The sequence below is a fragment of the Clytia hemisphaerica genome, unplaced genomic scaffold (genome assembly GCF_902728285.1).
Source record: "Clytia hemisphaerica strain Z4C2 unplaced genomic scaffold, Clytia hemisphaerica genome assembly, whole genome shotgun sequence".
Lineage (NCBI taxonomy): Eukaryota > Metazoa > Cnidaria > Hydrozoa > Leptothecata > Clytiidae > Clytia > Clytia hemisphaerica.
The window spans coordinates 421,484-546,815 of record NW_027103598.1 but is presented as its reverse complement, the minus strand read 5'-3'; the positions used below and the strand labels follow the sequence as shown (position 1 = coordinate 546,815).

The 125,332-nt window shown below is 35.7% G+C and overlaps 8 protein-coding genes across 13 annotated transcripts; 5 read left to right on the top strand and 3 right to left on the bottom strand.

The window, feature by feature from the left end:
* Positions 1–16,674: 16,674 nt before the first annotated feature.
* LOC136801858 (uncharacterized) lies at positions 16,675–26,486 on the bottom strand. Its single transcript, XM_067058521.1, has 6 exons — positions 25,997–26,486; positions 23,136–23,584; positions 22,429–22,527; positions 21,355–21,480; positions 18,705–18,764; positions 16,675–18,137 (listed from the first exon to the last, which is right to left on the bottom strand). Exons 1-6 carry the CDS (start codon positions 26,011–26,013, stop codon positions 16,675–16,677), a joined length of 2,214 nt encoding a protein of 737 aa, XP_066914622.1. The 5' UTR covers positions 26,014–26,486.
* A 1,964-nt stretch (positions 26,487–28,450) lies between these two features.
* Positions 28,451–36,783, top strand: LOC136801892 (complement component receptor 1-like protein). The gene is made up of 9 exons (XM_067058568.1): positions 28,451–28,807; positions 28,986–29,180; positions 29,718–29,810; positions 29,924–30,127; positions 30,369–30,548; positions 31,425–31,553; positions 34,443–34,598; positions 35,432–35,713; positions 35,980–36,783. The coding sequence occupies exons 1-9, from the start codon at positions 28,744–28,746 to the stop codon at positions 36,165–36,167; spliced, it is 1,491 nt and encodes a 496-aa protein (XP_066914669.1). The 5' UTR covers positions 28,451–28,743; the 3' UTR covers positions 36,168–36,783.
* LOC136801893 (uncharacterized) lies at positions 31,575–33,922 on the bottom strand. Its single transcript, XM_067058569.1, has 2 exons — positions 33,527–33,922; positions 31,575–32,791 (listed from the first exon to the last, which is right to left on the bottom strand). Exons 1-2 carry the CDS (start codon positions 33,744–33,746, stop codon positions 32,085–32,087), a joined length of 927 nt encoding a protein of 308 aa, XP_066914670.1. The 5' UTR covers positions 33,747–33,922; the 3' UTR covers positions 31,575–32,084.
* Positions 36,784–58,073: 21,290 nt separating the features above from the next.
* Positions 58,074–61,517, top strand: LOC136801891 (uncharacterized). The gene is made up of 3 exons (XM_067058567.1): positions 58,074–58,409; positions 60,048–60,779; positions 60,929–61,517. The coding sequence occupies exons 1-3, from the start codon at positions 58,118–58,120 to the stop codon at positions 61,432–61,434; spliced, it is 1,530 nt and encodes a 509-aa protein (XP_066914668.1). The 5' UTR covers positions 58,074–58,117; the 3' UTR covers positions 61,435–61,517.
* A 612-nt stretch (positions 61,518–62,129) lies between these two features.
* LOC136801890 (D-aminoacyl-tRNA deacylase 2-like) lies at positions 62,130–68,175 on the top strand. The gene is made up of 7 exons (XM_067058566.1): positions 62,130–62,326; positions 62,556–62,625; positions 62,965–63,062; positions 63,595–63,632; positions 64,132–64,198; positions 64,964–65,018; positions 68,050–68,175. Exons 1-7 carry the CDS (start codon positions 62,225–62,227, stop codon positions 68,118–68,120), a joined length of 501 nt encoding a protein of 166 aa, XP_066914667.1. The 5' UTR covers positions 62,130–62,224; the 3' UTR covers positions 68,121–68,175.
* A 291-nt stretch (positions 68,176–68,466) lies between these two features.
* LOC136801889 (interaptin-like) lies at positions 68,467–91,886 on the top strand. Of its 4 annotated transcripts, none has more exons than XM_067058562.1 (19): positions 68,467–68,802; positions 69,237–69,349; positions 69,922–70,099; positions 70,984–71,541; positions 71,837–71,943; positions 72,556–72,615; positions 81,289–81,471; positions 82,013–82,075; positions 82,437–82,517; positions 85,809–85,887; positions 86,509–86,597; positions 86,962–87,039; positions 87,795–87,848; positions 88,424–88,445; positions 89,337–89,404; positions 89,810–89,932; positions 90,315–90,368; positions 90,723–90,785; positions 91,449–91,886. In XM_067058562.1, exons 1-19 carry the CDS (start codon positions 68,541–68,543, stop codon positions 91,581–91,583), a joined length of 2,370 nt encoding a protein of 789 aa, XP_066914663.1. In that variant the 5' UTR covers positions 68,467–68,540; the 3' UTR covers positions 91,584–91,886. The 4 variants fall into 4 exon arrangements, with proteins under 4 accessions (XP_066914663.1, XP_066914665.1, XP_066914664.1 ...); XM_067058563.1 differs by having other exon boundaries at positions 68,473–68,802; positions 91,452–91,668; XM_067058564.1 differs by lacking the exon at positions 70,984–71,541.
* Positions 75,068–77,524, bottom strand: LOC136801885 (uncharacterized). The gene is made up of 2 exons (XM_067058556.1): positions 77,167–77,524; positions 75,068–76,860 (listed from the first exon to the last, which is right to left on the bottom strand). The coding sequence occupies exons 1-2, from the start codon at positions 77,426–77,428 to the stop codon at positions 76,055–76,057; spliced, it is 1,068 nt and encodes a 355-aa protein (XP_066914657.1). The 5' UTR covers positions 77,429–77,524; the 3' UTR covers positions 75,068–76,054.
* Positions 91,887–92,877: 991 nt separating the features above from the next.
* LOC136801888 (kinesin-like protein KIF19) lies at positions 92,878–124,901 on the top strand. 3 transcript variants are annotated; one of them, XM_067058558.1, is made up of 21 exons: positions 92,878–93,238; positions 95,595–95,735; positions 100,060–100,144; positions 108,521–108,601; positions 109,424–109,537; positions 112,632–112,719; positions 113,073–113,209; positions 113,963–114,178; positions 115,744–115,851; positions 116,228–116,306; positions 116,919–116,977; positions 117,434–117,689; positions 118,095–118,173; positions 118,797–118,874; positions 119,245–119,667; positions 120,402–120,535; positions 121,166–121,263; positions 122,011–122,038; positions 122,502–122,700; positions 123,025–123,578; positions 124,231–124,901. In XM_067058558.1, exons 2-21 carry the CDS (start codon positions 95,677–95,679, stop codon positions 124,425–124,427), a joined length of 3,072 nt encoding a protein of 1,023 aa, XP_066914659.1. In that variant the 5' UTR covers positions 92,878–93,238; positions 95,595–95,676; the 3' UTR covers positions 124,428–124,901. The 3 variants fall into 3 exon arrangements, with proteins under 3 accessions (XP_066914659.1, XP_066914661.1, XP_066914660.1); XM_067058560.1 differs by lacking the exons at positions 92,878–93,238; positions 95,595–95,735 and adding an exon at positions 96,962–97,276; XM_067058559.1 differs by lacking the exons at positions 92,878–93,238; positions 95,595–95,735; positions 100,060–100,144 and adding an exon at positions 106,860–107,261.
* The last annotated feature ends 431 nt before the right edge of the window (positions 124,902–125,332 follow it).

The following is a 125,332-nucleotide window of genomic DNA, read 5'->3' as shown; positions in this document are numbered from 1 at the left end:
AACAGTCCGGTGTTTTGTCTGGTGCCAAAAAGTATCCCTCAGCCACACCGGAAACCTTTTGTCTGGTGTCTGGTGTCTGGACGCCAGACACATGTCATGTGTTTAATACAAAATATGCACCGGACGCATCAGACTCAAGTCCGGTGTTGAGATTGTCTAGTGTTAAAAAGTATCCTCATCTGACACCAGACTTTGCGTGTCCGGTGGTGTTAGTTGGCAGGGTTGTCGTGGTGAGTTCTACTTTGACAATTTTCAGCCTTTCAAACGTGTCCTGACACAAATTTGACTTTTCCCTGTACTGCAAGAGCAGAGCTTCAAAAGTCTAAACTAAAGTACATAGTGATGTCAAACAATCGAATGTTTGAAGCCCAAAATACTGACTAGGCTCCAAATGCTCTAAATCATTCGACATATCAGTAAGGTCAGATGGAATAAACATATTTACCCATCAATGCTACTCCCAGCCCTATTTTGACTCTCTAACTCCAATCCTACCCTAACTGATCCTGACCAATATAAACGATTTTCACCTGTACAAATTGAATAACAAAAAATCTACTTTCACCCGTACGAGGGAGTCAGCACCCTGCTAGCTAAGCCTAGTACTATATAACTAGCTAGCTACACGACCTTCCCAAACCTGAATAAAAAATTCAGCCTGTACCAAACACCTCATGTAAGCAAGACAGAAACTCAGAATAGCATGTTCAAAGTTCACAATAACGGCTTTCTTTTTATTACGGAAATCAAACAAGTGAGAACAAGCGAAAAGTCAGCGCTCCCTAGTTGTGACGTAGTTTACAAAATTGTTAAGATAAAATGACAATACTTTTTAACAACTATTTTCTACATCATTCTTTGAAGGCTCTTTGTAGGAGAGAATGTGTCTTTCTATAAGGAATTTTATATAACACTTCATGGCAGATTAAAAAGACGATCAGAAAACGAAAGCTTCTTTGTTTTTCATTTTCCCATTTCCGTAAAATAGCGATTCCCCATGGTTGCGAAATGGTGGCTATGGGCAATTCCTTTGTTGTTTTGCTATTTTCTTTTGTTCTATTTGGCGTAAGGGTCTATCAATCTAAAGGCTGATCTACATTATGAGAATTTTGTGAAAAGTAATAATATAGATCGGGCCATATTTAAGAAACGCGTTTAAAGCCCGGTCAATTACGATCAGTTTCAAAAATTCAGTACTGAGTGTGTGACATTTTTGAAGACCCTTACATTATATCTTATAGAAACAGGGTACCTTATGCTTAGTAGCTATAATTTGGATATAGTTAAAAGCCAGATATTTTCGTTAAATAATGCTTTAAATTTTACTTTACTGACTTATTATATCTCAAGTTATAGCCAGAATTAAAATGTGACAAAAAGTGACTTAATTTTAAAGTGACATACTTTACTACTACTAAGAGTTTTCAATATTAATGGAAACCTGCTGAGGTCTGAAACCTGTAATTCGACACAGGTAAAGAGTAATACCTTATCCTTATCTTAAGTGACTTTTAAATAACATACTAAAAGGTAAAATGTGACAAAAAGTGGCTTACTTACTCGAAAAGGGCACAAAAATATCCTAGGGGTAAAATATATATTTTTCTACATAACAATGACCAGCAATGGCAATGAACATTAACTTAGTGTGTTTTAAGCACAATATAAAGGGTTTCAAGTGACAAAAAGTGACTTACTTTATTTACTTTGGTCCAAAAGATATCTTTCTGGTTGAATTTTACATTTTTCGTTTTCATATTACAAATACTTTAGTTATAGTAAGTCAGATTTTGTCACATATAAGTTAATATAATAATTTTACTACGATATTTTCACTTTATTTGTTTTAATCATATTTCATGATTCAATTTTTCCATCAAAGTTAGTATAATTATAAAGTAAAGTAAGTCGTATACAGGTCACTTTTAACACACTTGAGTCACATTTTTAGTCCTCTACAGTATTTAGTCCATAACAATTTTGAAGAGTTCTGATTTAAAGAAAATAAGCCTTGTGTAACTTTGGAGCTGAGATTTCCCCAATTTTATCACCCAAAAAGTAAGTCATTTTTTAGCACTTTCAACAACGAAAATTGGTCACTTTTAACCATTCGGTGTTTCAGAAGGTATTCAAACATGGATTTTTGTGTAAATAATTTTTGAAAGTTGATTGTGATGAATTGTGACACACTTTAAAGATAAGAAGTTAAATTATTTAGTAAGTCATTTAGTGTCACAAATAATGACTTAATAAATATATTTTTTTGAAAACCTAATAAAATTCCCTATAACCTGTTAAAATTTCAAAGCTTTTATTAGATTTTAAATATTTTTGCCATTTTTTTGTGTTCTAAAAAATGTCACACAATTTTTGAAACTGATCTTACGTCATTAAAAATTACGTCAACACATAGCATGTGTTGCAAATGAGGCTATTTATGGTTTTTCAAAGTTTGAAAAAGAATGAAGAGGTTTTTTATTTTAGTTTTTGGGTCATCGCATTGGAATCACGGAAACGTGATCTTTCACGTGATCTTATTTTCATATTGCGTAAATAGTCTGCTCTGAAGTAAAGGGCCATTCCAGAATTTGTCTGTAACAGGGGGGCGGACGACACAGGATTTCCGAGGGCAAAGGTTTTCACCAAAATTCGAAATTTCCAAGGTGAGAGAAGAAAAAGTATGAATTTCCAGCCAATTGAACTAAAAAAGACAAAATAGAGTGGAATTTCCGATGCATTTTGCCAAAGTATATAGATTTTCATCGGAATTTCCTACCACCACTGGAAAAGAAAGATTATTTCCGAGGCTAGAAAAAATTAAAAAATGCACGTCGCCCGACGGGGGTATATATACAAAGATTTTCTGGAATGACCCAAATAGGTGAAACGTACAGAATTCTCCTAGTTTAGGTAACGTTCTCTTAAATAAGTGACTGAAAATCTCCTAAATAAGGTAATCCTCTAACTTGGGTATTCTCTTATTTAGGGTAAAATCCTCGACTGACTAACTGTCAATTGATACTGAAAGAACCCTCTCCCTCCGCCTCCTCTGTCCTCCTTCTACTCTAGCTACCTAGCTTAAGTTTAAGTTAACCTTTATCCATAAAAAACTCTTGCATATTGCACGACCCACAGCATGGCCCGAACATGTTTGGGCCTGTTCGGACCATGCTCGGGCCACAAAAAAGTATTATTGAATCGGCCCGAACATTTTGTTCGGGCCATGTATTTACAATTGATACGGATTTGCTCGGTTTTATTTACCTTTCCTGGTTTATCATCATCCATTGTTAAATATTTTCCAGTTCCAAATAGCAGTTTGATTCACAAAGTTGTATAACAGTACAAAAAATGATCCAGAAAAATTCTGCTTCGAATAGGAGAAGACCACGAGAAAAGGGAACGGGATAAAGAATAAAAAGAAGACCATATTATGTAAGATTCAAATCATTCTTTTTAATAATTTTCCTAACTTAATTGGAAAATAGATGATTAACTTTTATATTTGAACAATATATATTTGAATAAAGATGAAGTTTTTTAAATTTGTTTGCTAAAATAAGGAATTTAAGATATAAATATTGGGTCCTGAAATTACATGCGCGAACATTTTTAAAAAGTATTAATCAAGAGGCCCGAACATGTTCGGGCCATGCCGTGGGTTGTCATATTGCTCATTCCGACATTTTCAATTTTCCATGGTTTCATCCATGATTTTGAGTCCGGTTAGTGTAAAACGCAGGTCACAGGTCACAGGTTGCAGGTCACAGGTCAACAAAGTGCAGACCGGAAAAAAAAAGATCATAACATATACATAACATAACATCAATACATAGCGCATTAAATTATAAAAAAGTAATACATGCTATTTAGATATTATAAAATGACTAGCCGTCCCGGCGTCGTCCGAGACGACTCTTTAACATGATTATTACGCTCGCTTCGCTCGCTTTCACTTTAGAAATTACACATATTTTGTTTACTTATGCGAAATATGTTTTAGTAATGTAAAAGGAAAATTTCTACGAACAGTTAGTTATGTTTTCCAAGGAAACATAGTTAAGACATATTTCTTGTATTTTCAAGGAAAATCACCGAGTACGATTTATTGTATTTTCCAAGGAAAATACATCTTATATACAGTTTTTTGTATTTCCCAAGGAAAATACCCTGTTACGATTTCTTGTATTTCCCAAGGAAAATCATCTTATGTACAGTTTCTTGTATTTTTCAAGGAAATTACCTAAAAAATATGTTGAATTTTCCAAGGAAAACTAATTGAAGTAATTTCTTGTACTTTGCAAGGAAAAGGAAAACATCTTTTGTCAAATCACTTAATATAATTTCTTGTATTTTCGGAGGAGAATTACATCAGACATTTTTTTTTATGTTCAAAGAAAATTAAAACTATTTTGATACTACTTTCATCAAGTTGGTTTTTGAAAAGAAAACTTTAAAATGATAGAGTAAATTGAATGCAAATTAAATGAAAACTGCCTGGGAAGAAATGAAGATCTTGCATTGCTAGAAATTACCACAATGAAAAATATCTTGTAAATATATTCTTTCGTTTAAGTCCTTTAGCCATCGTGGCTAGCCATCGTGGGTAGACATTCGAGGGTGACTTTGAAAGACTTTGAATAGCTTTGAAAATTTGAAACTTAAATATTTCAAAATGAAAAAGAAAAAGAAGAGTCTTCAATTTCAAAGTGCTCCTGAAAATATTCAAAAAAGAAGATAAGAAAAAGAGAGAAAAGATTAAATGTTTTTCACGGCTTTCATTTTAAAGCTGAAATTTTACTAATGTAAAAACCAACACAGAAAAGGCGCGAAAAAGAATTGCCGTCTGCTTAAAAATCGCTAGCGAAAAAGCTTCATGCGAGAATTGGAGAGTTCCGATTTTAGCGTATTATAATATAGACAATTGAATAGAATAACAACCTATTTTGACATAGTGACACTTACTTACAAAAATAATGACAAAATCATAAAATATGATGCCTAACAAGACAAAAGCACGAAAAATATTTATTATACAAAATGTGATGTGGATGGTGTGAATGGATATAAAATGGCACCAAACAGAAGCTTGCAAGGACCCTAAGAGAGTGGTTTTAGAAGGATGGAACTAATTAATCATTCAGTTATTATTTTAATGTCTTAATGAAAATTTTTGACAAAAATACTAACAGAATCATAAAATATGATGCAAGAACAGACAAAAAAACGAAAAATATTTATAATACAGAATGTGATGTAGATAGTGTGAATGGATATAAAACGGCACCAATCAGAAGCTTGTGAGGTCCCTAAGAGAGTGGTTTTAAAAGGATGAAACTAAATAATTATTCAAGTGTCATTTTAATGACTTAATGACAATTTTTGACAAAAATATTGACAGAATTACAAAATATCATGTCTTACAAAAGAAAAACACCAAAAATATTCAGCATGCCGAATGTGATGATAACAATATGGCTGGATATAAAATTACACCAATCAGAAGCTCGTGAGTTCTCTGAGAAGGTAGTTTTAGAGCGATTTGTTTTATTATATGTAACCATCATATAACATTACAAACATTACAATATGTAATATACCTGTTATACATATAATATGGTTTCAAATATTTTCTGGTCTGCGTTATACACGGCGCAAACTGCGAAAGATCGATAAAAGCACATGGTTAAATTTTGATGTTTGAAATGGCTTTATATGGATGAAAATGCTTGAGAATTATGTTTTTGATAATTCTTTGTGTTTTCCAAACATTTTCCTCTGCAATGACATTGATTAGAGTTAACCTGTCATCACTGACCTGTGACCTGTGACCTGTGACCTGCGTTTTACACTAACCGTTTTGAGTCCCCCCTTAAAACACAAATCACCCCTTATCAATTTATCCCCCCTTAAAGCTTAAAGATGGTTTTGAGGTGCCCCTTAAGTCTTACTCCCCCCTTAAATTTGCAAGACTCTTATGTATACATGCCCTTAATTTTTGTGGTGTAGAGACAAGCGAGAAATTAGTCCTTAAGCTCTTCTACTGATATTTCTTTCTTTCTTTTGTGAAAAAGTTTTTTATCATTATATACTTTTCTAAACCAGCAAATTTAAAATATTAGCAGAGAATGATAAACTGCAATAAACAAAATACCTGGTATAAAAATCCCTACAATACACTTTTCTAGAATCGTTTTCTCCTCAAACTGATAGCATTTGAACGAAACTATTCCATATAGAAGCTAGACAGGAGACCTGTCGTGTGTTTTTTTATAATTTGATGTACACAAGACGGGTTCGAGCTGTGAGTCCAATATTGGACTCACATTTTTTACAGTAGGAAATTCGAATTTAGCGCTGTCCTCACTTACTAAAATAAAAACCAAATTTCGAAAGTTGCGCTTTCTCTAAGAAAGTGTGACCAGTAAAAGAATAACAAAATTTGATTGGCTATGTTTTCAACCGTTATTAGGATCTGAGAAATTCAAACTCTCAGCCCGTACCATGCTATACATTTCGCCATCAGTTTATAAAAGAAGAAATCATAGCATGGATTCCCAGGCTATATAGTAAGCAGAACAGAAAAATATTCCAAATTGAATATCTTTAAAAAATGTAAATATTCGAATCACGGGCCATTCCATTACTGAAATGTGATTGGAGCCTTAGATGTAGTGTAGGATGAGGTAGGTGATAACTACTATCCGTATATCTAACACTCCTTCTACTCCTTTTCCTTTCCTATCTTTCTTCTGTATCTTTGCTTCTACTGACTATTTGAGACTTAGTTTCTCATTTCTGACTAAGTTTTGATACCTGTCAATCATTTTTCGACCAATCAAATCATCGCACCGGGTCGGATTCGAACCACCACTAAAGAAAGACCTTCGGATTCGGAAGTCAACACGCTATCCGTTGAGCCACACTCGCACAGCAGAAGACAAAATTTGGAAATACTTATAGAATGACAAAAAAGACGGGGGTAATGTTATTATAATATGGGTAAAAGTACCCCTTTTTTAACCTGACTGAAATTCGAGCCGTTACTAGCAACCCTGCGGGGCCCAAGGCGCCGAGTATGCACCCGGCACAGTGACAAGCCGTTACTAGCAACCCTGACCCTACGTAACTGTTAATGATCCAATACCCCCTAAAAACGGAATTACGGATAGAAAAAAAAATTGTCTTAGATCTACGGATAGTATATATCACTTTCCGTAGGATGATGGCACACCAAGGAAATAAAAATATTTTTACGCGCGTAGCGCGTCTCCTTTGGTATAATGTGCGCGCGGTCGACTAAGTTCCTGTATATCGCTCAACCACTTTCAAAATTCAAGGTTCGTGTATGACTACATGACATCAATTTTCGTATCAATTTTTAAATCCTCAGATCACTCCGATCGCAAGTGAAGGATCCTCAGTGCTTTATATTTTAAATAATGAGATTGCTCCAAAACGAAAATCTTCCAACCCCCGGACCTTATTAGGACCCCCATCGTTTATTAATTTGTAAAAATATTTTCAAGGAAGGCTCCTTATTTTGCTCTATAAAGCTTGATTTTAGCTTATTTTTGGGTTTTCAGAATTAAAATTTCCAACCCCTCCGACAATTAGCCCTCCCCCTACTAAGAACCTAATAAGAGTAAGATACAGTTTGTTTGTTGGTTCTTGATTTTAACCATAGACATTACTGTGGTTTTTAATTGTGAAGACAAAATTTCAAGGTTACAAAGAGTTTCATATTCAAGTTAAAATCTTCATACAGTACTCAACAACAACATACAGACCTGTCTGAGAAAAATCGAATCAAAAACAGTCGAAAAGATGACTTTCGGAGTAGGAGTGTCAAAGACAAAGGGAAAGGGGGAAAACGCAACAAAAATATTTTCAGATGAACTTTTAATTTGGAGTTCTTCCATAAAATACACTAAAATCAAATCTGATGAACTAAGAAATTTATAAAACTACTTGACATGATCCAAATATTTTCAGCTTTTGGTCAGTTTTTCATCACTGCATACAAAAAATTTAAGATTCTTGAATGTCTGCCAATATGCGAGATTTCTGATAACATAATAAGGGAAATGTAACTGAATGTAATGTCTTGTATTTAAAAGCCATATGACGAGCGATATTTATAAAAGTTTTCTCCCAATTCTCTCGTTTGCGACAAAGGTACGTCCTTGACTTTTAAGCATCTCAACAATCATTACTGCTTGACTTGAATTATTCACAGTGTTTTACTGTTTCAAAAATGTTGTCTTTTTTAACCATTATTACAACCAACGCATACGTTTCAATCATGGAGCTCCTTTCCTCTGCTTTTCTTTTCCATGTCTATCGAAACAAAAACATAGAAAAAGACTCAGTGCTTTCAATCTGATTAATCCAATGATGGAGGGTTTCTTCTCTATCGAAATAATACTGTACATCATCTTCATTTTCAATTATCAATCTAGAAACTTTCAAATACATCTCTGAAAAATCTGCAACACCCGAAAAATGCTTCTCTATTTTGTCAAAAGATGCAAACACTAAAATCGAATATTTTCGTTCGAATCTATAACGTTCGAATTAGATTTTCGAATAAAAACATTCGAAACTACAAGGCGGAAGTAAAAGGGCGCTATCAGTAAAGCATAAAAAGCTGATAATACGCAGGGAACGAAGTTGTAAAAAGGCCTGCTCTGCTCTCTCAGCGAGAGGTTCGAAAAATTGACTCTTCGTTCGTGGGACTCTCTTTTGAAAAAAAGCGACCTGAATGGGACTGAAATGTGTTTTTGCGGCATTTACCTGGGACTCGTGAAGGTGAAAAAAGGTACCCCCGCTCCCTGGGCCGGTGCAATATACTCGATTTTCGGGATTTTTTTAAATTTTTAGAATTTTGGTATTTTGGAATTTCTTTTTACATTCCATTTGGCCAATGTGTTTTTCAGATATTTTGGACTTTATAGATCCTGAGGCTGTTGTAAAATTTTCGGCTGGGGATAAAAAAACAGGTAAATAAAAGTTTTTTCAACTAGGAAAAATGTCGTCGCCTTAATTCTTATAATTTTCGTCACTTTCCCCCGACATATTTACCCAGAAAAGGCACTCTAGTTTTGTCTAACAGATTTCCCGGAAAAAGAATATCCAATTAAAAAGCTTTTGTTTTCACCTTCCACTAGTGCTTCTCAAGACTCTACACTCTAAATATTTGTGAGGTTAACTAGCAAATCGGCATCATCACGAAAACAGCCGAAAAATGTAACAGGCTAGTGAGTTTCAACCGATAAAATAACGTATTTTCACTAGCCTTAAATTTGTCGCCGATCGTCGTGATTATCCTGAATTACCTCAGTATTATTTGCAACGCAAACAGAGTGGTGGAACGTACTTTTAAGCGTTCTTGAGCGCACGCGTAACCCCTTTTTCTAAACATTGGAAATAAAAATATTTTAGAATGTAACATTCGAATCGAAATAGAAAATTCCATAGCTGAAATGTGATTGGAGCCACGACCCTGCCTATGCCCCGGACAGTCCGGGGCAAATGTCTGGGGTCTGAAAAAAATAACTTTTCCCCCGGATCCGTCCGGGGCTCCAATTTTTGCGCCATAAATTTACCCCGGACTTATATCGCCGAGCACACTTTAAACCCCCGGACATTTTAGAATTTGATTGCTGAACAAACCACGCTTGAGATTTAAGGTTCAAATACAGGCCTCACACACGAAGCGCCAAAATCAGGACATTACAAGATCTTTTGGAAGACGGCGTTTGTCCACGGAAGAATATTTCAATGAATTAGAAAAAAGCCCGCGCGGTCAGCGATTCTATAAAAAGCGACCGCGCGGGCTGTCTGGGGCGTCCGGGGTAGTCTCTCAAAAACAAATAATACGGACCCCGGGCACGCATAAAAAAAACCCCGGACTGTCCGGGGCATAGGCAGGGTCGTAGTGAAGGTTTTTTTTTTTTTTTTTTTTTAAAGTTAAGCAGGTTCAATCATCTTGACATTATAATCATTTTGTTAGGAGTTTTGTTTTGAGAGTTCTTTCAATAGTCTGTGTAGCTGGAACCTCGATATTTCAGGATTAGAAAAAGCTATACCTGTTATTTTTTTTCTTTAAAAGAATCAACAAGCCATCGGCATCGATAAATTACACACATTTCCTCAGAAACTTTCAAAATTATCTGCCATTATGACTTTCTTGAAACCGTTTCGAAATTAACCAATCAGGTTAGGTATCGGAATTCCTATGGGAGTTCTATTCCGAAATTTGTAAAATAGCTAAAAAGTCGGCAAAAAAAGTTTTCCTGGGCAGGAGGGGGTTTGAGGAGGAAGAAACAGAACTGTTTTCATTTGTTTTTTATTTAACCATATTTAAATTTGCACTCAAAAATACTTAAATAAATAGACCTTTTCGCCTTTCCATCCCGCCATATTGAATTGTATGCAAAAATTATGGTGGCCGAATTGCTGTGGTGAAATTCCCTTAGAAAGTATGCAAAACATATGCAAAAAGAAAGTATGAATTAAAAACTTACATGCATAATTGGCATTTTATTAAAGTGTAATCTTGTAGAAGAAAAATTAAATTTGCTTCTCTTTAAAACTAAAAACAATTACAGGTGTTTGCCCCTCAGAATGTATGTGAAATTTACTTTTGCTCTAATCTTTTTTTTCTGTACTTTTTTAAACTTTTTTTGGTGTTTTTGCAAGGTCTTCTATTATAAAATTTCTTCCCAGTAACTTAAATCTCAAAGTTTTAGGTTTTTGGTATTTTTTTCTCAAATTGAACTTTTATACTTTATTTAGGGGGGACCGCAGAATGTCAGTCTGGAAAATCGCATTATCTGGAGAACAAAAAGTCATCCATTGATGAAATTTTGTGTGAATGCATTTATTTGAATCCTTTTAATATGTAAAATTTATGTTGACTTATTTTCAAGGGAACCCCACTTTGCTCCACAAAGTGCCAGTGATAGGGACCTCAAAATGCCACCTTTTGCAGATGATTTTTCAAAAAATCCGAACTATGTAGACCAGTTTGATTAAAAGCCACCCTTTCCTATTGCTTTGAACTACCTAGAAAAGCCATATTGTAAATAATTAGTTAGACTGTGTGTAAATTTGGACTAGTTTTATTTAAAAGTAAAAATTAGGTTTTATCAAAAAGTAATAAAGTAAGACATTTATGTAAGTTACGTATGCTTTTTCTGCATCCACCAAGGCTAAAGTTAAGTTATCAAGACATGAAGACTTCTTTTCTGACATTGATGATGATGATAGTGAGAGCTACTCAACTACTGATGATGAAGCTGATGCTAGGTCTACTGCTGATGAAGAGCTGGAGGAAGAAGACGAAATTGCCACAATGAAATCAACTTGGAAAAGACTAAGCCCTCAAAATAGAGAGGCTAGTCTCATTGGAAAGTGGTTTGGTGTCTGCTACAAAGGCAAAAAATCTGAAACACTCTACATCTCAAAGTTTGTCTCTCGCTTTCTTTACGATAAGGATAGCGATGTAACTAATGTTGTGATGAGATCACTCAAACCGAAATTTGGATCTGGCACTGTTTTGGAAGACACACCTTCCCATCTACCACCTGACGAGTCAACCTTTGAATTGACTGATGTAATATGTGGGCCTCTATAAGTCAATCCTTTAAGAGGAGCATCTAAATTTAATGTTCCTGCATATGAAAAAGTAAAACAGATCTTTGATATTGTGAAAAAGAAAGACAGAGGACAAATGTAAACTTCCAATCATGCAATATTTGATAAAATCAAAAATTGTTCCTTTTTAGTATATTTTTCCATTAAAAATGGTTCCTACAATTTTCTAGATAATTTTATTGTAAATTGTGTTTCATAGTAGTTTATTTTAAATTTGCATTGAAATCCTTGTTCCTAAATATTCGATATGTTAAAGAATGAAATGAAACTCCATTTTCAATTAAGGGGGACCGCAAAATGCCAGTCTTGTGATGTAAGAAGAGTTTCTGCCATCATAGATTTGTCTATGGTATTGGGAACAGCTAATTTATACTTAAAATGTATCTACTATGTTGGGGCTTATTGAAAATTGCTACTTTGCACACTTATATTCAGATCACAGGATTCAAGGCCAAAAACCAAAAAAAAAGTGAAAATTTTTATGTGAATTTTTTTTACTGAACCGGTCCTAATTTTTTTTCACCCCTTTCTAAACACATTTTTTCAATTGAAATTGAGGCTTTATACTTTCATTCACATGGAAACCACAAAAAAGTTTGGTTAAAATGATTCTCAAAGCCTGTAGCTGCCATTTTCCAAACACTGACATTCTGAGGGGCAGTGGCATTCTGAGGGGCAAACACCTGTATATTAACTCATCTCTTAGAACAAGCACTTCAAAAGACCATAACATTAGACAGAAACTCAAAATGAAAAATCACCCGCGAAGGTAAAAAACAATCCTTATTCGTTTGACAGCAAATTATTCTCCTGGGAATAGAGCCGCCAAATGATAAAATCAAAACATTGAGAAAGTGTGACGTCATAATTACTGCTTTCAGTTTGCATGTTTTGAAAGTTTGATGTGTGTACTCCGTCTTCGTGGAATTTTTTTATGGCATGAAAACAGAATATGCAATGTCTTTAAGAACAAATTCCTAAAAGGCTTTTGTTGTTCTGTAAATATTTCCTTTTGGATTAAGAAGTTCCATCTTTTATTGTTCTAATGATCATAATATTTATTTATAAGATGCTTTGTTGTCTTTTTAATCTTTGTGTAAACTTGCATATGTTTTGCATACATTCCAACTAAATCCAACTACGGCATTTTCGCTCCTGTATTTTCGCATACAATTCAAGATGGCGGACGGAAAGGCGAAAAGGTCTATAATATTAATAATATTCAATATATTTGTATCTCTCAGATAATAAACACTTAGGGGCCGTCGACAAACAACTTTCCTTTTTTTTAACGGCCTGAGGCCATTAAGGTTCAGACCCCCTCCCCCCCCTACGTCTTAGCAGCCAAAAAAATTCTTCAAAAGTAAATACTTTTACTGGTCTATGGCCGCCATGTTCTTTTGATTCGTAATCCTCAAAGTTCTTCTTTTCGCACGGAAAAAAACATGTGGTTTTGAGCCATGACCTTTGAAACTCCAAGCCCCGTGGCAAGTCAGGGCGGGATGGGTGGAGCAAGGAGTCATCTGAGGCGGATGGATGAATTGCCGACTTTCGTCACGTGACCAGTCATTTTTCTTGTCGAAGCATTAATTGGTGATCGGGAATAAGGTGAATGTAGTGTGGTTTTTTTTGGTCTTAGCCTTTCTTCACATGTTTCTACTTTTTGGACTGATGAAATTTGTAAGTGAGACTTTCCCTTTTTTAAAAACTTTTTTATTGGCATTGCAGTGACCCCCTCCCTTCCCTTACGGCCAGAAGCCGTTAAGAAAAAGGAAAATCGTTTGTCGAAGGCCCCTTACAGAACGACATAGTTTATCATTTGGAATACCCCGTGTTTGGACCATTCTTTTGTGGGCGCAAAATAGGGCGGAAACTAAGTAGCACCCTCAGTGCAAAATTGCCGCCTCATCTTTATTCACCCGTGCGAAAACGCGAGCTAATCATTTTTTTCTTGTGCGCTCAAGGGGAAAAGGAAAGTGATCGATATTCTTTGAAGGAAAAACGTCAGAAACAAACCCAAAGACCAAAAGATGTATTTTGTAGTTGAGAATCGATCCTGTGAAGATGAAAAAATGTCTGCTATGCATTTTTTTCGGAAAGGTGAAAAACTCTAATTTCAATCTTCCTTAAAGGTGTAAAGAGGTTGCGAGATTTGGGTTAGCGAGGCAAAAATCGCTAAGAAACTGGTAAAATCGTAATCCTAAAAAATGGAAGTTCCAGCCTCACTGATAGTTTATTGTTCAACTTGACAGTCTAAACTGAAACTCCTATATCAGGTCAGGATAAGAAACTAGGCTAGTCTTACCTCTTTTATCTTTTCCTTTCAATACAATGCTGACAAGTTGACACAAACACATGTGTACATGTACATTGACAAGTAATCCCTGAGAGAAGTTTTTATAGAAATCTGCAACAAAAACGAAAGTGGTATCTTCTACTGATTGCTTCCCAGCACTCCTTCGCAGCTGTTTATCAAATTTCCACCAATGAAGTTGCCACATTTCAAACGGCCCTTCTTTTTGGCATCCGTGGCGTCTCAGTGCCTTGCTCGACGGGCGGCTGTAAAATCCCACCCTTCAAATATTTGTTTCAATCCGTGATCTGTGGCTTAGGTTTTTTCTCATCTTCAATTTACTGAAGAAAGCGGGAATTTGATGCGAGAGTTAGATTGTCAACAAAGTGCCGTAAAAGTCATTGAATAAAAGAAGAACTTAAAATCTTATTAAATATTTTCATTTTGAAGAATAGGTGCAAAAAAGTGAAACATAGAAAAGTTTCATTTTTCATTGCTTTTTTAAATCGAAATGGGGGATTTGGAAAATTTTCTATGTTTAATAGTTTTTTGCACAAACCCCTGTAACTATGGGCGAGCACCCCGTAGTTAAGATGTTGTTGGCTTGAAATCGAAAATGAAACCACTCAAAACGAAAGTAAAATTGGCCGGTACTCGAAATCCTGTAATCTTGAGATACGAGTTTTAAGTCTATACTGCTTGAAGAGGCCCTAGGCCCTAGACCCCCTAGGGTTGGGGTTAACCCTGGTCAGACCTGCCAACTTAAGATGTTCATTTGGTGTGAGATAATTTATTCCGAAAATCAGAAAATTATCAAAAATGCGTGAGAAATCAAACTTTTGAAAAATTGCGTGAGACAGTGTTGGAATGCGTGAGTCTCACGTCCAATGCGTGAGAGTTGGCACCTCTGCCTGGTATGTCAATATATATAGGTCTGTAAAATACACACTATTACTATAAGGATATTGTGAATTCTAATTTATGCCGTTGCTTTGTGGTCTAGTGGCACTACCACTAAGCAGTTTCTGAACCGAAGGTACTTTTCATGTGTGGGTTCGAATCCCACCCCCCCCCCCAGAACTCAACTTTGCCAATTTCAAAATATCAAAGTTGAACTTTAAAATTGACTAAGTCCAAATTAGAAGCATCCTAAAGGTACAGAAATTCCAGAAAACCCTTATTAGTCCCTTTTTATGTTTCATTTTAATTTTATTTAGTATTTTCAACACGCTCTCCTCGAGGTCAGATCTCTGATCTTCATGATTATATAATTTGAAGAAGTAATTATAGACCATGGCCAGGTACCTCAAAACGTTTCACTTTTTTTCAAAATGTCGGTGAATAAACTTTTGATATCTTTCATGGTCAATTTGAGGGTGCTGATTCGGAATTTGAATGTTAGGCAATTACTTTTTTATTTTCTGGTTTACGGAATCGCCGACGTTTTTTTTGCAAAAATAAAATAAAAATTGAAATTCATAGAAATTTTATTTATTTTTGCACTTCCGATTCTGTTTAATCTGCCATGAAATGGATTTAATTTAATTTTAGATTTCTTTTTGGTTCATCAGTTGGTTTTCATCAGTTTTCCACTTATAAATTTCACATAAAACCAGAGATTTGGGAAAGGAAGATAGGAATTGAATTCATAGACACGTTTTTATGATATAAATTCCTTTCTTTTCCTTTCAATTCGGAACTCTCAGAAGGGGAGGTGCGTTCAACTATATGTACGTGAAACGACTATAAAAACACCCCTCTGTCACAGACCCGGTGGACCCCCCACCCCGGTGGAAAAATAGGCCAAAAAATTGTCCCCGGTAGAAAAATACCCTACATTTTCAACCCCACTGGGAAATTGCCCTATGATTCTATCCCCATTGAAAATTGAATGGAAAAAATTGGACTCCAAAACCATCCCCACTGGAATTTTTGAGCTGGAAACAATAGATTTTCTATCCCCATTGGGATTTCGATAGAAATTTTCATCCCTACTGTGGGAAAAGGTTCCACCGGGGCACTGAGACAGGGGTGTATAAAAAGATCATTAAAATACATTTTTATTTCACTTTTGATTATTTGAAACACAACGATGAAGTAGTATTCATGTGGGAATGCTCTATTTAACAAAGGAAGTCTTTTTAGATTTGAATAAAAGTTTTTTTTATTTGAATGAAACTCTGCACTCTGTCGCAAGGACTAAAAACTAAATTTACAAATATCTTAGCAGCAAGAATTTTTGGAAGTCAAATGTAAATTTTTCCAGGTAGAAAATATTCGAATATTACCAGGATTCTGTTGGTAGAGTCAGTTTTTCTCGGCACGGGCTCAAAAGATTTGGCAAAGAGGTTTTATAATTCCTTACTCTGATTGGCAGAAAAGGTTGTTATAGTAGTTATATTTGAATGATTTCAAAAGAAACAAAAGACTATGACAGTACATATTTCTATACATGAATACGCCGATACCTATCTTCCTTTCCCAAATCTCTGATAAAACCAATCATTACTTTTTTACACATTGAATGAGAAAGATTTTCAGAAAAAATTTAACTAACACTACTATGATATTTAAACAAGATTTTTCAAACTGAGTCTTTTTTTAAAATGTTAAGTAGGTGAAAACAAAAGGTTTTATCTTCAAATTCCAAAAACGATTTTTCACTATGGTCAGAGCCCTTTATCGAAGAAACTTTCGCGGAAAGAAACTTTCGTGTTTTGTCAAATTTTCGAAAGTTTCTTCGTTTGAAGGAGTAGCAAAGCGAGTAAAACAATACCTGATATAAAAGATTCAAGTTCTCTATGTAAGGCTGTGTATGCCTCTTCAGTTGCCGCTTCCAATAGCTCTAAAGACTTTGCGCGAAATTCGTCTCCTTTTTCGCCTAAAGTCTTTGCTTTCTTTTCTACTGATTGTTTGTAGTGGAATTCACAACCCTTTACTTTTTCAAGCACATCTTCACCATACATTTTCGACAACCCGTTAAAATTCGCTGTCGCCATGTCTGTCACCCATCCAGAGGGCTCGAAACGGTTAGTACAACTGTTTGCCTCTTTGTAGGCTTTATTGAACACTCTCCAAAATGTCTCAACTGTTTCGCCGTCCTCATGCTTACACTGCATCGAAGCAAGCGGCACTTGTCTTTTCAGCAGTGGGTGATATGTACTTGCGGTTAGGGTTATAAAATTCAGAGTTCTCTTGTGATTGCCATCAAAATGGCAATACTCATTCTCCAAAACGTTGTCTAATTCGCACATATCTTTTGCAATTTTCAAAGAATCCATTGAGCTTTTGAAAATGTATTGTTTATTTCGGTTGATATCGTATATCAAAAATTTGTCCTTTGTGTCGGTGAATTCTTTCAAATCAGATACACCCTTGAAATTTTCACCTAAAGGATAAACAACCTTCTTCTGCTTTGATTTCTCGTTAGAAATTTTTCTTGTATCTGCCACTTGTGCCGCGGTACGCATGATTTCATCCCAGGAATCTCTATTCCGGATAGCTGAAAGAATCAAATTTGTCTGGATTTCAGTAGGTCGAACAGATGGGTTGTTTTGAACTTCGCGTACGATTTCGCTGATAGGAGCCTGATGGATTTCTTTTGGTACACAAGTATGGAAGCCATAGTGGTACACATAAGCTTCATTAGGATTGTGTGTATAGGCTATATATTTCCTTGCTTCGCACCTTTCGTAAATCCCAGATGCTTGACAGAATTTACAATAATGATTTTTATCAAACGAAACAGTATTTGATTTTCCAAACTTTTTAACATAAGGACATGAAGGATTGGAGCAAGTAAATCCACCTCTGCATTCACGATATCGAACGGACTTATAGCCAGCCCAACTTGTTCTGGAATCAGGCTTCCAATTCCTACCGTCTCTCAATTTTTGCGGTAAAAGACCATCAGAGCTTTGGACATGGTAAACCTTTATGTCATCAATGTCGTAAGGAATGTTTGGTACCTCATTTACTGACTTTCCTTCCCAAATTATCCGCGGAATTTTTCTTTGAAACTTAGGCTGGACTGTTTCCGAAATAGCTTCTTGACTTTCTGTTTCTTCTTCTTCTTCTTCCTCTGGAAAATAGGTCGATGGAGAATACGGTTGTGGAAATGAAGGTAATTCAGAGTCAGATAGTTCTTCTTCTTTCGGAATTTCGACTTCGATCTTTATAGGATCTATGGAGAGATTAGAGGTAATGATTGATTACAAAGACAAATTTATCCCACGATGGACTTCGAGCTGTTTGAAAATTTACCAGTAAAAGTTGAACATTTGGTAAATTTAAATTATACCTATAATACAATAGCTCAAAATTTCAAGTCAAAAACAATAGGAGTTTTACAGGCCGATCTTAAAAGTATCAAAACCCAGAAATTTCCGGCCCTCTTTCAGGCAATTATTAGAATATTATTTTGACATCGTACTCAAAGTTTTTCTTACAAAATTTGCATTTTGGTGTCAAATTACTGCAGATTTAAGGCAAAAAAATACCATCCTTTTAACTTCTACGAGTGCTTTAAAAAATCGAGTTTTGGGATCGAAATTTAGCACAAAAAAATTTTTCGCGGCCGGCCGAGAGAGTGTCTTTTTTCGTCACCCGGTGGACCGGAAACAAAAAATTTTTTGGGTTCGCCTTAAAAGTCCATAAAAGTCTCTTAAGAGTCACTCTGAATCCTCATTTCCCGAAGTAATTCTAGGTTTACTAATGGTCAAAATATGAAAATGTAATATGAAAAACTTGCTTGGCTCAGGCAGCACAGTGGTCGTTCTTTTCTTTTCACCTTGAAACTTCTTGCCATAACCTAAATAAGAAAATTATTATGTACTAGCTGGCAAGCCAGCGTCGCATGCCGCTGGCGCGACATCGCTTCGCTCTTAAAAAAAAACAGTTTAAAAAAACCCAGTTCGACCCAGGATTTGCTGATTTTTCTTCTTGTTAAAATGGAAGTAAACTTGAGCCAGCTAAAAGTAATTTCTATAAAGAGATATAAGCCAATACACCCTTAAGGGACGAAAAATACGTTATAACAAAATACGCGAGAAAATAGAGATAGTAGTATCTAAAGTCTGTCCAGATATAATTGGCAGTGGAAACAAGAATGCCTGTAACTTTTGATAGTCAAATATAATCATGGAAATTGTTTTTGCTTGTTTTAGAGAATCAATAGTGCTATATTTGAATGTATTTTTGGTTGAAAAATTCGCGATCTTTAGCGGTTAAATTTGCGATTGCAAAAATTGAGCTTTTTTCCTACTTATGCTATAATTTTCATTTTTACACCAGTGGTAGTTCAACCTTAGATTAAGAAGTTTGTTAAATTTGAAGACAAACAGAAAAGTCCTTCGGAAGATATGGGACCCGAAATACCCCTTGGTAGCACTTTTCTGTGAAATATCAAATCTCCAACTTATTACTAAAAACGGGGGTTGTGTTATCTTTTTTGAACAGTGCAATTAAAAGTTGGAAAATGTTTCGGTGCATTGGTATTATTGGTATCATTGATTATTTCGAAACGAAGTGAAATCACAGTATAATTGTTTTTATTGAAAAGATAAGCATGAACTTATATTGCCTTTGTTATTTTAAAGTCATTAAAGAAGTTTGCTAATTCCCAAAACACTAAACACAGTTTGGCTATGAGGTCATTAAAAAGATCATAAAATGTGTTATGATCCAAAAACTGTTATATCAATGATATCACTACCCCCGTTTTTTAGCAATAAGTTGGAGATTTGATATTTCACAGAAAAGTGCTACCAAGGGGTATTTCGGGTCCCATATCTTCCGAAGGACTTTTCTGTTTGCCTTGAAATTTAACAAACTTCTTAATCTAAGGTTGAACTGCCATTGATGTAAAAATGAAAGTTATAGCATAAGTAGATAAAAAGCTCAATTTTTGCAATCGCAAATTTAACCGCTAAAAATCTTGAAATTTTTAAACCAAGAATACAATCAAATATAGCGCTTTTGATTCTCTAAAACAAGCAAAAAAAATTTCTATAATTATATTTGACTATCAAAAGTTACAGGCATTCTTGTTTCCACTGCCAATTATATCTGGACAGACTTTAGTTTCTTAGTTTGAGAATGGCATATATGTTTTTCTTGCACATATACTCCCATAAGGCCAATCAGGTTAAAGGCTCTTGGTATGAAAAAACATATTCCCAAGGGAATTAAGAAAGGTCTTTATTTCATACATATAACGTTCAAGTTAGGAAAGGAGATTCCTCGAGATCGCCAATCGATGATGACAAAAGAAAAGTGATTATAATTGAATTCCCATATCAACAAAGTACTACTTAAACCTTAAACTTAAACTTTCAGATCTGAACACGACCGAAAGCTTTAAGAAAATAATGTCAAGTCTTTTGTTTTGTTCAAGATGCGATTTTTATATCATAATTTTTAGAAAATCAAGAGCTTTCTAATGGTGTAATTCTTTTAGTTCTGAGCACAAGGTTTATTATTTGCTAAATAAGACTGTAGCAAGTAAAGGCAATGAATACACCCCTGTTTCACAGAACCGGTGGGACCCCCTACCCACTGGAAATACAGGCCCAAAAAGTCATCACCGGCGGAAAAATAGCATAGAAATTCGTCCCCACTAGAAAAAGGCCCATCCCCATTGAAAATCGTAAAAAAACTAAATTCTGATCGACTTAAATGTCTCATCCCCACCAATATTTCGAATAAAGAACAATAGAATTTCGTATCCCCAGTGGAAAAAAACCCGTTTTTGATAACCCCATTGGATTTTATGTCTCTTTATTTATCCCCACTAGCAAAAAAATTCCCACCAGGTCACTGAGACAGGGGTGTATGAATTCTCTCCATCCCATAATTCTTAGGTAGTTCTTTGACATGATAACAATTAGATTTTGCAAATGGTTCGGGCATGCGCGATGAAAATCATAGCATTTGTCGTCAGAGGTCAATATTTTCACAGAAAACTTGTCCTCTGATACTCAGGTTAAGGAAGTTTACACTTAACTTTCTTTTAACACTTTAAGTGCCAATGTCGATTATATCTGACAAGGACCATACAGGAGGGCGTAGCCCCCTGAGTTGACTGAAATAAAACGCCCATTAAGTTGTAACACAAAAGATTTTGAAATAATTTCTTTTACAGTATCAAAAAAAATGCCCAAAATTCACTTTTTTGACATTGAGTGAACGAAAATATAAAAAAACCTTGGTTCAGCTACACTAGATTATGTCCTCTAGCTATTAGAATTAGAAAAAGATTGACTTAAAGCCACATCACTACACACCACACTGCCCTGCCTAAAACACGTGGGCCTGAAGGGGCCCAAAAAAGCTCAAGGAATATTTAAATTTAAAGTATGAATAAAAACAATTCTATATAAAATGTATAGTATAGAATTTACCGGTTTTGATGGAATTGCCGATTCTATTTTTATTTTCAGGATTAGCTGGAACTTCTTTGGTGATTTCGATTTCATCATCAATCTTCAACGGTTTTACCTCTCGCACAATTATAACATCATCGTCTTCTATTAAGAAATCAGATACATAAATTAGCTTGAATTCATAAAATTCTCGCAAAACATATTTTAAACACTTCGAATTTTGCCTCGAAAAGCTTTCATCCTAAATGAAAAAAACATTCAAAAAAAATTTGTTGATCGAGGCAGGGATATGTAATAGCGAAGCTGGATAAAGCACATTGAAAAATACCTTGCTCTATCTCTGTACCCTAACATTAAAAGTTGATGTGAAGTTTAACTTCTTTAATTGCAAACCCGTAAATTTGGATTTCTTCTTATCCAATGATTTTTCTGCTGCAAATATCCTTCACGATTAAAGACTGTCGATTATCAAGAGACTCTGTAAAACATTCGTGAAAGACAATTTAAAAAGTTGAAAACCATTGTCATTATTACTAAAATTATAAGAACTGTCTTTATAAAGTTCTAGTTCTAGTTAGCACTTTTTCATTTGAAATACCACGCTGCACCGCGGGGTGCCTCACTTTCTCACTAATATTTTCCGATAGAGACCCACGTGGCGTTCAAGTTTCAAAGACCAATTACAAAAAGAATACGAGATCACGTGACCAAACAAAACTTCTCCGCAGAGTAGACTTTTTCTTTCGCTCTCGGAAAATCTACTTTCGTTTTAAAAATTGTCATTCACAAGGAAGAGCAATAATACGGTAGTCCGTTTTGCGATTGCATGTTTGACAGGTAAATTGCAAGTTACCCCCAATTGACGGTAGTTTCCCTAAACTTTTACTGTTTCCTCTGAATAATACATCCAGGAGTACTACCCTTGAGGACCGATGGAGGTGTGCCGATGAGATTCGAAAAATTGGCGAGCGAGCGAAAAAAAGTCACCCTGAATGGGTCTGAAATTCGAAAAGTTTTCAATTCTTTTCCAAGTACCCCCCCCCCCCCGGAATACATGATATACCAATAAATGCCAAAAAATATAATTCTTACCACTTTCATTTTGGTCGCGATTTTCGTAACCACTAAGCTTCGCTTTGCTCTCTTTTAACAATCTTTGGCTGTGCATCAGAGAAATATGCTCGGAAGATTCTAGAATATGAATTGATTTGACAGGTTTAGGTTGCTTGAAATTCGGAAAAACAAGCAGAATAGAGTTCCTTCCAATATTAAATGCAGTGCTGTAGCTACCGGGGGAGGGGGTGGGTCAGGGAGGCTTTGCCCCAAATAATTTTTTTGGAGATGTTTTACTGTGAGAATTGGAGTAATATTCCTTTGAATTTTTCATCTTTTTCATTTTTTGAGTAAGATTTCTGGCATTCTAGGACCGTGAATATTCAGAATTTCCTCGCTCTTCGTTCTGAACAACAGTTGGCTTTTGAGGTGTCACTAACTTTCACCCCCTCCCCCCAAGAAAATCAAAAGGCTTCCTACGACACTGAAATGTATAACATAAAAGTTGATTTAGCAAAATCTATTCGTATAGGGAAGAATCATTTTACTACCAGCTATACTGCACCGATACACTAATTTAATCAAGTTATAATATTTTTACGCCTCTACGTAGTTTTCTTCTAAAAACCTTAAAATTTATTGCTGGATCAATGGCTTGTCTTATTACATAATCTAAATTTTTGTTCTAAAAATTCGATTCAAAACAAAAGTGTCTAAAGTTGTTTAAAAGCTAAAACGAGTTTCACCTTTATTGTTTGTGTCCACGATGGCCAAATAATGATCGTTGCGTTTGAGAACATGTATTCTGTCATTGGAAGATCCAGAGATGGGGAATATCGTGTGTGCTCTTGTGAAACGTCTGTTCCTTTCTTCCCATATCATGCACGAGAGTGAGGTAGCATTACTGAGAGCCAATATCAGAATGTCACATAGATCGTTGTTGGAGGTTTTCTTGTAAATGTATTTCAATACATTTATATCATAATCAATTTTTGAAGCTTTCATCAAAAATTTCATGTATGTCTCTTTATTAGATTTGAGTTCTCTCTCGAGCATATCTTTGAGACTCATATATGAGATGTCATTTTGGGAGCTGGCATGTAGACAGAGCTCCCACGCGTATATTAAACAATGCCCATCACCAGGTACATCGACTATTTGATCATCGCAAGGAAATTGTGGTTCTGTGCCAGAACTGAAAGAAAAATTAAAATAAAGATGCGAAATGAAGTTAATACCGTTGATATACTCATGTACCGTATTTCTTCGGCGCTTACTTGATTTTCGTGATTTTAGGTGCGGCGCTTATTAGAGGGTGGCGCTTGATAGAGGGCGGCAATTATTGGAGGAAATACGGTATGTGAGCATTGCGGGTAAAAAACCGACAGTCCGTAAAGCCGTAAACCCTCGAAACGATCCGCAAAAAATTAAACAGTTTGTTCTTGTAATTCTGAGTTCTGAAATCGCCACAGCAACATTTTTATAGCTTTTACTTATTAAAAGCTTTTGACTTAAAATTTTTGACCAGTAATATGTATTGACTTATAACATTGTGAAAATTTTAAATTTGGCTACTTATTGTGTGGTTAGTATTTTATAATGAAAAAAGTTAGTAGGAAAAATAGGTTGGATAAGCGTACAATTCCGGGGGGGGGGGTACTTTAGTAGAGGGCATTTTGTAAAATCGCTCGAATGTTTTGTTAGAAGCACTTGTTATACATTTTTGGAAACTTCAACCTTAGAGAAATCGAAATTACGATGTTTCCAATTTTTTTTCGGACACTTTGGTGTGATTTTCGGACAAATATGACGGTCTCAGGCAAAAATCATAGGGTTAAAAATTAATGAAAATTTTAGCTTGAGAAAACGGAGGCCTGTTGTATATTTTTGGAAAGCTCTCAAAAAATTAGGATTAGAGATATATTGCAAGTATAGGTGATTTCAGTACCTAACTCGAGATATTGTACCCTGAGTATCAGAGGTTAAGTTTTCAAAGAAAATAGTAACCTCTGAAGACAAATAATAGAAATTTTATCGCACATGTGTCAATCTAATCACTGTAGAAAAAATCAAAGATGAAGAGCAAATATTACCATATTAATGTCTAGCAGACTGTATCAGTATACAGTTTACTATTTACGAATTCCCAAGAAACCTCCAAGTGTGGTTGAAATGAGTTTTTTTCGAAAGAAATCTTTTACATGATCCCCAAATGTATAACAGTAATTACTAAACTTTTAATTATGGAAATGTCACTTTAATCGAATCGAAATAATAGACAGACTTTATGTTATGATTCTCTATCACTGACTCTTTTTACAAAGCATTGATGACTTTTTGTAAGTTCTGTTTTCAACGACGGGAATAAAAATATCGACTATGACGCTCATCCAAGATCTTGGATGGTCGTCATGGTTACTTTTGTCTTCGCTGATTGCGCGATGAATAGAATCTCGATTCGTCGGCACAGCGTAAATATATGATTTTGAGCTGTACTTTTCACGGTAGAGATATTAAGCTTCAAAAAGCGCAAAAACTGCACAAAACAGCTGTTTCTGGCTGAAAAGCACGGTTTTCAAGGGTTAATATCTCGATCGTATAATATTAAAGATCGTAATTTCGATTTCTCTAAGGTTAAATGTTTCAAAAAATGTAAAACAAGTGCTTCTAATAAAACAATCGAGCGATTTAAAAAAATCGAACAAAATTCCCCCTACTACTTAGGCAAAAATGGATGATGGTTATGTGCGGATGGGTCGGTTTTATCACCTTTCAAAGTCTCTCTAAGGGTCGAAAAAATCAGTCTCTCTAAGGGTCGAATTTTTAGGAAATTTTTTAGATTTCCAGAAAAAAAATTGTAATAAAGTCTCACTCTAAGGATATGACTTTTTTCAAAAATCAAAAAAATATTGTAGAAAAAAAAGAGATTCAAAAAGTCTCTCTAAGGGTCACCTTTCCAGCAAAAATCTGTCTCTCTACGGGGTCGGTTTTCGGAGGTCCCGTCCGCACATACCCCTCATTCGACAACCCTAGTACCCTCCGGGGTACAATTTGAAAAATAACCATACGATTGGCTATTTTCTCTTATTTGGCACGCCCTCAAAGCGTGCAATTAATTGGAAAACAAGAAAGGAAAGTAGATAAATGAGTGTTTAAAGAGTCTAAGTAAAGGAACCTTTTTAAAGACAGCCAAATTCAAAATCTTCTTTGAAACCATGCTCAAATTGTCCTACTTAGCGGGCCTCAACAGAGAAAGTTGAGATCATAAAGTTAAGTTTAAAAAAAGATTTCTTTCATTAAGAAAGTCGAATAAAATACAATACAAATTTAGGAAAAAAGGTCAGTCAATTTATAGCCACGTACAACTTATCCGTAGTAGTACTACTTACCCGAATACTTTTTGCTTAAGAAGGGTAAGGAAGTTCAGGGGACCGAAGAAAAGTGGTACTACTTCTCGAGATTCAACTGTTTAAATGACATAAATACGACTTAACTGTCCCCTCTGGGTTAGTAGTAGCGTAGTACATAGCAGTAGTAGTAATATGAAACAGCGCCAACAGATATACAGAAGAATGAAATTTTGAAATGATCATAGTAAAAATCTTACCTCTCACGATTTTCCATGTTTGGCAATCCACGCAGAAATTGCAAAAAAATCAAAATAAATAAAACCAACGTGCAACAAGACGAGCTGATCGAATTCGAAAAAAAAAACGTTCGAAATTCGAATCTTTGTCTGGTTTCTCCGCGCCCCTTGATAACTGAAATAAACAAAACAAAGAGTTTCCACTTTTCATAGAAACCGGGCTCTATAAAGCCCTGTGCACATTTGCATTACATTAGGTTTTTTTATGAAATGCTGTAGTATAGTGTAAGATATTTTTTTCTTCAAAAAATCAGGTTTAAATATTCATGGTTATTTGCACTCTTCGAGCAATTTCTTCAAAAGTTCAATATTCTCCTTCGATCCAGAGAACGAATTTTTCAGTTATTCCGGTTATTCGAAGTAAATTCTTACCCCCCTCTGGAATAACCGGGAATCTACTATAGACTCTTAAAAAAGAAAAAGCTCAAAAATAATTGAATGGGTGGGCTTGTCATAGTCTATGTTTACATAAAGTCAATTATTCAATCAATAATATTTTCTTACCAATGAAATTCAGGAAATTTACATCTCTTGTAATAAAATATATACGTTACGATTGTATACACACTTTTGTAGGAAAACAGCCTCTCTTGAAAAGTCTTACAACTCTAAAGTACTTAAAGAACTCATAAGGTTTTTGTTCGGCGCGAGTCTATACACATAGAGTCTTGTCGCAATTTTTTGGATCCTCGAGATACCCACGTAATTTTTTTTGGACCCACGAGATACCCACGTAATTTTTTTTTGCACCCACGAGATACCCACGTAAAAATTTTTTGGACCCACGAGATACCCACGTAAATTTTCTTTGGACCCACGGGTTTTTTTTTTGGACCCACGGGTTTTTTTTTTTGGACCCACGGGTTTTTTTTTTGGACCCACGGGTTTTTTTTTGGACCCACGGGTTTTTTTTTTTGGACCCACGGGTTTTTTTTTTTTGGACCCACGGGTTTTTTTTTTGGACCCACGGGTTTTTTTTTTGGACCCACGGGGGCACGAACCCACGAGGGCACGGGACCCACGGGACCCACGAGGGCACGGGACCCACGTAAATAATCACACTCATTTTTTAGAAAACGTCATTTTATAAGAGCAGTGGGCGAGGTCATGTGTTCCATGGTGATGCAAATTATTTCTTCTTTATTTTCGAGGAAGGCAAGTTGGGGAAAGTTGAAAATGGTAGCAAGATTTAGCTCATGAAAGCCACCATTTATATTTACAAACTTTCAAAGCCCCAAAACTTGCTATTTAATTGAATTGAAGGGAAATATAGATTTCTTTGATCTTTGAAATCTATTTTTTTGTTCCCTACAGCAATTTTTTTCAAATTGGCAGGCTTACATTCTCCCAAATTAGCAGACGATAATGCTGCAAATCTTCCTGCAAGAGATGCTATAAATTATTAGGGTATTATTTCCATAATAGTTGTTTCGGAGAACATGACAACCTATTGACTCAGCTCCGCATATTAAATTACTTAATCCATTCAGGCTGGAAACTATCTGCTCCATATTATGGAAATAAAACCCTGATACTTTATAGTATGGTGCGTGCTAATTCTAAAGAATGTTAGTGTGTCAATTTGAACAAAACTTATTTATAGATAATATCTAATTTCCTGCTGGTTCTATTTGCATCCACCAAAGTATGGAGTTTTTATGCAATAGATCATCCCGTCCACCTAAAGGAGTATTGCCAGACAATCACAATTGAACAGAATCAATGATCGAACTCAAGAGTCAAGAGCAATCAAATGACTGAAATTCGATTGTTGAACACAATCGAATCGAATCTCAGGCGAATGTAAAATTTCTCAGTAATATTCGATTGGTTCGATTGTCGTTAGACTGTTTTGTTGTTGGCATTTGACTAGAATTTGACTGCGCTTGATCATCTTTTGACTGCATTTTAGATTCTCCATGCTCTAAAGAAGGCCAATGTTTGATGCCCTTTGATACCCTTTATTAAATTAAATAAAAATTGAAAACTTGAGCATTGAAATGGCTGATTGCTAACGTGCAAGAGCAAGCTTATCAACCAATCAAAATGTGTTATTCAATTCCTGAGATATAGAGCTTCGATTTGTCGGGCCTTGATCACGGGCTGGAGTGAAGATAATTCTGCACATCTGCACAAAAGATCCCTTAGCAATTAATTGCTTTTTCTGAGCAATTGATTCATTCAGGTCAATTACATAGGTTTTTGGGTTTCTAGCATCCCTTCAGCTAGTTCAAAATGCAGCTCACAGGTCGCAGGTTGCAGGTCGTAGACTTTGGTCACAGGTCGCACAAACCACAGACTTGAAGATTGTAACCCGTTTGTAACATATGATCACAACATGCTTCTGTAAATATTATATGTAATGGAAATGCTTCAGAATGATTTTTAATATTATTAAATTTTTTCAAACATTATCTTTGCGTTTTTTATATATAGTAATTAAAATTGACCTGTCAGCACTGACCTGTGACGTCACGTCTGTGTTTTAAACTAGCTGGCATTCCTTTGCTCACAAGTCAAGTAAACAATAAAGCGCTTTCACAGCATTAATCTTTGATACACATTTTGGCATAATACTAGTGTGGCTAACTGTCGGGACATTTCTTGCGTCCTTCCAAAGATCATGATCTGTATTATAGTGTATGTTTTTCTATTGATTTCTTTCTAGATATGCTAAAAAGTTTCCACTTGAAACAGCTATAGATAGAATGTGGCTCTCTACTTTCAAAGAAATTTTCATGCTTTCACTGTTTGCATTAGTCAAAGCACAAAGTATGTATTATGATAATTTATTTTTGGCTAGATCATGCAAGATCAATTTTGAAATAGTTGTGTTGTTTTTCAATCAAGGATGAGACAGTGTTTACTTTTGAAACTTTCAATTGAGATTCTTCAATAAGAAAGTTCATTCATATCCTTCATTGAGCGTTTAAAAAAATTTTCTTTATAGATCACTGCTCCCCACCTTCGTTGGAGAACGCTGAGCTAATCTCAACACCAGCACCAAAACAACAATATAATACAAATGATGTTGTATATTACAAATGTAAATCCGGGTATCATTTCAAAGGGAGTAGTGCCACAAAACACAAAACAAGATGTACAGAAAATGGTAACTTCAGTCCAGCCCCTTTGAAATGTTACGGTAAAATTATTTTTTCAAATTCTTTTTCTGATGAGTTCCTACATTTATCACATTTTAGTGTGAATTTCATTTTTCAAAGATTTTGATTTTTGGGGCCTGGGGAAGAGTTTTTCGCCAAAACGAGGTTAAAACTTTGGGGCAGCCTGGAGACTTCAAAAATTGTCGGATTTGGCTGAAATTTGGCACACTTGTTCCTTGGGTGAATATCTGGGGGTGTTTTTTCATTTTTCAAAAATTTAGATTTTTGGGGCCTGGGGACAAGTTTTTCGCCAAAACGATCTTTTGTGACTTTAATAATGAGTTTTAAAATTAGTTTGTTTTGCTACAATCGGGCCTTTGAATAATTTGAAGCGACTGAAGTTGAGCCTTAGTGCGTTGCGCACGTTCAGCCATATTAGAATATTAGAACCCCATGGTACTAAAAGGTTTTTTTATATTTCGGATATACCACTATGTCACCAAACAACATGATGTCTGATATTTTAGCACCACATTACAATTATACAGTTTTTTACAGATATTTTTAAATCTTTATAGATTTGTGTGACAACCGTTGTCAAAATGATGCTTTTTGTAATCAAGGAAGATGTAGTTGCGATCAAAATCATATTGGAGTCAGCTGTGAAATGAGTATGTGTCTTTCTTGTGAACTTTAGTATCTGGTGTTTTACTTTTTCCCTTATTTTATTATTTTTCATCTTTAGATTTATTGTAGAAAGCGATTTTTTATTTTTATCTTTCAGGAATTTGCAAATTACCATCCGTTCTACATGGCACAGTGAAACAGGTCAATCCCTTAAACGTGGACGGCAAACCTGGTTGGGTCCGTGAAGGCGCCAGCATATTGTTTCAATGTGACAAAGGGTTTTCTATCAAGAAAGGAACTTCTTTTTCACGTTGTCGCCGTGCATTAGGATGGGATTATGGTACCCTCCCTGTCTGTCAACGTAAGGAAACTTTCACTAGATGTTTTTTTATAAGATTAGCTCTATCAATTATTGGTTTAGTGAACAAATCAACACAGAAAGTGCCCGATACCAAAGAGTGCGTTTCCATTAAAATCTTACAAGACGAGTTGCAAATTTACAAATTTACATTACTCGGGAGTTTCATGCTCCTAGCAATCGTCAGATGTGAAAGTTAAAAAACAAAATTCATTCATTCATGGAATATTTCTTCTTTTTTCAGCTGACATATGTGAGCATAGCGACATATCGCATGGTACCGCTAAACCATACAGGGATGTGTATGCAGTTGGGCAAACGGTCACTTTTAGTTGTAACCAAGGCTACGAAATCTTGCATGGTGATCATCAATTGTCTTGTGGCATTGGAGGAGTGTGGAGCGGTACATGGCCGAGTTGTCTACGTAAGTTGGCATAGTGTCCTCCCCTCCCTTTTAAAAGGGGGGGGGGATTTTTTTCAGAAAATGGGAAAAGGGTGGGCAAAATCGTTTTCAAAATTCTAGAGGGGCAATCAAAAGGGTGGGGAGAAAAAATCTGAGGAAAAAAATTTTCTGTTACTCTGGTGTTAAAACATAAAATATATCTGTTCAACTTCAAGCTAAAAACATGTAATAGTGTTTTATATTCTGGTGGTGACAATTTACATTTTTCTTTGTATATAGGGACGAGATAACATGAATAGAAGCAGTATTATGTTATGAGAAAAAAATCAAAAAAAAATTCAAAAGGGGGCGGAATTATTTAAAAAACCTTAGTGAGGGGAACTAAAAGGGGGGGGGGGGCAGAGAGATTTTTTTCAATTTTCAAGGGAGGGGAACCAACCTACTAGGACACTATGGTTGGTTACTGTTTATGATGGCCATTACTTTTTTGATTTAGTTAGATGATAAATTATTGACTGTATTCAGACATTACAGTTGGAAATGAAACGGTTACGAAACATTATCCGGATACCAAAAGTTTGAAACGTCAAAAACGGGTAGAAACAGATACGCTTCACATTTCAAGACCAATAAGAACATTTCTTAATCGTAAGAAAAACCATACCTAAGCGTAGCCAAGCCGTAGTGTTTGAACATGGTCTATAAGTTTTGTTTCAGAAATCTATTGGGAATGTATAGGATTCACACTATTTGTTGAGAGATTCAGTTTCATGGTATTCATTTGGTGTGCAGAATCAATGAAGAATCAACCAGTTGCTAGAAATGTGATATATCCAAGAGGTTACTTGGTTTTCACTATGAATAGAAAAGATAAAACATACATTTTTTTGCTTTCAGCCAAGAAATGTCCATCCATTCATTTACACAATGGAATGATTGACCCTCCAAATGCTCGATTGACAACAGGAGAATACCCAGTGGGAAGCAAATTATCCCTCAATTGCATCAGTGGGTTCTATTACAGAGGTAAGAAATAATTATCATCAATTTCAATTATTTGGATTTGTGATACCACGTTCGTTTTCTTTCATTGCTTCATTATGTGTTCTTTCTCAAATTACATTACTTACAGGAAAGGTACAAATTTTCATGAGAGTTTTTGTGGGAAAATCCAACAATATGGATAGGGTTTAGAAAACCTGTAATTAATCTCCAAGCATCTTTATGATGATCTGCAGCTTATAAAAGAAGAAAAAGCTTTCTTGATAGCAATATGAGATAAAAAACAATCCACTGATCTCTTTTTAGACGGGAACCTCTAAACTGAGAACTGGAGTGAAATTCGAACTCTTACTAAATTCTTGATAATATGAAAAGAGAAAAAGTACCATCTAACGAAGATCATTAAGAGGAAATGCAAATTCCAAAGGGACACTTTTTTGACCTGAGCTTTAAAACTTCTAATGAGCCAACGAGGGAAAAGTGCCTCGGCTATTTTAGGGTTTTAGGTTTTAGGTAATTTCCGTTCATATAGTTTTTTCTCATATTTTAGTTTTACTAACACGCTTCAATATTCCTGCTGGAAATTACTTTCTTGATCATAATACTCTTGACAAAAAAAATCAAATTTAACTGCTTTATAACCCAGCTGAATAATCTGATTAAAGTGGCGGGGAAAAGCAATGTTTGAAAAATCAATTTTGCGTATGCTTTTAAAAACATACTGTCATAAAAATATTCCACTTCATTTGTCTTTTGGTCGTCAATTTTGATTATACGTTGGACAACTTTCCTCCCATTCTTGCAGTACTCTGGTAATTCATCCAACAAATTTTGGACGTGTTCTTGATACATTTTTTCTGTTTCGTCATCATCAAACTGGACATCGAACTCCACTTTCATGATTAACGCTTTGTCACAATCCTCTTTTTCAATTTGATCCGTTAAATCAATCCAATAATTATATTCGAATGTTTTCTCTTCCCTCCATATGATTCTTCTTGAAGGCAAAACAAATTTATCAGGTTCAAAGACTTGACAGTATGTTATAACTTTGGGTTTCTCTGAGATCTTGTGATCAAGGAATTGCATCCAATCTACCGCGTTATCATCGGGTACATTTCGGTCGAGTGATTTCAATTGTCCAAGTAAACCATTCTTAATCCTTATTTGAATAAGAGAAAAGACTGCCCACGATAAACACCACGTTCTCTCAATTGAGGATAAGTTCAGAAAGATCGAAATCATGATAGAAGCAATAAATTCTAAAAAAAGAAAGATATTTATTAATTATACAGCAAACTAATTATTAATGTTGTTCCAAAACATTTGCAGTTCGTATTTTTCTAAACATAGCTTTTAAGAAGAGAGGAAGACATTAAAACAAAGTGTTAAATGGGGGGGTTGCCTTTTCTGGGAGGTAAGGAGGAAATCATGGAAAAATTCAGGAAGGGGGGGGGGGGGGGTAGGGGGCAAATGGGGGGCAAATGAAAACTTTTAGCAGGGGAAATGTTTTATAAAGACATTTCAAAAGTGGAAAAAGAAAACTTCTGTCTTTTTTATATTGTTAAAAGCTTTTTGTTTAAATATATTCATTTTGCGATAGGATGACTTCATTGCAAAACATATTTACTTGACTTTTCATTATTAGAAATTGTTCATCTTAATAGTAAGCTTGCTTCTTCATCTTAAAAAGCCTGTTTTTTTGTCATTTGTATATCTTTAAATAACTAAATAATAATTGGCAAGCCTAGAAAATCTTTTGCTTTTGCTTGAGATGGGAAATCGCTGACTTTAGGGATAAGCAAGGGGGAGATCAAATAGGGGTGGGAAAGCAAAAAAATTGGCCGCTGGGGGGGGCAGTATAACTCAAAATATTTTGGAAAATGAAAGTGAAAAAAAAAATTCAATGCTCCAAAATAACAAAAACTTTTTTGAATACCACTTCGATAATGCAGAAATATTATGATCGAGGACTTTGTTAGTGTTTATATACTTACCGAAACATAAAAGCCACAAATGAAATGAGCTTTTTTCAAGCATCAGAAATATGTATCCGAGAATTCCATCGCAAAAATGAAACAACAAAAACACATAATGAACTGCCGAAGTGTGTTTTGGGTATCGAACAAATGAAGGTATGATAGCAAATCCAAAAATGATATAACATGCCACACCGAACGTACAAACATCACTTAAATATTCAACCATATAAATCATTTTGACGCAATAACCTCGAACGTAAAGAAAACTTTTCCACTAAAAGTTATTTTTTACATTGCTCTTGCTTTAATCGTTTTCTAACAAACCTCGCTTTTGCAAATTGATTTTGAAATCACGAGACTTAATGTTTCTTAATTATGACATTTTTTGTGTGAATGGAATGTAATTTAATTATAAAAAGACGGAAACGATTTTTTTCTAGTTTTTTTTTTCCAAGGGACCATTTAAAAAGTACGTACGCTCGAGAGGGGGAGGGGGTACTCCCAAAAGCGTAAGAAAGCGTACGAGGGGGAGGGGGGTCCTTGAGGAGAAGTACGTACGCTCGCAATTTTTCCTGTCTTTTTTGAGAGAAAAACGCAATATTTCACATTAAAAATTATTTTTGCGATTGTTATTTTTCATTTCTCCTTTGGTATTTTTTTTCATCTTATAGATTCTTTAAATTTCTTGAGACTTTCTTCTAAATACGATTGGATACCTATATATTCTACTGTTACAAGAGTTTCAAGTTTCGACTTTCGTTAGGGGGGGGGGGGTGTACTAAAAAGCGTACGTACGCTGAAGGGGGGTACACATAAAGCGTACGAAAGCGTACAAGGGGAGGGGGATTTAAAAATTTGCCATTTTCGAGCGTACGGGCACTATGAAAGAAGGGGCAATCCTTTGTGATATCATATTTACCATTCCGTGTAGGTATTTCATCAAAGATTGCATGTGTAGGCCCTCCGACAGTGGAATGGTCATCAGAACCTGGCGTGTGTATTTTACTGAGCGAGTTTAACGACGAATGCCAGACTGAAGGGAAAATTATGAAAGTGGATGGAAACGGTGATGCATCTTGTGTTTTTGGTGAGTGTTGTATTCACTTCTCAAGGTCAAGTATTTTATTCGTGCAAGAAAACATGATTGAATTTTCCACATTCTAAGATTTGTAACGTGAGCATAATGAAAGTTCTTAGTTTTTGCTTTAACGCTTGTTGGTCTTTTTTTTAATAGCATACCGCAGTGATTCTAAAAATAGACATCAAAATTACTGTTTGTCCGAGAAATGAAAATCCCATCATGCTTTGCATTAATTGCTTTTGCAAGTCAATTACATTTATTGATAATACCAAATTAGTCTAGCAAGCTAGACGACTAATTCAGACAAAGTGGAAATAAACAAAAAGTAAAAGTTTATGCGTAGCTAGCCGGGGATTCTATGAGGCCAGAACACCGGATTCTTCCAGTCGTTTATACAAACTACCTTATCGGCCCTTTTTACGCCGGCCCTTATTGGCGTTATTTCTGGGCTCGTGGCTTAATAAGGGCCGGTGTTAAAGGATGGGAATCAAAAGGGAGAGGATTCCCTTGATGTTCTTGTTTATGGTGAGTGATGCTTTATCAGCGTTTCTGGATTGGATCGCTCGGTTTTTGTTTCATTTATAATTTTGGTTTTTGTCAAGAGTTTAATCAGTGTTGCATCCTTTGTCTATTTGAAATCTAAAATATCAAGCCATGAAAGAACAAATCCTTAAACCTAAAGGCTAATATTGATTAGCATGGGAAAGAAAGCTGTTCCTCGTTAAGGTTTCGTTAAGGCAACAGTTTGCAACAATTTTCGGGATTGATTACTGTTAGGCTTAGTTTAACACTCTAAGTTCAAATTGATCATTCCAATGTTATTTCTCTATTCATTACAGTTAAACCAACAACCAAACTTTCTCAAACCTCAACCAACGCCAAATCTGGACAATCTCTTACCATCACTTGCCAAGTTGAAGGCTTCCCTAAACCTCGAGTCCAATGGCAAAAGAATGATGATGTATTCAGAGTTGACGGGTTACGAATCACTCGTACTGACAGCGCTATTACTTTCAAGAGGCTGGTAACGAGTGATTCAGGGAAATATGATTGTATAGCTTTCAATGCTGCAGGATCATCGACCTCAACTGCTAATTTGAAAGTTGCTGCAGACGAGAACAGTAAGCTTGCTTTCTCGACCAATCACATCCAAGTACCCTTTTACGTCGGCTATATTTCCACCTCAGACACAGAATAATACACCAATAAGGGCCAAATAAGTAGGTCATTTTGGGGTAGAGACTAATTTTCTTTACTGAGGATACCTCAGACTTCAAAACTCTACGAATTTCCTTAAACTGGATATTGAAATCTGTAAGCTCTCTAAGTTCTATACTTAGGTGCTTACGCAAAGTTTCTATGATTACTTTTGATTCTGTCTTTTTAGCCAACGAATCCATTTCAACAGGTGAAGAATCCTCAACAAGTACTGATGACAATAACTGTCAAGATCAACAGAATACTTGCAATCTCGCTAAACAAATGAAACTTTGTGAATTTCCTCACTATGAAAAACGTGTCTGTTGCAAGACCTGTCGCAAACTTGCAAACGAAGTCATCAAAAAGTCCCGATAGCTACATTATATAATTTCTAAGCCTTTTTCGATCTAGTGTGTAGAACTATGAAAATCGTTTATCTAATTTGAGATAATTTTGGAGTCAAAATTCTGGACTTACTGAATAGACCACAAAAGGATCATAGACTGAAACAAAGAGGGGAATATCATGATATTTTGAAGACAAGAGCACAATTCCAACAAGAACCAACACACCTGAACAGAACTTCTATCAGAATCTAGCCTGAACCATGTCTGAAAAGCCATACGATTGTACTTTGTTGAAAACCTACTTTAAAATATTTTTCTCCTTATGCTAGCACCAGTTAACTTGAGCTGAAGTTAAGATGATTTATTTTTCCTTGATTTTTATTAAATAATCAGCAATTTAGAAACCCAAAACTTGGTGTTCTTATAAATTTCTTTCTCATAAAAGTGTATGGGGGGGATTGGTGCAGGCTAGAAAGGATTTGATTTATGAAATCTCTGTATTGGTGGATACATAACTACCAAAAATGACTAACAGACAAAAGAATTTCGCCGCATATTGTACATAATTAGTTTTTACTGCGAATTTATATTTATATGCTTCATTTTTGATTTTCTTTCTATTTTTTATACATTACAAATAAAACTTTCTATCTAAAAACTTTTTTACCTTTATTGACTCAGTGTGGAATGAGAGCTCAGTGTAGATTCTCAACGATGGTGAAACCTCGCAATTTAAGCTACGATTGGAGAGATTTTGTAAAACTACTTACTCTAAAACTATTAATAATCCGATAGTCAGTAATTGAATTAGTCTAGCGCTTTTTTTGGTTAGATTTTTCTAGATGGCTATTAAGATACTTGTGAATGTGTTTTTTCAGTGGTCAGGTGGATATTTCCCCCTTTCACTTGTTATCAAACCCGATATCTTGGGAGCTCTCAAAATTCATTGATCTAGAGTACTATGCTCTGGTAGAGAGTACTTACCCCTCGGATCTGTTACTCAACTCAGTCAAAACGGTCAAAATCACCTTCGGCCATATTCGAAAATTACAATTTCACAACTTTTGCAAAGTCAGGCTTATAGACATTTTCATAAATTACGTCACGAACATCAATTGCCTTGTATTCAAAAAAATACCATGGTGATTATGTTTATTGAGATATTAAATTATTTTCTTATGAATAGGAAGTAGTTTTAATAAAATCCGCTGGGAGTTAATCTGGGTAATCACCATGCCAATAATTTCAAAACGAGGCAAGTGATGATTGTAACCATGGATTTATTATAGAGACTCTGGATAAACATCGAATGAAACGGTGGAGAGCGGAGTATTGTCTTTCTATTGTTTCAGAAAAACAATCGATGTACAGTCTTTGTCCGGAAAGGACAACTGTCATGGCGGCTCGAAGGACTCTGATTTCGAAAAATAATTAATACTCTTATTTCTAAAAAGTTCTCTAACTTTTTCTGATCGTAATTTTGCTGGCTAAAAGTTTGAAAATAAATGCTAGAATACCAAGCGAATACATTTATGAAATTTGGTGTGAGAAAAACATCATCAGACGAGTAAAATCAAACAAAATGCTTATAATGACACGAAAATTTGAATTGGGAATATCTTTCCAATATATCTCCGAGACGAGCTGAGATTGATATATATTAGACGTGAGTCTCATAGCTCCACTGTGGTCTGTAAATCTTTTGGTGGCACGTTGTGGCACGGTGGCTTTCTTGAGGTTGAAGTTTAAAAATATCTGGTGTCAATATTCAATTTTTTATACATAGCATGTTTTTGACAAAGTCCATTCGAAGCACCAAGGTTAAAGCCCTTGATCCTCTACTTGACGCATCAAGTCTTGATGAAAGTTCCCATGACGAACCAGCTCTCAATCCTTCTGGAAGACCTGATTCTAATAGAACTCGACGTGTCAAGCTATCCAAACCCTCTCAATCGTACAAAACTGGTACGTTAAACTGCAGAACTCTTTCAACCATATCTTCGCGTAAAGAACTTAACCATCTTGTGTCAAAACACGATATCAAAATACTCTGTGTCCAAGAACACCGTTACGTTCATAAACCGAGCGATCCTGAAATTGTTTCCCATGACCTTGGCAATTGCACACTCTTTACCTCCTCAGCCACAAGAAATGAGCAAGGAGCATCCATTCACGGTGTTGGCATTGTAGTCCACTCTTCCATTCTACCCTTACTAACTTTTGTAGACTCTATTGACGAGAATATTATGATTGCTGTCTTCAAAGGCAACCCAAAAACGTGTGTCTTGTCCTGCTACTCACCTCACAACTTGAGACCTGAACAAGAGGTCATTGACTTCTACGAAACTCTTGATCTGATAACGAGCCATACCTCATCACAACATGTTGCTAATCCAAGGAGATTTCAATGCTAGACTAGAAGGCAAATTTTCCTTCCATGATGATTTTAACAGAAACGGCAAATATTTACGCGAATTTGCAGAACAACATAATCTGGTCGTAGGCAACATCACTTTTCAAAAGCCTCGCAAAAAGCTCTGATCCTAGTGCCAAGATCTATGTCATTTCGTATGACTTGCCAATTAAGACGTTTTGACCGGTTAGGCTTTGGTGCTCGGAAACTCATTTGAATCATAGTCGATACAATGCGATGATCACTTCCAATTGGATTGGAAGACGAGTAAGCTTGGCAGTTGGGGATGCTGTTTCGCCAACGTTTCCTATACATGCAGTAGTCTATCTGTGCAAGATCTCCACGTGGTGAGCGCCAGGTCCAGTGCAAACATTGCTGCTAAGTTCAAAGCTCTTCCTGATATGTCAAAAAACTACTCAGAATTTTTGAAAGTATCTAACCAAGAAGGCCTTCTTCATCTTCCTAAGAAGAAAATTAGAGCTCCTGTCTCAGAAGATATCCTCGAGAAATGTCGGAAAGAATCGATTACTGCACCAGTCCAAAGCATCCAAGCCAAACAACAAAATATTAAAACAACTCACGATGATCTTGAAGAGAAAAGAATCAACGACACGCTCAAATTATTCGAAAGTAAGTCGTCTTTACTGACAGTAAATGCTTGGAATCTCGTAAAAGAGTTGTCTGGAAAGAATCCACCTCTCAAAATTTCATTTCCGGAGAAGATAGACCCAAAATCTGGAAAAATCATTTCCAAAAACTTTTAAACAACACTCCCGATGTGACAGAGAACGTCGAAATCGTGAGAGTTTTGAAGAATTGAAAGATATACGGAAAAGGTGACTTTGATATTAACGAGCTAACAAAAGCAATAAAAAAACAATGAAAAATGGAAAAGGCCCAGGATCAGACTGCCTTCCTGTTGAATTCTGGAAAATTGAGATCTCAATCAAATCCTTTACAGTTTTGCAATTCTGCTTACCATGGTGACAGGACCAACTGAATGGGACTTCTTAAACTGATTCCTGTAAAAAAGGTGATTTATCTAAACCCGACAATTATCGCGGTATCTCTCTTGCACAGACAGCATCAAAGATTTTTAATCGTCTTATTCTAAATCGTATAAGACCGGCCATTGACAAAGTTTTGAGACCTAACCAAAACGGGTTTCGAAAACGATCAACTTCGGTCCCATCTACTCGCCCTTCGTAGACTTATAGAAGAGCTAAAAAATCACAAACAAGAAGCTGTCCTTGTATTCATCGATTTCAAAAAGGCTTTTGACTCGATCATAAGAGACAAGATGTTCTCTATATTAGAGGCCTATGGTATACCACTTGAAACTGTCAACGCAATAAGGACTTCTTACAGAGATACATCATGTTACGTTTCCACCCCTGATGGCGACTCAGATCCTTTTAAAATCGTGACTGGAGTTTTGCAAGGTGATCCATTGGCACCCTTTTTATTCATCATTTGTCTAGACTACGCTATGAGATCTGCGATCCTTGATACAGACGGAATAGTTTTGAAACGTAGGAGAAGCAGAAGACATCCTCCACTACTTCTTAGTGATTTAGACTTCGCTGACGACATCGCATTGATCGAAGATTGAACTATCAAAAAGGCACAAGATCTCCTACACCGCGTTGAAACTGATTGCCAGCGGGTTGGTCTTTATCTGAATCCAAAGAAAACAAAGTATATGCTTGTGAACTCGAATGATTCTTCCCCTTTTTATTTAAAAACTTCAAACGATAGTATCATTGAAAAAGTCGATGATTTTACCTACCTGGGTGGTCTGGCAAATACTGCTAACGACATGAATGTACGGATTGGAAAAGCTTGGGGCGCAGTAAACGCCCTGACTAAAGTATGGAAGTCTCCAGTTAAATAGAAAACAAAAATAAAGGCTTTCAGACAAACAGCCGAATCAATATTGCTCTATGGATCTGTTCTTGGACCATGACAAAGACCCTTGCAAAATCCCTTGACGGAAAATACACAAAAATGCTGAGAACGACAACGACACGTATGTCTAACAAAGTCCTTTATGGAAACATTCCTCCAATCTCTGCAACAATACGAAAACGTCGACTTGCTCTCGCCGGTCACGTAACACGTCGAGAAGAGCCCGCCTCGCAGCTATTGATGTGGTCACCCGACTCGAAGAGAAAGACTGGAAGACCTTTCACTACCTTGAAAAGTGTCATACTTGAGGATACTGGTTTAACAAAGAAAGAAGCGATCAACATCATGAAAGACAGAGAAGCTTGGAAAAAATTTGTCGTAGCTTCACCCTCTCGCTGAGAGGGATGAAGTTATGTATGTATGTATGTATGTATGTATGTATGTTTTTGCATCTTTCTCAAAATCAAATAACGAGGTATAATTAGTAATTAACTAGATGAGTTTGAATCTCGGAGGAGAACTTAAAGTCTCATTTGGGAATTGGATAAGTGTATTTTGATGAGAAATGCAATCAAAATGCTACGAAAAATTGTTTAATAGTGGAAGGAGGGTGAACAATAATGTCATTACTGCGGACAAGGCTGGTACATCAGAAATTGGCAAGAATTCAGCTCATTGTTTTTCCAGTGTCTATAATAATTCCATGTTGTAACGTAATCTATGGAAAGAAGTCTATTGCAGTCGGTTATTCGCTATATTCGAAGCTCTGAGGCTGAGAGAAGAGTGACCTAGTTTGAATCGCAGATCTCTATAGCCCGGGGTCCACTTGAGGCTTTTTTATAGACTGGAAGGCGCGATTAAGTGGCCCGGTAGTATATGGTCATATGCTTTTGCCTAGGCGGACTGTAAAATAGTCCGCCAGATTTTAGTTGTTTTTGGAAGGTAAAAACAGTATGAAGTAATGTTTTTATTTGAGAATAAGGGATTACAAATCTGTTAATAGTGTTTGTTTCTGATTTTTGATTATATCTTTAAACTCCAAGTAGTTTTATTGTTATTTGGGTTTTCAACATTTTTTTTTCAAAATGGCGACCTCGCCAAATGCTCCTAGTCTACTTCACTGGACTCAGCGTCATAAAAAATTATCAAAAAGCAAAGTTCAGCCAGAAGTAGACTCTAGTCTAAGATCTCTATAGATATACTTCACTCTTTTCCCTATAAGAGGATCAGAACGAACTATAAGCACTATTCCCCGCCTTCCTTTGTCCAAGGGAAGAAAGACGCTTTGCTAGTCTAGCACAACCCGCAACACAATCATACGTGGGCGCAGCATGTACAGTAGCGAGTTTATATGTTCGTGCTTTAGAGGACGGTAAAGTGACTGAAGCGCGATTTGGTAAAAGTGGTGATTTGCTCTCGTCCTCATTTCTATTTCTATTTGGTTGAGAGTTGCAGCAAGTTACAGGAGGCTTTGAGGCCTATTTCGCAACTATAGCCGCTTTGAATAATAGCGCCCCGTCAGCACCTTGGACTGACCTACCCAATTTCCCTCACATGGCATGGGTTGACCCTGGCGAAGGTTCATTCACTTGCCAAGTGTACCGCTGTGAATCGGAGTCGAACCTCAGTCGCCTGTGCAGCAACCAAGGTCAATGACCACTATACCACAGCGCCTACCTCAGTTGGTCAGGATATGTAAAAAAATTAAAACCTTACCGTTTCCTTCGCAGAAAAATACGCACGTCGTCGTGATTTTGCCGATTTACTTAAGGGCTCTGACCATAGTCAGAAAATTGATTTTAGTATCTGAACATAAAAGTTATGTTTAACAAAGAATTGTCTTTATAAATTGCTTTTTAGTCAAACCCCTTAAGAGTAATTAAGAACTTAATACACGGGTTTCATGTCTCAGCTGAGCATGTGCATTACGCAGAACTTAAAATTGCAAAAATGACGTTATGAACTTTAAAAAGACGTTAATAATATGTTGCATCACCTTCTTTTATAAAAAGTGCTAAGTTTTAATGGGTAATTAACCTTTTTGTTTCGAACTTTTTTCAAACTGTCCGCAAAGAATTGAACTATTTTAAATTTTGCGGAAAATTTTTCTAAAAAGATGTGTCTGTTTTTTAAGCAAAATCCAGATAAAAAATTGATGAAAAACCACTATTTTGAAGATTTTGAGACAAAGAAGCATTTACAAAAATTTTCCGCAAAAATGTTTATTGTTCGGTAAAAGATACACCATTTAATTTACTGTGAAAATTTTTTCAAAATGTTTTTCTTCGCCGAAACTAAGCTCTTCAAAGTTGAAATACTCTTCCTCGCAAAAGTCTTCATTTTCTTCTTCATCAAATTTTTTCAATGCAATTTTTGAATTTTCAGATTCAGGAATAGTTTGTCTAACAGAAAATGTATGCAAAAATTCACTATGGTCAGAGCCCTTAACCTCGCTAATATCTCAGGATCTGCTCGGAAAATCTTTAGATTACGTAACCGAGTGACGTAATGCTTACTGGGAAGAGCTGCTCATTCGGGTTGAGCCTGATTATATCTCGAAACTGTCTTTGTACTATGCTAATAATGTAATGTAATCTATGCAACTCACCTGAATATTACGTAGTTGTAATATTCCGAGCTCAAACTATTTTAAGTTTAAACCCGACTGTTTTGACAATTTAAGAAAAAAAATCTTTGAAAATCCTGGACTGGAGACAAAGAAGAATCATAAAAGATATAGAATATAAATCAGGTTAATAGAATTGTTATTTGTTATTCTATGTGCATTCTATCTTGCTTTGATGTTCTTCTATTTTACTCTTCACTCAAACCTTTTCAATGTGATGTGATGTGAAGTGAGTGAAGACCCTGCCTATGCCCCGGACAGTCCGGGGCAAATGTCTGGGGTCTGAAAAAAATAACTTTTTCCCCGGACCTACGTCCGGGGCTCCAATTTTTGCGCCATAAATTTACCCCGGACTTATATCGCCGAGCACACTTTAAACCCCCGGACATTTTAGAATTTGATTGCTGAACAAACCACGCTTGAGATTAAGGTTCAAATACAGGCCTCACACACGAAGCGCCAAAATCAGGACATTACAAGATCTTTTGGAAGACGGCGTTTGTCCACGGAAGAATATTTCAATGAATTAGAAAAAAGCCCGCGCGGTCAGCGATTCTATAAAAAGCGACCGCGCGGGCTGTCTGGGGCGTCCGGGGTAGTCTCTCAAAAACAAATAATACGGACCCCGGGCACGCATAAAAAAAACCCCGGACTGTCCGGGGCATAGGCAGGGTCGTTTGGAGCCTTAGATGCTTTGCAAGCAGTTGCGTTGTGGGAAAATCTTTCTGGAGGGGCCAAAGTCAATTTTCCAAAGTCTCATCATGTGAATGTTTCTGAATAGTGCAAAAAAAAGAGTTTACCTTTTGAACAGCCAAGACCAAAGACAGGCTATAAGTTAGGAGTAGATATAAGCCCAGAAGTAGAAGGTGGTGCGGTGGGGTACGTGCCAGAAAAAACGAAAGAGTTCTGAATCTTGGATACAACTTAGCCACCATAATCAATAGAATTAGAATAAAGCCGCTCGGCTACTAGACTAGCAGAAATTTCGTGCGTTTGTTTTGATTTCATGTTCTCAGCACACGAAAATTCATTGTGGTGTTGTGGTGGGTATTCCGTTGTGGTGTGAGCATGTGCATCCGGTGACTGTTCATCCGTAAGCAGGTTCTCAGTCCTCTTCATCTTTTTACCATCAAACCTTTGCTTGTCACACTCATGGGGAGGTGCTGTTGGGATTTGAAGGTCAAGGTATACCTCGTAAACCACAAAGTAGGTATGTGGAGTAATTTTTTAATAGATGATAGGGTGGACAGAAGAGAAGGTAGCAACTCTAGAAGATTTTTCAAGTTTTAATTTTTTTTTTCAAAATCTATCCTATCTTGTAGAGCTTTGAAAAAGAAAGAAAATGAGGGGTCATAGGCCTCCAGAGGATTAGTGGTTGTAAAGACATTCAAATTATAGTGTCAAAAATTTGACTAAAAATGTCAAAAAAAGGTTAGGAAATCAATGTTTAGAAAAAGGGGTTACGCGCGCTCCAGAACGCTAAAGTACGTTCCTCCACTCTGTTTGCGTTGCAAATAATATTGAGGTAATCCAGGATAATCACAACGATCGGCGAAAAATTTAAGGCTAGTGAAATCAATATAAAAGGGGTTGCGCGCGTTTCAGAACTCTTCCGTCCCTCCACTCTGTTTGCATAGCAAAGACATGCGAGAGGCGAGAGTGACAAAAACAAGCCGTAAATGTCACAAATTTAAGTTGCGAAGCGACCCAGAACCTCCTCAATTTGCAAGTTGCAAACAAAAAATTGAATGACAAACAAACGCTGTATACTAAAGTAAGATGAAAACACTAAACACTCTCTTAAAAAGAGTTGTCGCAATAAACAGACTGTACCTTTATAATCATAAAGGTTGGTGAGTCCAGTCAAAACACAGATTTGATCTGTAGCGTCATGCTTCACCTTACACCTTTACTTTACAAAATGGAGAAAGTTTTAAAATAAACCAAGGAAAATGTCAAAATTTCTGAGAGATGAATTTTTTGCATACTATCATGTGTATGAGAGATGAATTTTTTGCATACTATCATGTGTAAAAATGCTGAAAAAAGGAAGAAAAGTTTAGTACAGACCTTTTGCTATTCGCAATGTCATGTCTGAATGAATAAAAAACTCAAGCAGACTTATGATAATATTTAAAATCCACTTTAACTAATTATACATTGGTGAGTTAATGTTTTAATGTTAGAGTTTTTAATTATTTAATATGAAATCGTAAATAGCAAATAAAAGGTCTATTTCCAAAATATAATTTTTTTTTAAATAGGGCTCGACAAATACAGGAAGGCCTTCTGAAGAATATGGGCCATTCCTGGTCAGCAAGTCAGTATATAATAAAATTAAATCTCTGAAAATCTAGGATCAGAAGGTCAAAATCTAAAAAATTTGTGACATTTTAAAGCACCAGACTTTTCCTCTTTATTGATGAATGATATTTGTGTCATTTCCATTTCTCACGTAATGCCAAAAAGGAAAATTCATGACAAAAGTATTACAGTAAACCTTATTTTAAACGCATGCAAAGAATAGGTCATAATTCACGACAAAAGTTTTCCAAGTTTTAAACGCACGTTGAAAGAAATCACCAAATTCATGACAAAAGTTTTCCCCATTTTAAACGTATGCGAAGGAAAAGTTCATAGTTCGATCACGACAAAAGTTTTCCCCATTTTAAATACATGCAAAGGAAAAGTTCATAGTTTGCGACAAAAGTTTTCCCCATTTTAAACGCATGCGAAGGAAAAGTTCATAGTTCGATCACGACAAAAGTTTTCCCCATTTTAAACGCATGCGAAAAGTTATTAGTTCACAACAAAACTTTTCCCCATTTTAAACGCATGCAAAAAGTTAATAGTTCACGACAAAAGTTTTCCTACGCATGCAAAGAAGGAAAAGTTCATAGTTCACCACAAAAGTTTTCCACATTTTAAACGCATGCGAAGGGAAAGTTCATAGTTTGCAATAAAATTTTGGTGTTTGTGCGGTGATTTCCAATTGTCTGCATCCATATTCAATGGGGTTAGCTAACTTTTTCAGAAGTTAACGTTCTTCGTTGGTCATGTCCTGTGAGCGTGATGTACGTTCGGGTTATCAGCGCTTCAAAAATTGGAAATTGGCCGCTATTGAATTTCCCTCACAAAGAGGTTTCACTTACCAGATGAGTGCCATTATTGTTGTAGAAGAAGCATAAAGTAAAATTCAATCATCAATCAGTCAATTTTGCTCCAGGTTCATATTTTTTTACCTCCAAACAAACCACCACAAAGAAAGTTCAAACTTTTTTTGATACTGACAGTCTGACAGTGTTTCTTTTTTAGGAGTATTTGTGGATAAGTCTAACCATCTTTTGCCTAAAAAAAAAGAAACACTGTCAGACTGTCAATATCAAAAAAAGTTCTGAATCCAAACCAACAGAATGGAAAACGAAACATCGAATCCAGAAAGGAATAATAAGAGACTTCATCATCAACCATTTCTTGTGACAATCACACAAAAGTCATGATCCAATTCAACTCTTTTCTTTAAGCATAAAAACCAAAGAAAAATTGCAAAAGAGCAACAGTTGTCAGGTTGTTGTACACTTCCCTAGGCTATAGGTACAAGTCTGGCAACAGCAGTGTTTAATCATCATGTAGAAAGTGTAACTCTCTTTGTTGTTGAACCTGCAGAAGAAATTTTATGATGAAGACCAACAGTATTAAATAACAACAATATTCTTGCCAGGATGATTCAAATAATCAATGTCATTCCAATCCACACCCACAGTAAGCTGGCAAGAAGAGAATGTAGGAATGTAGTTAATAGCAACCGGTTTAAATAAACAAACGCGCGGGAAAACGGGGAAAACAAACCAATCATAGGAGTTCTCTTGCAGCAATATGAGGATTTAGTGCGAAAACGGAGCGATCTGAGGAAACACGAGATTTTGGTGTCATGTAGTCATACACGAACACTGAATTTTCAAAAAAGTTTAGCCATATAGGGACCAATTTACTATATCGCGCGCACATTTTACCAAACGAGATACGCGCTGCGCGCGCAAATACGTTATTTTATTGGTTGAAACTGTTACATTTTTCGGCCGTTTTCGTGATTATGCCGATTTGCTAGTTAACCTCGCAAATATTTAGAGTGTAGAGTCTTGAGAAGCACTAGTGAAAGGTGAAAACAACAGCTTTTTAATTGGATATTCTTTTTGCGGGAAATCTGTTAGACAAAACTAGAGTGCCTTTTCTGGGTAAATATGTCGGGGGAATAAAAGTAAAGGATCTATAAAGTCCAAAATATCTGAAAAACACATTGGCCAAAGGGAATTTAAAAAGAAATTTCAAAATACCTAAATTCTAAAAATTTAAAAAAATCCCGAAAATCGAGTATATTGCACGGCCCCAGGGAGCGAGGGTACCTTTTTTCACGTTCACGAGTCCCAGGTAAATGCCGCAAAAACTCATTTCAGTCCCATTCAGGTCACTTTTTTTCAAAAGAGAGTCCCACGAACGAAGAGTCAATTTTTCGAACCTCTCGCTGAGAGAGCGAGCAGCCCTTTTACCAACCTCGTTCCCTTCGTATTATCAGCTTTTTTATGCTTTACTGATAGCGCCCTTTTACTTCCGCCTTGTAGTTTCGAATGTTTCTATTCGAAAATCTAAATCGAACGTTATAGATTCGAACGAAAATATTCGATTTTATTGTTTGCATCATTTGACTGACTATGACAAAATAGAGAAGCATTTTTCGATCCCAGAAGTTTTGTTTCGCAGTGAGGGATGTTGCAGATTTTTCAGAGATGTATTTGAAAGTTTCTAGATTGATAATTGAAAATGCAGATGATGTACAGTATTATTTCGATAGAGAAGACAGGAGAAGAAACCACCCTTCATCATTGGAGTAATCAGATTGAAAGCACTGAGTCTTTTTCTATGTTTTTGTTTCGATATGCATGGAAAAGGAAAGCAGAGGAAAGGAGTTCCATGATTGAAACGTATGCTTTGGTTGTAAAATGGTTAAAAAAGACAACATTTTTGAAACAGTAAAACAATGTGAATAATTTCTTGATTATCGTCAAGCCGTAATGATTGTTGAGATTCTTAAAAAGTCAAGGACGTACCTTTGTCGCAAACAAGAGAATTGGGAGAGAGCTTTTATAAATATCGCTCGTCATATGGTTTTTAAATACAAGACATAACATTCAGTTACATTTCCCTTATTGTGTTATCAGAAATCTCGCATATTGGCAAACATTCAAGAATCTCAAATTTTTTGTATGGCAGTGATGAAAAACTGTTTGGCTTCACACGGACAATACCAAAAGCTGAAAATATTTGGATCATGTCAAGTAGTTTTATAAATTTCTTAGTTCATCAGATTTGATTTTAGTGTATTTTATGGAAGAACTCCAAATTAAAAGTTCATCTGAAAATATTTTTGTTGCGTTTTCCCCCTTTCCCTTTGTCTTTGACACTTCCCTACTCCGAAAGTCATCTTTTCGACTGTTTTTGATTTGATTTTTCTAAGACAGGCCTGTCTGTTGTTGTTGAGTACTGTATGAAGATTTTAACTTGAATATGAAACTCTTTACCCTGAAATTTTGTCTTCACAATTAAACCACAGTAATGTCTATGGTTAAAACCAAGAACCAACAAACAAACTGTATCTTACTCTTATTAGGTTCTTAGGGGAGGGCTAATTGTTGGAGGAGTTTGAAATTTTAATTCTAAAAACCCAAAAATAAGCTAAAATCATGCTTTATAGAGCAAAATAAGGAGCCTTCCTTCCTTCTGTCAGCTGAAAATATTTTTACAAATTAATAAACGATGGGGGGTCCTAATAAGGTCCGGCGGTTGGAAGATTTTCGTTTTGGAGCAATCTCATCATTTAGAATATAAAGCACTGAGGATCCTTCACTTGCGATCGGAGTGATCTGAGGATTTAAAAATTGATACGAAAATTGATGTCATGTAGTCATACACGAACTTTGAATTTTGAAAGTGGTTGAGCGATATATAGAAACTTAGTCGACCGCGCGCACATTATACCAAAGGAGACGCGCTGCGCGCGTAAATAAATGCTTGGAAAAATTCGAAAAATGTGTCAAAAAAGAAAAAAAAGAAATTTTCCAGTCATGCTTCTTAAATTTTGCATATCTCTTTTTCTAGTGTAGCTAGAGACCTCAAATTTGGAGGGAGGAATTCTTTGATGGTGTTAAAATATTATTATATAAAAATATTTGTAAAATATTTAGTATATTTATCAAAATAACGAAAGATATATCTTTTTTTGAAAAAAGAAGACATTGTATTGTTTTATTTTTGTTTTTGAAGAAAATAGCTTGGAAAAGGTTGAAATGAGTCAAAAAAGGTGGTAGGACCCATTTTCAAGGGGCCTTTGGAAATGGAGGAACAAAAACTTATGAGTAAAGAATAAGTTTTTCTGAAAGGAGAAACCCCAAATGAAAAGAAAATCCATTTCGGCAAAAATAAAAACTTTTTTTTGGGACATTCCCATGTTAAAGAAGCAAAAAAGTTAAAAAAACTACATGATCATGAAAGAACTAGAGTTAGCGATTGTGATTTTTGAATTCCTCACCCTTTTTCTGATAAACATACAAAGTTTCAGCCTCCAAATACATTTTCCTCCGTTTCCAGACACATTTGTTCTTCGATAATTTCAATTTTTTTTTCTCTCGTCGGCAAACAATTTTCAAAATGTTGCAAAACGTTCGGCATTTTACCAATTTGCCGTCTAGCCCGTGTCCACAGTGTTATATACCGCTGGAAAGCTAAGATCACGGGCTTTCATTTAGTAAAAACCGGAACGCTTTAGCATACATAGAAACAAAGTTCCAAGGGTTCAAAGTTCACGGAAAAATGAAACATTTGGTTTGACGTCAATGAAAGTTGCATGACTTCTGGAGTCGCTACAGAAGGACAGGGCAAAATTTTCCCCTAAGTCAGTTTTTGCCATCTTACCGTCTAACTTAGGACAATTTTTACAATTGTATCCTGTAAAAAAGATAGTATTGTTTCAATTTAAGATAATGTTTTTTTGGGAAAATAATGTCGCAAGAAATGAAAGATAGTGCCCCGAAATGAAAGATAGTGCCGCGAAATGAAAGATAGTGCCGCAAAATGAAAGATAGTGTCGCGAAATGAAAGATAATGTCCTGAAATGAAAGATGGTGTCATGAAATGAAAGATAGTGTCACGAAATGAAAGATAGTGTCGCGAAATGAAAGATAGTGTCGAGAAATGAAAGATAGTGTCGCGAAATGAAAGATAGTGTTGCAAATGTTTATCAATCATACTTTCTGTCATAACATGTCACGATAACTTTAACTGATAGCACGCCCTTTTTTAAACTTTTGTATTCATTTAAAATGACCGGACACCGAATGGAGAATTAGAAATTGCTGGATGGCAGTCATAGGGCAGTATAGACCTAACTGTTCATACAAAAATTACGGGAAACGCATAATTGGACTTTGTACCCTATGCTGCACGCAAGCACTTAAGCTATAAAGTCCTGAAAAAGCAGGACAAAAATCTGTTTTTTTTTAAGTTTGCAAAAAAAAAAGCCACATATAGAAGATCTTTCAAAGTCAGTATATGAATAGAGCAGTAAAAAATACTGGTTATTTTTCCTTTTAATGATTGACAGATTATAGTTTTTTACCCGCGCTGGCGTTCGCGAGCATTCTGCGAGCGTTTTGCAAGCGTTCTCGACTCAATTTCGATGGAAGTTGTTGAAATGTTTACAAGGCTCTTGACAGAAAATCGTTTGTTTTATTGTCAATGATGACATTGCCGTTATTAATTTTGTTAGATCTGACATATTGATATTTGTAAGTACACGTTTTGATTACCATTGCAGAATCATATTCTGGTTTTTATGTTATTAAATGCTGTTTTAGAGTTTTAGAGCTAGCCTGTAGGTTGGTAAAAGTGCTTGTAAAAACTGTAAACAAATTTTCTTTATTGCCGGCAAATCGCGGCTATTTTTCTTTGTTACCAGTAGATTGCCAGCAAAAGCCTTCCATTGAACCAAATCCTTTTCTAAGAATAGAATTTACACAAATGTTGCCAGCAAACTGTCTACTGGCCTTATTGCCGGCTGTATTTGATGGATGATGCTGATGGATTGCCGGACTCAACTAAAGTCTAGCAAGATGCCAATAGTTTTGCCAGTATCAAGCCGGAAGATTTTTATATACTTATATTGCGCTTGAAGATTCAAATATTAGAGTTCTAACTAACTTTTTAAAGTGCCTAATCAATTTGTTCAAATTCTAAACCTCTATAAATACGTCATAAGAACTTGGCGCGTGAATATCCAGTCGTTTTTTTGCACTGATCTTGACTGTTTATTTTTTTCTCTAACAATTTAGCTGCTTAAAATCAGGCTTTGACAGCAATTTTCAGCTTTCTGTTCCGGTGTGCAAATTCAGTGAAGCTGGAACTTCGATTTTAGAGGATTACGATTTTACCAGCTTTTTAGCGATTTTTGCCTCGCTAACCCAAATCTTGCAACCTCTTTACCTTAGGCAAACTCGAAAAAAAATTTGTTTCCGGTCCAACGGGTGACGAAAAAAACACTCACCTGGTCGGCCGCAAAATAATTTTTTTCTCGCTAAATTTCGATCCATATGTATTTTCCAAAAATCAAAATGTTAAAAACATAACTAAAAGTTTCATGCACTTGCGTACAATCATCAGATGTGACTAAAAACAGTGTTGAAAAGAAATTTATGTACAAGAAAAAAATTCTGATTCATTAAAAAGTGATTAAAACATGTGATGGGTAATTATTAAAAGATCGTTAAAAGATAAAAAAGACAAAGGTAGTAAAACTGTAAAATTCTCAAGGGTCTGGTGGGACCTCTTTGAAGTTTTTTAATAAATACTTTGCCGCATGACGACACGTAGAAATTAATTCAGATCGTTTATTTAATAGTTTTTCCTTTGACGAAATAATGTGGTACTTTTCCGTAAGGCATAGGTCACATGATTTGCTTCCATTTTTGTATGGTTGGGCGTGGTCGATAACTTTCCACTTCAGAATTGGTTCGATGTTCTTATTCTGTAGAGACCATACATATTTTGAGAGCTCCGTGGAATTTGACTTGTCTTCGTGACGAAAAGTGTGTTTGTGTTGGTACCATCTTGTTTTGAACGTGTTTTCCGTCAAACCGATATACTGAACCCCTTCGTCATTATCTGATTTTTTGACCGTACATTGGTAAATCAATTGCTCTTTTGACAGTTACCGTCAAGTGGGCATGATGCTTTTTTGCGGCAATTACACATTTTTTCTTGAAGAGGTTGTGGTTTTACTGAAAGCACTTTCTTGTTGTGGCCGGTTATGATTCTTGCGACGTTAGGTAGACAACTATAACTCACTTTCACATTATTGCGATTGAACAATTTATGTAGTCGATGGTGTTTTGGAAAGTTTTTGTCGAGTATTTTGAGAAATCGCTTTGCTATGCCCGTTCAAACGTTAAGGCTGTAGGGAGGGTTGAACCATATGATATTTCTCCGTCTTTGTCGTTTAGGTCGTTCGGCTTTTTTGTTGAATTTGATTTTCGACTTGTAACCACTGTTGCTCAAAGCATCATTGTAGAAGGGTGCAGCACGTTTGAAGATTTTTTCGTTCGACGATATGGTGCTGATACGATCTGCGATCATTTCAGGTATCCGTTTTATAATGTTTGGTGGGTGGTTTGAGTTGACGTGAACATATACTGGTTGACTGTTTGGCTTTGAGTAAGGTTCGTATGTGCCCTTATTGAGGTTTAGGGTGAGATCTAGGAAGTTGACGATTTTAAGTTTTGTTGTGATTGTTATTTTAAGATCAAATTCTTTCTGAAACATTTCAATCATTTCTTTCCGGATGCGGTCTGCTTGCGGGCCACTGATGCTTTCAAAAACGCCTAAACCATCATCTCGGTAAATTACCAAACATTATAAAACGGATACCTGAAATGATCGCAGATCGTATCAGCACCATATCGTCGAACGAAAAAATCTTCAAACGTGCTGCACCCTTCTACAATGATGCTTTGAGCAACAGTGGTTACAAGTCGAAAATCAAATTCAACAAAAAAGCCGAACGACCTAAACGACAAAGACGGAGAAATATCATATGGTTAGCAAAGCAAAGCGATTTCTCAAAATACTCGACAAAAACTTTCCAAAACACCATCGACTACATAAATTGTTCAATCGCAATAATGTGAAAGTGAGTTATAGTTGTCTACCTAACGTCGCAAGAATCATAACCGGCCACAACAAGAAAGTGCTTTCAGTAAAACCACAACCTCTTCAAGAAAAAATGTGTAATTGCCGCAAAAAAGCATCATGCCCACTTGACGGTAACTGTCAAAAGAGCAAATTGATTTACCAATGTACGGTCAAAAAATCAGATAATGACGAAGGGGTTCAGTATATCGGTTTGACGGAAAACACGTTCAAAACAAGATGGTACCAACACAAACACACTTTTCGTCACGAAGACAAGTCAAATTCCACGGAGCTCTCAAAATATGTATGGTCTCTACAGAATAAGAACATCGAACCAATTCTGAAGTGGAAAGTTATCGACCACGCCCAACCATACAAAAATGGAAGCAAATCATGTGACCTATGCCTTACGGAAAAGTACCACATTATTTCGTCAAAGGAAAAACTATTAAATAAACGATCTGAATTAATTTCTACGTGTCGTCATGCGGCAAAGTATTTATTAAAAAACTTCAAAGATGTCCCACCAGACCCTTGAGAATTTTACAGTTTTACTACCTTTGTCTTTTTTATCTTTTAACGATCTTTTAATAATTACCCATCACATGTTTTAATCACTTTTTAATGAATCAGAATTTTTTTCTTGTACATAAATTTCTTTTCAACACTGTTTTTAGTCACATCTGATGATTGTACGCAAGTGCATGAAACTTTTAGTTATGTTTTTAACATTTTGATTTTTGGAAAATACATATTTATGAAGCACTACAACTGTATTGTGCACTCTTTGGATGTTTGCTACGCATTATTCATTGATAAATTTCGATCCCAAAACTCGATTTTTTAAAGCACTCGTAGAAGTTAAAATGATGGTCTTTTTTACCTTAAATCTGTAGTAACTTGACACCGCTACAGGCTTCAGCATAAGAAAAATTCACGTGTGATCATCGCACGTCTAAATTTAGTGGTCTATAGTGGTCTAGGCGTACGATTATTCAAGTACTTAATTTTCATAGTTTATATGTTCAATTGTGTTACAATATCTCTAAGAGCTGGACACTCTTTTTCAATATTTATCTTCAATACACCTTTCCCAAGTTTATTGATTTTTTCAACCTCTCCAGTTTGAAACGAGAACTTGATACTTTTGAAGCTTTTGGTGATACAAAGTCATTCTGAAAATTTGAGATCAAAAGCTTTTTCTGTTCCTTATTTATGGCTTTTTTAATTCCTTTGTTTTTACGGTCAAACCTCTCTTAAAAGATATTTTATCCTACCGGGCCTCATTTCTATACTGTTTCCATGGGACTTTAAAATTGAAATATATCAAGAACCGGAAGAGCTTTTGACATAATTCTTTATTTGTTGATTTTGTATTTTGTAGTAGAATCTTTCTAAATTAAATGCAAGTAGAACAGTGTTTTGGAATAGTGTTTTTCAAAAAGTCGAAATAAACCTGGGAAAGGTGTATTGCTAAAGGCTCCAAACTGTGATTACGAAGGGAAGTTTTTTGAGAAAAAAGTAGAGTGAGAGAAACATTTCCCCAATTTTTTAAATCCTCACTTTATGAATGTTTCTTTTTATTTTACTCACAAGTCAGCATGATTCCTTTTATAAAAACAAAGCTGTTTACTTACTGAAAAGTCCCCACTTTGTGAATGTTTCTATTTATTTTACTCACAAATCAGCGTGATTCTTTTATAAAAACCAAGTTGTATATTAAAAAAAAACATTCTTAAAAGTTGAGTTGCAAGCAAGAATTAACAAAAACAATGCAGGGTTTAGTTTGAGATGAATAAAATTTCATTTCTATAACAATGATCAGGATAAAACCTTTATACCAAGTGATTTCTAGGCGTGAATTTTACAGTAGAATATAAAATATCACGTGCGATAAATCACACGCCTCAAAAACTGATTCACAAAAGTTTTTCAAACAAACAAACTAACCCTAATGATGATGTACGACGAAATAAATTTTTTTCAGGTGCGCCTTATGGAAGATCGAAATTAGAGTTGTTCAGCATTCCGAGAAAAGCAGTATAAAAGCGCATATCAGAAATTTTTTCATCTTTACAGGATTGATTCTCAACAACGAAATACATCTTTTAGTCTTTGGGTTTGTTTCTGACGTTTTTCCTTCAAAGAATATTGATCACTTTCCTTTTCCCCTTGAGCGCATGAGAAAAAAATGAATTTAGCTCGCGTTCTCGCACGGGCAAATAGTGCTACTTATTTTCTGCCCTATTTTGCGCCCACAACAGAATGGTCCAAATACGGGGTATTCCAAATGATAAACAATGTTGTTCTGTAAGTATTTATTTTCTGAGAGATTTTTGAATATTATTACCTTATTTATTTAAGTATTTTTGAGCGCAAATTTAAGTTCTGTTTTTTCCTCAAACCCCTGGAAAAAGTTTTTTTGCCGACTTAGCTGTTTTATAAATCTCGGAAAAGAACTCCCATAGGAATTCCGATACACAACCCAATTGGTTAATTTCGGAACGGATTCAGGAAAGTCATAATGGGTAGATGTTATATCGGATGACCAAAAGTCACCTTTTTTTATTTCCTATTTCTTATCCTATTTTTCTCTTTTCTGACTGTCTGTGACTTTGTTTTTTATTTTCTAACTATCTAAGTTTTCTAAGTTTTGTTCTGTCAAAGAACTTTGATTGTTTTGTTCAATCGTATTTTGTCCAATCAAATCATCGCACCGTATGGGGTTCGAACCCTCTCCAAATAAAGACCTTCGGTTCCGGAAGCCACTCTATCCACTGGGCCATCGTCGCATGCCAGATTCCGCAATTTGAAAGAACTTATATCGAAAGGACAAATCTCTTTATATAAATGAAACTCCCAACCCTACCGGGGCCCCTACAAGAATCCCTTTGGGATCCTAAGTTAAGTCACAGGGTACGAGTGCCCCTATGAGGACCTTTGGTCCTTTATTGTGACTCTCAAGCTCCAACCCTGACCCTAACTGATGATAACCGAACCCCCGTCTTCCAGGGTGACTTTTAGCGATGCGCGAATGAGAAAATAAATAAGGTGACTTTTGGCCATCCGATCTAACATTATCCGTCATAATGGCAGATAATTTTGAAAGTTTCTGAGGAAATGTGTTTAATTTATCGATGTTGATAGCTTGTTGATTCTTTAAAGAAAAAAGATAACAGGTATAGCTTTTTCTAATCCTGGAAAATAGGGGTTCCAGCTGCAGTGAAATTCCTTTAGGTACCCAAATAAGTAGCCAAATTTGGATGCCAAATTGGAAACCCAACTCATCAGTTCTCATAAGTTTGTTTTTACTTTTTTCCCATCAAAGGTCACGCGATATTTTTTATCTCGATTGGAAATTCCTGTATGCACCCTTTTAAAGTAATTGAGTTTTAGAAAAACAATAACAAACTGTGTTATGTGGTGGCAAATTGCCCTTTTAAAGATGGGGGTCTGTATACACTCATTTATTCACAAAAAGATCAAAGAATCTCATCCCTTCACGTTTATTAAAATAAACAGAAAATTAAATAAGCCTTACCGTAAGCTGGTCTAATATCGACATCCCTCGTCTAATTCCGACACCCTTTTTTAGAGACAGAAATAGGGTACAAACTATTGGTCACATTCATCTGCTACGACAGCTACAAGATATTCAACTCCTGCAACTTTGTCCAAAGATTTGCAAACCTGCAGGGTTTGTAGATTGAAATTTGTTGATTGCCTACATGATTTCTTTTCTCCGCCGTAACGAACGCCGACTCAAGGATAGCTAAAAATTGCTCTGAAAGTTGAGTCCGCTCGCTGTGATAATGAAGAGAAGAGAAGCCGCATGGTTTATCCTTGGTCAGTCATTCTTTTTTGACATTGCTAACAAATAGCGGTTTTTAATCTTAGTAAATTAAACCAAAGAATGAAAACAAATATGGCAGATTTTGTAAATTTTCTGCAGCGTTTGTAGGGTTTGAATGTCCCAAAGATTTGCACATTTCTTTTTGCTGAGAAAAGGTTGAAATTTAGCTGCAACTCCTGTGATATCTGCAAACAAAGTAGCTCAAGAGGTACTGTGTTTGAATCTCCTTCAAACGCTGCAAACCCTTCAAATTCGTGACCAAAGATTTGCAAATATGGGTTTTTTGCAGGGTTTGCAGGGTTTGTAGTGACCAATAGTTTGTACCCATAGAATGAAAGCTTGAATCACTGATCGAAAAAGAATAATTCTTCTCTGACCATTAAAAGCAAAGAAAAACAGTTTCAACCTTTTTATCAATTTCAGCTGATAAAAAGGGTGTCGAAATTAGAGGAGGGATGTCGACATTAGACCAAGTTACGGTTTAGAACAGGGGAATATACAAAAAGAATAAAAAGAAAGATTCTCTTATTCTCTGCTATTCATTTCGTTGTTTAAAAGTCTGAAAACATGTGCGCACGTGTCCAGAGTTATGGAAGCCAACATTTTCAAAGATACTCATGGGCCACTTGCTAGACCATCAGTATTGTAGATTGTAAACAAAAGTGGAAAGCTGAAATAAGCTGTCAATTTGTTTCTTAAATTTTTGGATAGTGGGGGGGGGGGGGCTTAAAACTTAAAAGAAAAAATATCTGCAATCAAACGAAGGTGAAACAAGAAATAGTATCCTTATAAAAATCAAGCTAAAAAAAACAAAAAAGAAAAAATATTTATAGTCTTTTACTACTCTTTTACACAAAAAAGTCTTCTATTTTAATGGAGATTAACTTTTGTCCACGTTTATTTGTCTGAAATCTTAAAGTTACTCAAACCAAACAGCTAAAAATGGAAAACAAAGAAGATGAAAAAAAAGAAGATCCTGTTCTTAGTGATGAAGAAAAAGAAACAATTTGTTTATTTGATTTCCAAGAAGAAAAATGTGATGCTACTTTCATCACCAAAGACAAAAAGTTGAAGTTGCCATCGTCCTTCTTGTGTAACGTCTCCCAGGCTTTCAAAGAAGAATTAGAAAAACACAAAAATGTGATCTCTCATGGTAACTTTAGCTCAGAGGTTTTGATAGCTGCACTTTCATTTTACAGACCAAGGTTTTTTGCTCAACATGGATTTGATAAAGGTATATAAATCATAGTACTCAATAGTAGGGGGCCATTCTTTAGGACCCGTGACAATAATTTCCTGAGTGGACTTTTTTTTGCTCATTCGAAAGAAGAATGTATTTAGAAACTTTTTTGAGAGGGAGTAAATTAATTAGGTCCAGCAATTTTTTTTATGGGGAAAAGACTGACGTCACAAGCAAAAACCCTTGGGACCCGAAATTTGACGAAATTTCAAAGTCGCTAAAACACAAAACCACTTATACCATTGGAAAGCTCTCGAAAAACGATATAGAGGACTTTTAAGCAGATATGGTCGACTTCTCAACCTAACTCTAACCTATAAAAATTAACGTCAAACATTGAGAAAACGTCACTTTGGCACCGTTTTTCTCGAGTTACGTTGAGAAATCGACCATATCCGCTTAAAAGTCCTATTTATTGTTTTTCAAGAGCTTTCCAATGGTATAAGTGGTTTTGTGTTTTAGCAACTTTGAAATTTCGTCAAATTTCAGGTCCCAAGGGTTTTTGCTTACGACATCAGTCTTTTCCCCATAAAAAAAATTTCTGGACCTAATTAATTAATTAAAAGAAATTCCACTCCGAAAATTGTTGTCACAGGTCCTAAAGAACGGCCCCCTACTATAATACATTCTAAATTTAGTTTATGTATTTCTCTTCATTGTGTTTACACGCATAAGACAATATTATCAGATGTGAATTTCTCTATCAGCAAATATCAAAAGGAGCTACTGTAGCCCTTAAGGAAGTATAGTGTAATTATAGGATTCCACTTTTTCAAAACAAACTTCTTTTTTTGTCTTACCATGAAGGTAATAGAAATAGATGGAGAGTCGACTATTTCTTCTCTATTCTGATTGATCATTGGAAGCAAACGGCTCTTTGAGTTGCTTTGGGAATAAGATAATTAACTTTGCGTGTACTCGTGGGAATAGTTAAGATGATGAAATCTGAATGAAAATACATTACATTTTTAACAAGCATATTGAAAGGTACTAGCCTTACCATAAAAATCAAAAAAAAACTTGCTATCGTAATCACAATGCCACAAAATTCTAGGGGTTACTGCATTTAAAACCATCAACAGATTTAAAAACAATATGTTATGATTAGGAACCTTGTATGACTCATTTTTTCAAAATTAAAAACTGCTGCCCTTTTGTAGGTGAAGAGTTTGAAAGAAGAAACTTTCAAAGAAAGTGTGATGAAACACTCATAATGTCGGCCTGATAATGTATCTGTATGAAATTACTTCTTTCATTAAAAGCCATACATCAGTTGAAATTATTTCAAATTGCATTTTAACAATTTTCTGCAAAAATAAGTTTTTCAAAATCAACCAAAAAGCTTTTCTCTGTAGCCTTTTTTTTTAAGTTATAAATTTGTGTTTTTTTTGTTTCAAATGATGTAACATCAAAGGAAAGCCACTTTGAATAGATTTATAAAAGATTTCAAAGACCATTTAGGTCATTATGGAGACGTTTTCTCTCCATCTATCTTTATTACCTTCAATGTCTTACACATGATGCTCAGCTGTTAGAACACTAGGATTATATCAGATAGTCAAATTCATGATTATGAGCATATTATTTTCAAATTGGTAGAATAATGTTACTTCTTAAAATTTTTTTTTTCAGATAAGCTTGTTTTGGGACAATCAAGATATTTATGCTGGGATATACTGTCCTTTTGTACACAGTGGCAGCTGACTTCATTGAGTGATTTCATCGAAGAATCACTTGTCAAAAATTTTGAAAAGTTCAGTGGTAATTTGACTAGAGGAGATGTACTCTTTATAAGAATGGCAAATGCATTTAACCTCAAATTACTGCTATGCCTTTTTATGAACAAGGATCCTTATGTACCTCGACCACGTACTGCTAAAAAAAATCTCATGCTTGCAAATGTATTTCAAAATCTAGAAAGGACTTTAAAGTATGAGATATTGAAGAATACCATTATGCGCGAAACTGTTCATATGCCAGGATCCAAAGAATTCTTGGAGCTCAAAATCATTCTCAACTTCTTAGATGCATTGATTTATGAAGATAAAATACTGGATAATTCGACTTATAATTCAAGAAAACGAAGATTTGAATGGGACTTTAACTTTAAGAATAGTAAGAAACAAAAGACCAGCTATAATTCATTTCAAATTAAAACTCCAGCTACTGATGTCCAACTCCTTGTTGGTGATGTGAAACTTTACGTCAATTCTTTTACGTTAACAGAGAATTCACCAGTTTTCAAAGTTATGCTGCAGTCTACATTTAGAGAAGGCCAAGAAAAGTTAATTCAGCTGCCTGGAAAGAATGTCACAGAAGTGGTTTCCTTTCTAACCTTCATGCTTTATCACGGAGAAATAAATCGTAAGTCAAGAATTTTATTTTTAAAAGTCTTATTTTCTGCAGATATCTATAACATAAATTTGAAAGATTTGTTGAGTTCATCATTTTATTTTGTACTTTAATTCCAATCAAATATTTGTATATTGTTGTAATTTTCATTTCTTTTTTAGGCAATACAGATATTTTCTCCCTTTGCAAATTATGCCATGAATATCAAGTGGATTGGCTTTCAGACAAAGTCATGGAATACTTAAAAACATTCATAGTACAAGAGAAACCTCAATATCAATCTCAAACCATCTTCAATTATATAAATCTGGCTGTTTTCATGCAATGGGAGATTATTGAAAAACAGTTTCTTGATCAACTAACTGACTCATTTGTTATGCTTCAAACTCTATCTGAATTTAATGCTCTTGATTTGAGATTGAAAGTACTTATTGCACGGAAAAGATTATGGGTTTTATTATCAGGAAAATCATTGGATAAAACATTTATCGAAACGCTGTTGAATACAAGAGATTTCGGGATGTTGTCAGTATTAAGGAACTATCAACAAGACAAGTTGTTTACCTTGGCTGAAGCAAAAGTCACCACAGAAGGTTGTTGCAAACTTACTGCAGATGTTCCTGATGACTTATTGCCAGACTGGTTTGATCACGAAGAAGATTATTAGTTATTTAGAGTTATTAGTTTTGCAACCTACCTCATCCTCCATAAGCTTTTCATCTTCAGATTTAGGATTTGTGACTTTTAATAATGTGAAAAAGAAATTTACACAGTGAAATTTGTCGTCATCATCAATCTTCTAACAGTGCTTTCATTCAAATGTAAATCATGCTTAAAATTCAAAATTTATTTTAAATGTGCTTCATGTTGCTTTTTTGTTTTTTATTTGAACCTTTAGTATGAAATTCCTAAAACCTTTCTTTCTGAAGTTCTTTTGCTTTAAGTACACAAATTCTTCTTTGTTTGCCATTTTTTCAACCAGTGTTTCAAATTATATACCACTTGAAAGGTATATTTAAGAGCACTATAAGTTTTGAGAAAAATACTTTTAACACTGAAGAAGAAGAAGAAAATGAACTTTTTATCCTTTGATGCTACCTGGAGTGCCACTAAAAAGCTTCTCTTTTTCAAGTGAATTTTCCCAGGGGCTTAAGGTTTTATTTTAAAAGGACTAATCTTTTCCCATTGGAAAGAAGATTAGATAAACTTTTGATGGGTCATTATTTTATTAGATTTGGTTATTCATTAGATCAAAAGTTATAAATATAATTACATTTGGGAGCTGTTGGCACATTAATGACTTGAATGGCTAATTAAAAACACCATTGACTCTGTCTTTCTAATTTCTGTGTTTTTTTTCAGTGAAAATAAATATTTAGAGAACAAAAAATACAGTAATATACAACAATGTTAGAGGAGTGAAAATCTTGAAAGACTTTTAAGCTTCACTGCCAAAAATGAGTTCCTTAGTTGGTAAATGTATTATGCAGCAGTGTCTATCAGCCAAACTGATGGTCAAGCCAGCTGAAGGTGATGACAGCCCTGCTCAATATGTCCAAGTATATAAAATGTTTGTGATCTGAATATTGTATTAATTTGTTCATGGTTATATACTTTAATTCATGAAACTCATTTGAAACGCAAACATAAATTTCAGGTACTTTTTCATCTTGAATTTAACTGATTGTTTCGTGGACAAAAATTATTATAATGATGAGGTATTGCAGGGGAAAGAGTTAGATAATTTGTGTATAAAATTACATTCCCCCTATTTGTCATTTTATTCAGATCAACCAAGGTGTTGTTGTGTTCATTTGTTTTCTAAAAGATGCAGCAATCGATCATTTACCCAAAATTGGTGAGTTTCAAAGAAGTCTCTTGATTTTCAAAAAATGCCTTTTACTTGTATTACCACAAATGTTCCAGGGCGTCTCAGGAAATTAGACCGGAAATTCAGGTATTTGAATTTTCGGTAAAAATTCTGGTTGTTAGGAGATGCTGGTTAATCTTTCAAAAGCTTCCATTGAGGTCATGAGCTCATATTAAAATGTTAAACTAAAAGGTTTTCCTCGATTAACCAAATCATGCCTTACTCATTTTGTATAATCTAGCTTTTATCTTGAGTAATGAGAGTAAGCCCACCCCCCCAAGATATTTTCTCAAAACATTAAAGATATGTATTATTTATTTATTATAGTGAAATCAATACTTGAAGTTCGGCTGTCCTTTTCTGAGGAAAATCAAAAACGAGTTTCTATAATGGACTTGCCTGGTGACGTCCTGATCGTCCCTCAAGTATTCATTTTTTTTATGATTCTTTCCATTTGGAATTTGGGCTATCTTTGTGCTTTAGAGCAAAGCAGAGAACAAAGAGCTGGATTATACAATCTTTATGGCCCAAATAAAGGATTTTGCACAATGTTTTTTTATTCTCATATCTTGAGGGTATCTAAATTTTTCAAATATTCTAAAACCACTGACATTTGGGGAACAAACTATGACACATACTTTAAAAGTTTTAAGCCTGAGGTCTGGTTTTGACAGTTAACTTTTCACGCTGCCTATTTTAATTGTATAGACTATAGCCTATTGTAATTGTGAGAAGGGCAGAAGGTTTGCTGTCTAAAGTCAATGTATAGCATTCTTTCAACGTCAATGTAATAATCTCTTTCAATCTTTTCCAGGGGAAGATTTTAACTGCCAACTTTCTGGCTACTTTAACAATAGAAGAAACAGTAGAAATTCAGCCGTCTTAAAACCAGAGCTAAACCTCCCTTGCTCAAACTAAAAGCTACCATTCAGTAATTATCGATTTCTATAATTTCAGGCCACTCTCGGTGGAAGAATGAAAGGCAAAGCCATCCAGTAAGAACAATACATTGTATACCATCATTCTGTGAAAATTTTTCAACAAGACCCACTGTCCTTTATAAACTATGGGTTAAACTATATCCACCATAGATTTGAGTTTTTGTCTAACGTTTGCGTTCGACCGCGCTATTATCCCAAATCAAAATAATAAAGGATAAGTAGATCGAGCGATTATCATACATTATACCTCTATTGAGTAAGTGCTACCATTAGGGTACCATGTTCAAAGATTTTGCTTGGTCGGGATTGAGAAACTACCTCTAGGATTTATATAAAGCTCAGTGAGTTGTTAACTTTGACGACCAGACCCAAAGAACTAATGCCAAATCTACTTTTCATATTTTGACCATTTTCACCCGTTTGGAAAGTATTTATTATTTATTTATCATGTTGGAAAAAAAACTTTTATACAAACGATTTATATACTCTCCATAGTTCTAAAACCACAATTTTTCATTTCTTCTTCTTTTTTATATCCTACCTTTTTGTTTAGATATCATAATAATGTTTCTAAGGAGCTTGGTCAACAGTTGTATTCTGATTTCGTTGCACAGATGAAGGTTAGTGTTTTAGTGAGAATTGCAATTATTTATCTTGCTCAAAAAATGGTGTTTCATGACTTGATTGCAATATATTGGTGAGTGCCGCATCAGTATATTGTAAAGTACTTACAATATTGCAAAGGTGTCTACAATATATATATAATATAAACTTGAACTTTGATGGGTCAAAAGTTATACTGAATAATTATTTGAAGGGGTATACCCTAGCTATGAAACATCCGTAGATGACCCATCAAAATTTAAGTTGATTCTTTCAAAAAACTTGAAGAAATTCATTTCAAACAGGGTAAATTATTTCTGGCACGCCCGATGGATAAAATGATGTCGAATTTCTTGAAAAGCTCACGGAATCAGACCAAAGCTCCTAAAGTTATAGGTGTAAATACGATAACTCTTATGAATTTTTTTATCATTTCTTATCACCATTGCAAGTCTTGAAATAAAGATCTGACATTTTCTTTGACCGACTTGAAATCGAGCCATGCCACTGCCAGTCAATATCGCATTAATTGTCTGAAATGGAAGCATAATAAAATATGTATATTATATATCTTTCTATAATTTTTAACCTTCAAGATTATATAGGGCTAAGAGATGCTGGCTAAATCGACCCAGCCAGCCAATGTGCAGTACACAGTGCTGGCGACTCCCAATTTAAGGACGAAAAGCATACATCTTATCTGCAACCCAAATCTCATGATTGAATATTGTTGTGCAAAAAATCCTATGTCTTAACATTATTTATATTTTTCTTTTTACCAGGAATCTTTTGAAAAAAACAGAACATCCAAACCGAATGATTGTGTTGTGCATAGCGGTAACTGCTTGTCTTTCTTTAAAGGGATTATCAGATGATTTGAGATAATTAGGCTATTGTCCTTAATAAAACCTATAACTATTTTTTCCTAACTTTTTTTCCGAAGTCTGCATATCACAGTTTAAATTTTCTAAAAATGGGTTCATATAACTGAAAATAGAAAATGGTTAGGCCTACTTCTTTTTCGAAATTCTTTGGATTTTTCTACTACCATACAAAAAAATCCAAGATAGCTCACACACCTAAAATCTCTGAGGGGTGTGATCAATCACACGCCATAAATCCAAATTTCACTACTAAAGTTGTACACAGCACTCCTTATCACACGCCTAAATTCCAAAAAATAAAGTTTTGGGAGTGTGATTGACCATACGCCTGCATTTTTCAAATGACAAAGCCTGGCTAACTCGAAAACTTGTGAACGAAAAATAAATTCCGAGTTAGCTAACTCGAAAAAAGGTTTTGTGAAAAAGAAATTCGAGTTAGCTAACTCGAAAAGGTTTTTACGAAAAATAAAATTCGAGTTATTTTAACTCGAAAAATATTTTTTGAAAATAAAAAATCGAGTTAGAGTCGAGTGACGTCAGAATTTGCACTTTCATGACGTCATAATTTAGCTAGCTCGAAAATTCCTAACTCGAAAATCGCTAACTCCAAGTTTTCTAACTCGAAGATTCCGGGACTCAAAAATTTTCAGCTTTTGCTCAGAAATCCCACATGTCTAATATCTCAAACCATAGTCCGTATAAAAAACTCTGGTCTGGAAGCCTTTTGTTTTTTTTCCATTGTTTCTTACTTGGACTTGTGCTTGAGAAATTAGTTTGTTTTGCTCACTTTTTGATCATGTGATTAAATCCTAAACCAATCACATGAGGAATACTTGGCAACGTGATCAAAAACTGAGCAAATCGATTTTTATCTTTTTATATTAACAAAGGAAAAGCTTACAAAAAGTTAAAACAATAAGCTTCCAGACTGTGTTTTTTATAAGGACTATGCTCAAACCATCTGATTATCCCTTTAACTCAAAATGGAGTAATCTATTAGAATATTTGATTTAAACCTTGCTTGTCATTCTCTATGACTTTTGTTTCAAAGTTTTTTTCTCACAACATTCTGTCTTGATACGATCTAGTCCTTTTACATCAGCTATCATCAATTTTATATGATCGACGACAACTTAGTCACAAAAACGTGGTATGCCACTTTTTAGGTTCGTTCATTATACATATATCAACCTTTAAAACGCGAGGAGAGTGGGTTCAAGTTTACCAGGATGGAATGTCGTCGAAATGCCTGAAGTCACATAGTGACCTCATAGTCCTCCCCCTTTTAAAAGCCTGCTAGGACACTACTATGAGTCGTTGTATTGAGATCCTTACTACAGATAAAGAACTTTGACATGATTTAATGTAAATTCATTACCAACCCCATTACCGGGTTGATCATAGCATTGAGTTTAAAGCCGAAAATACTAGAAAAGGATCTTAAACCTTTCTTAAGCAAGAATAAGTGAAATGTTATGATTTACGCGGACGTTTATGTGAAAACCACTCGGGTTACTTGTTTTGGATTGAAAATAAGTGGCTTCATTTCCTATCCAGAATTTTCTGGCTTTAAACTTATGGTTGTATAGTTGTATTCATGCAGTTATACAATTTCTTTTTGAAAATGACCAGTTCTACATACATGAAGAAAGGAATAAAAGACACCCCTGTGTCACAGACCCACTGGAACCGCAGCCCACTGGAAAATATGGCAAAAATTTCGTCCCCGGTAGGAAAGTACCCTGGAATTTTAGCCCAACTGGGAAATTGATTCATATTTCATCCCCACTCAAAAATAAATGTTTAAAAATTGCACTCTAAAACCATCCCCAATGGAACCCGGTGGAGGTTCTATAAATTAACCCATGTCCGTCCGTTCGTTCGTCCGTACGTCCGTCCGTCCGTCCGTCCGTCTGTTACCAGCTTTTCTCAGGATTGGCTCATTAGTTTTTTCTGATTTTTTGCACAATGATGCAAAATGGCAATGTCCAGAACGTGACGGAGCCCAATTTTTAAGAAAAAATTTGTTTGGGCAAATTTGGGCCAAAAACTACCTAAAAATAGGGTTTTTTGGACTTTTTTTTGATTTTTTGTACAAAGATGGAAGGCAAGATTCTCTAAAGAATGGCTGAAGTGGTTTTTCCCGGAAAATTCTTATTCGCCTTAAAAAACGGATTTTCGTATTTTGGGGGAAATTCCCTTTAACCAAATAAGAAAATATAGCTTTTCTCAATGTTGACTCGTTATTTTTTTCTGATATTTTGCACAATGATGCAAAATGGCAATGCCTAAAATGTGTCGGAGCCCGATTTTCGAAAAAAAATATATTTAGGCAAATTTGGGCCAAAAACTGCCTAAAAATAGGGTTTTTTGGGACTTGTGCAAAATTCTGTAATTACTTTTTTCTGATTTTTTGTACAAAGATGGAGGGCAAGATTCTCTAAAGAATGGCTGAAGTGGTTTTTCCCGGAAAATTTTTATTCGCCTTAAAAACGGATTTTCGTATTTTGGGGAAATAGGGAAAGAATGGCTGAAATGTTTTTTTTCATAATTTTTTCTGATTTTTTGCACAATGATGCCCAAAATGTGACGGAGCCAGATTTTTAAGGAAATTTTTTTGGGGCAAATTTGGGCCAAAAACAGCTTAAAAGGTTTTTTGGGTCTGAATGGTTTAAGTGATCTTCGTATTTGGGGACATTCCTTTTTACCATTTTACATTATTCAACACACAAGCTTTATTTTTCCATTCTGAATTTTTGTACAATTATTGTCACTTTTTTCTTATTTTCATCTGATGTTAATCATTAGGTAGGTCCATTCAGCATGTTGCTTGTTTAACCTTTGAACAATATAATTTTTATCCCCATTGGGATTTCAGTAGGAATTTTTATCGCCACTGAGGAAAAAGGTTCCAGTGGTGCTGTGAGACAGGTGTGTTAAAAGCAAAGTGCCACCCTTTTTAAATAAATAACGTTTAATTTTAGGTACGTATGGTAACCTGCAGGTCTTAAACATGGAAACGAACGGCCCGTACACAACCATTCTCGAATTTTAGTTTTTTTTGTAAATAGATTTAATAGTTTTTCTTATGATAGGTCCTTAGCGGAGAAGTTTTTATGAAAATGTCTTATTCTTATATTATTAGCTACAAATTTACTTACAATTCAATAAGGGTCAAATTTGTGGACAATGCTTCGTTGGTAGCGTGGAGTTTAACACCAAATTTTGTGGTTTCTGACGCACTGTTTTTAAGTCAAACTTAAACTATATCTCAGCGATTTATTGATTTTTAACTTAATAAAATGCCAATATGGGATTTCTCAGTAGAATTTGAAAAACAAATTTTGGCTTTAATTATTCTGAATTGTGCAACAAATTCTATTGACCTTCTTAATCCTTCTAGCGAGAAATATGAAAATAGAAAATGACAAGTAAACACAAAAATACAACAAAATCATAAATTTATGAACACGCTATGAGAGGACCAAATCAGCAAAAACGTTTGGGAGCTGTGGACATCAATATCCCAAACATCTTGGTTCACGAAGACGGAATATTCAAAGCTCTCTTGACAACCACTTGTAAACAACAACCGTTACCTTGTCAACCTGATGGAGAGATTTTCACGGAACCGAGTGAAGGAAAAGTGTTGACAGATAAGTGGCAGCTGTCTGGTGAAAGAAATCAAATCTTTCACAATGACCAAAATGGAACGTTTAAGATTGAGTTAACAAAACGTAAGCTTGTTAATTTTCGATTTATGAGATTTCTCATTCGGAGGACTTACGACCGAAATGGTCCAAGGTGTCAGTGCCACAAACCAGGGGTTCTCAGTTCAAATCATTGCTCTTTCCCAAGTTCCGTTTAGTTAGTTAGTTCCGATAGGCTGGTCGTGAGTCCGAGAAAAAATCAAACAAATACCTGAAGTCTTATATTACCAGAGATTACTGGTCTTTCTACGTAAAATATCGATCGACTATATCTAATCTCTGTTCATGCTTGGCCTCCTTCAGTCCTGCCTAAAAGACTGAAAAAGTCATGAAATATAACTGTCTCATGGTAAGGGAAGCCCTGCCTTGAATTATGGCATAGTATACATACAATAAGACTTAAATAAAAAAAATAATTTTAGACAAACCTTTTTTCCAATTTGTTCAATTCTCTCCTTTAGAACTTGTTGGGCAACCAATATTATTGCACGCCACTTTATTGAGATATGATGAAGCGAAAGTAGTTCCTCAAGTTTCTGATGGTTTCGTCGTGCATTCACAGGGCACTGTACAGGTAACGATATATCTCTTAAACGTTTTTTTCCCAAGAGAGTCGGTCATTTTAATGAATAACTCTTGAACATATAGCACCCATCACAGATATCATAGATATCAAGATATTATTTCTACGCACTAGATAGGCTAACTGCTCACTGATTTCCTGTAGAAGTGTGTCCAATTTTGAAGTGGAACAGTCCGCCATGTTGATTTCCTCACCTTAGATTTTCGAACCTTCGAATTTCAAAACATCCGAATCGGTTTGTTGTCGTCCAGAATTTATTACTACACACTAGATAAGCAGATTTCCTGTGGAAGTGTTCAAGTGGTGAAGTCAGCTAGTCTGCCATGCTGTTTTCCATCCAAGCCGTTTTACCTTAGATGTTCGAATGTTTGGGTTTTGAGACATTTGAATCGCTGTGTTGACGAGAACAAATGAAAAAAAATATGGCGGGTTATTAAGTTTAAAACTGGACTGGCTTTCTTTTACATAAGAAACATGCTCGAAAATTCATCGCTTTGGCTACTCTACGACGCCATAATTTAGAAATTTGGAATGCAATTATACAAAATATTCTTTTTTCTCAGATCTATCCAAGAAAGAAACTGTTTGATTCAGACAAAACGATTGTCGGTGCTAAGCACAGTATAAAGTTGAAGCTTTCATCAAATCTGGAAAACGAAATGGTCAGAGTGGCCTCTGGTTGGTTGGAATTATTTGTTGACGTCAGCATTTTTCAAGAAGCGAAAGAACAAGCCCCAAAGAGTTAGTATTATTGGATGTTTTTTTATTTAAATGTAAATCAGGTTCCTCCGCAGGTCAATCCTGTTATAATTCTGATTCTGTTATAATTTCTTTCGAAATGAACGGTTACAAATAATTGGGCGGAAGATAAGATATTCGTCATTTGGACCCCTGCTCAATTTAAAGAGTAAATAATCTGTACGCCATCATGTATCAACCCTTAAAATGTGTGGTTAGCTTCTAATAGAGAACTGGTAACGTGGCGTTCTAGATGTCGTGCTTTAAGCTCTTCTAAAAACAAGTGAATACCGCAAAAATTATTGCTGCTATTGTTTTCGGAAACCAGCAAAGCTTCTTATTGGTCAAGCGCTGAAATTCTATTGTAATGTCACGTGACTTAGGTAGGATTTTCTACCTAACCTCGGCACATTTTTCAGCCAAAGCACGATATCTAGTCCTTCGGGCTTTATAAATCTATGGTCAATACTGGTAATGAATTTACAAGGAAATGACGTCACAAAACTTTGTCTATGAGAATATCAATGCAATAAGTTAAAACATTCTGTCTTACATCATTTCTTCCTGGTAAACTCGAACCCAGCCTCCTCACGCTTCGATGGTTAATAGGTGTATTTACCGTTAACTTCTCTAACTTTGGACGATTGGTCGAAACATGGGACTGTCGCATATATGGTCTGTATTTTCACTTACTGTAAAATCGAAAGAGAAATCGTATATTTTTAAATACGCCGTTCCTTAACTCAAATCAAAAGACTTTGGAGGTTCGGTGAAATGGTGGCCGAATATTGGCGTCCCATGTTTTGTCAGAAAAGTCCCAAGTTAGAGCAGTTGTTGATGGTACGCGGTTTTCTTTGACTTTCTTTGAATTTTTTTCTATTTCACAGCAAAGAGTAGTCAAGTAGAAAGACAAGAGAAGAAGAGAGTGAAGAAGAAGAAGAGCAGATCACCTTCCAAAGGAGAGAAAGAAGAAGATAACACTTTCGAGTTGAGTAGTATGGAAGTTTCAGAAGTTCGTAAAATGATACACAGTGATCCGGTGAACGAGTCTAACCAAAGACAACCGACCCCAGTTGTTGTAAAGGAGTTCATTCGTGATAAGAATCAGATAGGGAGAAATAAGAAAGATACATTTGAGCATGTAAGCAAAAAGAAAGACCAGATCACAAGCAGTAAAGAAGATGATAAGAAAAGCCACCACAAGCAAGACAAAAATGAGAAAACTATAAAGATAAACAGGAAGGTTGAAGATGTTGTGAACAAAGAGGTTGAATCAAGTCAGAGAGGAGATGAGGAGGAGGAGGTTTTCGAAGCACCAAGGATTTACTTTCCTGTCAGTAATAAGCCATCACCGAGTAAACAGCAGACTGATCTAAACAAGAAACAAGCTTTCAAACATAGTCCCTTGTTCACCAGGAAACCGTTACCAGTAAGGGTGTTGAGAGGTTTGTAGATTGTCTGTTCTTGGCTTTCTTTGACAGATATTTCTAATGATGACAGATATTTCTGATGATAAAAGGTTTCGAATTTTGATTTTTGTTACGTTTTTTATCCAAACTCGGTATTTCTATAGCCTTTACTAGGCGTCGAGTTAGAAATAAAAAGTCCCGGTTTTTTGGTGAGGTAGTCGCTACGATTTTTAGTATTTCCAATGATAAAAAATTTTGAAGAATATTCACGAAACTAGACATGATCCCGAACATTTTAATGCTTAAAGGTTGTTAAACTAACTTTTTACAGGGAACGTGAAACAAAAAGGAGATTTAATTGAAGAAGAAGAAGAAGAAAATGAGCCACCCTATCCACTGATGAGAGACGAATCACCCGTCATGCCTCCTCCAACGAATGTAAGAAAGTCTTTCACCGTAGTCTGAGGTGACCCGAAGGCTCCTTTTTCGGTAACCCCGAGTTAGGGAAGGGTGTGAATCCTTTCCCTGGATTACTCTACTTACCCGTTATCCTTCACTTGAGCATCACTCAGAGAGGCATGAATTACCATTTTGTACTAAGTATGAAGTTTCCGGTCTGACCTGACCATGGTCCACCGTAGCTAGATGCTCTACCTTCATGCTACGGCCGCTCCTTACAATGTAAGGTCTTTAATTGGCAGCACTTTAACTGATCCCATTTTTTTATTCGTTCTGATGAATAGAATCTATTTTCACGCTTACAATTCCTTGCTTAGAATGGTTAAGCTTTTCATTTTCGAGATATCTTATGCCGTCTTCTAAAAATTTAGCCTTAGCTTATTTCCTCTAAAAATTATTATTCAGCGTTAGGATTTAGCCTTCCAAAGTTAGAATATCCCATATCTTCACCAAGATAGCATATGGGAAAGCTTAACTTAAACTTAGACCATTACTTTGAATAAGTTACAGGATAAGTTAAAAAAAAAAATAACTGAATGGAGGTCTTCCAGTTTTAATTTGTTAGTAAGCTCATGAATTTTCCACTTTTAGAAACTGGACAATGACGTCACAAGAATAGACTCACCTGCTACAGGGATGGTCAAAGAAGAGGTAAGTCGGCTTTCAGACACCCCTGTCTCGATGACCCGGTCAGTCCACCGGGGATTAAAGTAACAGAGCTAACAGAGTTTTTAAGCCTCTTTCTAATGGGGAATAACTTAGTTCATTTTTTACAATAAGGATAATATTTAATTACATCAAGGAAGATTTTTTGGCCAGTTTTCCAGTAGGGGGTACCACCGCAGGGTTGTTGTCATTTTTTGATAGTTTTTATTCTGACATCGGTTTTGAATGAAAAGAAAAATGAATACCAATCTGTTAGTTCTCTGACAGAAAATATATCAGAATTCCTTTCTAAATGTTTACAACCAATAACAAAAGAAATACACTCATACATTAAAGACACCAAAGACTTCCTAATCAAATTAATGAAAAACCAAAATTTAGCATCCCAAACAAAGCACATAGTGACCATAGATATCAAATCACTTTACACAAATATCCCACATGAAGAAGGTATAAATTCATGCTTACATTACATAAACCTACATCGATCAAAAATCCCGACTTACTCTCCTAATAACAAAATAATAGAAACACTGTTCAGATTTATACTTGAAAACAATTACTTTATGTTTCAAGATACACTATATAGACAAAAATTTGGCTCAGCTATGAGCAGTCGAATGTGTCCAGCATATGCCACCCTATTTCTTGGAAAACTAGAAGAAGAAAAAATACTCATAGAACCATACCTATCAAAGATTTTACTATACAGCAGATTTCTAGATGATATATTTCTCCTGTGGAAAGGCAACCTTAAAGAGTTAAACGAATTTAATACCTACATAAACCAGATACATGACACCATTAAATTCACAACAGAACATTCGGAAAACATGATTAACTTTCTAGACACCACAATATATATTGACAAAAAATCACAAACATTCAAAAGAAAAATCTATACAAAAGACACTGATGCAAAACCACTACTACACTACACCTCGTACCACCCACAACATATGAAAGAAAACATAGTCTATACACAGGCACTTCGTTACCGAACACTCACAACAGACAATAAACTATTCAATGAAGAATTGAAAGTTTTAAAAGAAACCTTCATAAACAGGGGTTACCCTAAAACATTAATCGAAAAGAAATTCAAAAAAACAAAAGACATGACACAAAAAGAATGTTTACAAAAGGAAAAACAAGTGGAAAAACAAAAACAAATACCTACAAAAAACGTATCAAAATTCACAAAATTCTAAATATTACCTTCCGTTCGTTATCGAATACTACGAGAATCTTCAACCAATTAAAAACATCCTAAATAGACACTGGCATCTACTAAAAAATGACCACACATTGAAATCTATCTTCCCGACCAGACCTCAGATTATAAACAAGCGACACAAAAACTTAAAACAACTACTCACACGTACACCCTTTATAACAGATTAAACAGATTGATACACTTACAATATATTTCATAATTTTTATCAAGTTAATTAATTTTTGAAAATACATTTATAATACATAAAACATCCACCTTGATTCTTAATTAATAATTATTATTCTCACATCTCTACTTATTACATTCTTCATCTACTTTTACTTCTCGGAAAATTCCAACCTAATCGTTTCAGCCACCCCATTGGAGGTTTGAACTGAACCGGTTATCAATAACGACTTTAAAATCAAAACAATAGCACAATTAAAACCTAACGGACTTGAAAACACATAATAATAGAAGTACTCAAAAGGTTAGTAACTAAAACGCCAAGAACAATACAAATAACATAACACAATAAAAAAATCGGCCCAGGCCCACAATACAAAAAAGAAAACAATACTTACAACCAAATTGACCAATCATGGGACGCAAATAAAACAAGAACAATAGGTCTATTCTCACAGAAAACCACAAAATCAAAAATTTGAAACCACGAGATCCTTCTCCAATCAAAAGCAAAGCTTCATCTATGGAAAACACATTTATCGAAGGTGAGAATGAATAATTACTTATATCTTATGAATCTTAAAAATCCAAACTCTAAACCAATATAACTTTTGAAAAGGAAAATGAGTTATGCTACCATTGATATCTTAATGCACCGCTAACCTGTGACTAAGGCGTTTTCCTTATGGAAAACCAAGGACATAGTTTCCTTGTTGTAACATGTGGTTAAGTTCATGGTTCCTTAGTACTCATTTCCGTATAAGATAAATAGTGACAAAGCAGTTGTCACCACAATGATAAAGTATTTAGATAAATATGACAAATCAGTTGTCACCACAATAATAAAACATTAAAAACAGATATATATATATATATCTAAAATAGAGGAGACATCCTCTAACAACAACAAACAATTCTTTAGGAAAATCTATGATAAATATATACCTTAAAATACCCAAAAACACCTTATTATAAGAAAGTCTGAAAACTCTATCCCTAGAAATAATTATTTTCTATCAGTTGTTTCCATAAAAATGCAGTTTAATAAAATGATATTTGGATTTAAAAACATAATATCAGGTAAATGAAATGATGCGTACAATCAAAACGTGTCTGAAAAAGATACAATGAATTGCAGTGGTAGATGTTTCAGTTTATCCTTTGTAATGACAATATTGATAATGGTATATTTCAATCTCCAAAATTTACATTTGGCTCTTCGGCTGAAAATATCATATAGTATATATGTGCAAAGTTTAGAAAAAATATTTATATTTATAAAATTATTATGTATACTAGTGAAATGCTCTGATCGGCTACGCTAGCAAAGTAGAATTGATAAGTAGAGTGTTAGTAATTATATCTAGAAGATTAACTCAGAATTGGGACGATAGCTAGTTCCTGCGACTAGAAGTAATAAATTCCAATGCAGCCAAACGAAGATAAACCGGTATTGCAAGGCCTGTTTGTCATTGTTTGTACATTGAGTTGTGAATGTCTTTTTATTTATAGACTTAACTATGCTCTAATAAATCATTTTTGATGACGGTAAGTCCAGTGAAGTAAACTAGGAGCATTTGACGAGGTCGCCATTTTGAAAGAAAAACACTAAAATTTCCAAATAGCAAAAAAGCTAAAGTTAAAGATTAGAGTTAAAAATTATAATCAAAAATTGGAAAGCAACATAAATGAATGATTTTCAATCCGTTATTTCAAATAAAAAACATCTTATTTTTACTTTCTGAAAACAACAAGAATTGATCGACTGATCTACAGTCAACACAAGCAAAAGTTTAGAATGTGTCATCCAGTCTATGATAAAGCCTTAAGTGAAGCCTGTACTCCAATGTTTACAGCTGGTATCATCCATAATGTTACGGGTATTTTTTGCGATTCCTTAAGAAATTGGGTCTTTTAGAGTCCATAAAGCCTTGAAATGTTATTAGAATTTTTTAAATATCCTGACCATCGAAGCCATATATATTCTTATAAAAAAATGAACGAGGCTAGTGGATCAAGCTTTTACCAAAGTTTTACGGATGCGCAAGTGTTCCATACCTGCGGTGTTTGCTCACAATCCCATCTAAAACTTAGCACGTAATCTCCAGCTGGTAAATCTGCCGGCACACGAACCTTATCTACGATTGAAAACGAAAATGGCGGAAACGTGTGTGCCCGGTTCACGCCGAACCCGTATAAATTCGGTCGAGGAGGTTTGAATTGTGTGCCGGAAGGACATTCATTGGTTGGATAATAAAACCCACCCAGACCTCCGATGCATGCCGGGATTGGGTTTTTAGTCCACTGCGAGCCTAACGGATATGTACCCTTCGTTGTACGGGTAGCTTGAATTTCAACTCTTCTTGATTTATCTTCACCATACTGGACCCACTGCTTGTCACCAACAAACTCTAGAGAAATCTGTTGAAAACACTCTTCCGTCAACTTTGAGTACCCTCCTTCAGGGACTTTACATAATCTGTAGGAATAGCCGCCCCCATGGTTGGCGGTGATGCCCCACACCACCTCCACAATGCTGCCTCGTTTCCAGTCAGTCACGTGGTATTCGTACGGTAGTTCAATCTCCTCTAATCTTCGCCCGTATCCGAAACCGCCTTTGTGAAAGGCGCATTTTCCGCCCTCGCACCCGTTGATATTTCCGCCTGCTACCCCACATGGGCTGTCGATAGGAGCGGATCCGGGCGCCCGCCACGGATGTCGGAGAACCAAATCCTGATTGGGTGCATGGGCGTAGGTACGAAGTTCCGGATCAAAGAGGGTGGGTTTCTCAACGAAAGTGTTGTTCTTATACCAAAAGCATGATGAACCTAGAAACATCAGAACAGTGTTTATCTTATCAAGGCCCTTTTTTTGTATTTTTTTGCAGATTTTTATTCTACCAAAATGAAACACTCAAACATTATAACAAAAAAGTCGAAAACATCTCGGGAAAGGTGTATTATAGGAATTAGTTCCCCCAAAAAACATCAAAACCTCAAGGACCTTTATGAATTTCAAGAGAAAAACCAAGCATTGGAAACCAAAGTTATGTAAAAAGGTTGACTTGTATTCATCCTAGTAGCTATTTGTTTTTATGTCAACGATAAATAACAACTACAAACAAACGAACAAACCTGGATGTCCTTGAAAGCCCTCACAATCATGTTGCTTATCACAAATCAAATCATGTGGTATAGCACCCCCAGCAGCGCATTGGTAATAAGATTTAGCGCCAAAATAATCAAAAATCCAGGTTCCATTCACATCTCTAATGAATTGTTTCACTTCTAACCACGATAATGGGAGTAGCATGTTGGAATGACTCTCCACATTTTTTGTGAGGATTGTTAGACAGCTTACCAAAAGAATCCACTTCTTTCGATCCACCACCATCATCTTTGCAGACTTGTGTGTGTTGTTCTCTTCCTTTCTTGTTTATCGTTTGCTTGGATTGCTACCCCTTATTTAACTATTCAAAGAATTAGAAAATACTTTTGGTTATTTTTTTTTCTGCAAACATAAGTGATTTTTTGTTGCTGAAAGAGAGGTCTCATGACTTTTGAAGTTTCTCTTTTCTGCTGACATCAAAATATTTGTTTTGATATTATTTGTGAAACGTCTATCAAAATGAGTTGATTGCTTAATAATCCTGTTGTCAAAAGAATGTTTTGATCACGTGAACTACAGCGTGATTCTAACGTCAATTGCATAACTTTACTTTATTTCACATACACCGAATTCCAACTATAATGTTTCCTGTATTGATTTATTTGTAACCCGTATATCATTCACATGGTCCCCGACCCGTCATCCGTTTGAAGAGGGAGGGGGTGGCAAATCTTAGGACAAAATCGTCACCCAACCGTCCCCCACCATGGTATGGGCAACGAAGGAATATGTTCACTTTTTGCACCTTCTGAAATCTGTTGAATCGGGGGATATTCGTGATAAGGTTGTGCAGTTCATGTATTTTCAAGTTACAGGTTGAAGTTAAAGTTATTCTTTTTGCCACCGGAACGAGGACAGCGAGTGAGTAGGCACTCATAGCTCTACGCATAGATATTGAACATTTTGTTGCGATGGTTGATGGCGTGAGCTTTGAATACAAAACAAACCACTGAACCACAGGGCCGGCGAATCGGTTTTAAAAGTGAGGGAGATAAATGATATAGTGACTAAGGAGGCCCCACCATGGTTGGGGCGGACGGGTCGGAAAATTTTTGAAATTATGGTACTCTACATTAGCTTAGAATCGGCCTAAATTAAATTTTTATGAAGTTATTGGAATGAAAAAATCAAAGAAGTTAGGTGTCTTTTTATACTGATAATCGCCAAAGAATATACTACTATATAATAACAAAATGAAACCTATAAGTAAATAAAGCGGGACTTTTACATGTTCAAAATTCGTAAGTAAAATTACATTTAAAGTATGCTTTTAACAGGCAGTAAGCATACAGTGATCAAAGATTAAAATTGTCCAAAGTAATTAAAGCGATTCACTCGAGTCGACACAAACTCTCTACCAACTTCATCAAGTTTATCCGTTAGATTTTTATGGATGTGGAGCAAAGAAAGATTGTTGTTTTTGAGAAACGTCACCACGTTTCTTCTTTTTCTTTTTTTCTTTTTTTCTCTCGCCCTCTCTTTCTCTCTCTTTTTTTTTTTTTGCAAAAAAGTGGGGGGGGGGGGCTATAGCCCCCCTAGCCCCCCCGGTTTCGCCGGCCCTGAACCAATTACAAAATATATACAACACTGTTACTGTGTTTTTCAACTAAAGATTTTTTAAGAAATGAATAAATGTAAATTATTTCCCTGACTTACCGTACTTACCTAAAACAATCCATAGGTTGCTTAAACATATATTGTTGCGGTACAACAACTTTGAAAAAGACAAAACCAAGCCGGCGTTTTATCAACAAAATAGTTCTTGCAAAGTCTTTTTATTGCCGGCCAACTTGGTTCGTCTCTCGATTTATTCGGAAACTTTAATTTTCAGCGGAAATGTTTTCTTTGGATTGTTTAGGAAACTTTTGGCTCATTTTAAAAGCAAGTACAGAATAACTTTTTTACAGGTGTAAACAAACCTAATATGCAACTTAAATATCACCATAATACAGGTGGCATTTAGTGCCCGTTGTATGACTAGTTTATTATATAGACAGGGAGGTCGGTATAGACAGTGTCAGACAGGGAGGCGGTATAGACAGTGTCAGACAGGGAGGCGGTATAGACAGTGTCAGACAGGGAAGCGGTATAGACAGTGTCAGACAGGGAGGTGGTATAGACAGTGTCAGACAGGGAGGCGGTATAGACAGTGTCAGACAGGGGCGGTATAGACAGTGTCAGACAGGGAGGCGGTATAGACAGTGTCAGACAGGGAGCGGTATAGACAGTGTCAGACAGGGAGGGTATAGACAGTGTCAGACAGGGAGGGTGGTATAGACAGTGGTCAGACAGGGAGGCGGTATAGACAGTGTCAGACAGGAGGCGGTATAGACAGTGTCAGACAGGGAGGTCGGTATAGACAGTGTCAGACAGGGAGGGGTATAGACAGTGTCAGACAGGGAGGCGGTATAGACAGTGTCAGACAGGGGAGTCGGTATAGACAGTGTCAGACAGGGAGGCGGTATAGACAGTGTCAGACAGGGCGTCGGTATAGACAGTGTCAGACAGGGAGGCGGTATAGACAGTGTCAGACAGGGAGGCGGTATAGACAGTGTCAGACAGGGAGGCGGTATAGACAGTGTCAGACAGGGAGGCGGTATAGACAGTGTCAGACAGGGAGGCGGTATAGACAGTGTCAGACAGGGGGAGGCGGTATAGACAGTGTCAGACAGGGAGGCGGTATAGACAGTGTCAGACAGGGAGTCGGTATAGACAGTGTCAGACAGGGAGGCGGTATAGACAGTGTCAGACAGGGAGTCGGTATAGACAGTGTCAGACAGGGAGTCGGTATAAACAATGTCAGACAGGGAGTCGGTATAAACAATGTCAGAAAGGGAGTCGGTATAGACAGTGTCAGACAGGGAGGCGGTATAGACAGTGTCAGACAGGGAGGCGGTATAAACAATGTCAGACAGGGAGTCGGTATAAACAATGTCAGACAGGGAGTCGGTATAGACAGTGTCAGACAGGGAGGTGGTACAGACAGTGTCAGACAGGGAGGCGGTATAGACAGTGTCAGATAGGGAGTCGGTATAGACAATGTCAGACAGGGAGTCGGTATAGACAATGTCAGACAGGGAGTCGGTATAGACAGTGTCAGATAGGGAGTCGGTATAGACAATGTCAGACAGGGAGTCGGTATAGACAATGTCAGATAGGGAGTCGGTATAGACAATGTCAGATATGGAGTCGGTATAGACAATGTCAGACAGGGAGGCTGACACTGCAGAATAAACAGTAGAGTTTTTCAAATATTGTGTTTGTGGGACGTTGATAGGGGAGAAAGTTGTTCTTTCTTTTTTTTAAAAACGCTGAGTAAGCAAAAAGTAGGATTTACGTTAAATGATGTCCTTTAAGGTTCAGAAAGTGGATAAGTGGAAAATAATTTTTATTTCAAAATTTTTTTTTGCAAAAAGACACTATTCAAAAATGCTTTCTTAGGTTAAATTCAAACTCCCACGTGACTTTTGTTCCGATTCTGTTGACCTTGGAAAACATGACATACATATTCACTACACACTATTTTTTATAAGAACAATTTTATAAGAACACGAAGCTGAAGATTGATGATGATACAAAAGTATCGAAATATATTGTCAAGTAAAATAAAATTAAAATAAAATGAAGCTACATCGTTGATATTTCACTTCTGAAGATTTGTCAAACCTAAGAACAACTTGAGAACAGCCTGAGCCTCAGGAAATTCAGGAGTTACTAAGAGAGTACTGATTTTAATAGATTTTCAACCGTTTTTGAGTTTTAAGTAAATAAACTAACGTATTAAGAACATCATAAGAATATGGTAAGCCTTAAAAAATTAAAAACGGCCCAGCCTGAGCCAAAATTTACCGGTTCTTATTAAACAAAGCGTGTAATCAATATTATAAGGGGAGTATACACAAGATTAGAATCCTTTGATACCCCTGTCTCACTTCCCCTGTGATACTTCGGGGATAAAAAGAGATTCTATTGTTTTCTGCTCAAAAAATCAAGTAGGGATGATTTTGGAGTGCCATTTTTCCGGCACCGAGTCTGCGAGACAGGTATGTCCTTTGCAACAAGTTTATTCATTCGTATCTTTTTTCCAGAGTCATTTCAATTTACCTGGATTGAACGCTGTGCGAGAACTGTTGCCGAAGTACCATTCCCTATCAACAAATGAAGAAGAGCAAAGGAATAGAAAAGCAAGGAAATATTCAGTAGAACCACACGTTCCGATCAAAGAACCTCCTTCCAAAGACAGTGGAGATGAGTTTGACCAACAGTTTCGTGTAAGTTTCCATCCTAACATTTTTGAACGGTGAATTTAACAAAATTCCGTTCCGACTTTCTTTGAGAATAATCGAAGAGCCCCCCCCCCCCCAGCGGTAACTCTGATTACGATATCATGCAAATTTTTGTCTTTAATCACGATCACGCAAATCATGAAAAAATGGACAGTCACGCATCCCTTTGCATGACCTCTCATCAAGCAATCACGAAGAAGAAATTTCCAAATCACGTAATCACGCTGCTAAAAAGTCCCTATCACGTCATCACGAAATCCGCTTGGGGGGGGCTTCAACGAAATAGGGGCTCAAATTCTGGTGCCACTTTTCCAATGGTCGTAACTTTTGATACAGAAATGCTCGGTTTCAATCAATTTTATACTTTAAATTTTGTGCCGATATGTATTCAATACGCAATTGAAGTCAAACTTTCAATGGCATTGCTAGGGGCCACTTATTTCGATTGCTCAATAGGGGCTGGTAGGGAGATGTTCATTTTCAGCTGACTGATGAAATAAAGCAAATCAATTTGCTTGTTTTACAGGACACACGTCAACAAACCTATTTGAACCCCAATCTTGATGTCATGATCACGTACCAGTGGAAGGTGCATTTATCGTTCGTTCGTTCGTTCGTTCGTTCGTTCGTTCGTTCGTTCGTTCGTTCGTTCGTTCGTTCGTTCGTTCGTTCGTTCGTTCGTTCGTTCGTTCGTTCGTTTGCTCAAATATCTTCTCTCGGTTAACGAATAGACGTCTTTCGTTAATAACTTTTCTTCTAAGTAACTTTAAAAGGCTACTTTGCTTTGTCCTGTTTCTTATGTATAACTCTTTTCAAAATATTGATGGCTGGCTTTCTGGATAACCTAGTCCGAGTGGCCGCTGTTCTACTCCGTTCTACTCTACTCCTGAATTTCGGACTTTTTGAAGCCATTACCTTGAAATGAAGTTTACTTTCTCAAACCATTGCAGGAGATAGAACGTCTTAAAGACTGCTGCAACAAAATGGCGGACGACATTCGCCAACAACGTCAAGAAATCCTCAAACTGGGCGTATGTTTTTATTGTACACTTTTCTTGACTGGTTGTTTCTGTTTAATATGTTTGAATTATAAGAGATATCTCAGTCCAAGATCTTCATAATAGAAGACTTTAAGGTTTTTGGGGAGGTACCACAGATAGACTAGATACTAAGCACAGGACTCCCGCGGAAGTGTTCCCAGTTTGGAAGTCGACTAGTCCGCCAAGTTGTTTTCTAATTTTCGAACGTTCGAATTTTAAAACATTCGAATCCCGTTGTTGACAACCAGAAAAGAATGTAAAACGGAGGACTAGTCAGCTCTAAAGGGCTACATACACTACACTGCAATATATTGTCAGCCAATATATTCGGATGAGCTGGAGTTTTTACAATGTCGGCTCTGAATTTCATCTTGTTTAATTTACCGAACACGTCCGCTCACGTTCGCCCGGGTCTCAAAGTCTCAATGGCCTCAATGGTCTCATTGATCTCAATAGTCACATTGGTCTTAGACTAGTAAACCACGTCGCTGTATTTCGCTGCAGATTAAACTTGCAATGGGATCTATTTCTATATATGTTCACTGAATACAACGACTAGTTCCAAAAGGCGCTATTTACTAAATAAACGATGGAGTGCTTTTTCTACCGCGGCGGAGTGCTCACTCAAAACAGCGCACTCACTCTCACGGATTAGAATAAAAAAGTAAACAAAACTCGGTACTTTTTACACTTTATTATTATTATTATAGTGCAACATTTGGATATACAATTCAATTCACTCAAATCAAAACAAACTCACATCCTGATTATTTTTTGATTTTAATGTATTATAAAAGAAGGTGAGTACAATGGAATATCAGTCAATTTAGAAGCTTTTTCATTTTGAAAAAATTGAAGGCAAAAGAAAAAGATGAACATTTTTTTAGAAAAACGACATCAAAAATATAAAAGATCCACTGCAGGCATAAGAAAAATATTTTCAAAAAAGCAACAGCTTTTACAAAACATAAAATTATATGTATTTGTTCATATTGACCTCCAATTTTGCTATAAAAATTATATATAGTATACCTACATAAAATTACTTCCAAATCCTAGTAGATTGTTTTTAAATTGGCAAAAGTCCAATCAAAATTTTCATAAATTTTATAAGTATATAAGCAGTATAAGTTTTGAAAGACTTTCACAGTAGGTATAAATTTCAGTCTGAACGTGTTCAATAACACCAGGGGACAACAAAAAATTACAAGGTAGAAGTATGCTCCGCGGGAGGGGGCACCAACCTTGACGACCGACGGGGATGTGCCCTGCGCTGGAGTTTGAAAAGGGGACCCTGTGAGATATGAATGTTTGGTAAATTTGGGACCATTTCAGAACGATAAATGATTCAATCCAAAAAAAATCTGTAAAGTGGCAGAAATGACTTAAAGTAGACGAAAAATTCAAATATTTTCTAATATTTCTAATATTCTCACTGTAAAAATTGTCTAAAATGACCAAAAATCGACCCAGTCAGGGTTACTATCTTGAAAATTAGTACAAATTTGGCACCCTATCATATATCTCTAGAGTCTGAAAAAGGGACCCTGATCAGCGGCATGTCCCCATACTTAAGTTTGCCTAAGTGCCCCCCTGGAAGTCTGCCAGTAGTGAAAACCCAAAACATCCTGATCCTCGTACATCTAACAATTTCAAGGTAGTGAAATCCAGCTAAACAACGGCCGGGCATCCGAAAACCCAGAAAACCAGTCATCTCAATGTAAAATGTTGTTATTTTCATTCACAAATAGAACCAAGATGTGTCTCACTGGTCAGCTTGTCAGAATATTATTTTCGTACAAAAAGCATTCAATTTTTAAATTCCAAATTACCACTTTCACTTTTTATCATTTCCACACCATGTATCGCAACACGAAAAATGTTATGTAAATACCACTTTCCATCTTAATTTTTGAGGATTTCTGTAGCCATTTCAGAGTTACATTCTCTGAGATAAGGTTATCAAGTTTAACTTGTACTATAGAAAAAGCAGTGATCTGTTCTGTTACCCAATGAATGTGAGCATAAACATATTGAACATTCCCTGCAAAAAGTATCCTGCATGCAGTCATGGAATCTGTGTTCAGCTGTGTCATATTGTCATAAATACTGCACTTGTACTATAGATTTACCAACGTACCAAGCCAACAAAATTTCAAAGATGCCAGTGTTAAAACATGTCATGAATGTCTATAACCATACACAATCAAAAAATCTTTCAATCACAACAATCACATGAAAAAGTGAAAGTATAATCCATATAAAAGTTTGTTTGTTTTTTGAATATATCAACGTCCCAACCAAGCCAAAAACAATGTATGAATAAAGTATCTCAGATAGAGAATGCCAAGACAGTTTAAATCTGTGTTTATAAACATTTGAATATATCAACGTCCCAACCAAGCCAAAAACAATGTATGAATAAAGTATCTCAGATAGAGAATGCCAAGACAGTTTAAATCTGTGTTTATAAACATTTAAAAGCATTAAAAATCTTCTCTTCTCAGCTTAGCAAAGAAGTTGGAGAAGTCCTCGCCACGTTTTTCTGTTTGTGTTTATATTTTTTTTCTCATCCATAACTCCGAGAAACTCAAATATTGCGATGAGAATAGAAGAAAAAATAAGCCGTGTCCATTCATTTTTCTTCCCTCTTTTTCGAGGGAACGTTGCCTGAGATTAGATTGAAGCAAAATCCCGTATTGCACCGTTTGGAACTAGTCTGTCTTTCCAATCCACTCTCCCGCGGCAATTTCTATTTTTTATAAGAACTCTTTATTATAAGCACTATTCCCGCGTTGCTGTGTCCAAGGAAAGACAGACGCTTGCTAGTCTACATTGGTCTCAATGGTCTCTAAGGTCCGGACTCCACTAAATTTAGTAACTTCGAAAAACTGACTAGCAGTGACCGGAAAGTCAAATTTCTCTTGCTTAGCCTTTTGCGCAGCGCATGTGAAAAAGATAGCGAATGTGTATTTTTATGAGATTTCTAATTAATATATATTGTAAATAACTATTTAACTGATCTGATTATTTTTATCCCCTGGAAAAAATAGAAAACCTTTCCTTAAACCTTCTGGAAATTTTTGAAAAGTTCGTCCACTCCCTGTATGGGGTGAAATGGAATGGCCCAATTTCATACAGCATTTCTTTTAAAGTTTTAAAGTTTGATTTTTGAATACGTAAATTTTATTGCAAAAAGTATTAGTCACTCTTCTATAATTTTATTGGTTTTTGAACTTCCAGGTTTCATAACATGACTTCACCTACTCTCTCTCTCTTTAGCACGAGAAGAGTCAATTGAGTCACCAATTAGCTGTCGCCAGAACTGAAGGAATCAATGAAGACACTAATTCTGTCGTTGGTATGTTGTGACCTATCTTAGCTCTCTAGTTAAGACGGCCCGCTTTTCGCCGAGCCTATTCTAATTGTGAATTTAAGTGGCATAAAGGTGGCTGTCTAAAGTCAATGCAATGCCCTCTTTTGACGTCAATGCAATGACTTTTTCAATCTTTTCCAAGCATAGATTTTAACTGCCAACTTTTTGCCCACTTTTTGCCTACTCTAACAATTAGAATAGGCAGGGCAGAAAGTCGTCCGTCTGAACGAGAGCTTTAATCTCGATACTCAACGATATCATTGCCATATTGTATAAACACGTACGTATGTGCGCATTGACCTCGGTTTGATAGAGAACTACTAAACTGAGGACCGAAGTGAAATTCGAACTCACGACTTTCGCATTACTAACGGAAATGATCTAACGCAGATATACGTGCTGGCACAGTATGGTAAAATCACTTCCAATCCAGCGTTTATATGAAAACTACGCGGAACTTATCTTGGAAGTGAGTAAAATCCAACAAAGGAGACATTAGCTATCAGATCTACATTTTTGAATATGATTGAGCCTGAACATGATATATTCCTTTATAATTATTCACAACCTAAATAAAGATGAGCAATTATCTGTTTTTTTCTTCAGGTCAACTACGTTCCCAACTTATCATGGAAAGTAAAGAGAAGATTGAGCTTCAAGAACGAGTTAATAATTTACAGAACGAAATTATACAGGTGTGTATTTTACCGAACCAAATTGCCTTTCTTGTCAATGATGCATTTTTAACTTGAGTTAGGCTGAATGAATACACACGTTTTTTATTAAGAACTAGTAAATTTTAGCACAGACTGAGCTGTTCTTAATTATTTATCAAAACTTTTAGGGTTAAATGTTCTTAAAATGTTCCTTACAGCCAAATTTTGACCTCTTGTTCTTATAAAATTGTCCTCATAAAAAACCTTTATCATATTTTGATATTTTTGTAAGCAATCAACAACAGGTACAGCAGGAGGTACAACAGAAGCCTTTTTTTGTGCTACTAGTAAAATAATTTCGCCGATGAAAATTGTTGTTCTGAACTCTCCATTTCCATAACAGAAAAACGAGGTTGAAGAAAAGTATTTGCAATTACAAACAGCTCACGAAGAACAACAAAAGACGCTCCATGATTTACAGGTTCATTTTCAAATTTTCATTTCCCCTTGTTATGAAAGAAGTGATTGGTTAGATCAATCAAATAGATAGAAACAATGAAGTAACAGCTTTTACCCGTAACTGCATTTCACTAAATGACGCCCATGTTATGTGTTATGTGCTGTTTGTTAAGGCCGGTCTCCACTTTCGCGCGACATGAGCGAAAACTTTTTGACGTTTTTGCAAGGTCATTGGTCGGTTGAAAAATAAAGCAATTCCATTGGTCGAAATTGACGTAACGGATGAAAAAGTAGAACTTCCTTCAACTTATTTTTTGTTCGCGCAAAACTTTTTTATGACGTAATCTTTTCTTCAGGCAAAAAAGATTGAGAAAAAAACTGTCGCCCATTTCGCGCGAAAGTGGAGCCCGGCCTTTAAAAAGAAGTGATTGGTTAGATCAATCAATTAGATAGGAATCAATGAAGTAACAGCTTTCTGACGCCCTGACTGCATTTCGCTAAAGGACACCATTTAAAGGTTTTATTTTTACATAAGTGTTCCCGTTTCATATCAGACACATACTTCATATCAGAACGGTGTCTACCTAGCATAAGCAAGATCTTTTCCTCAATCTTGCTCCACATACGTGTCAATCCAATTTGAAAAAGCTTGTGAATTAAAATTGATGAGTAAGCAAACATTATAACTCTTATTTAAAAAGAAAACCTTTAACGTATATCAGGCGATTGCTTACTCAGCATTTTTTAATTCTATATTGTGCATATTGTTTTTTTTAGATCAAAAACGCTGAAGTCAACAGAATGAAATTAAACATCCAAAAACAAGAAAAGGTATAAAGGAATTGCTGTCGGGTGCTGCACCTCTTAAGAACACTGAAATTGTGGAAAAAACACCCTGTTTTGGAGGAGAAAATTAAGAAAGTGTCATTTTGGAGGATATGGTGCAGAGGTTGGAACGAAAATAACTCTGGTTAATTTGAATGGTGAAATCTTATCAAACCTGAATTAAATTGATGTATTCCACTCAGATTATATTTTTTATAAGAACAATTTTATAGGAACAACGAGGCTCAAAATCGTCAAAAAATTGATTAAAAGAATTGATTAAAGAACAATGCTTACCTTGACATTGCTAAGTTTCAGAAAATTTTCTCGAAGCATCAAAGCTGGATACAGAGCCTAAAATGCCTATATTCTTCTACCTTGAATATAAGGACATGATTAAAGGCTCAAAGAAATAAGAACAGTCCAGCCTCGACAAAAATTTACTCGTTCCTTATAAAAAAATTGTAAACAGAAGCTCTTTTTCAAATTGGATTTCTGCTCTGGTTTTTAAAATTGTTGAAACTGCTTTAGTCAGTAATTTTTTATTCTTCTTTCATTTGCTACTATTTTTCTTATTTTAGATTATTCAACTATTAGAACAAGGTATTCATATCCATTTTGGTAGTGGAAATTTTATTGGTTGATTTGATATCATATGCTTCTTTGAAACTACATTATTCCTATTGGTCGAGAAATGATTTGACCCCCTTCTGGTTTGTAACGAGTTTATGTATTCGAGATAAATCATAATGTTGACGCAAAACAAAGTGGACATGTCACCAAAATCGCCGTCTACTTTGCTCGACGACTGTAAAAACACCGTCGTCTGTTTAGGTGAACAAAGACGATATAGTTTTATCACTTCAACTATTACTCTGTGCCAGAGTGTATTTACGTTTACCGCTTCGTAGTACACTCTGTTCGCATTGTCTGTTTGATAAAAAAAATTCCCGTACGGAGATCTCTACGATGAAGTATGATTTATAGAGAGTAACACTTCTCATCGTCTCCCCTCTCTCACCAACACTCCATTGCAGCGGTCGGTTTGAAAAATCTCAAATCAGAAAAGACAATGATAACAGACCCTCTACGGCAATGAATTTTGAAATCAGCCGTAGATACTGGGTCTGTGTACAGACAAGTCAACTATCGACTTTGTTTTGCGTACTGTCATCCTCGATATCCTTCGATACATAGACTCATAAGCGAGTTTATGTATTACCACTTTTGAGGGCGGTAGAGTGACTGAAGTGATTTGGAATAACCCGCAGTTTTAACCTGCAAAATCGAGGACGGTGAAAGTGCTGATTTACCGTCGTCCTCAGTCGGTCAGGATCTAGTCAAATTAGAACCTTACCGTCTCCGTCGCAAAAAAACACACATACATAAACTCGGTATAGTGTGTTGTTCTCCTGTTTCCTACAGCTTAGAACCAGACTCATACACTTACACGTCGAGGTTTGAAACATTTAATTTCTATTTTTATTTTCACAGAAAATGGTCAAATGGCAAGAACAGGAAAGCCTAACAAACAATCAGAGAAAAACAGTAATAGCAGCAAGGTGACTTTCAATGCTTTGATTTAATGCTCAGACCTCGGGAAGTCTTTTATTATGACAAATGACATATTTTGCATACTTTTTATCCACCTTTTCCTTCCATAAAGAGAGTTTAAGATTTTACAATCCCTTCTTGAAACTTACTACGTACCGGCGCTAGTTTCCTTTTCAAAATTTCTCAAAAAGTATTGATTTCCAATGAAATTTTAAAAAGTTTACTAAACGAATTACAGTTACTCTCGCTAAATTGAAGTCGAACGGGAAGTTTAAGTTCGACGGGGCAAGCTTTAAAAGGGTCGACTTTTCTAGTCTTTCTACCCAATATGTCACCAATATGTCACAAAAAATAAGCTCTCGAAAAAGTGTGATTTAATGTCTGAAGACAAACATGTTGCTTTCGTCATTTAGTCACGTGATCAAGAGAAGAGCGTAGCTATGGTAACGGAAAACATTCAGCAAATTGACGATCAGTTAAAAATGGTGCGAGAGTTGGAAGAAGCCCATCATACTATTGCCATGTTGAAAGACCATGTAAGTTTATTACTGTCTTTCTACCATCGATTATTTTTTGGATATACATCTCCAATTTTGAGCTTTTGGTCTCACTGTAGTTCCTGGTTTCATAATATTGATATAAATGCAGCACTTCTAATCAACAAATATTTATTATATTTCGTCTACTAATTTGAATGGTTTAAGATTTTGACGCGGGTTAATTTTCGCGATTTCCGAAAATTTTGACCCATTTTGCGAAATCCAGTCCTCACGAAAAATGGCAAACCCCTAGGGAGATGAACGAGATTAGGTGAAATGGAAGCTTGTTCACGGACTTTAACACATGTGCAAATCTAAGATTCCCAAGTCGCGAAAAAAGTTACTGAGCCAACAGCCATAATTTTTCTTTTCTTTCCAGCTTGAAAGAGTGGAACGAGAACAGCATTATTCGAACGTCAAATCCTTCTATGAGGTCAGCATAATAATTCTCTATCATGAATGACGACATCTTGTTTCATTGAAATTTATTACATCCTTATCGGCTACGAATAGTTTAAAAAATCACCGACAAAATAATTTCCTTGTAAGATTAAATCATAACAAATCCATTGTCAGTTCCACTAAACTACATTGCTTAGATTGAGACTTTTTTCGATTGAACATGACCACTCTGATTTATATTGTTGTGAGAAATTGTTGTCGACGTGGCCGCTCAGGACCACTTTATACCTTTTTCAGTCAATCAGTCCCAACATCAAGACAGAAATATTTGAATTTGAATTTCAAACATTTTTTTAAACAATTTCTTTTCTTCTTCTACTTATAGAGAAAAAGTTTGCCTTATGGCTATGGCAACCAACGGCCTTCTATAATGGCTGCTAATTCTATGGTAAGGAAGAATTTTAATCACAACCACGCCTTTTTGTAATGTCGAAATACCCCTATATCACAGACCCGGTATGACCCTCTATCTCAATGGAGAATGTAGTCAAAATTTCGTCCCTACATGGAAAAGTAGCCTACAATTTCAGCCCTACTGGAAAATTGTTTCCATCCCAGTTCAATGGGTAAATTGTATTCCATAACCATCTCCGCTAGATTTTTGAACCAAAGAACAATAGAATTTCTATCCCTATAGGGATTCCGACAAAAAATCTTCATCCCCACTGTGGAAAAAGTTCCAGCGAGGCTGTGAGACAGGGGTGTGTTGAATGCTGATGACTGAAGGGTTTTTCCTTTCATGTGTCTTTAGGTATGGAAAGATTATGTACACGTTTTTTATAAGAACGGAGTTTTTTCATATTCCTAACTTTTTTAGGAGAATCATTAAGATAAAGTGGAGCAATCCAGGGAGAAAGAGTGGCACCTTCCTCTACCTTTGGAGAGATACTCTCGGGTACCTAATAAGCGTCCCTCCTGCTAATTAATTTTTGAAAAATGTTTTTAAAAGTTCTCTCTTTTGCCCTAATCCTGCTGTCTTAGACTCTTTCAGACTGCGTTTGCAGACTTAAGTACTAACTTTACGTGGTTTATGAACGCATTTTTTCTACAGCAGGGGAGATTCCATCAATCACCGTACACGCAACATAACTGGAGAAACGAGCAACGCGACTCAAACTCTTTGCAAAGATATTCGTATAACTTCGGTAAACGCATCGGAGGCGGTGGTGGCAAGTACCAACATTGAGTCACTTATCTGGATGTTTTGACCGACTTCGAGTTTTGATAAGATCTCGAAATCTCATTTTTTCGGTTCTTTAGAAATACTACACAAAAATTATAAAATTATAAATGTTTTAAAATTATAAATTTTCTCGTTCAAAAATTTTTCTTAATATTTTCCAAACTTTCTGTAAATAAACAAGTTGTAGATATCAAATTTTTATTTTTTGTATTAAAGGTTAAAATTTTTATGGTGGGTATACTGTAGTTATCTGTAAATACAAACAAAATCGAGTTCTTATAAAAAATTACACTATACAATCATGTTTTATACAATCTAATTTTAGCCTGGAGATAAATTATATGATTTCGTCTTTCACGTACATACTGATGGCGAAATGAATACACGTTTTTTATTATGAGTAGAACATATGGTTTCGATGGCCAAAGAATTAAGAACAACTTAAGAACATTTTAGGCTTAAAATTCAAAAAATTAAGATCATCCGAAGGCTTCAAAAATTTTGGATGTTCTTATAAAAAATGTGTAATATGGTTTGGGCTATGAATTTGAATTTCTCACCTCCAATTATCAGTTGATAACATAGCCAATTACATTTTGTTATTCTTTCACTGGTCACACTTTCTTAGAAAATAAGCGCAACTTTCCAAACTTCTTATCTTAGTAAGGGAGGATAGCGATATCGTTATATAAATTTGTTATTTTTTAGTCCAAAATATGCCTCACGGCAAATGGGTCTCCTGTCTAATCAAATTGTTGACAGAATCTTAACACTTTGGAAACCCAGGCAGATACACATAATTACTTACCATAAAACCTCTTTTACAAACTCAAAAGCCTTTCAAAACTACTTTAAACTACATCCAAACGTCAGCCACATTCATAAAGGCTCCTTTCCATCAGCCATTTTGTTTAGAAATGAACCTGTGTTTTCATTTTCATTTGTTTATCTTTTTTTTCAATGTCAGCTTTTTCCATAAATTATGCGTGCGCATCGAAAAATATCGAAAACCCCGCGAAAATTCTGCTCAGTGACTGGGTACGTACTGACCAATTAGATACATTCGCATATGCAGGAACAGATATCCCCTGCAGACTAGTTAGTTGGACTAGACCGTAAACCAGAAACATGATCTTAAAAAAACTAGGCGATGAAATAGTTTACGGTCTGGATATCCAGGCTAGCTGCCACCACGCCAATGGTCTCAATCCAAAGTTACTTAAAACACTACACCGAGAGAGATGATTGCAATGTTGTTAATTCATCGTTACAATATATTGTATGTCTTTGTTCTTTTAGAGAATCATGAAAAAAGTTACAAGTTACAAAAAAATAGAATCAAAATAAATATAACGCTCTGAGAGAGAGAACAATGAAGAAAAAAGAAGAAGAAAAATATGATGAACAAACGTTTGAAAAGAACTTGACTTGGCTTGGCTTGGCTGAACTAAAGAGTTTCTATGAGTGGAAAAAAAGGAAGAAAGGAAAATTATATTCGATTCACGCGGGAATCACTCCCATTAAAAATGTGTCAATTGTTCAGATAATTTCCATCTTTTGATCATTTTCGTGATGAGATCACATGAAATCATAACATAGACTGACGAGGAATGAAGTTGTTGTCCAGGAGAAAAAGTTGTTGGTATTTGAAGTCTAAAGTAAGTTCTTCATTTGCTGCATGGTTGAGAAGGAAGTGTAAATCCAGATAGTCAAGTCTTTTCTGGATATACATTTTTTTATAAGAACAAAATATAAGAACATAATGCTTCGATAACCAAAATGTTAAGAACATGTTGAGAAAATTTTAAAGCTTTGTTTTATGGACATTTCACACATTGTGGAAAATGGACAAAAATACTCACAAAAATGGTGGAAATAAGAATATTTTAAGAACATTTTTTGACTGGAAACTCAAAAAGTACGAAGGCTTCAAAATTTTTTGTTTCCCTCTTATTGGCTTGAAGCAAGAATGAAGAAGGATTTACATTCAGACCCCCTACATAGACATTATGTTCTTTTTCTTTAAGCTTGTTTTTATTTTTGTTTTCCCAAAAAATTTAAATCTTTCGCTTCTAAACAACTCTTTTGATTTCGAAAATTTGATAAAGAAATTCTCCTGTTGAAAAAGTGGAAGAAAAGTTTGAGTTTTTTTTGCTCATTTTACTGGTTCCATGGTCCGTGTTTGTTTGAAATTGAATTTTTTGTGTTGTAACTGTAAGAGGCTGTATAGAAAGGACATGATGAGTAATTGAATTTCTGCATCCCTGTTTACGCGGACAAAATCTGGCAATAGTCTATGGGAATGCTTTTTTCACACAACTTTCTTGAAATTTTCACCAATGCTAACGTTCTTTCAACGTCAATTTAATGTTCACAACGTCCATTTAACGTTAGATAAACGTTGCGTGCCAGCTGGGATAGATCTTGACGAATTGAGTCGATTTGTAATCGAAAGTTGATTGTAATCATTGTATACATCGTTTGTATTTTACAGACCGGTCCGTATTTTACCTAAAATTTCACTTTCAGCATAATCACAGGTCTGATTTGGGCTGAAATATTTTATAATGAACGTATCTTATTTCTATGTCGAAAACTTACTCAAATTTCAAAAGCCATAGTCAATCCTGTACTATTTTAGTTTTAGTTTATTTTTTTCATGATAAATGGTCCCTCTGGACTTCAAAATAAGTTTTTGCTGAGCTGGCTACGAGTTTTTTCTGCTTTCTAGGCTCTTTTCTGATGACTTGGCAAAATTCAAAATGTCAAGCCATGGGATCCCTATAAACTATATCTCTTAACAAATGTACTTTTCGAGACGCGTTCTTTTGTCAAAAATTTATTCAAAATGCTTACGTCACCATAAAACTTTGCATTCTTAGCATAGATAATTTCCGGGGACCAAAAGTCGGCCCAATTGAACATTTTAAGGATGACATTTTAAGGATCAGCTATTCGAGCTCTATCAGATGGTGCAATCAGTTTTTGTCAATAAGGACCTTCAATAATTGATATTCTAGCGCTCTTAAGGCCACAAAATGACCTTACGTCCCTCACTGTTCCATAGAAAATTCTTTCCAAACTTTAAGTTTTATTTCCGCGAAAAAGGCCACGAATTTAAATATCGCGAAAACTAATCTGATTATAGTTAAATATGAAACTTTTTTCTCCTAGAGGATGATCAGACCCTTTTCATTTCATTAAAAATTATTTGTTTTGACCGATTTCAATAAAACAATTCTTGGAAATTTGATTATCCGAATCTTCCGTTATCCGTTGACCAAAAACATCCATTTGAGCCAAACATTTCCTCCTTTGACCAATCAATTTGTTTTGTTTAAAGTGACTTTCTATATTCGCGGTGTTTGTCGCAAACATTCTTTCGGATCTTTTCCCGCTCTGTTAAATAATCAAACATACGACCCTAGAAGATGAACATACATGAACGTTTGGTATTTGAGTGAAGAGACATTGGTACAGTTGTCTCTCTCTCTAATTCGATCTTCAAGGAACCAAAAAAAGAAAAATTCGAATAGCAGAGAGTAATTTAAACCATTTTCCAGCAGAAGTGACCAGTATTTTGGTTCGAATTACAGAAAGATTCAAATAATAGAGGCTCGAATTAGAGAGGGTTTACTATATTACCATATAGCGAAGCATGTTATAGCATTTATGGTCTACATTTTGAAATATGCTATTTGTTGATTTCGTCAACAAAAATTTGAGTTTACACTTCGTTTTTTTTGCTTACACTTATAAGAACCAGTAAAATTTTGCTGAGGCTCGGCTGTTCTTATTTTTTTGCCACCTTTGAGCCTCAAACTGTTCTTATCCTGTTTTTATTTATGGAGGTATTTTAGGCGTTATACCCAAACTTTGACCCCTAAATTGCTTGAAGTTGAGTAATTTCAGGATCAGCATTGTTCTTAAAATGTTCTTATTTTTTGGCGATTTCGAGTCTCGTTGTTCTTATAAAAGAACGTATTCTCTTATTGTTTTCTGCTTTTCTCACAGCCAATCACAAATCGAGAAAATGGAAGCGCTTGTACATTGTTATCGTGGTTATTTGGAAATGTTACATCATCTTACGTAATTGATGACGTCATCAACAATAATGGCAACGAAGAAAAATTTATCGAAGAAGAAGTCTTCCTTGTAAGTCCTACTTGTTTGGGGGGGGGTTAAATATTTTAACTGACAAAGTGAGTAGAATGTTCTAGGACTCCAAAATAATTCAACAGAAATCGAAAATGAAGACAAAAAAAGAATAGTACAATCACTTTTATGTGGAGTTAAGGCGCAGTAGTGTAGTGGTTATCAGTCTTGACTTCCGTGCAGGAAGCCAGCGTTCGATTCCCACTTGATACTGTGAACGAACCTTCGCCCGGGTAAACCCATTCCATGTGAGGGGAATTGGGTACCATGCTTTGATACAAGAGTGTGGGAAGATATGCCTGGCTTTGTGGTGTGGTTGCTATACTTGTCAGGTTCGACCATGCGAGGATGCACTATCTTCCATAGTCGTTCAAGTATGGTTACTATACACCAACAGCTCGATGTATCGCGAGCACGAGTTGGCAAAGTCATGTAAGCGCAGTGATTTCCCTATCCTAGGATAGTGAAAATAGTCCTGGTTAGGGGCTGTTCCGTTTATAGGAAGGTTCATCTTTTCCCCCATCTCTCTGATGTGAAGTGATTTACATTCAAGTCTGAATGATAATTTACCCATTTGACCTGCCCGCCCAAATCAAAAAAGGGTTTTAATACTATTTTAAGAATATTGCTAAATATTGATTATGTAAAAGGAGAAAAATAAATGAACGAAAAATATACCGTTGAATAAATCTTTAAAAGAATATTTTGGAATACAGAATACTTTATTCATCATATTGTTCTTATTCATCCACTTTATAAGAATATTTGTCATTTGTTCTCATAATGTTCTTAATATAAGATTTATCATTGATTGTTTTGTGCCGAATGCCAAATGAGGTTGTCCAAGATCAGATACCAAAGCTTGCGTGATTCACCTTGAAGGATTGTTAAGCGCATATGAACCGGTCAACCTGTGTTTCTTTTGTGATTTAATCACTGTTTATTGGGTCAAGGGCTATAGTCTGCCATGCTTAGATTTACTTTACGACATTCAAAGAAAAAATTGTAGAAATTTGATGGTTCAAGCCTTAGCAACCTGGTTGCTTATAAAAAAAGTGTATCAATTTTTTGCTTATCAGACTTGGATTCATCAACTTAGATTCTCTTTCTCTCTCCTTCGTTGTTGTTCTTTTTCCTGATGGAAAATATAAACCTTCACTCACAATAAGCACTCTGTAGGAGGTTGAAATGTTTTAATGTCTAGCCCCTATCTTTCATTTTTTCAAGGTACGGAGCTGTTACTAAAATTGTTTAAAGAAAAAATGTCACTAACAAATTACTATCTTTAAGAAGGTTTTTTCATTAACATTGAAAGCTTCAGACAGAATTTTTTGAAATTCATTGAAAAGAAATATCACATAAGATTTCAACGTCTTTACTTGTTAAAGAGAAGAACGAGGAACGAAAAATCTTCACTTTTTCGCACTTTTTCTTTCATTAATATTAAGTTTGAAGAACAAGAAAGAAATGTAAGAAGAAGAAGACTTCCATTTTATAGCTTGAATGAAAGATTTTTCGTGATTTTGTTTGTTGAGCTTTGAGTAAGTATGTTTGTTCGTTTGGTGGTAGTTTGTCTTTTTGTTACCAGTGGTGCAATTTCTGTTAGGAGGGGTGCTAGGTTTACGAGGTGATGGATATGTCCGAGCCAAAGTTCGACTTTTTGCACATTTAGTCATCTTAAAAAAAAAAAGGGGAAATTCGGGACAAACGGGGAAGCTGGAAGCGAGCTCTTTTGAACAAGGAACAAATAATACCAGAATTCTTGAATTTTGAAAGAACCAGTCAGCTGTGGCTGAGGCTCGGCTGTTCTAATCTTTTTGGTACTTTCATTCATTTTTTTTGTTCGTTAAGATGGTAATTTTGTCTTTACCAGTAGTGCAATTTCTGTGAGGAAGGGGTGCGAGGTTTACGAGGTGATGGATATGTCTGAGCCAATGTTCGAAAATTGACCCTGCCACTTTTTGACGCTTTCAAGACCCTGTGAGAGACTTATTTCCCAATTTCCAGCCAAAAGTTACAAAATTTGGTCCAAATAACGAGAACTTGTGACGGAGTCGATTTTTGATATTTCGTAATCTTAGGACCCTATCATTCACTGAATTATTTTTATGTTTTTTTCACCCCTTTTACACGCTTTTTTTTCTAAGAATACACTTTATAAGAATGTCCATGTTGAACTAAGAATATTCTAAGAATATCACCATCATGGAATTTTGCTACTAAAGCTAAGAATGCCATTTTAATTGTCAATTATTAGGCCCAAGTTAGGCTCACTGCTTTTACAAAAGTGCCATTTTATGCTTGAGACGTATGTACTAAATGTTAAATCTAGTCTGAATTTGGATGATCCTAACCTAAGAATGCTGTAAGAATATTTTAGGATGATTTTCCCAAAAACGTTATGATGAAATGGATTTACACCATTCTTATAAAAAAAAGCGTGTAGAGACATTCGAGGGAGCAAATGTCTAGTAGTACTTTATTTCGAAGCAACAAAGGCTAATAAAAGTCAACGCTACTTTTACAGTTTGTAATGTGAAAAAAGGGACTTATGGTTCGCACATACCCGACACTAATCTTGTCTAAAGTATCCCTCCCTTGAGGCAATGTGCGTCGGTTGTTTATGTCGATGGGGAGAGTCATAATACATTTTACACATCCAACCATCTTAAAATAAAAAGGGGAAATTCGGGACAAAAGGGGAAGTTGGGAACGAGCTCTTTTGAAAAAAGCACAAGGACTACTGTAGGTAGAGTTTTAGAACGCTTAAATTTCATAAGAATCAGTAAACTCTGGCTGTTCTGATTTTTTTATGATGCTCTTAATCTGTTTAACTCGATTCGCATTAATCTGAGGTTGGGTTGTTCTTAAGTTAGTCTTAGGATTTTGCAAGAATTGAGCTTCAAGTTTTCACATTAAAAAAGCGTGTAGGAATTCATTTATTAATGACATGGACATGGACATGGACATGGACATGGACATGGGCATGAATGCATCCTGGGCTGATATTTCTTCGGCTTTTATATATTATATTTCTGTATTTTTTCCCAATCTCTCCATGCAGTGTGTAGCCAACAATTCAGTTGTTTAATCCCAGTTTTATTAACCATTTAAGTGCCAATGTCGTAGGTATATGTCAAACATGGGCTATGTAGGAGGGCGAAGCCCTCCTTTATGCCCAGTTTGAGTTTTTGGTCTAACTCGTAGGAATTGGATTAGGCTTCATGGTCAAGCAAAGAAATAATCAAAAGTCAAAAAAAATGCAAAAATTTGACACAAATCCACTTTTTTAAAGATTTTGTACGTTATTTGGCCATTTTTGGTCAACGAGTGAGCCAAGAACCTTCAAATTTGTCCCTGATTTACTTGATTCTGTTCCAACAAACTATAAACGAGCTTTTAACTCCTTCTAGATCCGGAGATGTAACCTTTTAAAGTTTGAACTAGCGATTTTCTTTAAAAAGCTTAGAAAAAAAATGACCGTGGCACTTAAAGGGTTAAGTCCGAGCATCAGATATTGTTAATCTAGTGCATTTTTTGCTTTACTCTTTTTGGCTTGTTGTTCCAGAATTCTGACTGAGAATTTTCCAGGGACCCATTGACGGTGATATCTGAGTCTTTAGATTATAATGCAATTGAATATGTTCGTAAAAGTTGTAATAATCTTCCTACTTAGAATGTCAATTATATTTTGTAGAGATTTTTAGAGTAATCACTTTGTGAAAGGATTTATATGACTTACTTAAAGTGGACATTTTTATAAGGATATTACCCTAAGGCAGAGTTGATCAATTTGTGAAGTGTTTTTCTTTACTCAAACTAGTATTTTGAATAAACTCTATGGGGACTCTATGCATGTGGATTATATTTACACGGAAATCTTGACCTCTTCAAAGGCCATACGTGATCTATTTTTTGTTTTGGGGACTTTATTTTTGGACGAGAAGTCTTGGCTTTTGACCCAATTAGTTGATTTCATTTCACTGTGTTTATCTTAGGAATTGAGGACACAAATCGTTGATTTTACTTGATAAGACAGCTTTATTTCTCTGTTTCTATTTTACAGAATTGAGGGTAAATGATGCCCAAATGGACAATAATTGTTGATTTTACTTGATAAGCCATCTGCATTTCTCTGTGTCTATTTTACAGAATCGAGGGTAAACGAGGCCAAAATGGACATAAATTGTTGATTTTACTCGATTAGTCAACTTTATTTCTCTGTGTCTATTTTACAGAATCGAGGGTAAACGAGGCCAAAATGAACAAAAATTGTTGATTTTACTCGATTAGTCAACTTTATTTCTCTGTTTCTATTTTACAGAATTGAGGGTAAACGAGGCACAAATGGACGAGATAATACACGAAGAAGAAAATCGAAAATGAAAGAAAAGGAAGACACACTGACGGTAAGAAATTTTTTGCATGATTGCGATTTAGTAGAAAACAACTACCCCGTTTTCGGGATTTTTATACTGGACAAAGAAATAAGGCCTGACTTTCCTACGAAAATTAAGACGACATTAGCACAATTGACTTGTGCAAGGGAAATCTGAGTTGTTCGAATTACAGAAAGATTCGAGTTATAGAAAGTATTTTACGAGGTTTTTCGCTACAACGGGAGCTGAGAATTAGTTCGAATAGTAGAAATTACATCTTCAGTTTGATACCTTATCGTTAGTAAGTCAGTAAATTTGCAACTGCAGTCGGAGGCGAACCGAAGGCTCCTCTTTCGATAGCTATCTACCCAATTGTAGGGGAGGGTGACACTGTTTCTCCCTGGATTGCTCCACTTAACCTTGCACTCCGTAGTCGGATGCTCTACCACTGCACTTCAGTCGCCTTATTGTCAAAGATAAGTCCCCTTAGGCCCCTTTCCTCGATTAAATAAATTCATGTTTTATCTTTTACATAACCAATATATTTTTAGTTTCTAAAAGCTGAAGAGACATTCTTTTATCATTTTTTGAAAAAGTTTTTTCGAGATTACTCTCTTCTTTTCGTGGTTTTTTGTTTTTGATTGTTTTGAAATTATTGGTGAATAAAACTGTTAGAGGTCGGTCCAATAAGTGACACACTTTTGCCGGGGTGCACTGCATTTCATGCTCCGCTTGTAGCTTATTGTATGTATTTTTAGCATGTACCGGTGCGGGAATTTCATACGTACGTCCCTCAATAGTCAGACGGTTCTCCTAGTTCATCTGTTTTCTTGGTTTCTAGCCTGGAGACTTCAGATCATGTGTTTTTTTTCATTTTTTGTAAACTTTAAGCCTAGGGGTGAGTTTTTCGCCTATGCTATGGGCAGCCTGGAAACTTCAATAATGGCTGGATAGAACTGAAATTTGGCACGCTTGTTCCTTTGTTTAATATCTGGGCTGGTGGTATTTTTTTATTTTTTCAAAAATTTAGATTTTTTGCTTTAGGCCAGGGCACTACTTTTTGGTTTGTTTTGTGAGAATCGGCCTATAAATAACTTGAAGCTACTAAAGTTGAGCCCAGTGCGTTGGGCATGTTCGACTATTCTATGACTTATTCTAATTATTGGATTTTAGGAATTGTTCCCTAACTACCGGGTGGGGGACAAATTTTCTGTCATTCGATGGTTAGTCTTTTATTCGAGATTGACAATTAAAAAAACTGGAAAACAAATTGTTCTAGACCAAAAGAAAAAAAGAGGTACATACTTGCTGGATTTTGGTCCTCAACAAATGTGGTCAACCATATTCTATTTAGTGATTCGGTTTAGAAAATTATTTTGCTGTTTTGGAGAAAGAGAAAGAGATTTATAAGGAGAACAGTCTGCTAGGCTACACACCGATTAATTTATAAAACAAGTTATAAAGTTATGAAGTGATATAATGAATGAACATTCTCACTCCATTACTCTGGCACAGTCAGGAAACGTGAGAGATTTCTCAATTTATGTCCTATTTTCTCAATTACTTGTTTAAGTGATTTCACTTGAGTAGAAAAATTTTGGATTTAAAATCTTCTTATCCGAAACTACCATTTGAGAGATATCTTGTTTGTTTTTTGCTTTTGATGGAGTCAAAACTTGAAGTTTTTATTAATCTTTTTCATACATACTATGTATTGTAGATTGTAATTCTCTGTAATTCCACGTTCAATTTGTTCGAATTGCAGACAGGTTCGAATTATAGAAAGTGTTTCACAATCGGATTTGGTTGACGGGGGACTGGGAATTAGTTTAAATAATGGAGAAATCGAATAAGCTTGAGTCTACTGTATTTTTGTTATAAAGAATTTTGAGCTTAGGTTTAAATTTTTGGTTACGATACGAGACTTTCGGTCCTTGATGATAAAGAAATCAGAGAGAGTAGAACAGGCGAACCAAAGGCTCCTCTTTCAATAGCTGTCTACCCGAAGGTAGGGGAGGGCGCCACTCTTTCTTCCTGGATTGCCCCACTTACTCTTGATCCTTTCTTTTATTGCTGAGCATCAAGCAGAGAGGCATCAAGCACAATTTTGTACTAAGTACGAAGTCTTTGGTGTGAATCGATGTTTCTTTTTGATCTTTTTACCGTTTTATAGTCAACTTTTTATCCAGTGGCTTCTGTTTGGTTTTGGAGAAATGTCCGTTTCCTTGGTGATTTACAAAACAAATTCAACTCTACGCTGTTTGCTGCTCTTTTAATTTTCTATTTGGAGTAAAAAATGATTGGCCTCGATTTATGAGTTTCAGATAAGACCGTTCATAATGGGTAATGAATTGTTTTCTTATTTCAAGAATTGTAATTCCATGCTGAGCTATTCTTAAATGATTTATTAAAGTCCCGGTTTTGTGACAGATTTTGTGGAAATGGTATTGACTCTGATGACATTTTGAATCTGTGGAAAACCTATGATAAATGTAAACGCTGAAGTTTCAATTTGCACTCAAAATTTTGAATTTGTCCAAAAATGAAAAATGTTATCATCGAAAATTATTGAAAATTATTCAAGAGTGTGTTTTGAAAATTGGATTTTGTTGGAGTGATTTTTTTTGGAAGAGGGCTAATGAGGCTAACGCAAAGGTGAAAAATGGTACATGTTTCCAATTTTTATTAGAACGTCTTGGTTCGGGCCGAGTATGGATGTGCTTAATTTTTGACAATTTAGAGCCTTAAATTGTTTTAATTGGACCCAAAAAAAATCTGCTCTAATACCTTATCGGGGAAAACTTCGTCGGGGAAAAGTGACGAAATTTCGGCCATGTGATATTTTTCCCCGACGAAAATTTTCCCCGACGAAGTTTTCCCTGATAAGGTACACCTTTTCGACCGTATTCCACTTTATCCCACTAAACTCGATCCAATCTTTTTTTGACACATTTTTCTATTGTCTATAGGTGCGAAAAAAGGACTGGAACGGTTTTAGAAGGATAAAGCGGACAAATAATGCCCGTGCGGCAATTGGCGGCTACGGTCGAAAAGGTGTATTTAAAGTTAAGATAATCTTAAGCAAATTTGACTTATCTCTTCAATTCTCCGGCCATATTCTTTTTTTCCCCGGCATTTCAGTGTAAATGTTCTTATAAACTGGTTGCTCACAAGAACAAACGTGTAAATTATGATAAGGAAACTAAAATTAATTTTGAAAATATGCGAAAAGCTCATATAATTAAACGACATCAAAGCTATAATTCGCGATAAAAAAAACTAAAAAAGGATATTTCACCTCATCAGATAAAGGTCCCTTCAAAAGCAGGTGAAAAAGTCTGTACAAAGATGTGAGATTTTGTTGTGAGAATTTTGTTTTGCCTTTTATTTTGTTTGTCTGTAAGCTTAACTTGGATATGTTAAAATGATTTTATGCTATGGATTTCTGCCTCTCTTTCTTGCTTTTTTGTTTGGTGATTAGATATGCCAATTATTTCATTTCAATGGAGTGTGGAAAACCAATATTTTGGAGGCCTTCGGTTGTTCTTAACCTTTTTAGTTTTCAGATTTAAGCCTGAAAATACTCTTAACATGTTCTTATTTTCACCATTTTGTGAGTACACATTTTTTTTCATAAAAACATTCAAAATTTTTGAAGCCTTCGGATGCTCTTAACTTTTTCAGTTTCAAGCCTGAAAGTTTTCTTTACATGTATTTCCTTTATGTTATTCCTCTAAGAAATTGGGTGTTTAGCGAGCCTGCAAACCTTAAATGTCCTTATTTTCTTAACATTTTGGCCACCGAAGCCTTATGTTCTTATATAGTTTGTTTTTATAAGAAAAACGCGTATTTTTGTCAAATATTCTAAGAAATTGGGTGTTTTAAAGATGTTCTTAACTTGTTAATGTTTAGGTCATCGAAGCCTTGTGTGCTTATATAGTTTGCTCTTATAACGAAATGTGTACCTCTATTAGAATTGCATTTTTGATGAAAAATTCTTCTTTTCGAATCATGTAAGAAAGAATTTTTTTTTGAAGAAGTTATGCAAAGGAAGCTTCCCACGCATGACAGCTTTTTCTTTTCTATTTTGTTCCCTGTACAGTCAAATTTTGGTTAGATTTTTCTCACGGTAAAGGCATGATTTTGTTGAAAAAGAGTATCTTTCAATGTTTATACATATAGCTTGACAATGCAATTTTTTTCGGAAGATGTACACGTTTTTTTTGGAAGAATATAAGACTTCGATGGCCAGAATATTAAGATCAAGTTAGACTATTTTAAGGCTTTAATAACCCGATTTCTTAAGAAAATGGACAAAAGTACTCACATTATGGCGAAGATAAGAACATGTTAAGAACATCCAGAGGATTCGATGTTCCTTATAAAAAACGTGTAACAGTCCTGTCTCACTGACTCGGTGAAAACTTTATTTTTGCCGATTTTTCTAAGAAATTGGGTGTTTTAAAGACCATAAAGCATTAAAGATGTTCTTAACTTGTTAATGTTTAGGTCATCGAAGCCTTGTGTTCTTATATAGTTTGTTCTTATAACGAAATGTGTACCTCTATTAGAATTGCATTTTTGATGAAAAATTCTTCTTTTCGAATCATGTAAGAAAGAATTTTTTTTTGAAGAAGTTATGCAAAGGAAGCTTCCCACGCATGACAGCTTTTTCTTTTCTATTTTGTTCCTTTTGCAGTCGAATTTTGGTTAGATTTTTCTCACGGTCACGACACAGCTGATTTTGTTGAAAAAGAGTCTTTCAATGTTTATACATATAGCTTGACAATACATTTTTTTTCGGACGAGGTACTTTTCGAGGTACACGTTTGTTCTTTGGAAGAACATATAGGGCTTCCATGGCTAGAATATTAAGATCAAGTTAAAATATTTTAAGGTTTTAATAAAGCCAATTCCTTAAAATAAGAACATGTTAAGAACATTTTTAGGCTTAAAACTCGGATTCCCGAACGTGTAGAATTAGCTTGAATTTTTCGGAATTTTTCAGAATTTTTCTTCCCCTTTTGAAAATTTCTTCCTCATCGGAAAGTTGAAAATTTACTGAATGTCGCGCAAAGATGTTTCCCTCCAGTTTATGTTATAAAGCATTGAATTTTAAGGGTTTACAGCAAGGAAAAAAGATTCCACCAGGGCTACTGTATCTTACTTAATTGTCAAATCTCTTTTGAAACTCAGATCTGCAAGCACTGAAAAGCGGGAAAATGAGGTTATATTTAACGAAACTTAATCAAGCAAGTTTTCACGGAAACATTCTTTTCAATTTGGAAAATCTTCTCGTTCGGGGTTAGTGGCGTGGACTGACTAGATGTGAGATAGATATTAGGCATAAGAGGATGAATTCCGAAAACTTGAATCCTTGAGAGAATATTAATAATAATAACAAGAGTTTATCATTTCACTTCACACCTCTCTCGCACAAAATATCGAAAGTGTTAAAAGTTTGTTGTTTTGTTACTATGGAAACTCACTTCTGCTTTGAAATGTTTTCGTGTAAAACCCACATTGAACTCTAACTACTTGACTGGTTTGTCCCATAGAAGAGGAAGTGTGTCTAGTTTAAGAGCTAACTAGTCCGCCATTTTGTATTCAACAGTTCGGTGACAGGACAATTGCTGCCGGACAATTGCCCCCAGGACAATTACCCCCAGGACAATTACCCCCAGGAAAATTGCCTTCCAGACAAGTCGACCTCAAAATTGGGTACACTTCCACGGGAAATCTCTGATCAGTCAGCCTGGGAATATATTTGTTGTAAAAATAGGATGTTTCATTTTTTCATTTTCATTACATAGGGAGAATCAGATGGTTTGTAATATTTGGCGTGTGGGATCTTTCTATTGTCCTGAGCAAAATCTATATTTTTGCCTAACTATTTTCCAAAGTCGGGATATTTAAGTTAGAAGTTTTTGGCTTTTAGAATGAAAACAATAGAATTTCAACGTAAGAACCGTGTAAGAACCCATTTTCAAAAATTTCAAATTTTGATATCTTAATTTTGGAAAATTGTTACAAAAAAATACTTTGAGGTTTTACTAAGGACCACAGAAGGTTTCTGTAATCTAAATATTTCAAACCATCTGATTATCCCTTTAACTGAAATCAGGTGGTGATCGTTTTTTAGCCACCTTTTCCGAAGCCCTGGTGATGAAAAGCAGTTTACTGAATCTTAATTTTTGAATTCGTTTGACATTGGACTCAGTAAAAAGTTTTGATCGCCAGGCCAAAGATGTCGCAGTTTTCTTGTCTTTTGATTGGTCCAGGAGTCTCGAGAAAGTTATTTTTTTATGCGAATGGAATTTTTCATTCAAAAGGAAAGATTTTTGATAGTTTAATGAGATGATCATTCTTGGAAAGATTAAGAAAGCCTTGTTCTTTTTTACTCGCATTTTTTACTCTTTATGGTATTTTTGTAAGAACAAACTTTAAGAACATAAGGTTTCAATGACCAAATTATCAAGAACAAGTTTAGAACATTTTAAGGTTACGTGGACTCTAAAACCCCTTATTTCTTGGGAAAATGGACCAAAATACTCACAAAATGTAAACATGTTAAGAACTTTTCTAGGCTTGAACTCAAAAAGTTACGAACCTCCGAATGCTTCAAAAAAATTAGATGTTCTTATAAAAAACGTGTATGCGATGTTCTGTTTGTCTGTGTGTCTATTCTATATACACTCACTTCATCAAGGAAGATTTTTTAATTCTGTTTTTCTTTTTATATTCAAAGGAAAAACTAATTTGATTGAAAAAGTGGATAACAGCTAAATTTTCGTCTTTTAAACAAAGTGAGAAGAAGTCTGGAATAGAGGGACAGATTGGTCTTTTACGAAAAGAAACATTGTAAAGAAATGAAAAATTATGAAAAAGAATTCAGGGGCTGTGTTAACAGGAGAGTTGTCACTGTGAGCTGTTAGTTAAAGAAAATATTGGAAATATTAACTGGAATAAAAAACTTCAAACTTTATGGAGAGTCTTGGTAACAGCAACAACATCATCAAACCTTCCAATGTCTTTTCCAATGGAGGATAATAATTTGACGAAAACTGTCCGGTTCGCCGATGTCGTTTCGGCAAAAGTTTTACTTGGACGCGTAGTTAATCGTAAAACTGAAAATAAACATTTAAAGGTATGGCAAGTGTTCGTTAAATAAAATATCCGCAAAAAAATGGGTCTGCAAACATTTCTTGGAACCTATAGCTCCAGTTTAGACGGCCGACTTTCTGCCCTGCCTATTCTAATTGTTAGATTAGACAGAAAGAGAGCACAAAGTTGGTAGTTTGCTCGGAAAAGTTTGAAAAAAGACATTGCATTGACGTCAAAAGAGGGCTATGGATTGACTTTAGACAGCCCACTTTATATCCACTTTATTTCACAATTAGAATAGACAGGGCAAAAAGTGGGCCGTCTAAACTAGAGCTTACTACTCACTAGTTTACCGTCAGTTCTTTTCCATTTTGTAGTGACCATCGAGTTTAAAACCCGAATGGCTAGAGAGGAATCTTCAACCTTTTCCAAGCGAAAAAAAAGTGAGGCCTTAACATTTGCGCCGCATTTAGAATGACGGATTGAATCGAGCGCTTTCTTTGTTTCTAAGCTTCATATTTTGCGAAATCTGGCGTTTGGATGAAAACCACGCGGGTCACGCGTTTTAGATGGGAAATAAATGGTTTAGAAAAATACCTTATCAGCCAAGTATTACCTAAGGGTATTCTTACACGATTCTAATTCTTCTCTACGCTGAAAGTGCTTGATCTGTTTATGTTGCAAAAAAATAAAAATGAAACTTATTGTAGGAATATTTTTAATGATGTATAACCCTTGCGCGTTTAAGAGACCAACTATGATTGGATAAACTTTTCAATGATCCTATGGTCAGATGAAGGTGGAAGTTACCTACCCGCTTCTTTGACTGGATACTAGATAGTAAGGGAATCCCCTACACGACTTGCCCCGGACTCCGGTGCGGAAGATTTGATCGGATGAAAATTAGGGTCTCTAAATTGGATAAATTTGAACAAAAATCCACTCTAACGGTGCATTTTCTTGAAAACTTTTGTCGATTTTAAGACAAGAAAAGATTTTCCAAAGTATTTGCAACCAAAAGTTAATTCTTCTCACTTTTACACCATTACAATGCACTTCTTCTCATTTTTGCTCATTTCGAAATAAAAAACATACCCTTAAGGACCTTTATCGTACGGTATATCGCTAACCTTGACCTTGAGTGTCCTCCCACTGCTGGAAGCATTTGATAGGAACTTTAGAGTTGTTTTAATCGTGTATATAGCCACTCGAATCATGGTTGACGTTTTCTCCCAGTAACTCTTTAATAAAGGCTCTGCCCATAATTTAAAGTTGTGTCTTTTGTTTCCATGACAACTGCAGGTGGTGGTTCGCATTCGACCAATCAGCGTCAATGAAGTGGACAATGGATACAGTGAAATCATCACCGCAGTTGAAGACAATGTAAGTCATTATTCAGTCTAGCCTGCACCACCCCACCCACGGGCGTTTTTCATATTTTGAAAAAACTTGCCGTGCGTGTCGGTCAGTTTCGGTTATCGAGATTCTGTGTCTCAGTTTTTCCGCTCTTTTTTTTAATGAAAGATACCATTGCATTGATGTGTTAAATGTAACGTCACTTAAGTTGAGCTAGATTGGATGCTGAAAATAGGTACGCTCCACCGCACAGACATTCAGAGATATGCGTAAAAATGTCTGAGACACGGATGTTACCTCTTGGGTTAAGTGAAAGTTCTTCTAACTCAAGATATATATTCTTCTCCCTGACTCTTTTGTTATATTTAACCCTTCGGTTGTTGATCCATTTATTTGTAAAGAACGCAAATTCAGGATGATATAGTTGAAGAGTATTTAATCCTTGACAAAATGACAATATGTCGAATTTTCATGCTTTCAATGTCTTTGTGTGTGTTATTTGTTAACTTCACTGACCTTTATATATCCCTGGACCAAGCTATATCTGCCATCTTTGATCGAGGTTTTTTTTGAATCGGTACCCGAAAAGAAGCCATCGCAGTGTTAAAAATTAACGTCTAACGGCGCTACACTATCAAAAGTTTTCGAGGGAAAGTATATCTAGCGCTCTTGATGCATTTTCATTGCGTTGATTGCATTTTTATTGAGTATTGCGGCCATTAGGGTACCACTTTTCAAAAAAATCTGAGCAAGATTTTGCTTGGCTGTGATTGAAAAACTTGGTCCAGGGTATATAAAGGTCAGTGTTAACCTAACCAAAACTCTCTCTCCTTTTAAATAAATTCACAGATGGTTTGTCTATTGGACCCTACGGAGAATGATGACATGAACGTTTTACGTGTCAACCGTTCACGTGAAAAGATGTACGTCTTCGATAACGCGTTCGGACCTTTCTCTACGCAGGTACGTAATATTAACGGTAGTAACAGCCTATCTGTTAGCGAGTACTTCACCAAAAACTGGGATTTTTCATTCCGTTTCTTAGCGAGGTACACTATGATTAGAGCCTTTCAAGTGCTCTGATCTGACGCAAATTCGTAGAAAAAAACTGTCGCTTCTAGTAGGTTACGTGTCAATAAGCCTTTCAACCCTTAGTGGAACGGTTAGCTTTTGAGAAGAATGTTAACAAAGAAATACAAGTAAAATTCTTTTCGATGACGATGTAGAAAACGCAAGCACAGCTTGGGAAAAATATAAGATACCCTTGCATTGAAGTGATAAAGTAACACCAAAGAATCAGAGATAGAATCAAATGGTTGGAGATGTTTTGCCTGTGGTCCAGAACTAAGCCTCCAAATCATTTTGTTGAACTCCTTTCCAGATATTCAAGTTGTACAATATCTTGACTTTTACCAAGAAAACAATAAAATTCTATCGAAAGAACCGATTAGAAATTTAAAATTGTCATTTTTCGACTTTGGAAAATACTTACGCATAGTGTGCACCCACTATTCTGGGGGGGGGGGGGTTTTGCTGATTTGGGTCGAAAATTTTCAGGTGGGATTTGGGGTTTTCCAGGTTTTAGGTGGGAGAAACAAGTTAAGGTGGGAGTTAATTTCTTTAGGTGGGACTTTGGGTGTTTTGGAAAAAGTTAAGGTAAAATTTCTTATTTTCAGATTTTATGATTTTTTTTATATATTTTTCATAAATGTATATAATAGACATATTAATATATTTTGGATTTAACACAGGTTAAATTGCGGTTTAACTTTTATTTGATAAGCGCTATATACAGTATTCAAATGGCTGGATGGCCGCCCTCCGCCAACTGAGTCTACTTTGCTAATGGCCATGTGACGTCATGTTCAAAATGGCCATCACATCTCCCTGTTCAAGTCGACGCTCTAACTGAAAGCTAACAGGATGAAATATTTTACCTCCCTCCCTCCCAGCAGTTATGGTTGTAGGCGATCCTCACTTATTTATACTAATACTGTAGTTATCGGGACAAATTTTCCCCAAAACTTCTTATTCGAGGATTAGCCATAATTTCATGCCAAACTTATATCTAACGACTCAAACTTACTTCTAAGCCGTCTGACTACTTGATTGGTTTCTACCCCTAATGTAGGTCATAGGCAAATGGAAAGTTAAACATATGTAATTTATTGCCGACCCAAAAAAATATCAGCGTTTTGATTGGTCGAGAGCATCGAGATATTTGCGATATTTCATATTTCTCTAGTCTGGAAATATGACCGCGTTGACTTTTGGGGGACTGGGTAAGCGGCGGGAGAAAAATCAAAACAAAACAGCCGAAAAGAACTGACTTTCGGAGAAACTAACTTGGGAGTCAAAGGAAAAACGCAACAAAAATATTTTCAGATTAACTTTTACTTTGGAGTTCTTTCATAAAAGACACTAAAATCAAATCTGATGAACTAAGAAATTATAAAACTACTTGAGACCACCCAAATATTTTCAGCTTTTGGTATAAAATTCGTCCGTGTGTAACCAAACACTTTTTTATCAATGCATACAAAAAAATTGAGATTCTTGAATGTTTGCCAATAAGATTTCTCATAACATAGCAAGGGAATTGGTGATTTTTAAAAAAGTTCTCTCCTAATTCTCCTTCTCGACGAGGGGAGGTACGTCCTTGAATTGTAAACTCAACAATCATTTATACATCTTCCTTCTAAAATTCGAAACAATTAAAGCTTGACGATAATCAAGAAAGTATCCAAGTTGTTTTGCTCTTGAAAAAATGTTGTTCTTTAACCATTATTACAAGCATACATTCCCATCATGGAACTCCTTTCCTCTGCTATTCTTTTCCATGCATCGAAACAAAAACATAGAAAAAGACTGAATGTTATCAATCTGATTAATCCAACGATGAAGGGTTTCTTCTCTATCGAAACAATACTGTACACCATCTGCATTTTGATTATCAATCTAGAAACTTTCAAATACATCTCTGAAAAATTAGTAGGGAGAAATTTGTTCGTTTTTTTGAGGTCGCTCGATTTTTTTAGTCAAAACACTTGTTATACATTTTTGGAAAGCTAAGGGGTAGGGGAATCAAAATAACTTGGGTGCCAATTTTTTTTCGGACACTTTGATGTGATTTACGACAAATACGACGGTCTCAGGCAAAAATCATAGGGTGAAAAATTAATGAGAATTTTAGCTTGAGAAAACGGAGACCTGTTGTATATTTTTGGAAAGCTCTCAAAAAATTAAGATCAGTGATATATTGCGAGTATAGGTGATTTCTTTACCTAACTCGAGATATTAATCCTTAAAAACAGTGTTTTTTAGTGTTTTTCAGCCAGAAGCAGCTGTTTTGTCCAGTTTTTGCGCTTTCGGAAGCTAAAGACTAAAAAAATCGAGCGATTTTACAAATTTCCCCCTACTAAATCTGCAACTCTTCAAAACAAAACTTCTGGATCGAAAATGATCGAAAAATGCTTCTCTGTTTTGTTTTTGTGTGAATATTTTCGGCGGGAACATATCGAATGTTTTATTGTTCGAATCTATGGTAACGTTCGAATTAGATTTTCGAATAAAAACATTCGAAACTACACAGAAGAAAGAAGCAAGGCGGAAGTAAGTTTAAAAACAAAAACAAAAAGAAATTTATATCAGTCGACAATAAATTAGTTATCACATGACTTCTCGTGCAATACTCGATATTTTACTCGTTCCGAGATTTTACCGATATTTTTCCTCGCCTAAAGGCTCGGAAAAATATTACGGAAAAATCTCGGAACTCGTAAAATATTTCTCGTATTGCACTCGAAGTCATGCGATAACTAGTACATATTGCATCTTCATATTACGGTAAAGAAATTTTGTTTTGTTCCTCGAATTAGTATATTTTTTTTGTTTTTAGCTGGGATCTGGGAGTCTGGGCTGAAGGTGGGAATTTTAAGATAAGGTGGGACCTGAATTTTCAGGTGGGACCTGGAACCCCCTTGCACACTAAGTTAGACAAAGAGATTCGAATGTTTAGCTCCATTTTTATAAATTTCAATTTTTTTTTACGTTATAGACGGAAGTATACAACCAAACAACAAGAACACTGGTGGAGTCAGTTCTTGAAGGCTACAATGCTACCATCTTTGCTTACGGACCCACCGGTAAGTTTCACTGACTAGAATACGGAATCAAGCTCTAAAACAAATAGCTCCATATATATCTTATAAAAGGCACATTAGTAGACCTCACTAGTTAACTTTGACATCATAGAAAAAGGCTTTTCCGTTTCAAAGTTCCGAATAAGTCACCAAAATATATTAAAAATAAATACATAAAAAATATGGGCTAATTTGCTGTGTAAAATGTATTGGTGCGAAAAAAGGACTGGGACGGTTTTAGTGGGATAAAGCGGACAGAAAACTGCCCGTGCGGCAATTGGCGGCTATGATTGAAAAGGTGTATTTGTTACCCTCTTCACAATATCAACGAATCTCTTCTTCTTCTCACCTTGCAGGTGCTGGTAAGACGTTCACCATGCTGGGAACAGATTCAGAACCTGGTATCATGGCCTTAACATTGAACGATCTGTATAGACAAATGGAAAACTCCAAAGGAAATGAACTTTACACTGTCAGTATGTCTTATCTCGAGGTATGTCCACATATTACCTCATCGGCCCTTTAAGCCCCTTTAACGCCGGCCCCGAGACTCAAGGGACATAATCACCCTGGTATCCAGTCTATTTAAAAAGTCTAAGTGGACCCCGGCCGTCCATGCTGCCAGCTATAAAGGGTATTGTTCTTAACTTTTGAGAGGATCCCGGGGGGGGCACTCAAGGTAAATGACCTACCAGACGTTCGGCCCTTAAGGGTAGGTTTTTCATAGTTCAGCTAGTGCACTGTAAGGGTATGAAATTACAAGACTGCACTGAACTGCACTGTAAGGGTAGGAAATTTTGGTAAAAGGCCAATTTTTTGGTAAAATCATCACAAAATTGGTCAATTTTGGAGGAAAAATTCCACATTTTCTTGGAAAATTGCAAAAATTTTCGCCCTTACGGGCGAGAAATTTGGAAAAAGTGCACTGTAAGGGTATGATTTTTCATGGAAATTCACTGCACTGTAAGGGTCCGATTTTAGAAGCCAAATTTTGGGCCGAACGTATGGTCGATTTCAGAACGAGTGCCCCCCCCGGGGAGAGGATAGAGGACAAAAATTATTTTGCCTTGTAAATATTGTCACACCGGCTATTTTAGCATTTTATTGAATATTATTTTTAAGAGTCTCTCAAAGTTAAGACTCCGACGCAGAAATTCTACTAATTGGGGATGTATATGGACAACGGACTTTAATAATGTGATCATCATTCCACTGATCTCAAATATTATTCTCTTGATATCCACAGATCTACAACGAGATGATCCGCGACCTTTTAAACCCATCATCAGACTTCTTGGACCTGCGAGAAGACTACCGGGGAGTGCAAGTGGCCGGACTGACGTCATATGAAGCACGTGATACAAGTCACGTGATGGAGATGTTATCACGTGGTAACAAAGAGCGCATGTGCGAACCAACAGCTGTCAATAAAACTTCGTCACGATCGCACGCTGTGTTGCAAGTAAGTGCAGATTTTTCCTCTTATTTCTCTTTGCTGTCAATTCTTGGATTGTCATACTTCCGGTGAGAATGTTTGGATCATTTATGTACGTTCAAATAGTCATTCTTCTTCATATAAATTTTATTTTAAACAATAATCTCTTTGTTGTGTTTTATCAATGAAATTTTCGTTGAGTATAGTCTAGCAAGCTAGACGACTAATTTATACATAGTAGAACTAAAGCAAAAAGTAATGAATGGAACAATTTTAGTCGTCTAGAAACCTTTGTGCACTAACTCCAAACAAAAGAAAAGTGTCAATATTGCAATTATAATTTTTTCCTGCTCAAAATAATTCTTGAGAAAAAAATATGTGTGGATTTGTGTATTGAAAGTTTTTCATTTGAGTTGATTTCGTTTTGTGAGTTTGTTGTTGCTTGATAAATTGTTTTCTCGCTACGCAAGTTTCTGCGTAGCTAGCCGGGGTATCTATAAGGCTGGAACACCGGATTCTTCCAGTCGTTTATACAAACTAAATCCCGTATTATTATTATTATTATTAGTAGTATTGGTATTATTAGTATTACACGCATTATAAACGACTCCAGTCTACGTTGAGTATCGTAAGTTCTTATTTGGCCTCAACATCTTGAGCATGAAATTATTTTTATGCTGTTCTTGTTCTTGTTTCTTTGGAGGAATTTTAGCGTTACAATTGACTCTAACTAATTTGATCTTCAAGAGACTAAACATTATCTTCGAATTGTACGACTTCCCAGCTGATGGGACCATTACTTGAGTTCGAATTACAGAAAGATTCCAATAATAGATGTTCGAATTGTAAAGAGTTCACTGCTCTTTGCTTTGCTTTCAAGTGTTAATAATATCGTCATTCAAGGCCCGTTAATCCTTTTCACTACAACCACCCATAAAGCTGATGGTCTTAAGATGGCTTCTATTTCCAAACTAGATGTAACACACGTTTTTTTATAAGAACATTCAAAAATTTTGAAGCCTTCGGGTGTTCTTAATTTTTCGAGTTTTAAGCCTAAAAATGTTCTTAACATGTTCTTGTTTTTACCGTTTTTTGAGTATTTTTGTCCATTTTCTTAAGAAATCGGGATGTTTTAGAGTCCGCGAAGCCTTAAAATGCTCTTAACTTGTTCTTAGTATTTTGATCATCGAAGCCTTATATAGTCTGTTCTTATAAAAAAACGTGTATTCGTGCAATACTTTCTTTGGAAAATTGCACAGCATATCACATAGTGAAGTGTTTTTGAGCCTCAAAAAAGAAAAGATTTAGTACCTTAAAAGTCACGCTTAAAGGATTTGTTCTTAAATAAGAGTGTTAGTGATATCGTTTGTGTAATCAACATTATTAATTTACAAGCTTTTTCACAATGAATTGACAAGGATGTGGAGCAAGATTGGTCAGAAAGAGGAAAAAAGAAAAACAATTCTTTGTCTATTCAGCACAATATAACAATGGGAAGATACTATCCTGATATGAGTGTATGCGCCTGATACGAAACGGGAACACTTGTGTAAAACGAAAACCTTTAAAACTTTCTAATTGCTATTTCGTAGGTTACAGTTGAGCAGAAAAGTAGCATCAGAGATGTTTCAGAAGAAATCAAAACAGCTAAATTGTTCATGATCGACCTGGCAGGATCCGAACGTGCAGCTCAAACTCAGGTACATGTTTTTTGTAAGAACATCCAACATTTTAGAAGCCTTGGGATGCTCTTAACTTTTTGAGTTTTAATCAAAAAATGTTTTTAAGGTGTTATTATTTTCACCACATTCTGTGAGTAATTTTGTACATTTTCTTAAGTAATTGGATGTTTTGGTGTCCACAAAGCCTTAAAATGTTCTTAACATTTCTCAAGTTTTTGTTCATCGAAGCCTTATGTTCTTATATAGGTAGTTTGTTCTTATAAAGAAATATTTACTCCCGTAAACATGTAAGATATCCTCTCCAAAATCCTACGTGCTCAAAGAAGCCCTTTGACTTTCTTTTTCTGAATGGGATCCAGAAACAATTCATTCATCGTAATTTTTACTTTCACAGAATACAGGGAAGCGTTTTATTGAAGGAGCGCACATAAACCGCTCGCTGCTTGCTCTGGGAAACTGCATCAATGCTTTAGGTAAGGCTCTTAGTAATCACAAAGAAATGTATTTCAAATGAAACTAATTATTGTTTTAAGCCCCAAATTTCACCCTGATATTCCTATAGCCCGGGGGGAGGGGCAGCTGGGCAAAATGACCGACGGGTATGTGCGGGCCCTAAGGGTACCTTTTCCAAGATGTTTAAAATGCACTGTAAGGGTTGGAAAAACTAGAGATGCACTGTAAGGGTAGAAATTTCAGAAAATTCATGAAAAATGTAGATATTTTGCCCAAAAATGCTATCTTGACCATTTTTTTGCACGAAAAGGATTGAAAATTTGGGGGAAAATGCACTCTAAGGGTATGATTTTCACCGATTTTTACTGCACTGTAAGGGTGCAATTTTAAAAGCAAATTTTTGGCCCGCACATACCGCCAGTCTGCAAACCCAGTGCCCCTCCCGGGTCCTATAGTAGAACCTCTTTATTATAATGCGTAGATGTCAACGCCATCTCGGACAAACGTTTCTTTCACAGATCTACGTAACAACGTAGAACAGAACAAAAGCCTCTGTATGATCTTTGAAACATAATGTTGAAAGCAACCTCAGAACCAGTATTCAAGTATAAAATTTTATCTCATTTTTTCAGCGGAGAAAGGCTCAAAATACATCAATTATCGAGACAGCAAGCTAACGCGGCTTTTGAAGGTATGATCAACTCTAAGCTCTATATGACCCTAAACGTCATTTTTCTCGGTGACCCTAAACGTCATTTTTCTCGTTTGGTACACTTTGACAGGGACAGGGATAGCTGATATGGACTAAACTTGGGGAGCAGGTATGCGCAGAAAATGAGGGTCAGGTTTTTCACTTTTCAAAGTATCTCTTAGAGTTAAAAAAGTCAGGTGTGTCCCTCGAGTCGAGACGTGTCTTTCAACTAAAGGTAGAGAATAACAAGTTTAACATCACGTTTCAATTTATTCTGTACCTGTTTTATAGCAAGATTTCATGATTAAGCTCGTCGGAAATTAGAATGCAACTCTATCATTGCATTTTTATAATGGCATAGATACAGATTTCGACTTTTTGACAGATTTTTTTTACTTTTTTGTGATACAATAATACATAAAGGGTCTCTTGTAATCACGAAGTATTTTTTTTCAGGATTCACTCGGAGGAAATTGTAAAACAGTCATGATCGCTCACGTCAGCCCAGCGAGCGGGAGTTTCGAAGAGTCGCGGAACACTTTAATGTACGCTGACCGTGCCAAAAATATCAAACTAAAAGCCAAAAGAAACCAACACAGTGTCAATTACCATGTATCTCAGTATCAAGGCATCATTTCTGAATTACGCGAGGAGGTCATCAAACTGAAAGCTCAACTTGTTGAAGCAGAAACAATAGAGACTAGACCTACAGGTTAGTTTTTCGTATACATACCGTGAAAAAAGAGAATTCAACTGAAAGGCACATTAACTTTAGCCTCTATTACACGTCACGGCTTTCTCACTTTGCGACTTTTTTGATTCTTTGATATTACAGTTGACACTCTCTAATTCGATCTTCAAGGGGAATTGGATTTTCATCGAATAAGGGAGCTTATCGAATAGGGGAGCATCGTTTATGAGAGTTTCTTGTTGACTGGGACTTTAAATTTCATCGAATAAGAGAGCCTATCGAATAGTAGAACGTCGAATTAGAGAGCGTCAACTGTACTTTAAACTTTCGCAGCTCTAGTCTATACAGTTTTTTCTACGCAATTAACGTTTATTACACTTTGCGACTTTTTGAATGTTTTGAGCCCAACTTGACTTCACGTTTTAGCGATGTCAGCTGACCGGCAAACCATTGAAAAACTGAAAGATAACCTGAAGAAAAAATTCCAAGAGCAACTTGAATTACGGTAAACTTTTCTAATATAATTTCTGTTAAACTAATTAGACTACCACGCTAAAATAAGGCTTAGAGTAGAATGGAATAATTGAATAAAGCCCTAATGGAGGCCATAATGTCAAAGGGTTAGGGGTATCAATAGACAAATCACTTTCTATGAACTAAGCCCAAAGCCGAAGAAAATCCCCAAACGGGTTTTTTGCTGAAAAGAAACTCTCCCGCCGATTTTTTAACCGTATTAAACCCTATAACGGCTGTAAATTCGGCGAGTATATTATATTCCCGCCTTTACTATCCCTAAACGGACGATAACACCGTCTAGGGTATCAGTAGCGTCTTGGATACACTTTGATTATTTTAGACCACCAGATCAACACCATACATATACATAACTTCATCCTAAATATATTGTACCTTATCGGGGAAAACTTCGTCGAGGAAAATTTTCATCGGGGAAAATATTCGTCGGGGAAAAATATTCGTCACTTGCTGGTAGTTGGTAAACGCATTAAGGCTGGGGAAATTTTTCTCCGGGGAAAAATATTCGTCACTTGGCCAAAATTTCGTCACTTTTCCCCGACGAAGTTTTCCCCGATAAGGTATTAACATTTGTCTCCTTTTTCTCATCCACAGGAAAGAATTGATCGATTTGGAAGATTCTTCGTTACAATTTGCTGTCGAGTATCAACGCTATCTTCTGATCATTGATGAGTAAGCTCATTACTGATTTTATTCATTAAAAATCGGGTTATTCCACCATCAACATGGATATTGGGGGGGGGGTGGATTTCTGTCCAGGATTGTGCCTCGGGTGGATCGACTTTTGCCGTGCGACTATATACCCCTGCATGTGAAAAGATATAATAAGTTCGACAATGTCTTTATTACTTAAGAGCTCGAATTCAGACTTGAGATGATATAAGCATCCTTCATGCATTTTTCAGCCTTATCAATCATTCAGACTAAGCACTTCCAAGTCAGTTTTTCGGACTTTCGTATGCTCATAAAAAACCTAGTAAAATCACAAAAAGATAGGAAGTAAGACAAATTGCATAACTAATTTCGATTGGTTCTTTTCTAGATGGGAGCAAGAAGAGTTGAAGCACCGTACGCGCGAACCTGAACGCGTCAGCAAAGCGAACGTACGACAAATCTTCAGTAAGAAACCTCGAAAATCGATGAAAAGTCGATTCGCATACGATCCATTCGATATCGAGCGAAAAGACGATGATGATGAAAAATCATCGATCATTTCTCGAAGCTCCTTGCGGCCGCTTCATCATCAACGTGAGCCCGCGGACGTGATCGCGGCGCGTGATGAGTTGGATAACATCTTACAACAACAAGATGAGATTGAATGTCGTAAGAAAGAAATCAATGATCGACTTACGCGACAGACCCACGAAAACCAGGGCTTGGAGGAAACAATGTTAAGAAGAGCTTCTAACGAAAATCACCGTGAAGTGATCAAAAGTCTTTGTTTTCTTCATGAGTATCAAATAAGGTACGGTGTCTCTTCTTTTTTATAGAAACACAAAGTTTTTTGGAGTTGAGGAAATTTCGGGTTAAAGGGTAAAATGTAAACATTGCGCGAACCACGTGTCATTAAAGAAAACAATTAAAATCATGTGTCCAAAACAAACTTGTAAAACAATTAAACAATCAAAATTAACCATATTTGGTTTGATTTTTTATTTTGACATGTGACATTTGTTTTGATTTTGTATCAGCTGCATACATTTTGTTTACAAATTTCGCAAGTACTGTTATGTACCTTTAAAGAGGTTTGAGTTAATGTGACTCTACTGTATTTTTTGCGCCTTTTTTGTCTTAAAGTCAACCATCTGTTATCTGAATCCCTGTTATTCTAATCTTTCTGTAATTCGAATTAAAATATTGGTCCCATTATGCGGAATATCGAATAAAATACTCTCCATAACCCGAATCTTTCTATAATTCAAAGAAACTTTTTGGTCCCTTTAAGATCGAAATAGCGAGAGTCAACAATGTTGCACCGAATGACCTGGTCTTTTTCATTTGTGATTATTCTAAATGAAGCCCCCTGTCTCACTGTACTCAAATGATAAATGACCTAGAGTTATTTATGTCTGAAATACCTTTCCTTTCAAGTTCCCTCGTCCCTTACTCGCGTTTTAAAAAGTTTTCTCCGCATCCCTATTGAAGGAGTAAACCAAATTATGAATCTTTCAATCACGACGATGTTTTTGTTGTTTTTAGGAATATGGAGCTTGAATCTATGGCGTTGATGAAAGAATTTCTTTTACAACAAAAAGATTTAGAGACACAGCGAAGTGATATGAGAAGACGTCTGGTTGATGAAGTTGTTGATCTACAGAAAAATGTCATCACTGGTATGTTTTAATTCCCCACTTTCTATTTCCAGAAAAGATCATAAAACATAATACCTTTTAATCACCTTTTGACCGCAAAGTAGAATGTTGCTTATATTATTCTTGTTTAATTTTTCCCGACATGTTTCGCCCCGGTCCGTTCTCAAGGGTGGAATGATATTTATATAGAAAAAGATTTTAGACAACATTACGTCATCGTAATCGTAATCAATAGCATATGAATTTTTAGTAAACCTCCTGGTTTTTTTACCTTATCTTGTGCTTCGACTTCCTTTCACAATCCATCAACCATCAATCCATCTTTCATAAGATATCGAAAGCGATCGGGTTACATAATTTTAAAAAAAATGAAAAAGTTTTGATTGGAGTGTATGAATTTAAAACTAGACTAGAAATCTAAGCTAGTTTGATCCAGTCAGTCACCAGGATAAATCTGATGGTAACTTTTGACTGACTAAATTCCTACGCAAACTAGGAATATAAACTAGTAAATATAAAAAATATTTAAAGGGTCGCAAAGGCTTTATGGCCATAAGCCGCGTGTCCTAGCCTTTTGAATACGGGCTTAGTTAACTTGGCTAAGGAAGAACGCGGTCTTTTAAATCACGTATTCAATCATTTTTCTTTCAGAGAACGAACTGGAGTACCCTTCAGATATTTCCTCCATACATCAATTATACAAAGAACAAGTTCTCAAAGACACTGCCATGCTCTCTTCTCTACATATTGTAAGTTCAGCATTGCTAAGGGAAACGTGTAAAACTAGTTGGCACACAACGTTTTTTCAACGTTTATCTAATGTTCACAACGCCCATATAACGTTAGATTAACGTTGAAAGTAAATCTCATCACTTGTGTCTGAAAGGCCAATTGTTGTTTTACTAAGATTTACTTTGTAAGCGACTGTCATCCCAACTGACACCCCAACTGACACAAAATGAAAAAAAAAATTTTATGAAGCAAGCCTTGAAGGTAAATTGGTCATCATCGTAAATATTTAAAGCAAAACTGTCCTATATCCATTTCGATTATTAGTCTGGGTAGGTTATAGGTCATTGGACATGTGACACAATACACCTTTTTCGACCAGCCGCCAATTGCCGCGTGGACATATTTTTGTCTGTTTTACCACTCTAAAACCGTCCCAGTCTTTTTTTCGAACCTATAGACAATAGAAAAAGGTGTAAAAAAAGAATTAGATCTAGTTTAGGGTGGTAAAACCTGTAAAACAAACAAAAAAATGCCCGCGTGGCAATTGGCGGCTATGGTCGAAAAGGTGTATCCTGGTACTAAGATGCTTTCGGAGACTCAAATGGATTGAAAAAATTTTGTCAATTTTGTAACTCTTTCGGAATCTTTTCTACTGAAAGTAAATTTAATTTAGATGCTTTATTTAGGAGTTTGGTGTTGGAAGCACCCTCAATGGCTGCACATTTCAATACCCACACGTGAATGATATTTCTTTTTTTTTCTAGGAATCGAAGAGATATGGAGGCTCCAAAAGTAAGTCTTTACATTCTTAAAACATACTCCTTCAGCTGGTACACAACGTTGTTTCAACGTTCATCTAACGTTATACTGTACTTATCTCTAACAATCCAAAAGTTCCCTTAACAATCAAAAAGTCGCTAAAAAGTGGCTATACCGCAGAACTATCCGAATTTTCGTGATTTGGGTTCTTTTGATTTTTAAGGAAACTTTTAGACCGTTATAGGTAAGTACGGTATTGGCGTTGTGAAACATTAGGTAAACATCGAAATAACGATGTCTTCAATCTGGCTTTTCAATGTGGAATATACCTTAACCTAAGTCAGAGATCACTGCAATGCACACTTCGTATTCAGAGCAATCAATCTCATTTAAAAGAATTATAAAAAGGAACACTCTCTGGCATTGATTTTGAGTTTTTTCTGAAACCATCGTTGAAAATCAACGGATCTTTAAACCAAACTATTTTTCATCATAGTTCCATCACTGCCATCCATTCGTGATACCACCATGTCACGTGACCAATCACCGACCGCCAGTGTCATTCGGACGCGCGCCTCTATACCACGTGTCGAACAATTAAAAGACAGGCCACGTGATCATAACAAACATGGCGGCATTGCTGTAGGAGGAAATTCTTTCCGAAGAACGGACTTTTTTAATGATACGGAGAGCATGTGAGTTCTTAGTTGTTGAACGTACTGTGCTATTTCAAAATGTTACTCGGGGTTATTTCATAAATCGTAGATTGTTTTTAAAAGTTTATTAAATTTTGACGAAATTAGACATCACCATATCTGTCATTTTCAGTTCATATCTGTCAACACCAATACTAGACTCCTGATTATTAAATAGTTATCCTCTAATATCGGTGACCTGTCCACCAGAAGGGCAGGGTAGGCTAGGCTGTTAACGTCAAATACTTTTTCCAAGCTGCCACCCCTGAACAAAAATTCGTTCTCTTTATCATTCTTTTGAAATCTTCTTCCATTGTTATTCAGAAGTAGCCGATACACAGCGACGCGTGACCCAATCTCCTTTCCCTCAACCGACAACGACCAAATGAGCGAAACAAGCAGTGTTGTCAATCTACGCATGCGTAAAGCAAAGAAAAACAACATTATAAATCACTATAGTAACAGCAATAACAACAGACCAGCTTTACGGAAAAAAGAGACTTTTACGTTCCCGAAAACAGAACAGCCAATTTTAAATGAGGAAACGCTCGTTCGAACGCGCGGAAAAACATTCCGCGTGTCCGGAAAACCCGAAAGTGATGAAGAGCGAAGTCTGGTAGTCGCCAAAATCAACCATAAACATCTAAAGAAAAGGAGCTTCGAAATTGATACTGCTTCTTTGAAAGATTCAGAACTGGCCAGTACCCGGGAAGAAGTCGAAGGCCGGAAGAGGTCCGCATCAGCCGGTATGATTCGAGAAAAAGTGAAAAAGCACCAAACGAGGAATGAGAAACTGCTTCCTAAACGAAACAATATGGTGATGACGTCAGAGAAAGAATCAAAGCCTACTTGGAATAATAATTTCTCAAGCAAAAAAGGTAATTTTACCCTGTTTCGTATTTTCATAATAGCCAGTCTTTCTTTTCATTACAAATTGATTCAGGCTAATTAAAATCAAGCCTTTTGCAAGTGAATATACTTTATAGGAAATCTGTTCCGTGTTTTGCGATGCATCCACAGGGCTTTCCTTAGATTCATTATCATATGAATTACGTCATGAGCGACGCTTACCTCGTTGTCAAAATATTGCTATGGTAATTGATTCCCAAAAGAGTTCATAGGAAGTTTACCGTCGTTTTTTATAAGACTCTCATTTCCGCACTAGGATTCCCCTTGCCAGTTTTCTAGCGGAGAAAGACCAGGACTTCGGGTAGTTAAAAATGAGCTTCGGAAAGCTAGGGAGTTTCGTGATTAAAGACAAGATTTTCCGTACCATTAGAAACAAACCCTTTCCAATCTAATGCCGGTTATCCCAGGAAAAATAGTGTAAAGATTCCGGAAAAGTGACAAGAATCTTAGAGCGGAAATGGGAAGCTTATATAAAAACGACGGTACGTATTTTAACAAAAGTAACACTTGAATAATCAATAGATTTTTTATAATGGTTTCAAAAAGAGGCAGTCGTTGCACTCAAAAATAATTATGAGAAAGCCTGTAATAAAAAATGCTATCTTTATAATTTTCCAACAGCAAAAGAAGCAAATGCTACAACAACAAACAAGACAGGAACACGTTTTCGAAGGACTGTCGATAATCTACCCACATTGAAAAAAGCAAAATTCTCACAACATGGAAACATGCTCATTGTTGGTGCAAGTGATTCATTAGCGGTCAGTGGGACATCTTTTATACCGAAACAAACACAACCGGGCTTTGGGCGAATCTGATTCGTTGAAAATATCGATTCGTAATATTAGCGATATGAAACGATTCCGATTGGCTAAAAGAATTGTATTTTACAGTCAAGAAAAAAATTATATCAATGACTACGATATCAATGACTTATTCAATGACCACTTGAATTTAGCCAATTTCGATCTGCATCTTGAATATTCCCAAGTTGGATGGCGAGAAAAATTAAAAATCAGCGCTCTAAAATTTCCTGAGAGCTTGTCGTTATTTTGTGATGAACTTGACGACGGTTAACAGAATATCTGTTCCTATATTTAAAATGAATAGTCTTTTATTTTTCAAAAGATTGTTCGTTTTTTTTTTCTTTGTACATATATATACAGATTGTAAAAACGAAAGTCAGAATTTTTCCAGATGCATATTTACACCAGAAACGCACTGACATTTTGTACATATCTTTTATTTATAAAACATCTCCATAAGAGAATTAATAAAGCACCATAGAGAAATATTCCTGTCAAACCCCTGACTTGCGTTGTTTCATTTTAAAGTACTGCCATATCATAGACCTGCAATCATGGACTTAAATTCCCATATTTTCCCCATTATCCCCCATTTGCAATGTTCAATGAACGGTGGGACGGCCGTGTACACTGGACATTGCGAATGGGGGGAGGGGGGTCTGTTTTCTACATTTCACTGCAAATTCCTTTTTGTCTCAACACTTTTGTTTGTCCCTGTTAAATAACACCCAAAATCTTATCCCCATTTGGACATTATACTTATATCTCTTGAGTCCCATAGCTTCAAAAAAGGTCTTGATAATAACATTGCAATCTCGTTCCCTGTGTATTATCGGCTTTTTCATACTAGCTGATAGCTACCGTGAAAAGCACAGCTCAAAATCATATATTTACGCTGTGCCGACGAATCGAGATTC

What these genes read in the sequence shown, in the direction of transcription:
- LOC136801858 (XM_067058521.1), bottom strand. An exon ending in TCGCGACCAAAATGAAAGTG is followed by an intron (nt 21,481 to 22,428) that starts GTAAGAATTATA and finishes ATTTCTTAATAG; the next exon opens with AAGACGATGATGTTATAATT. An exon ending in CACTGTGCTGCCTGAGCCAA is followed by an intron (nt 18,138 to 18,704) that starts GCAAGTTTTTCA and finishes ATCTCTCCATAG; the next exon opens with ATCCTATAAAGATCGAAGTC.
- LOC136801892 (XM_067058568.1), top strand. Translation starts at nt 28,744, where the DNA reads ATGTGGCTCTCTACTTTCAAAGAAATTTTCATGCTTTCACTGTTTGCA. An exon ending in TGGAGTCAGCTGTGAAATGA is followed by an intron (nt 29,811 to 29,923) that starts GTATGTGTCTTT and finishes TTTATCTTTCAG; the next exon opens with GAATTTGCAAATTACCATCC. An exon ending in TACCCTCCCTGTCTGTCAAC is followed by an intron (nt 30,128 to 30,368) that starts GTAAGGAAACTT and finishes TTCTTTTTTCAG; the next exon opens with CTGACATATGTGAGCATAGC.
- LOC136801893 (XM_067058569.1), bottom strand. Translation starts at nt 33,746, where the DNA reads ATGATTTATATGGTTGAATATTTAAGTGATGTTTGTACGTTCGGTGTG. An exon ending in TTTGTGGCTTTTATGTTTCG is followed by an intron (nt 32,792 to 33,526) that starts GTAAGTATATAA and finishes TTCTTTTTTTAG; the next exon opens with AATTTATTGCTTCTATCATG.
- LOC136801891 (XM_067058567.1), top strand. Translation starts at nt 58,118, where the DNA reads ATGGAAAACAAAGAAGATGAAAAAAAAGAAGATCCTGTTCTTAGTGAT. An exon ending in TCAACATGGATTTGATAAAG is followed by an intron (nt 58,410 to 60,047) that starts GTATATAAATCA and finishes TTTTTTTTTCAG; the next exon opens with ATAAGCTTGTTTTGGGACAA. An exon ending in TTATCACGGAGAAATAAATC is followed by an intron (nt 60,780 to 60,928) that starts GTAAGTCAAGAA and finishes TTTCTTTTTTAG; the next exon opens with GCAATACAGATATTTTCTCC.
- LOC136801890 (XM_067058566.1), top strand. Translation starts at nt 62,225, where the DNA reads ATGAGTTCCTTAGTTGGTAAATGTATTATGCAGCAGTGTCTATCAGCC. An exon ending in GCCCTGCTCAATATGTCCAA is followed by an intron (nt 62,327 to 62,555) that starts GTATATAAAATG and finishes CATTTTATTCAG; the next exon opens with ATCAACCAAGGTGTTGTTGT. An exon ending in ATGAAAGGCAAAGCCATCCA is followed by an intron (nt 63,633 to 64,131) that starts GTAAGAACAATA and finishes CTTTTTGTTTAG; the next exon opens with ATATCATAATAATGTTTCTA.
- LOC136801889 (XM_067058562.1), top strand. Translation starts at nt 68,541, where the DNA reads ATGAGAGGACCAAATCAGCAAAAACGTTTGGGAGCTGTGGACATCAAT. An exon ending in TACAGAACGAAATTATACAG is followed by an intron (nt 86,598 to 86,961) that starts GTGTGTATTTTA and finishes TTTCCATAACAG; the next exon opens with AAAAACGAGGTTGAAGAAAA. An exon ending in TAATGGCTGCTAATTCTATG is followed by an intron (nt 90,786 to 91,448) that starts GTAAGGAAGAAT and finishes TTTTTTCTACAG; the next exon opens with CAGGGGAGATTCCATCAATC.
- LOC136801885 (XM_067058556.1), bottom strand. Translation starts at nt 77,428, where the DNA reads ATGATGGTGGTGGATCGAAAGAAGTGGATTCTTTTGGTAAGCTGTCTA. An exon ending in GGGCTTTCAAGGACATCCAG is followed by an intron (nt 76,861 to 77,166) that starts GTTTGTTCGTTT and finishes TGATGTTTCTAG; the next exon opens with GTTCATCATGCTTTTGGTAT.
- LOC136801888 (XM_067058558.1), top strand. Translation starts at nt 95,677, where the DNA reads ATGACGTCATCAACAATAATGGCAACGAAGAAAAATTTATCGAAGAAG. An exon ending in AAAAGGAAGACACACTGACG is followed by an intron (nt 100,145 to 108,520) that starts GTAAGAAATTTT and finishes TGACAACTGCAG; the next exon opens with GTGGTGGTTCGCATTCGACC. An exon ending in TCACCGCAGTTGAAGACAAT is followed by an intron (nt 108,602 to 109,423) that starts GTAAGTCATTAT and finishes ATAAATTCACAG; the next exon opens with ATGGTTTGTCTATTGGACCC.